General features: G+C 38.8%; 3 protein-coding genes across 10 annotated transcripts; all 3 read left to right on the top strand.

Annotated features, from left to right (window-relative positions):
• Positions 1-15,420: 15,420 nt before the first annotated feature.
• On the top strand, positions 15,421-29,062 carry fam168b (family with sequence similarity 168 member B). 2 transcript variants are annotated; one of them, XM_062992210.1, is made up of 7 exons: positions 15,421-15,541; positions 21,432-21,520; positions 24,974-25,057; positions 25,173-25,315; positions 25,402-25,579; positions 26,943-27,067; positions 28,089-29,062. In XM_062992210.1, the coding sequence occupies exons 2-6, from the start codon at positions 21,451-21,453 to the stop codon at positions 27,053-27,055; spliced, it is 588 nt and encodes a 195-aa protein (XP_062848280.1). In that variant the 5' UTR covers positions 15,421-15,541; positions 21,432-21,450; the 3' UTR covers positions 27,056-27,067; positions 28,089-29,062. The 2 variants fall into 2 exon arrangements, with proteins under 2 accessions (XP_062848280.1, XP_062848279.1); XM_062992209.1 differs by having other exon boundaries at positions 25,399-25,579.
• A 4,978-nt stretch (positions 29,063-34,040) lies between these two features.
• cremb (cAMP responsive element modulator b) lies at positions 34,041-49,793 on the top strand. 6 transcript variants are annotated; one of them, XM_062991421.1, is made up of 8 exons: positions 34,041-34,213; positions 37,804-37,892; positions 40,576-40,667; positions 40,770-40,888; positions 41,938-42,087; positions 46,168-46,348; positions 48,536-48,725; positions 49,292-49,368. In XM_062991421.1, the coding sequence occupies exons 1-7, from the start codon at positions 34,156-34,158 to the stop codon at positions 48,678-48,680; spliced, it is 834 nt and encodes a 277-aa protein (XP_062847491.1). In that variant the 5' UTR covers positions 34,041-34,155; the 3' UTR covers positions 48,681-48,725; positions 49,292-49,368. The 6 variants fall into 6 exon arrangements, with proteins under 6 accessions (XP_062847491.1, XP_062847489.1, XP_062847492.1 ...); XM_062991419.1 differs by lacking the exon at positions 48,536-48,725 and adding an exon at positions 49,519-49,793 and having other exon boundaries at positions 34,141-34,213; positions 49,292-49,431; XM_062991422.1 differs by lacking the exons at positions 34,041-34,213; positions 48,536-48,725 and adding exons at positions 34,266-34,403; positions 49,519-49,793 and having other exon boundaries at positions 49,292-49,431.
• Positions 49,794-58,300: 8,507 nt separating this feature from the next.
• Positions 58,301-99,859, top strand: cpne3 (copine III). 2 transcript variants are annotated; one of them, XM_062991418.1, is made up of 17 exons: positions 58,301-58,440; positions 62,922-63,062; positions 63,173-63,352; positions 70,195-70,269; positions 71,570-71,641; positions 71,853-71,933; positions 72,081-72,170; positions 75,212-75,310; positions 75,735-75,821; positions 76,530-76,589; positions 77,550-77,683; positions 80,338-80,392; positions 80,839-80,890; positions 81,000-81,133; positions 90,856-91,092; positions 94,497-94,602; positions 96,466-96,556. In XM_062991418.1, exons 2-16 carry the CDS (start codon positions 62,931-62,933, stop codon positions 94,596-94,598), a joined length of 1,590 nt encoding a protein of 529 aa, XP_062847488.1. In that variant the 5' UTR covers positions 58,301-58,440; positions 62,922-62,930; the 3' UTR covers positions 94,599-94,602; positions 96,466-96,556. The 2 variants fall into 2 exon arrangements, with proteins under 2 accessions (XP_062847488.1, XP_062847487.1); XM_062991417.1 differs by lacking the exon at positions 94,497-94,602 and having other exon boundaries at positions 96,466-99,859.
• Positions 99,860-102,686: the final 2,827 nt, after the last annotated feature.

Below are 102,686 nucleotides of genomic sequence, written 5' to 3'. Positions count from 1 at the left end.
AAACAGTTACATGTGCAAAAATATAAAATAGAATAAAATATTAATAAAAACAGTGCAAAATAATAACAATAAAAATTATAATATTTACATGATTGAGGTAATTACCTCTCTCTGTCTTTCTCTCTCTCTCTGTGTGTGTGTGTGTGTGTGTGTGTGTGTGTGTCGCTTGCTCTCTCCGCGATACTGAAAGTGATTTGAATTTCGACAATAAACAGCTCTTATTATGACTGATTAATTCCCTCTACTGATGGAAGCGGAATGGTTGAATTACAGCCGATAAGAACTGCACAGAAAAAAAAATAAAATAAAAATAATAATAATATATATATATATATATATATATATATATATATATATATATATATACAGTGTATCACAAAAGTGAGTACACCCCTCACATTTCTGCAAATATTTTATTATATCTTTTCATGGGACAACACTATAGACATGAAACTTGGATATAACTTAGAGTAGTCAGTGTACAGCTTGTATAGCAGTGTAAATTTACTGTCTTCTGAAAATAACTCAACACACAGCCATTAATGTCTAAATGGCTGGCAACATAAGTGAGTACACCCCACAGTGAACATGTCCAAATTGTGCCCAAATGTGTCGTTGTCCCTCCCTGGTGTCATGTGTCAAGGTCCCAGGTGTAAATGGGGAGCAGGGCTGTTAAATTTGGTGTTTTGGGTACAATTCTCTCATACTGGCCACTGGATATTCAACATGGCACCTCATGGCAAAGAACTCTCTGAGGATGTGAGAAATAGAATTGTTGCTCTCCACAAAGATGGCCTGGGCTATAAGAAGATTGCTAACACCCTGAAACTGAGCTACAGCATGGTGGCCAAGGTCATACAGCGGTTTTCCAGGACAGGTTCCACTCGGAAAAGGCTTCGCCAGGGTCGACCAAAGAAGTCGAGTCCACGTGTTCGGCGTCATATCCAGAGGTTGGCTTTAAAAAATAGACACATGAGTGCTGCCAGCATTGCTGCAGAGGTTGAAGACGTGGGAGGTCAGCCTGTCAGTGCTCAGACCATACGCCGCACACTGCATCAACTCGGTCTGCATGGTCGTCATCCCAGAAGGAAGCTGACACACAAGAAAGCCCGCAAACAGTTTGCTGAAGACAAGCAGTCCAAGAACATGGATTACTGGAATGCCCTGTGGTCTGACGAGACCAAGATAAACTTGTTTGGCTCAGATGGTGTCCAGCATGTGTGGCGGCACCCTGGTGAGAAGTACCAAGACAACTGTATCTTGCCTACAGTCAAGCATGGTGGTGGTAGCATCATGGTCTTGGGCTGCATGAGTGTTGCTGGCACTGGGGAGCTGCAGTTCATTGAGGGAAACATGAATTCCAACATGTACTGTGACATTCTGAAACAGAGCATGATCCCCTCCCTTCGAAAACTGGGCCTCATGGCAGTTTTCCAACAGGATAACGACCCCAAACACAACCTCCAAGATGACAACTGCCTTGCTGAGGAAGCTGAAGGTAAAGGTGATGGACTAAACCCAATTGAGCACCTGTGGCGCATCCTCAAGTGGAAGGTGGAGGAGTTCAAGGTGTCTAACATCCACCAGCTCCGTGATGTCATCATGGAGGAGTGGAATCAGAATCAGAATCAGAATCAGAATCAGAATACTTTATTGATCCCAGAGGGAAATTGCAGTTTTTTACAGTAGCACCCATTTATGTCAAAATAATAAACACTCTACTCTCTTAAAACAAAGAAAAAAGAAGAAAATTTTAAAGTTAAAAAGTTATATACACACAATTAAATAATTAAAATGCTTACGTTATTATAAATTGCCCATGTGAAAAATGAATATTGCACATATGAAAAAACTGAACATTGCACATATTAATACTGAATATTGCACGTATGAAAACTGAATATTGCACATATCAATACTGAATATTACACAGATAAACCATAATGTCACACATTAAGGGAGGAATTATAGAGTTTGATGGCCACAGGTAGAAAAGACTTCCTGTGGCGCTCTGTGGTGCATTTTGGTAGGATGAGTCTTGCACTGAATGTGCTCCTTTGTCTCATCACCGTGTCATAAAGTGGGTGGGAGCCATTGTTCATAATAACCTGCAGCTTAGACAGCGTCCTCCTCTCCGACACTGCAGTGAGGGAGTCCAGCTCCACACCAACAATATCACCGGCCTTGCGGATCAATTTGTTGAGTCTGTTGGCATCTGCCACCCTCAGCCTGCTTCCCCAGCATGCAACAGCATAGAGGATAGCACTCGCTACCACAGACTCATAGAAGATCTTGAGCATAGTCCGGCAGATGTCGAAGGACCTCAGGCGCCTCAAAAAATAGAGCCGACTTTGGCCCTTCCTGTAGAGGGCGTCAGTGTTCTTAGTCCAGTCCAGTTTATTATCAATGTGCACTCCCAAATATTTATAGTCCTCCACAATGTCCACACTAACCCCCCTGATGGACACAGGGGTCACCGGTGCCTTGACCCTCCTCAGGTCCACCACCAGTTCCTTTGTCTTTGTCACATTGAGCTGCAGGTGGTTCAGCTCGCACCATGCGACAAAGTCCTTCACCGTTGCCCTGTACTCATCCTCATCATCCCTTCTGATACATCCAACTATTGCAGAGTCATCAGAAAACTTCTGTAGATGACAGTTCTCTGTACAGTAGCTGAAGTCCATGGTGTAGATGGTAAAGAGAAAGGGAGAGAGGACCGTTCCCTGCGGCGCTCCAGTGTTGCTGATCACTCTATCCGACACACAGTGCTGCAGGCGTACATACTGTGGTCTGCCAGTTAGGTAGTCAACAATCCAAGACACGAGGGGGGCGTCTACTTGCATCACTGTCAGTTTGTCACCCAGAAGAGCAGGCCGAATGGTGTTGAATGCACTGGAGAAGTCAAAAAACATGACCCTCACAGTGCTGGCTGGCTTGTCCAGGTGGGCGTAGACTCGGTTGAGCAGGTAGATGATGGCATCCTCTACTCCCAGACGGGGCTGATAGGCAAACTGGAGGGGGTCCAGAAGTGGCTGGACTATGGGCCGGAGCTGATCCAGGATGAGCCTCTCCATGGTCTTCATGATGTGGGACGTCAGTGCTACTGGCCTGTAATCCTTGATGTCACTAGATCGCGGCGTCTTCGGAACAGGAACAATGCAGGACGTCTTCCACAACACAGGGACCCTCTGGAGACTCAGGCTCATATTAAAAACATACTGCAGTACTCCACAAAGCTGGGTGGCACAGGCTTTAAGCACCCTGGGGGGGACCCCATCAGGTCCTGCAGCCTTGTTTGAAGAGGATTGAAGAGGATTCCAGTAGCAACCTGTGCAGCTCTGGTGAATTCCATGCCCAGGAGGGTTAAGGCAGTGCTGGATAATAATGTTGGTCACACAAAATATTGACACTTTGGGCACAATTTGGACATGTTCACTGTGGGGTGTACTCACTTATGTTGCCAGCCATTTAGACATTAATGGCTGTGTGTTGAGTTATTTTCAGAAGACAGTAAATCTACACTGCTATACAAGTTGTACACTGACTACTCTAAGTTATATCCAAGTTTTATTTCTATAGTGTTGTCCCATGAAAAGATATAGTAAAATATTTGCAGAAATGTGAGGGGTGTACTCACTTTTGTGATACACTGTATATATACAGTGTATCACAGAAGTGAGTACACCCCTCACATTTCTGCAGATATTTAAGTATATCTTTTCATGGGACAACACTGACAAAATGACACTTTGACACAATGAAAAGTAGTCTGTGTGCAGCTTATATAACAGTGTAAATTTATTCTTCCCTCAAAATAACTCAATATACAGCCATTAATGTCTAAACCACTGGTAACAAAAGTGAGTACACCCCTTATTGAAAGTTCCTGAAGTGTCAATATTTTGTGTGGCCACCATTATTTCCCAGAACTGCCTTAACTCTCCTGGGCATGGAGTTTACCAGAGCTTCACAGGTTGCCACTGGAATGCTTTTCCACTCCTCCATGACGACATCACGGAGCTGGCGGATATTCGAGACTTTGTGCTCCTCCACCTTCCGCTTGAGGATGCCCCAAAGATGTTCTATTGGGTTTAGGTCTGGAGACATGCTTGGCCAGTCCATCACCTTTACCCTCAGCCTCTTCAATAAAGCAGTGGTCGTCTTAGAGGTGTGTTTGGGGTCATTATCATGCTGGAACACTGCCCTGCGACCCAGTTTCCGGAGGGAGGGGATCATGCTCTGCTTCAGTATTTCACAGTACATATTGGAGTTCATGTGTCCCTCAATGAAATGTAACTCCCCAACACCTGCTGCACTCATGCAGCCCCAGACCATGGCATTCCCACCACCATGCTTGACTGTAGGCATGACACACTTATCTTTGTACTCCTCACCTGATTGCCGCCACACATGCTTGAGACCATCTGAACCAAACAAATTAATCTTGGTCTCATCAGACCATAGGACATGGTTCCAGTAATCCATGTCCTTTGTTGACATGTCTTCAGCAAACTGTTTGCGGGCTTTCTTGTGTAGAGACTTCAGAAGAGGCTTCCTTCTGGGGTGACAGCCATGCAGACCAATTTGATGTAGTGTGCGGCGTATGGTCTGAGCACTGACAGGCTGACCCCCCACCTTTTCAATCTCTGCAGCAATGCTGACAGCACTCCTGCGCCTATCTTTCAAAGACAGCAGTTGGATGTGACGCTGAGCATGTGCACTCAGCTTCTTTGGACAACCAACGCAAGGTCTGTTCTGAGTGGATCCTGCTCTTTTAAAACGCTGGATGATCTTGGCCACTGTGCTGCAGCTCAGTTTCAGGGTGTTGGCAATCTTCTTGTAGTCTTGGCCATCTTCATGTAGCGCAACAATTCGTCTTTTAAGATCCTCAGAGAGTTATTTGCAATGAGGTGCCATGTTGGAACTTTCAGTGACCAGTATGAGAGAGTGTGAGAGCTGTACTACTAAATTGAACACACCTGCTCCCTATGCACACCTGAGACCTAGTAACACTAACAAATCACATGACATTTTGGAGGGAAAATGACAAGCAGTGCTCAATTTGGACATTTAGGGGTGTAATCTCTTAGGGGTGTACTCACTTTTGTTGCCGGTGGTTTAGACATTAATGGCTGTATATTGAGTTATTTTGAGGGAAGAATAAATTTACACTGTTATATAAGCTGCACACAGACTACTTTTCATTGTGTCAAAGTGTCATTTTGTCAGTGTTGTCCCATGAAAAGATATACTTAAATATCTGCAGAAATGTGAGGGGTGTACTCACTTTTGTGATACACTGTATATATATATATATACAGGGGTTGGACAAAATAACTGAAACACCTGTCATTTTAGTGTGGGAGGTTTCATGGCTAAATTGGACCAGTCTGGTGGCCAATCTTCATTAATTGCACATTGCACCAGTAAGAGCAGAGTGTGAAGGTTCAATTAGCAGGGTAAGAGCACAGTTTTGCTCAAAATATTGCAATGCACACAACATTATGGGTGACATACCAGAGTTCAAAAGAGGACAAATTGTTGGTGCACGTCTTGCTGGCGCATCTGTGACCAAGACAGCAAGTCTTTGTGATGTATCAAGAGCCACGGTATCCAGGGTAATGTCAGCATACCACCAAGAAGGACAAACCACATCCAACAGGATTAACTGTGGACGCAAGAGGAAGCTGTCTGAAAGGGATGTTCGGGTGCTAACCCGGATTGTATCCAAAAAACATAAAACCACGGCTGCCCAAATCACGGCAGAATTAAATGTGCACCTCAGCTCTCCTGTTTCCACCAGAACTGTCCGTCGGGAGCTCCACAGGGTCGATATACACGGCCGGGCTGCTATAGCCAAACCTTTGGTCACTCGTGCCAATGCCAAACGTCGGTTTCAATGGTGCTAGGAGCGCAAATCTTGGGCTGTGGACAATGTGAAACATGTATTGTTCTCTGATGAGTCCACCTTTACTGTTTTCCCCACATCCGGGAGAGTTACGGTGTGGAGAAGCCCCAAAGAAGCGTACCACCCAGACTGTTGCATGCCCAGAGTGAAGCATGGGGGTGAATCAGTGATGGTTTGGGCTGCCATATCATGGCATTCCCTTGGCCCAATACTTGTGCTAGATGGGCGCGTCACTGCCAAGGACTACCGAACCATTCTGGAGGACCATGTGCATCCAATGGTGGTGCCGTGTATCAGGATGACAATGCACCAATACACACAGCAAGACTGGTGAAAGATTGGTTTGATGAACATGAAAGTGAAGTTGAACATCTCCCATGGCCTGCACAGTCACCAGATCTAAATATTATTGAGCCACTTTGGGGTGTTTTGGAGAAGCGAGTCAGGAAACGTTTTCCTCCACCAGCATCACGTAGTGACCTGGCCACTATCCTGCAAGGAGAATGGCTTAAAATCCCTCTGACCACTGTGCAGGACTTGTATATGTCATTTCCAAGACGAATTGACGCTGTATTGGCCACAAAAGGAGGCCCTACACCATACTAATAAATTATTGTGGTCTAAAACCAGGTGTTTCAGTTATTTTGTCCAACCCCTGTATATATATATACACAGTATAGCGGCTCCCAGAGGCGTTTTGTTTATTTTAAAGAGCCGTTTAATAGAATCGGATCGTTTGCGAACGACTCGTCACTATAGGCGACGCACGCAACCCGCGTTCACGTTGTATCATGGGGAAAGGGGCGTGTGAGACAAATTTTGATGTTTGAGGCGGCTAATGGTCTACATTTTCATATAAGTTGACTTGTTTGTATTTTACATTTATTTCATTTTCAATATCAGTAACGTCAGAATATTTTTGATGGCACCCCTGACGAAGCCAGACGGCACCCCGGTTGAGAAAGGCTGGTCTAAGCAATTGAAGGTCAAGGGCCCAACAATAACAACCTAGCAGTGGTGGGGCTTGAACCAGCGACCTTTGGATTACTAGTCCAGCACGTTAACCACTAACTGTCGCCTCACAGCAAGAAGGTCCTGGGTTCGATCCCCAGGTGCGCAGTCCGGGTCCTTTCTGTGTGGAGTTTGTATGTTCTCCCCGTGTCTGCGTGGGTTTCCTTTGGGAGCTCCGGTTTCCTCCCAAAGTCCAAAGACGTGCAAGTGAGGTGAATTAGAGACACTAAATTGTCCAAGTCTGTGTTTGATATAACCTTGTGATCTGATGAATCTTGTGTAATGAGTAACAACCGTGTCTGTCATGAATGTAACCAAAGTGTAAAACATGACGTTAAATTCTAATAAACAAACAAACAAACAAACCTTATCCACTAGGCTGCAACTGCAACAGTAACAGTAATAGAACAGTAGGTTCAGCATGGTTAGTTTTAGATAGGGAGGTGTGACTGCAAATCAGTACTAATCAGCATTGCATTGACAATTACAACACATTACTGAGGATAAAAAGGATCTCACCAAGTCCTTGGTTAATAATAATAATAATAATAATAATAATAACAATAATAATAATAATTTGTCTAAATAACATAATTTTTCTCAAATTCAAAAATATTAATTCATCAACCGCTTTATCCTATACAAGGTCGCTGTGGGTCTAATTCATTGGGCAAAAGGTAGAAAACACTTTGGACAGGTCGCTAGTCCATCACAGGGCACACACACACACACACACACTTCAATCGGGCCTGACTTGACCAAGTCATTGGTCTTGTGGGGGGAAACCTACGCAAACACAGGGAGGACATGCAAACTCCACACAGAAAGGACCCGGACTGTCCTGGCTAGTGAATCAAACCCAGGCCTTTTCAAAATAAATAAATAATATAAATGTATTATTATTATTGTAATTATTATTATTATTATTATTAGCAGAAGTACGTTTATGAACAGACCAAGATAAAGTGATGTTTGAAGATAAAGGTTATAAATAGAATGTCTTAATATGTTTTATTGTTTGGATACATTTATTATTAAATTAATATATTAATGAATAAATTAATTTATAAATAAAATAAATATTTAATAATAAATTACTAACTGGGTGAGTGAATAAATGAATCAAAATATCTAACGATTAAATGAATGAACAAATTAATGAATAAATAAAATAATTAAACATTAAATTAATAAATTAATGAATATATGAATGAAATAATTATATATATTTTTGTTTATGCATTTTCTCCCTTTTAGCGTGTCCGATTGCCCGATTGTGTCATGCTTCCTCTCCACCAATGCCGATCCCCGCCCTGATTGAGGAGAACGAAGCTAACCCACGCCCCCTCCGACACGTGGGCAGCAGCCGTATGCATCTCATCACCTACACTTTGACGAGTGCAGTGCAGCTCAGCGTTGTGTACAGAGAGACGCACCCTGACAGCACTCTTTTCTCATCTCTGTGCAGGCGCCATCAATCAGCCAGCAAAGGTCGTAATTGCATTAGTTATGAGAGAGAGACCCCATCCTGCTTTTTAATATCCCACCGATATATGAACAACAGGCCAATTGTTGTTCACGTGGCTGCTCAGCCCAGCCGGCAGGCAGAGCTGAGATTCAATACGATGTATTTGAGATCCCAGCTCTGGTTCCAGTGTGTGTTTTTACCACTGCGCCACCTGAGCAGCGTATGAATAAAAGAATTAAACATTGAATAAATTAATAAATTAATGAAATAACTAAGGATTGAATGAATGAATTGAATGAATTAATTGAATGAATGAATGAACAAATTAATGGATGAATGAATTAAAAAATGAATTAATTAAACATTGAATGAACAAATGAATTAATGGATGAATTAATTAATTAATTAATAAATAAATTATTTAAACATTGAATGAACAAATGAATGAATGGATGAATTAATGAATGAATTAATAAATGAATGAATAAATGAATTAATTAATTAATTAAACATTAAATGAACAAATTAATGCATGAATGAATAAATGAATTACTTAAACATTGAATGAACAAATGAATTAATTAATTAATAAACAAATTAATTAAACATTGAATGAACAAATGAATGAATAAATGAATGAATAGATGAATGAATAAATTAATTAAACATTGAATGAACAAATGAATGAATAAATAAATGAATGAATAAATGAATGAATAAATAAATGAATGAATAAATGAATGAATAAATAAATGAATGAATAAATGAATGAATAAATGAATGAATAAATGAATGAATAAATGAATGAATAAATAAATGAATGAATAAATGAATGAATAAATGAATGAATAAATGAATGAATGAATGAATTAAACATTAAATGAACAAATTAGTGCATGAATGAATAAATGAATTACTTAAACATTGAATGAACAAATGAATGAATGAATGAATGAATGAATTAATTAATTAAACATTGAATGAACAAATGAATTAATTAATTAATAAATGAATTAATTAAACATTGAATGAACAAATAAATGAATGAATAAATAAATTAATAAATGAATGAATAGATGAATGAATAAATGAATGAATGAATTAATTAATTAAACATTGAATGAATAAATAAATGAATGAAACATTGAATGAATTAATTAAATACTTAAACATTGAATGAACAAATGAATGCATGAATGAATGAATGAATAAATTAATTAATAATTGAATAAATTAAACATTTAATGAACAAATGAATGAATGAATGAATGAATTAATTAATTAAACATTGACTGAACAAATGAATGGATGTACTTGTACTAAGTCTCTTTGGTGTGTAGTGTATGTGTGTGTTTGTGTATGTGTGTGTTTGTGTATGTGTGTGTTTGTGTAGTGTATGTGTGTGTTTGTGTAGTGTATGTGTGTGTAGTGTATGTATGTGTTTGTGTATGTGTGTGTTTGTGTAGTGTATGTGTGTGTTTGTGTATGTGTGTGTTTGTGTAGTGTATGTGTGTGTTTGTGTAGAGTCTGTATGTGTGTGTTTGTGTATGTGTGTGTTTGTGTATGTGTGTGTTTGTGTAGTGTATGTGTGTGTTTGTGTAGTGTATGTGTGTGTAGTGTATGTATGTGTTTGTGTATGTGTGTGTTTGTGTAGTGTATGTGTGTGTTTGTGTATGTGTGTGTTTGTGTAGTGTATGTGTGTGTTTGTGTATGTGTGTGTTTGTGTAGTGTATGTGTGTGTTTGTGTATGTGTGTGTTTGTGTAGTGTATGTGTGTGTTTGTGTAGTGTATGTGTGTGTAGTGTATGTGTGTGTTTGTGTAGTGTATGTGTGTGTAGTGTATGTGTGTGTTTGTGTATGTGTATGTTTGTGTAGTGTATGTGTGTGTAGTGTGTGTTTGTGTATGTGTGTGTTTGTGTAGTGTATGTGTGTGTAGTGTATGTGTGTGTTTGTGTAGTGTATGTGTGTGTAGTGTATGTGTGTGTTTGTGTATGTGTGTGTTTGTGTAGTGTATGTGTGTGTAGTGTGTGTTTGTGTATGTGTGTGTTTGTGTAGTGTATGTGTGTGTAGTGTATGTGTGTGTAGTGTATGTGTGTGTTTGTGTATGTGTGTGTTTGTGTAGTGTATGTGTGTGTTTGTGTAGTGTATGTGTGTGTAGTGTATGTGTGTGTTTGTGTATGTGTGTGTTTGTGTAGTGTATGTGTGTGTTTGTGTAGAGTCTGTATGTGTGTGTGTAGTGTATGTGTATATGTGTGTGTATTTGTGTAGTGTATGTGTGTGTTTGTGTAGTGTATGTGTGTGTAGTGTATGTGTGTGTTTGTGCATGTGTGTGTTTGTGTAGTGTATGTGTGTGTTTGTGTAGTGTATGTGTGTGTTTGTGTGTATGTGTAATGTATGTGTGTATGTGTGTGTTTCTGTAGAGTCTGTATGTGTGTGTGTAGTGTATGTGTATATGTGTGTGTATGTGTGTGTTTGTGTAGTATATGTGTGTATCTGTGTGTGTTTGTGTAGTGTTTGTGTTTATGTGTGTGTTTGTGTAGTGTATGTGTGTATCTGTGTGTGTTTGTGTAGTTTATGTGTGTGTTTGTGTGTATGTGTGTGTTTGTCTAGTGTATGTGTTTATGTGTGTGTTTGTGTAATGTATGTGTGTGTTTGTGTAGTGTATGTGTGTATCTGTGTGTGTTTGTGTAGTGTTTGTGTATGTGTGTGTTTGTGTATGTGTGTGTTTGTGTAGTGTATGTGTGTGTTTGTGTGTATGTGTAATGTATGTGTGTATGTGTGTGTTTGTGTAGAGTCTGTATGTGTGTGTGTGTAGTGTATGTGTATATGTGTGTATGTGTGTGTTTGTGTAGTTTATGTGTGTGTTTGTGTGTATGTGTGTGTTTGTGTAGTATATGTGTGTATCTGTGTGTGTTTGTGTAGTGTTTGTGTTTATGTGTGTGTTTGTGTAGTGTATGTGTGTATCTGTGTGTGTTTGTGTAGTTTATGTGTGTGTTTGTGTGTTTGTGTTTGTTTGTGTAGTGTATGTGTTTATGTGTGTGTTTGTGTAGTGTATGTGTGTATGTGTGTGTTTGTGTAGTGTATGTGTAGTGTATGTGTGTATATGTGTGTTTGTGTAATGTATGTGTGTGTTTGTGTAGTGTATGTGTGTATCTGTGTGTGTTTGTGTAGTGTATGTGTGTATGTGTGTGTTTGTGTAGTGTATGTGTAGTGTATGTGTGTGTTTGTGTAGTGTATGTGTGTGTTTGTGTAGTGTATGTGTGTATGTGTGTATGTGTGTGTCTGTGTAGTGTATGTGTGTTTTTGTGTAGTGTATGTGTGTATGTGTGTGTTTGTGTAGAGTCTGTATGTGTGTGTTTGTGTAGTGTATGTGTGTATGTGTAGTGTGTGTGTATGTGTGTGTTTGTGTAGTGTATGTGTGTTTTTGTGTAGTGTATGTGTGTATGTGTAGTGTATGTGTGTGTTTGTGTAGTGTATGTGTGTATGTGTGTGTTTGTGTAGTGTATGTGTAGTGTATGTGTGTGTTTGTGTAGAGTCTGTATGTGTGTGTTTGTGTAGTGTATGTGTGTGTTTGTGTAGTGTATGTGTGTATGTGTAGTGTATGTTTTTGTTTGTGTAGTGTATGTGTGTGTTTGTGTAGTGTGTGTGTATGTGTGTGTTTGTGTAGAGTCTGTATGTGTGTGTATGTGTGTGTCTGTGTAGTGTATGTGTGTTTTTGTGTAGTGTATGTGTGTATGTGTAGTGTATGTGTGTGTTTGTGTAGTGTATGTGTGTATGTGTTTGTGTAGTGTATGTGTAGTGTATGTGTGTGTTTGTGTAGAGTCTGTATGTGTGTGTTTGTGTAGTGTATGTGTGTGTTTGTGTAGAGTCTGTATGTGTGTATGTGTAGTGTATGTTTGTGTTTGTGTAGTGTATGTGTGTGTTTCTGTAGTGTATGTGTTTGTGTATGTGTGTGTATGTGTAGTGTTTGTTTGTGTAGTGTATGTGTGTATGTGTGTGTTTGTGTAGTGTATGTGTAGTGTATGTGTGTGTTTGTGTAGAGTCTGTATGTGTGTGTTTGTGTAGTGTATGTGTGTATGTGTAGTGTATGTTTGTGTTTGTGTAGTGTATGTGTGTGTTTGTGTAGTGTATGTGTTTGTGTAGTGTGTGTGTATGTGTAGTGTATGTGTGTGTTTGTGTAGTGTATGTGTGTATGTGTGTGTTTGTGTAGTGTATGTGTTTGTGTAGTGTGTGTGTATGTGTAGTGTATGTGTGTGTTTGTGTAGTGTATGTGTGTATGTGTGTGTTTGTGTAGTGTATGTGTGTGTTTGTGTAGAGTCTGTATGTGTGTGTTTGTGTAGTGTATGTGTGTGTTTGTGTAGTGTATGTGTGTATGTGTAGTGTATGTTTGTGTTTGTGTAGTGTATGTGTGTGTTTGTGTAGTGTATGTGTGTGTTTGTGTAGTGTATGTGTGTATGTGTGTGTTTGTGTAGAGTCTGTATGTGTGTGTTTGTGTAGTGTATGTGTGTATGTGTAGTGTATGTGTGTATGTGTGTGTCTGTGTAGTGTATGTGTGTTTTTGTGTAGTGTATGTGTGTATGTGTAATGTGTGTGTTTGTGTTTGTGTAGTGTATGTGCGTATGTGTTTGTGTAGTGTATGTGTAGTGTATGTGTGTGTTTGTGTAGAGTCTGTATGTGTGTGTTTGTGTAGTGTGTTTGTGTGTGTTTGTGTAGAGTATGTGTAGTGTATGTGTGTGTTTGTGTAGAGTCTGTATGTGTGTATGTGTAGTGTATGTTTGTGTTTGTGTAGTGTATGTGTGTGTTTGTGTAGTGTATGTGTTTGTGTAGTGTGTGTGTATGTGTAGTGTATGTTTGTGTAGTGTATGTGTGTATGTGTGTGTTTGTGTAGTGTATGTGTAGTGTATGTGTGTGTTTGTGTAGAGTCTGTATGTGTGTGTTTGTGTAGTGTATGTGTGTATGTGTAGTGTATGTTTGTGTAGTGTATGTGTGTGTTTGTGTAGTGTATGTGTTTGTGTAGTGTGTGTGTATGTGTAGTGTATGTTTGTGTAGTGTGTGTGTATGTGTAGTGTATGTTTGTGTAGTGTATGTGTGTATGTGTAGTGTATGTGTGTGTCTGTGTAGTGTATGTGTGTTTTTGTGTAGTGTATGTGTGTATGTGTAGTGTATGTGTGTGTTTGTGTAGTGTATGTGTGTATGTGTTTGTGTAGTGTATGTGTAGTGTATGTGTGTGTTTGTGTAGAGTCTGTATGTGTGTGTTTGTGTAGTGTATGTGTGTGTTTGTGTGTGTTTGTGTAGAGTATGTGTAGTGTATGTGTGTTTGTGTAGAGTCTGTATGTGTGTATGTGTAGTGTATGTTTGTGTTTGTGTAGTGTATGTGTGTGTTTGTGTAGTGTGTGTGTATGTGTAGTGTATGTTTGTGTAGTGTATGTGTGTATGTGTGTGTTTGTGTAGTGTATGTGTGTGTTTGTGTAGAGTCTGTATGTGTGTGTTTGTGTAGTGTATGTGTGTATGTGTAGTGTATGTTTGTGTAGTGTATGTGTGTGTTTGTGTAGTGTATGTGTTTGTGTAGAGTATGTGTAGTGTATGTGTGTGTTTGTGTAGAGTCTGTATGTGTGTGTTTGTGTAGTGTATGTGTGTATGTGTAGTGTATGTTTGTGTTTGTGTAGTGTATGTGTGTGTTTGTGTAGTGTATGTTTGTGTAGTGTATGTGTGTATGTGTGTGTTTGTGTAGTGTATGTGTTTGTGTAGTGTGTGTGTTTGTGTAGTGTGTGTTTGTGTAGTTTGTGTAGTGTGTGTGTATGTGTTTGTTTGTGTAGATTATGTGTGTTTGTGTAGTGTGCGTGTGTATGTGTTTGTTTGTGTAGAGTATGTGTGTTTGTGTAGTGTATGTTTGTGTAGTGTGTGTGTGTATGTGTTTGTTTGTGTAGAGTATGTGTGTTTGTGTAGTGTATGTTTGTGTAGTGTGTGTGTGTATGTGTTTGTTTGTGTAGAGTATGTGTGTTTGTGTAGTGTATGTTTGTGTAGTGTGTGTGTGTATGTGTTTGTTTGTGTAGTGTATGTGTAGTGTGTGTTTGTGTAGTGTGTGTAGTGTATGTGTAGTTTGTGTAGTGTTTGTGTGTGTTAGTGTAGTGTGTATGTGTATGTTTGTGTAGTGCATGTGTAGTGTATGTGTGTGTTTGTGTGAAGTATGTTTGTGTTTGTGTAGTGTATGTGTGTGTCTGTGTAGTATGTGTGTGTATGTGTAGTGTATGTGTAGTGTATGTGTAGTGTATGTGTAGTGTATGTGTGTGTTGGTGTAGTGTATGTGTAGTTTAAGTGTGTGTTTGTGTAGTGTATGTGTAGAGTATGTGTGTGTTTGTGTAGAGTATGTGTGTTTGTGTAGTGTATGTTTGTGTAGTGTGTGTGTAGTGTGTTTATGTGTGTGTGTTTGTGTAGTGTATGTGTGTATGTGTAGTGTATGTTTGTGTGTGTGTGTGTTTGTGTAGTTTAAGTGTGTGTTTGTGTAGTGTATGTGTGGAGTATGTGTGTGCTTGTGTAGAGTATGTGTGTTTGTGTAGTGTATGTTTGTGTAGTGTGTGTGTAGTGTGTAGTGTGTGTTTGTGTAGTGTGTTTATGTGTGTGTGTTTGTGTAGTGTATGTGTGTATGTGTAGTGTATGTTTGTGTGTGTTTGTGTGTGTATGTGTAGTGTATGTTTGTGTAGTGTGTAGTGTATGTGTAGTTTAAGTGTGTGTTTGTGTAGTGTATGTGTAGAGTATGTGTGTGCTTGTGTAGAGTATGTGTGTTTGTGTAGTGTATGTTTGTGTAGTGTGTGTTTGTGTAGTGTGTTTATGTGTGTGTGTAGTGTATGTGTAGTGTATGTTTGTGTGTGTGTGTGTGTGTGTTTGTGTAGTGTATGTTTGTGTAGTGTGTAGTGTGTGTTTGTGTGTGTGTTTATTGTGTGTGTAGTGTCCCTCTCTCACCGCTGGGCGGCGCTACTTTGCGCCTCTCTGCAGAGTTTCGGCGGAAGTGACGCAGGTTGTGGAGGGTTTTGCTGCGCAGTGTTGCTAGTTTGCGGAGCTGGGTAACATCAGGCGCTCAGGTTATATTAAACAGAAATAAATCTCCAGCACCGGAGCACCGAGAGGAACCGCAGAGCACAGCGACAGCCAGCAGCTGTAAGTACCTCTGATCGCTGCTCTCAGGCCGCTGTGGAGCGGGGAGATGAACTGGGACGCTGCAGCGGGTTCCATCTGTGTTTGTGTTTGTAACGGAATGAGCGGCCTACACACTGCCACAGCTCTGCATCCATAACCGTGTCAGAACCAGCATTTATCCACCAGCAAACTAGCGCCTGGTCACCGTGTGTGAGGCTTTAATCCGCAGCTTCAGAGGAAAGTACACTGATGTTCACAAAGACAGTTAGCAGTAATGTTTTTCTCGTTAAAGAGTCGGCTCCCTGAGTCGACTCCTTTTGTAGGCGAATGTGAGGTGAAGGTTTCTCTCATTACCGAATTGGCTTCTTGAATCGACTAAATTCGTAGGTGAATGTGAGGAATAGGCAGCAAGCAATAATTTACCACACGTTAACGAATCGGCTCCATGAATCGACTCCTTTTGTAAATAAATATGGTGGAAAGAGGCAGGTTGCAGTAACTTCACTTGTTACCGAGTCGACTCCTTAATCGACTCCTTTTGTACGTGATGGAGGGAAGAGACAGATAGCAATAATGTGTCGCTCGTTAACGAGTCGATTTCTTAAATTGACTCCTTTTGTAGGTGAATGTGGGATGAGTCAACTAAGAGTAATGTTTTGCACATTAACATGTCGGCTCCTTGAATCGACTCCTTTTGTAGGTGAATGTGAAGAATAGGCGGAAAGCAGTAATGTTTTGCACGTTATTTAATCGACTCCTTGAATCGACTCCTTTTGTACCACACGTTAACGAGTCGGCTCTTTGAGTCGACTCCTCTTGTAGATAAATACAAGGAAGAGACGGGGAGCAGTTATGTCACTTGTTAATGAGTCGACTCCTTGAATCGACTCGTTTTGTACGTGATGGAGGGAAGAGACAGCTAGCAGTAATGTGTCGCTCCTTGAGTCGACTCCTTTTGTAGATTAATAAGGGGTATGAAACAGTAACGTCACACATTACCTAGTCGACTCTTCGAATCGACTCCCTTTGTAAATAAATATGAGAAAGGCAGCTAGCTGTAATGTACCACACGTTAACGAGTCGGCTCTTTGAGTAGATAAATGGAAGAGACAGGGAGCAGTTATGTCACACTTTACCGAGTCGACTCCTTGAATCGACTCCTTTTGTACGCGATGGAGGGAAGAGACAGCTAGCAGTAATGTGTCGCTCGTTAACGAGTCGGCTCCTTGAGTTGACTCTTTTTGTAAATAAATATGAGAAAGAGGCAGCTAGCAGTAATGTGTCGCTCGTTAACGAGTCGGCTCCTTGAGTTGACTCTTTTTGTAAATAAATATGAGAAAGAGGCAGGTAGCAGTAATGTGTCGCTCGTTAACGAGTCGGCTCCTTGAGTTGACTCTTTTTGTAAATAAATATGAGAAAGAGACAGCTAGCAGTAATGTGTCGCTCGTTAACGAGTCGGCTCCTTGAGTTGACTCTTTTTGTAAATAAATATGAGAAAGCGGCAGCTAGCAGTAATGTCGCTTGGTACCGAGTCGACTCCTTGAATCGACTCCTTTTGTACGCGATGGAGGGAAGAGACAGTTTGCAGTAATGTGTCGCTCGTTAACGAGTCGGCTCCTTGAGTTGACTCTTTTTGTAAATAAATATGAGAAAGAGGCAGCTAGCAGTAATGTGTCGCTCGTTAACGAGTCGGCTCCTTGAGTTGACTCTTTTTGTAAATAAATATGAGAAAGAGGCAGCTAGCAGTAATGTCGCTTGGTACCGACTCGACTCCTTGAATCGACTCCTTTTGTACGCGATGGAGGGAAGAGACAGTTTGCAGTAATGTGTCGCTCGTTAACGAGTCGGCTCCTTGAGTTGACTCTTTTTGTAAATAAATATGAGAAAGAGACAGCTAGCAGTAATGTGTCGCTCGTTAACGAGTCGGCTCCTTGAGTTGACTCTTTTTGTAAATAAATATGAGAAAGAGGCAGCTAGCAGTAATGTGTCGCTCGTTAACGAGTCGGCTCCTTGAATGGACTCTTTTTGTAAATAAATATGAGAAAGAGGCAGCTAGCAGTAATGTCGCTTGTTACCGAGTCGACTCCTTGAATCGACTCCTTTTGTACGCGATGGAGGGAAGAGACAGTTTGCAGTAATGTGTCGCTCGTTAACGAGTCGGCTCCTTGAGTTGACTCTTTTTGTAAATAAATATGAGAAAGAGACAGCTAGCAGTAATGTGTCGCTCGTTAACGAGTCGGCTCCTTGAGTTGACTCTTTTTGTAAATAAATATGAGAAAGAGGCAGCTAGCAGTAATGTGTCGCTCGTTAACGAGTCGGCTCCTTGAGTTGACTCTTTTTGTAAATAAATATGAGAAAGAGGCAGGTAGCAGTAATGTGTCGCTCGTTAACGAGTCGGCTCCTTGAGTTGACTCTTTTTGTAAATAAATATGAGAAAGAGACAGCTAGCAGTAATGTGTCGCTCGTTAACGAGTCGGCTCCTTGAGTTGACTCTTTTTGTAAATAAATATGAGAAAGCGGCAGCTAGCAGTAATGTCGCTTGGTACCGAGTCGACTCCTTGAATCGACTCCTTTTGTACGCGATGGAGGGAAGAGACAGTTTGCAGTAATGTGTCGCTCGTTAACGAGTCGGCTCCTTGAGTTGACTCTTTTTGTAAATAAATATGAGAAAGAGGCATCTAGCAGTAATGTGTCGCTCGTTAACGAGTCGGCTCCTTGAGTTGACTCTTTTTGTAAATAAATATGAGAAAGAGGCAGGTAGCAGTAATGTGTCGCTCGTTAACGAGTCGGCTCCTTGAGTTGACTCTTTTTGTAAATAAATATGAGAAAGAGGCAGGTAGCAGTAATGTGTCGCTCGTTAACGAGTCGGCTCCTTGAGTTGACTCTTTTTGTAAATAAATATGAGAAAGAGGCAGCTAGCAGTAATGTCGCTTGGTACCGACTCGACTCCTTGAATCGACTCCTTTTGTACGCGATGGAGGGAAGAGACAGTTTGCAGTAATGTGTCGCTCGTTAACGAGTCGGCTCCTTGAGTTGACTCTTTTTGTAAATAAATATGAGAAAGAGACAGCTAGCAGTAATGTGTCGCTCGTTAACGAGTCGGCTCCTTGAGTTGACTCTTTTTGTAAATAAATATGAGAAAGAGGCAGCTAGCAGTAATGTCGCTTGGTACCGAGTCGACTCCTTGAATCGACTCCTTTTGTACGTGATGGAGGGAAGAGACAGCTAGCAGTAACGTACCACACGTTAACGAGTCGGCTCTTTGAGTCGACTCCTGTTGTAGATAAACATAAGGAAGAGACAGGGAGCAGTTATGTCACACTTTACCGAGTCGTCTCCTTAAACTGACTCCTTTTGTAGGTGAATGTGGGATGAGTCAGCTAAGAGTAATGTTTTGCACGTTATTGAGTCGACTCCTTGAATCGACTCGTCTTGTAGGTGACTGAGGAATAGCCAGCAAGCAGTAATGTGTCAGTCACTTTTTACCAAGTCGACTCCTTTTGTAGGCGAATGTGGAAAGAGGCAGCTAGCAGTAATGTGTCACTCGTCACCGAGTCGACTCCTTAAACTGACTCCTTTTGTAGGTGAATGTGGGATGAGTCAGCTAAGAGTAATGTTTTGCACGTTAACGAGTCGGCTCCTTGAATCGGCTCCTTGAATCGGCTCCTTTCGTAGGTAAACGTGAGGAGTCCACTGAAGAGCCGCTCTTTATTTAAGGCAAATTAAATAGGCATTAAGACTTATGCAGCATTAATAGAGTACAGACTGCTTAAAGTGTAAGCACCACCTAATGGACCTCTCTAAAGATTTCACATTATTTTAGCTAGTTAAAAACCATAAACGTGAATAAAATGTAAATAACTTGTTTAATTCACTCAAAAATCGACGATTTCAAGTAAATTGACGGAAAAACCCGAGGTCGCTCCGGAAATTCCAGGAAGTTGCAGCGTGACGTCACTGGTGGACAACAGTGTACTACTACACCGTTATGACTGACTTGGACTCTTCAGATTCCGGAGCTATTTCTGAATTTAATGAAGAGGGTGAATCTGCAGTGACAGTGGGGGTGCCTGTATAACGTTCTTTCTTTCTTTCTTTTTTTGTTGTTGTTGCAGGGTCCATCTTGTTTTACGCTTACATTCAGGTGTAATAAATGTTAAATGAATTAATTATGAAAATGAGCTAAGAGCGACATTTTACCGCAACCTGAGTGTCAGGCTTTGTGTTTTAAGATGAAAACAATGGCAACAGTAATTATAGGCAAGTTTATTAATGGTTCACACTCAATAAAATAATTGTAATTTAGACTATATTTGACCAGCCTCGGCGTTCTAAAACACTTAATGAGGGTTAATATGGCATTACAGCCTGCAGATTCTCTCTTGCTGGAATGATTGAAATGTATTTTTTCGTTGAATAAAAATGTATTGAAACGAATAATAACTTAAAATGTAGTTTATATTGTTATATTAATTATATCTACTAAATAGTTAAGATAGTTAACTATTAGATGGTTAATAGTGGCGCAATAATAACCAGGCTAGATTTGCTTTGCTTTGCTCTCAAGTCTCATGCAGGTGCAGTACAGGTGTGTATTAGTGCACCGAGCACCATCAGAGAGAGTTTTAGTACCGAGGGGAACATCACTACCCCACTCAGATCCTCTCTCAAACCACATCAGGTGAACATGTTGGTTTTTCTAGCGCGCATGATAACGCAGGTTTAAGGTCTTTCAGCCTTTATTCTATTTTTATTTATACCATATTTTGATCAGATTAGTGCATTTAAAATATTTTGCCTAAACACTTTTTTTCCGTTTTACAGTGTATATCTAGCCTAGGATAGAAGCTAAACTTAAACCTTTTTTTAATAGAGAAAAGACGCGCATCCTTATAGCGCATCCCTGCTCTGTTCTGTATTTAACAATAAACACGCATTTGATTTGTCCTAAAGCTGCCTCATCTATATATCTATCTAGATATATAATATTTATATATTTGGCGATAATATCACATCGGTGTTGGTGTTGAATTGAATTATTGCAGCCGAACACGACGCACCTTTTAATCATTTTGCATCGCCTTCCATTCAACTTCTTGAGTTGTTGTCCACCATCTACGTCACACGCGCGACGCCTGTGACAGATTCCGAAGACCGCGAGCGACGCAAAACAACAGAATTTGTTACCTTAGGCAGAAGGCTACCTTAAATAGCCTTTAAGGTAGACCAAACCATGTGACAGACGTTATGGTAAAAATGTATCAAAGTGACCAGAGCTGAGGTTTACATCTAGGTCCCAAAGATCCTGGAACCGTATGATGCCCGCTCTACCTGCTGCACCAACAGAATTGTTTATTCTTTTATTTTAATAAAGTGCTTGATGCTGGTAAGGGTTGTGCTGGGATCAGAGCTTGAAAGCAATAGGTAAAAAGGTGGAAATACACCTTGAATGGGACGACAGTTCACGGGGCAAACGGGGTTTTCAGAGCATCCAGTCCAGCGTGTAGGAAGGAAAGAATCATAAGGAAATCTGGCCAAACCTCTCAGAGACGACATTTGAACCTTACTCTTGCTTTTTCCTCCTGCTGTGTCTCGGTCTCGGCTCCTAACTTGGCATCAGTGTTGGAATTGAAGTGCAGTTTGTCAGTTAGCCGGACCCGAAACGAAGCCTGTGTGTTAGAAGTAGCACTTTTATTGGTATTTGGTTTTGAATTAAGCCTTCACAAGAATGTTGCTTTAAACATTTTACAGACCAGGTCTGAGTTAAGTAAACAATGCAAAACAGAGCATGTAATTCATACAGATTGCTGCCTAGTTAAATTGTGACCCTTTAAAATACCCATTTGTTGTACTTTTGTGTCATAATTAATGTGATGAGTTTTTAACCTAGTAATTGTTATTGTTTTTAAAGTAGCCGAAAGATCGACATCATGAACCCCGTCTACAGCCCTGGACCAACAGGGGTTCCTTATGCCAATCCTAAAGGAATAGGATACCCAGGTAAATGTTCACGAGATATATTTCATTACTGCATCTGTGTTGTAGGCAGGCCTGTCACAATCATTATAGTCAAAACTTTACATACACTTTTAAGCGACATGTATGTTGGATTCAGAAAGTGCATTAAAATCAAACCCTGATATGTTATTCACAAAAGTATTCAGACCCTTTGCTGTTGCACTTTAAGTTGTGGACAGCTTCATCCCGTTTGCTTTAGTCATCTTTGAGATGTGTCTTGAACTCAGTTACAGTCCACCCGGTGCAATCTGAATCGATTAGACATGATCTAAAATAGAGATGGGACGATCGGGGTTTTTGGCACCGATTGCGATCTCCGATCTCCTTTCAGGGCAATCGGACGATAGTCGATTTCGATCGGGGGGGGGGGGGGGGGGGGGGCGGTGACATGCAATTTTTTGCGCAAAATCAGCAGTAAATAATAAAGTAACCAAACAATTATTTTTTTCACCCACAGGAGACATATCTTATTAGTCTAACTGACCACACACACACACACAGGTTTAATGTTATCCAGTTTAGTCTGAAAAAAACTTAAAAAGAGCCTCACAGTGAAGATAAACCGAAAGCAACAGCGTGTGTGTGTTTCTTTAAAAAAAACGCTTTGTTCACAGTGTCGCTTTAAATGATTCTGATTCAGGAGTCGAATGTGACGCGTAAGTTTCTCTCTCCGTTTTTACTGTTATTAATAAATGCTGTGGTTTTAAATAAACACCAGCTACTACAGAACATTTTGTGTGACTTTCTTACATTAAAAAGCTTCATTAAAAAGCTTAATTAAACCGCTATTACCACAGAGCGGTCACCGAGTCAGACTCGTTCTGTCTGTGGAGCTAAAAGTTCTGATTACCCTAAAAGTTTAGCAGATGATCCTGAACTAACGAATTTGGTAATGAATAAACTTTTGCCTCTGATTGGCTCTGTAACGTTTTCTGTTCTCATCTACATCACAAGTAAGAACCGCTCACGATTTACCAAAGTGAACCAGGAGTTTATATAACGTGCTGATAGAATCGACTCAGATGTGACCGGGTTGAATTATCTTTTTAAAGTAAATATTACAATCAGCAAAATTACATCGTATGTACGATGCACAACGTTAATGATGTTATTTTAGGTCATGAAGAGCTTTCACTGTGGTTTCTGTACGATGGTTGATGAATGGTGATGTGATGGTTGGTGCTTCGTAGCTCAAAGTCTGGATCAATCCACTGAGCTGTTAACTTAACGTGGTCTTTATATATCACACGATCGGATCGGCTACTTTTAGGAAATATCGCCGATCGCCGATAGCATATTTTGATTAAAAATCGGCCGATACCGATTCATAGCCGATCGATCGTCCCATCTCTAATCTAAAAGGACGACAACCGAGCCATGTAGTCCATGTGGTGGTCTGTGGAACTATGCAATCAAATAATGGCAAGGCATAGATTTGGGTATGGATATAAAACAATATTAATGCTTTGAGTGTTTCCAGGACTTTGGTTCGGATAAGTGTACCACGGATCTAAGGGTGTAATTCAGACAAGTAGCAGAGTAATGAACATAATAAAGGGTTTTGTGGGTGAGAAATAGTATTTGATCGGTAACTAGTGTTTAACCAGTGAAGCTTGTACAGAATGGTGGTGATATGGGAACGTTTCTTGGTGTAATTAGGTACTCAAGCTGCAGAGTTCTGTAGGTATTGTAGTCGAGTGGTGGTTTTAGAAGGGAGACCACTGAACAGGGCTTTTAAGTAGTCCGAAAAGAAAAACGAGTGGCATCGAATCAACATAAGCCCGCGAGGAAAGCCAGTTCTGTTGTGGTTTTGCGGCTGGACGGTCTGGAGATAGTATGTGAGAGGAGAACGAAGGACAAAATTAAGGCCGTCCCGGACGATCCTTCTCGCCCTCTGAATGAGGAACTGTGGCGGCTGGGCAGTTCATTTAGTCATAGGCTATTCCCACCAAAGCGCAAGACGGAGCGCTTCAGACGTTCTTTTGTGCCAACTGCCATCAGACTGCATAACAGTAGCAGAATACACAGACTGTCCTCACACTGACAAGCCACTCAAAGCCCCCCCATCCATTTCCCAGCACTGGACTCTACATCTACAACTACACACATATGTACAGTATATATTTACATATAGAATATATAGTGTTTTATTATATAGTTGTAATAATCATACTGCTGTTTAATAGTAATTGCATTTCATAGTTAATATTTTTATATATATTTATATATAATCTTTATTCTACCCTTTTCTATTTACTCTATTTACTGTACTGGAGCTGCTGTAACTTATCTTATGAAAGTCAATCCATTACATATTGCAATTATTCATATACCAATTAATCGTCAGCTGATATGTCATAATTGTGACAGGCCAGGGTTTACTTAAGCAACAGAACACACACGACCTCGAGTGTTCTATTGCTTTTATACAACAGTTTTTACAAAGTAAAGAAAGAAAATAAACCAAAGAAGCCCTGAATTTCATAATAAATATGCTTTAATATTGACAACCTTCCGCCAAAAAGTAGTTCCACAACCAATATAAAGTTTAACACTACAAAGCAGACATCCCAAGTTGCAAAAACTCATTTCAGGGAGGTAAGAACAACAAGAAGAAAAAGGCAAGAACCTCCGAAGGGTAAAAAAGAAATAAAAAAACCTCTCGCACACACCAAAGGATTATGGGTGAGAACAGAACTTTTAAGAGCTGCTAACTGAGCTATTAAGCTAACTGTTCACATTACAAACACATTAATGTTCCCTACATAGTGCACTAGATAGTGTATCAGATCACGGATTTATGTTCCCTACATAGTGCACTAGATTGTGTATCAGATCACGGATTTATGTTCCCTACACAGTGCACTAGATTGTGTATCAGATCACGGATTTATGTTCCCTACACAGTGCACTAGATTGTATATCAGATCACGGATTTATGTTCCCTACACAGTGCACTAGATTGTGTATCAGATCACGGATTTATGTTCCCTACATAGTGCACTAGATTGTGTATCAGATCACGGATTTATGTTCCCTACACAGTGCACTAGATTGTGTATCAGATCACGGATTTATGTTCCCTACACAGTGCACTAGATTGTGTATCAGATCACGGATTTATGTTCCCTACACAGTGCACTAGATTGTGTATCAGATAACGGATTTAAAACGTGATCGGGAATAAAGTCTGTGTCGCCTGCGTGCGTGTTTGTGTGCATGAAGCTTGTCGTTACTGGCAACGCGTCAGCGGAGTAATACAGTTGTGGTGTGAAAAGGCCGTAACTGTTATCACCAATATCGGCACGGTTAGAACGCTTCTCAACCAATCAGATTGTAAGGTCGGAACTACCCGTTGTATACAGTAGATTAAACATTGTACTTTTTTAATGAATAGCATGTTAATTACAAGCTTTTGTTGTACGTGACCTGCAGCTGGATTTCCTGTTGGCTATGCAGCGACGGCACCTGCCTACTCTCCCAGCATGTACTCTGGAGCGAATCCAGCCTTTCCCACAGGTAAGCAAAACAGAATTTAAGCAATACAACAAAGAAAAAGCGTTGTTATAAATGTTTTTGGTGAAATGCATAAAGGCTTATTTATTTATTTATTTTTGACTTGACCACCCTGTAGGTTACGCCCAAGGGACACCATTCAAAATGTCCTGCTCCCCAACAACAGGTGCTGTGCCCCCTTACTCCTCCTCCCCTAACCCCTACTCCGCGGCCGTGTACCCTGTGAGGAGCTCCTATCCGCAGCAGAATCCCTATGCTCAGGTAAGCGGCAGCGTTCATGTTTTAGAGATGTTTATTTCTCTCAGTGTGCACATGTGGATGCTGAAATGATATCATCTCCGCAGCAGCAAGGCACTTACTACACACAGCCCTTATACGCTGCACCGCCTCACGTCATCCATCACACTACAGTGGTTCAGCCTAACGGCATGCCCGCGGCTATATATGCTCCTTCCATCCATCCCTCCCGCACTAACGGAGTCGCCATGGGAATGGTAGCAGGGACCACTATGGCAATGTCAGCGGGTAAGTGAACAGATCATCACTACTAACTACTAGGAACTTTCACCCACCTTGTTTTTTAAAAATCACAGATTTCTCATCAATTAAATGATAGATTAAATAGAAGCTGCAAAACACAGCACAGCTCCGTTAATAGTTGAATGTAAACCCAGAACATCCAGCGACGGTGCGAGGGCTTCATGTAGGGCTGGGCGATTTTGCCAAAAAAAACAAAACAACTCGATTATCTGAAAATTATAACCGATTGTCGATTACGATTTCGATTTATTTATTTTTTTTTGTATAATGCAATTAAACTAAGACTTCAATTTCTTTTTTTGCATTGTAATTTAAAAGACTGCAGAAGTGCAAAAATAGTAACAGCACCACCTATAATTATCCTTGTAAGGGACTCAAACTTTATAACAATAACGATATCACAATAATTAAAACAAAATAGAAATCTAAATCATCTATATACTTTATCAGAATAGCTCACAAACAACTCTCGTTTTAAATACTGTGCAGCAGAACCACCTCACAAAAAGTTCTTTACAGGTTTCTTAAAAGGAACACGAGCCTGTACTGTGCTGTTTCCACCACTGAGTGAGTCTGTATCAGTATCTACACTGGGGGGTACACTTCTAACTATATGGACTACAAATCCCAAGCTCTCACGGACTGTCACGTGACCAATCCTGATCGCGCTCACCGTCTCCGGAGTTTTGATTCAGTTCGGCTGTGTTTGATTCAGTGAATCTTAATTAAACTCTTCTGTTCGTGTCTCGTTTTGCCGATCGTGTTTGCCCTCCTTATTACTGAATCTAACCGTTACCGTGTATAATCCTTGTTGTCTTCCGTTTACTGTTTGAGTTTATCCTCTGGTTTTGGACTCTACCTGATTTTGTACACTGTTTTCGCTCTTTTGATGTTAAACTTTCCCTGATTTATATTCCGCGGGCGTCTGGTCAGTTTCTGCCTCGTGACATGTTGGTATTTTAATTAAAATATAAAGTATGTAAACAATCGCGATTGTCACATTTCTAACATCGGGTGAAAACGTTCATGCGAATTAACCGAATTAATCGTGAAAATCGCCCAGCCCTAGCTTCATGTTCTGTCTTAAAACCCCCACATCCACAGAGTTTTTAGCTGCTTTACACTTCCACATCTTGGACATTTTGACTAATCGATTGCTAACTGAATTGCTGTAGGATTGCTAGGTCGTCCAAATGAACCAGTAAACGTAAGACACTGGAACGCTACTGGAGTGAAACATGTTAAATCGCTAAACACAAACCTTACATGTTGAATTTCACAGCAAATTTCTTATTACATGAGTGCGTGACTAGCTTGTGTGTAACGTCATGTTTTCTAAACTCCACAGGGACTTTATTAACAACTCATTCCCCAACTTCTGTAGCTCCCCACCAAGTGACAGTGCCCACATATCGAGCCCCTGGCACACCCACCTACAGCTATGTGCCACCACAGTGGTGAACCGACGGCACCGTGAGTACAAACGACTTTCTATGTTTTTTTTTGTTGGTTTTTTTTAATAAAGAAGTCTGTGTTTAGAAGACTATATTATTTATTTATTAACTTGTTAGGATTTTAACCTCATGTTCCACACACTTGGGTTACATTCATGAAAGAAACGGCAGCCACTCCCCACACAAGACTCATCAGTTCACAAGTTTTAACGTCAAACAACTTGTGCTGTGGGAGGCAACCGGAGCTCCCGGGTAGAACGTGTAAACTCCACACAGAAAGGACCCATAACATTATGACCACCTTCCTAATATTGTGTTGGTCCCCCTTTTGCTGCCAAAACAGCCCTGCAACTGTGCTGCTCTGTGTATTCTGACACCTTTCTATCAGAACCAGCATGAACTTCTTCAGCAGTTTGAGCTACAGTAGCTCGTCTGTTGGATCGGACCACACGGGTCAGCCTTCGCTCCCCACGTGCATCAATGAGCCTTGGCCGCCTATGACCCTGTCGCCGGTTTACCACTGTTCCTTCCTTGGACCACTTTTGATAGATACTGACCACAAGAGCTGCAGTTTTGGAGATGCTCTGACCCAGTCGTCTAGCCATCACAATTTGTTCCTTGTCAAACTCGCTCAGATCCTCACGCTCACCCATTTTTCTGCTTCTAACATCAACTTAACATCAAGGATAAAATGTCACTTGCTGTGTAATATATCCCCCCCACTAACAGGTGCCGTGATGAAGAGATAATCAGTGTTATTCACTTCACCTGTCAGTGGTTATAATATTATGCCTCATCGGTTTATATGACAGATAAAGGCCTCTATGCTATTGTTTAGTTGCATCATTTTTGTGATCATCTCAGCTGTTTGGTATGAATATATTTGTTTTTGGTTTACTCCCAAGAAACTAAAAATTGCAAAAAATAATTATTTAAACATTATTTTCTTGATGAGACCATTAAAGGGTTAAGTCCACATACTTTTAGGCCATGTAGTATGTTTTTTGGTCATCTAATCGTTGTCTTTTTCTCTCTCTTAGGTCAGAAGATGGTAGATATGCAGTCACACAGTCTAGTATTTTCCAGCTACAGTTGGGGCTGATGCCACACGTGTTCCCAGCCAGTTGTTCTTCCTTTTAAATAAAATGTGGATCTAAATTTAGTTGGCAGAAGAAAGAAAAAAAATGAAATGGAAAAGGGAAAGCTTTCCATTCTGACCACATTCGTTAGCTTTTCTCATGTTCTATGGCATATCTCACATTGGAAGACTAGCTCTTCATGCAAACTTGTATTTGGTGGACCGTCTTGCAGTTTTTATAGCATTTAACACTTAAAGTGGTTTAAAAAAAAAAGAAGGAAGGTGGAATTAGTCTGTATTCGGAGTCTGTACTGAGTTTGAATGCATGTATATATTGAAACAATAATGCTAGCTAAATCTACCTGCCATGATCGATGCAAAACCATTGAAAGGCTAACCGAAGCAAAAGAGTAAGCAACGTCACGAGTCAAATGCAAAGTCTTTATCGTATAACTGAGGTGTTCCAGTTTAAAAAACAACAGTGTTGTAAAACTCTTACATTTATTTCATTTTAATGTCAGTTTATTTGATATTTTAAGTTGAATTGATGTCTGTGTCTGAGCAACATGGGCAGCGAGGTGAGGCTGGATATTATTTAGTGCCTCAAGATTTTTTTTTATTATTTTTGTTCTGATTAGTCTATCATTCCTCATGCTCCTATAATTGTTGCACATCTTTGCCTGTGTGTATATAAATCTTTAGGCTGAGCAGCCGGATGTATAGGTGCTGAGAGCATGCCTACTTATTTCAGTGTTTTTAGGGTTTGCATATGTTAAGGGTCTGACACGCAGCAGAACGGTGGAATCACTGCTTACCTGACGTTTTAAAACGTAGTCAAATGGATGGATGTGGTCAGTTTATAACTCGGACGTACACCGATCAGCCATAACATTAAAACCACCTCCTTGTTTCTACTCTCACTGTTCATTTTATCAGCTCCACTTACCATATAGAAGCACTTTGTAGTTCTACAATTACTGACTGTAGTCCATCTGTTTCTCTGCATGCTTTGTTAGCCCCCTTTCACGCTGTTCTTCAATGGTCAGGACCACCACAGAGCAGGTATTATTTAGGTGGTGGATCATTCTCAGCACTGCAGTGACACTGACATGGTGGTGGTGTGTTAGTGTGTGTTGTGCTGGTATGAGTCGATCAGACACAGCAGCGCTGCTGGAGTTTTTAAACATCGTGTCCACTCACTGTCCACTCTATTAGACACTCCTACCTAGTTGGTCCACCTTGTAGATGTAAAGTCAGAGACGATCGCTCATCTATTGCTGCTGTTTGAGTCGGTCATCTTCTAGACCTTCATCTGTGGTCACAGGACGCTGTCCACTGGGCGCTGTTGGCTGGATGTATTTGATTGGTGGATTATTCTTAGTCCAGCAGGGACAGTGAGGTGTTTTAAAACTCCAGCAGCGCTGCTGTGTCTGATCCACTCATACCAGCACAACACACACTAACACACCACCACCATGTCAGTGTCACTGCAGTGCTGAGAATGATCCACCACCTAAATAATACCTGCTCTGTGGTGGTCCTGTGGGGGTCCTGACCATTGAAGAACAGGGTGAAAGGGGGCTAACAAAGCAAGCAGAGAAACAGATGGACTACAGTCAGTAATTGTAGAACTACAAAGTGCTTCTATATGGTAAGTGGAGCTGATAAAATGGACAGTGAGTGAAGAAACAAGGTGGTGGTCATAATGTTATGGCTGACTGGTGTAATAACACTACTGAGGACATGGTAAGTTATCGGAGTTATTTGGTTAGAAACCCAATCACTTTTTTGCTTGTTTACCTCAAAGTTGCACCATTACTGACTGAATTTGATTGTCTTTTTACTTATTCATACTGCCTATGTCACCTTGGTTTAAAGAATGTTTTGTAATGTTTGTGTTTTTGTTTTGTACTTTTAAGAAAGACCAAAAAATAAATACAATAATAAATTGTCTTTTGTCTTTTTTTCTTTGGCACAGGAAAGTAATTTTATTTTTTCCTAAAGTACTTAAAAAATTTCATGACCCCCAGCACAGACAAGCAGCCAAGCAACACAGACACTGCTAATTTCAGCAGATGTTCTGCTTTGCCAGTCAAACATTGTCAGCATTATTAGCCATTCCTACATTAAGCATGCAACTTAGAATGCATTGACTTGCAAAATCTCGTCTACACACGTCTAGTATTTGGTCTTTTCACATTGGTCAAGACTGCGTGTGTGTGATCATGTACACTCACGAAATAATACAGATTTACAATAAATAGGAATATATATTGTACACTACTGTATGAGATTCTTGTGCATCAGTGATTATGGTAAGTGTATTAACTTTATTTCAATTTCAGTCTGTTATGGTAAAACGTGTGTGTGTCTAGTCTCATGTACTAAGGACAATAACAAGGTTTCTGTATGTATCCTAAATTCTATTTAATATTTTTTAGACTTTTAATGTGTTCTGACTTAAGACCAAATAGATTTTAATTGATATTTTACTGTAATTGATTAAAATCACCTGTTAGTTTTTATTTTTCAACAATGTTCTGTAGTGGTCATACCATTGGAGTAGGTTTAAAAAATAATACTACTACCAGATTAACTGCAGTTGAATACTAAATCGTGGTGGATGCTTAATAGACAACTATTGAAGTTCTGCTAATAAATTTTTTAATTCTATCTTAAATTTTTGGGTTAAAAATCTGGCTTTTCCTAACAGCTTATAGTGAGTCTGGGATCAACCAGAAAACACTGGACACAAGGCAGGAGACACTGTGCAGGGCTTTATTCTTAAGGCTTCCTTACACTTAAGTCTATGTACCTTAACATTTTTGGCATTTAGCTGATGCTTTTATATAAATCAACTTACAGTACTGTGACAGTATATTATCTAAGTAATTGAGGGTTAAGGGCCTTGCTTAAGACCTCAACAGTGGCAACCTGGCAGTGGTTGGGCTTGAAACAGCAACTTTTTGATTACTAAAGTAAACTGCCCCTGATATCTATGAATAGATTGGCATGGTGGCACAGCTGGTAGAGTACCTTTTGCACAGTATTGTGACCTGGGTCGGGTGGCACGGTGGCTCAGTGGGTAGCACTGTCGCCTCACAGCAAGAAGGTCCTGGGTTCGATCCCCAGGTGGGGCGGTCCAGGTCCTTTCTGTGTGGAGTTTGCATGTTCTCCCCGTGTCTGCGTGGGTTTACTCCGGGTGCTCCGGTTTCTTCCCACAGTCCAAAAACATGCAAGTGTGGTGAATTGGGGACGCTAAATTGTCCATGACTGTTTGATATAACCTTGTGAAATGATGAATCTTGTGTAACAAGTAACTACCGTGTCTTTCGTGGATGTAACCGAAGGTTGTAAAACATGACGTAAAAATCCAAACAAACAAACCTTAAATTAAAGTCCATGTACCTTTACATTTTCGGCATTTAGCTGATGCTTTTATCTAAAGCAACTTACAGTACTGTGGCAGCATATTACTACTTAATCTGGAGTAAGGTAATGTTCACTATGGAAGCACTTTTGTAAGTCGCTCTGGATAAGACCGTCTGCTAAATGCTGTACGTCTAAATATTATCTAAGCAATTGAGGGTTAAGGGCCCAACAGTGACCTGACAGTGGTGGAGCTTGAACCAGTGACCTTTTGATTACTAATCCACTACCTTAACCACTAGGCTACAACTGCCCCTTTAGACAATTCTGATACCTATGAATGGAATGTCATTATGGCATCACTGGTAGAGTGTTTTTGCACAGTATTGTGACCTGGGTATAATCCTCACCATTGGTCAGTCTGTGAATTAACTAGTCATGTGCAGCTGGTGCACCCCATGCAAAACTTTTTAGCTAACAAAAGAAGCACAGAGATGCACGTTTAAACAAATGTAAGCATTTAAACAAATGTAAACATCTCTACACTTAAGGAACGAAAGGTTGTACATGTAATCACAAAAACATACAGTGAAATATAGAAGTAGGAATGCCATGATAAAGGGCTGCTGCTTGGTGAACCATGGGTACCACCTAGGCCAAGAGCCAATTTCTAGCAGCCGGTAAGTAAACAGTGGCAATAATTGAACCCAAGCAGTGAGTTATTCTGAGTAATACAATGAACCACGGGCAGCACAGTGGCTCAGTGGGTAGCACTGTTACCTCCCAGTGATAAGGTTCTGGGTTTGATTCCCAGGAGAAGCAGTCTGGGTCCTTCCTGTGTGGAGTTTGATCGTTCTCCCCACGTCTGTGCAGGTTTCCTTCTATTAAAGACATGCTGTAAGTTAATTGTAGATGCTAAAATTGGCCTGTGTGTGTGTGTGTGTGTGTGTGTGTTTGCCTTGTGATGACCTGGTGACCTGTCCAGAGTGTTGCCAGCTTTTGCCCAGTGCATTGTACATACCACGACTCTGAACAGGATAAAGCGGTGGTAAAACTGACAATGAATGAATGAATGAACCATTTATTTATGAGGAATACACCCTTAACATGATGATTGTCTACTGAAGGATAACACACTCATTCACTTGCAGCTGGGCCAGTATAGGGCAGCCAGTGATCTAGTACAAGCACGGCTTATGTGCTTGCTTAGGTTCTGGGTTCCCAAAGGTGGTGAGGCATATGAATGAGGCATGTGTGCATAAGATGGACAAGTTTATCAGAATCAGAATCATCTTTATTCGCCAAGTATGTTTTGTTTCCAGCTGTTGTTATCTCTCTACAATATACAAACAATACAACATACAGACAAAACTATATGCAGACAATGTACAGATTTAATGTGATAGGCAGAATTTTGGATCTATACAAAAAATAGAAAAATAGCATAAGATAAATAATAAAAATGTAAATGAAATTACAGTATAATACAGTATGTGTAAAGTGCAGTGTGGCATGTAAACAACCGTTCAGTTCTAGTTATTAATACGTATAATGGCATTTGGAAAAAGCTGTTCCTGTCTGATTTTGTGTGTTTTATGAGTAGTATACAGTAAAAATTACAAGATACATAATGCATATCACTTGTAATAATTCAACTGTAAAGTGATTTGTCGCTTTATTCCTTTTTATTTAGTAAGCAGTTGCAGTTTTGTATGGATTACAATGTTTGTGTGTTGGAGTGGTGTGGGGCTCAAAAATATTCTTATTTACATAAGGGGGGCACTGATTTAGATCACTGTGTGTAAGAATTGTGTCATGTTCGTCCATTCCCTTGTTATTTATTTATTTATTAGGATTTTAACGTCATGTTTTACACACATTTGGTGACATTCATGACAGGAACGGTAGTTACAGATTACACAAGATTCATCAGTTCACAAGTTTAATATCAAACACAGTCATGGACAATTTTGTATCCTCCAGGGCGGCACGGTGGCTAAGTGGGTAGCGCAAGAAGCAAGAAGGTCCTGGGTTCGATCCCAAGTGGGGCGGTCCAGGTCCTTTCTGTGTGGAGTTTGCATGTTCTCCCCGTGTCTGCGTGGGTTTACTCCGGGTGCTCCGGTTTCCTCCCACAGTCCAAAGACATGCAAGTGAGGTGAACTGGAGATACAAAATTGTCCATGACCGTGTTCGATATAACCTTGTGAACTGATGCATCTTGTGTAATGAGTAACTACCGTTCCTGTCATGAATGTAACCAAAGTGTAAAACATGACGTTAAAATCCTAATAAACAATTGTATACTCCATTCACCTGACTGCATGTTTTTGGACTGTGGGAGGAAACCCACACAGACAGAGGGAGAACATGCAAACTCCACACAGAAAGGACCCGGACCACCCAACCTGGGGATCGAACCCAGGACCTTCTCGCTGTGAGGCAACAGTGATACCCACTAATCCACCATGCCGCCCTCATTCCCTTGTTAAAACTGGGTACACTGGTTTCCTCCCACTGTAAGTGAGCACCATGTCCACTCCAGGGATTCTTAATACCGTGCGATTCTCTATAGTGCTTGTTGATGGTGCGGACCCACCGCGACACTGTCCAGGATTAAAAAGCTAGTGGAAACTATTATTGGAAGTCTCATCTAAGACTTGATGAACTTAGAAACACAACAGGAAGCTTTTATATCGCATTTCCAGGTTGTTTTTAAAGGTAAATAGTGGAAATGCGTGTTTTGATTTTAGCATCAATTAAATGACTGAACGTTCAGCAGCAGCTCTGTGTGTCGGTTACAAACGGTTCAAAACGGCTCTGCAAAATTACTGATAAATACACGGAAAAGTTTAATATTTCTATAAAAATCAACAATATTTTATAAGCCACTGGTTATCCTGTGTGTATGGTAAGAGTTTATCTACTTTTTAACCATTTATCTCCAAATTAATCTTCTGAGACTTTTCATAATGGCGTTTATAGTGCATCATACAGCAGCTAACATCCGTTATTATTTACATTCTGCTTCATCACAGTTATAAACATCAGCTGTAAACTTCATTAAAAATTCATTCATTTATTAAAATTAATTTATTACACGTCCAGAGCTAAGAGCTATCAGCCTAATTCAAAAAAAGTTGCCATCAGCTAGCTAGAACCGATTGTTTACATTAGCAGGGTCACTTCCCGTGGCTAGACTTAACATGTATGTTGGTTTTGTTGTAGTTATTATTGTTATTATTTAATAGTAATATTTATTTATTAATTAGGATGTTAAGATCATGTTTTACACTTTGGTTTCATTCATGACAGGACATGTAGCTACTGGTTACACAGGATGCATCACTTTAAGTTCAATGTCTGGACTGTGGGAGGAAACCGGACCTCCCGAAGCAAACCCACACAGACACGGGGAGAACATGCAAACTCCACACAAAGGACCCGGACAGCTCCATCTGTGAATTGAACACAGGACCTTCTTTCTATGAGGCAACAGTGCTACCCACCGAGCCACCGTGCTGCGCTTAATAATAGTAGTTAGTTAATAGTTAGTTAATAAAAGTAGTAGTTGTAGAACATGAAAAAGAGAGGCACAGCTGATAAATTGGGTACAGGACATGGACAATGTGTGCCTGAGTTTGATCCTTACCTCCAGTCACTGTCAATAATGCCGACAATTTGGCATGTTCTCACAGCTTGGGCTTGTTTATAAACTGATTACTTAAAGTAGCATATCTTCTTCTTGTTCCTCAGCCTTTGTCCCGTTTTTTTTTTTCCGACTATGAGGTCGGCATCTACGGCTTCTTCCCGTTAACTTTAACTTTAACCTGGCTGCATGTTTTTGGACTGTGGGAGGAAACCGGAGCACCCGGAGGAAACCCACGCGGACACGGGGAGAACATGCAAACTCCACACAGAAAGGACCCGGACCGCCCCACCTGGGGATCGAACCCAGGACCTTCTCGCTGTGAGGCGACAGTGCTACCCACCGAGCCCCTACTTAATGTAGCATATATTGTTTTAAAAACCATACAGTGTGAAGTAGCTAGTATTCAAACACTTTATGTTTATTATTTAATGTACTTGCAGTGTGAATACTCTCTTTACAATGTATTTTAACTTTTTTATATAAAAATGGAAAAAAATAAATATGTTATGGCAAAAAAAATCATAATATACCAGTAATTAACAACATTACTGTACTTTGTTGTGGAGTCATTGTTGGCAGTGCAGCTTTGAGCTGTCTATGGTATTTAATAATTATCTTGTTGTAGACTTGTGGTACATTTTTGATCCATTTTTTGCAGATTTCTTCAGTTCCCCAAGATTATGTGGATCCCTCTGATAAACTTACAATTTAAAAGTACTTTATAACATTTTTGTGGGATTCAGGTCAAGAGTTATTTGTAAGAGTAAAGGAATAGACATTGTGGTACAGTTTATTGCTTATAGTTTAATGTGTAAATGACATTCCTGGTGTTTTCAGCTCATCCTGCAACTACAGACCTTTCTCTGTTTTTTTATATCATGAGTTTAAAAGCACTTTTTGAGATCTTGTGTTAAACATGCCAAGGCTCTCTAAAAACCTTTCTCTTACAGATTACACTGGTCAACAGAGATTTTGTTTCTTGAACACTTTTGGGTGTGTCTTAGGTATTTTGAGCTGCTGATAACAAAAATCACCTAAAATTTTTCCTATCACGTACCATTTTATTGATTCATGCCTCAAGGCTGTCTTGTTATACAGTGACAATGTCTATCCTTCAGTACCTGTTGGTATGCTTTACACATGAAGGAAACATACCAGAACATGGAACTGTTGTTGAAACACATCAAGTACAGCAACAACAACTGAAACATCTGGAGATTTAGAGTGGCACTGCTTCTTGGATTGCAGCTCAGATATACCAAGTATTGCTGCTTCATTTGCAATTGGGACAGTCATAAGAAGAATCATATTACACTAAAAATAACTGGCCAATTCATCAGAATTTGACCCCAAGGCAGAACTATATTGCACATAAACCACTTGTGGACCCAAAAAAAAAAGATATTCACTTCACTTAAAACTCGGGCTGATGAAAAATGTTATAAAGGCAACGAACAAATAAAAAGCAAGAAGAGTTCGCAAGAATAACTGATACCATGATTAGTGAAGGCATTTCTGTTGGTCCACAAATGCGACACATCATGAATGATCAGTTCAAAGAGCTGGTGGTGAGACCTGAGAAAATCACTTGGAAATCATTCCAGGATGTTGTTGAACCATCGAGCGCCAAACTTCATCAAGCTGGGTGACAACCTTCTTCAAGCTTACAAAGTGATGAAGTGCAACGTCACTGAAAATTCATTTCCTGCATTTCTTCCCTAATCTTGGTGCAGTAAGTGATGAGCATGGCGAATGCTTTCACCAAGACATTGCCACAATGGAAAAATGTTACCAAGGCCACTGGAATCCGTCAGTGCTGGCTGACTATTGCTGGACACTAATACGAGATGCACCAGATGTTGAGTAGAAACGAAAATCAGCAGCAAAACACTTTTAGCTCAGTTGAACTAATGACACGTATAAGATTTAAATGTGTTATAATCAGTAAAGTTAATCTCATGTTTCTCAAAATTTCTATGTGATACAGACAATCAGAAACTACATTTGTGTTCAGATCAAATGGGTCTGTCACAATCACCAAAAAAATTCAAGGTAACAGAACTTTGGCAAAAAATTGTTGTCCAGTGTTATCAAACCAGTTTCTTTGTTTGTTTATTAGGATTTTAACGTCATGTTTTACACTTTGGTTACATTCATGACCGGACAGGTAGTTACTCCAGTTTAATATCGAACACGGTCTTGGACAATTTAGTGTCTCCAGTTTATCTCACTTGCACGTCTTTGGACTGTGGGAGGAAACCGGAGCACCCGGAGGAAACCCACGCAGAAAGGACCAAGACCATCCCTCACCTTACTCCTCTCTTTCTTGTTTTTTATTATGGTTATAACACACATCTTCATGTGGTGTTTATTTAACACATCACAGTTTACACTGGGTTAATCATGTTATAACCCAACTTTAGGTTATTAGATCAGCAATATTATCTAGGGGTTGAATCATATTATTTATTATCTTTGTTCATTTGATGTGCTGTTCAACTGATAAAGACTTAATTGAAAGCAAAATCTATTTCTGCATAAAGGTTTAAAATGATAAATTCTTAATTTTCTTTGGAGGGTTAAAGATTTCTGACTGACACTGTAAATTTAAAGTTCTTTTGTCTTTAATGATTTTTTATTTGTTGTGTTTGTTTTGTAGTGAAAATATCCATGGATACAAAATTTGCTCATGCACAAGTTCAGACCCAAATACATTTATCCAGGACTACAGATTCTGCATTTCAACAGGTAACACAAAACACTTGCTAAACACAGAAAGAAATTAAACAGAGAACTACCACGACAGCCGTGTTTAGATATAGCTGAGTACCACACATTGGATAACATGGCATGTACGTTAAACATAAGCTGTGCTTGTACTTGCTTTTACTGTTAATATATTATTAAAGAGTTTTAGCTGTGGTCAACATAACTCGGGTTTGATTTTGTCCTGTTGTTATTTTCTGAGTGAAGTGTTCGTCCTGTGTTCTTGTGGAAATCCTCAGAGTATTTTGTTTATACAACCATTTGTTATTATAGTGGATTTGCTACCTAAATTTCTTCTAGGCTAGTTAATCAAATGAGTGTGTGATTCCCTGAATGTGAGAAAAGGTGACCTACTTCTTACTTTCACTTCAGCTTTCCTGGGTTAGTCACCTGATGCATCACGACTCTGATGATGATACTGAGTATAAATAAATTAAGGAGTAAAGAAACAGTGATACTAGAATACAGGATTTATTTATCTATTTAGTGTTTTAGTAGTACCAACCTACACCGATCAGCCATAACATTAAAACCGCCTCCTTGTTCCTACACACACTGTCCATTTTATCAGCTCCACTTACCATATAGAAGCACTTTGTAGTTCTACAATTACTGACTGTAGTCCATCTGTTTCTCTACATACTTTTTTGCCTGCTTTCACTCTGGTCTTTAATGGTCAGGACCTCTACAGAGCAGGTGTTATTTAGGTGTTGGATCATTCTCAGCACTGCAGTGACACTGACATGGTGGTGGTGTGTTAGTGTGTGTTGTGCTGGTATGAGTGGATCAGACACAGCAGTGCTGCTGGAGTTTTTAAATACCGTGTCCACTCACTGTCCACTCTATTAGACACTCCTACCTAGTTGGTCCACCTTGTAGATGTAAAGTCAGAGACGATTTGCTGTTTGAGTCGGTCATCTTCTAGACCTTCATCAGTGGTCACACAGGACGCTGCCCATGGGGCGCTGTTGGCTGGATGTTTTTGGTTGGTGGACTATTCACAGTCCAGCAGTGACAGTGAGGTGTTTTAAAACACCATCAGCGCTGCTGTGTCTGATCCACTCATACCAGCACAACACACACTAACACACCACCACCATGTCAGTGTCACTGCAGTGCTGAGAATGATCCACCACCCAAATAATACCTGCTCTGTGGTGGTAAGTGGATATGGTATATGGTGAGTGGAGCTGATAAAATGGACAGTGAGTGTAGAAACAAGGAGGTGGTTTTAATGTTATGGCTGATCGGTGTATATCTCTTCCTTAAGTTTTTCTCTTATTGTTATTTTCTATGTAAAGTGTTCCTGCAGCGTTCTTGAGGAAATCCTCAGAGTATTTTGTTTATACAACCATTTGTTATTATAGTGGATTTGCCACCTAAATTTCTTCTAGGCTAGTTAATCAAATGAGTGTGTGATTCCCTGAATGTGAGAAAAGGTGACCTACTTCTTACTTTCACTTCAGCTTTCCTGGGTTAGTCACCTGATGATACTGAAATTAAGGAGTAATAAACAGATATTAGAATACAGGATTTTTTTTATTTATTTGGTGTTTTAGTAGTACCAACCTATATTGATACTGTGAAACTGATACTGTAAATGCTTTATAGAAGCGCGCTGAACAACTTCTATCGGTGGCTGTAGAACAGTTTACTACACATACAGGTGTAGAGTTTTATGCAGTTTCATTTATAAAAATGTGGTGCATATAAATACAAGTAATGTTTGTGATTTTTAGTATTTGTCACTGCAATATAGCTACACTGGTGGATTATTTCCTGCTTAATCCAGTGGATGTGAAACAAAATGACACACAGAACTGTTTTCTCTTTTTTTCTGTTTATTTTTTTTAATTGTTTTTTTAATTTTTTTTGCATGTTTCCCCATTTTTTTCTCCCAATCTAGTCGTATCCAATCACCCGATTGCAATACTCCTCCTCTTTACTGATGTTGACCTCCACTCAGACTGAGGAGAGCCGTGACTAACACACGTCCCCTCCGACACGTGTGCAGTAGCCGACTGCATCTCGTAAACGTTTTCAATTTATTTATTTGCTTATGCACTAGACTAGATTGGGAGAAAAAAATGTGGAAACATGAAAAAAAAAACAAGAAAAAAATAGAAAAAAGTTCTGTGTGTCATTTTGTTTTCCAGTCGATACTTTAAGCAAATAAATAAGGCAAATAAATAATTAGGCACCAATTTATTTAAGCAAATAAATAAACTGAAAAGGCACCATCAATCAGCCAGCAGATGTCATAATTGTCATATTGTCATAATCAGTTACCCTTAGCAAGCCAATCGTTGTTCTTGTAGGCGCCCAGCCTTCTGGTAGCAGAGCTGAGAGTTCGGGATGTCAACTCTGGTGTGCTAACTCTGGTATGTTTTACCCCTGTGCCGCCTGAACGCCCCAATGTAGCGATGTTGGTTTAGGATGCGGCACAAAAATACAGCAGCAGGGCGTTTTCAATAAATGTTGTACATCTATACATAATATAGAAACGATCCTAAATCAGATGTAGGTAGTGGAAGTTGGAAGTAGCACAGCACGTAGTCAGGAGACTGACGAGTTAGCACATCAGCAGAATATGTTGTGAATATTATGCCACTCTGACATGGTATTTAAAATATTACAATATTACAATTAAAATATCTCTTTTCAGCAAGCGCTGGTGAGCCCTAGAAATGAGAAATGTCAAGTGGATATGTTGGACTTGAACAAGGAAAAGGTGTTTTTTTCTAAATACCCCGACAGGTAACACTTGTAGTTTTTGCTGCACTCGTCAGTCAAATGTGTTGTTATTTATGAGTGAATTGTAAGAAAACAAGTACATCATAAATGCATCATTTGTTCAAGGAGAAATTTTGGTTTAGAAAGACCTGTAGTCCCAATGGTTGCAGACAGATCAGATGAAGGAGCTTCCTCAGCCAGTGCTCGAGTACCAGATTTCTACAATCCCGAATTAAAACACTTTGGTAAGACTACTTTAACCTTTTTTCCAAACATGTTTGAATTTGATGAACTATAGAATTAACTACTGCTTAAAGTCAATGTATTTGATTTAATGTGTATTACGCTGGAACCAGAGCTGGGATCTCGAATACATCGTATCGAATCTCGGCTCTGCCTTGCCGGCTGAGGCTGAGCGGCCACATGAACAACGATTGGCCTGTTGTTCAGATGGGCGGGACTAAGCCGGATGTGGGTCTCTCTCTGTTGGACTGGTGCAATTACGACCTCTGCTGGCTGATTGGAGGCGCTTAAACAGAGATGAGGAAAGAGTGCTCTTAGGGTGTGTCTCTCCGTACACAACGCAAGGTGGCACAACACTCGTCAATGTGTGGGTGAGAAGATGCATACGACATGCTGCCCACGTATCGGAGGCGGCGTGGGTTAGCTTCGATCTCCTCGGTCAGAGCAGGGATCGGCATAGGCAGAGAGGAAGCATGATGCAGTTGGGCAATTGAACGCGCTGAAGGGGGAGAAAAAGGGGAGAAAATGCATAAAAAATTAAAAACTGTATGGTACAATGTGCTAGCACACCAGAGCAGGGATTTTGAATACATCGTATCGAATCTCAGCTCTGCCATCCGACTGGGCTGGGCGGCTATTTGGCTGTTGTTTATCCAGGGAGGGAGCCGGATAGGGACCTCATAACTGATGCAATTACGACCCGTGCTGGCTGATTGATGCCGTCTGCACAGAGTAGAGGAATAATGCGATCAGGGTGTGGCTGTCCGTGCACAAGGCTGATCTGCATATGAACTCGCCTCGTACAGGTGAAAATATGCAGTCGGTTACTGCTCACGTGTCGGAGGGTGCGTGTGTCAGTTCGCTCTCCACAATCGGGGCGGAGGTCTGCACCAGTAGAGAGGAAGCATAACACAATTGGGTAAAAATTGGACACGCTAAAAATTGGGAGAAAAAAGGAGAAAATGCATAAAAAAACGTAAAGAAAAACTGTAATAAATTGTAAAAAATGCCAGTGTAATTATTTGCTGAAAGTTGCCTTTATCTTGTGCAGGCAGTGTGCAGATTGATAGCAGCCAGCAGAGTTATCATACTTTCAGCATGTCCACTTTAATAAACTCACAGACTGGCGACCAGTATGCCACCCAATCTGGAAATAGCAATCATCACAGCTATGCTCCTTCTGACAAGGTGGTAACTCGAGGTAAAGACTTAATCCTAATTTCTACTTGTGAAACAGTGTACAAATGTATAACAACAAAAGTCACAAATGTGATTAAACTGATGTGATATTAGTGAGTGCATTTGCATGTTGAGATTAAAATGGGATTGTATTGTAACTGGCCCACCTGCCATTTATGGTGGACAGTGGGGGCAAAGCGACAGATAATTGACAAGTCACCTGCGTCTCAATGAGTGTTAATTTGCTCCAGGTGGAAGTGTTTCTATTTATCACGGAGTCTTCCTGAGTAGTTGCCGGCTTCTCTGTTGGCAACCTGCTTTTCTCTGAAACCGTGACACCAGGCTTGGTCAGTCTGTTTTTCTGCCGGTGAAGATGCCAGTGCCAGTCTTTTCTGGAGATCTCAAACTCCATGGATGAGAGAACTGCCCCAGAGGTGGAGAGACAGCTGCTTTGCCGCTCAGTCATCGCTGTCTTCAGCTTCGGCTTCTTGAGCTGCTCAACAGTCTGTGGTTGTCGTTGTCTGATTTTCCTCTTTTTTAAATTTATTTATTTATTTTTATTTATTTATTTTTTATTATGCATTTTCTCCCTTTTTCTCCCCCTTTAGCGCGTCCAATAGCCCAATTGCATGCTTCATCTCCGCCTATGCCGATCCCCTCCGACACGTGGGCAGCAAGCCGTATGCATCTTATCACCCACACATTGACAAGTGTTGTGCCACCTAGCGTTGTGTACGGAGAGACACACCCTAAGAGCACCCTTTCCTCATCTCTGTGTAGCAGCCAACAGAGGTCGTAATTGCACCAGTCATGAGAGAGAGACCCACATCCGGCTTAGTCCCGCCCATCTGAACAACAGGCCAATCGTTGTTCATGTGGCCGCTCATCCTCAGCCGGCAGGCAGAGCCGAGATTCGATACGATACGATACGATGTATTCGAGATCCCAGCTCTGGTTCCAGCGTGTGTTTTTGCCCCTGCGTCACCTGAGCGGCCCTGATTTTCCTCCATGTGATGCACCATACGTTTTCATTAGGAGACAAATCTGGCCTGCAGGCAGGACATGACAGATTTTAGCTGATGTTTGAAATACATCCTAGCCCTGTGGCTGTAATTATAAAAGTAGCATGATGCTTTCACATGCAGTGCCGTCTGAGGGCTTAGAAGTCACACACACTAAACAGACTGAGATTACTTCAAATCTCCTGAATCTTTTCACAAGATTATGAACAGTAGATGTCAAAATTAGCACATTAGCTTTCACTCTGTTGTCTTAAATGTAATATGTGAAAAGCTTGCTGCTGTTTGTTATAGTACAGCTTGACAGCTAAGAATAGGCATCACACATGCATTCGTTGTAAGAAAGGAGGAAGAGTGAAGTGGAGGCAGGGATGGCTCACATATCCACTGTGTTACTGACATCAGGAGGTCGCTTATGTCATAGTGACGTCAGTAGGTGTATTTGTAATTGCACATATACTCTAGTTAGTCATTCGGGCCTCAGTGCTCGCTGGAAAGCAGAGGAAAAAACACATGGCTGTATTAGGAGAGGAGACAGAATCAGGTACGTTTGACTGATCCTTTCTGTTATGTTAAGAGAAGCACTATTTTAATTATTTAAACACAATATGATGTACTTTTTAACTAAATTACCCTAATACTGATATGCTAAATGTGTTCTAAACAAAAGTATCAGATTCCCAGATGTTGGAATGACTTTGGTAAACATTTTAATATGTTTCCATATTGATTAGAAGTATTTTGTGACAAAGGTAATGATTCTAAACCTCAAATCAAAAAGTGTAAATATTTTATACCAAGTGTTTTCTTGCCTGCACTGTTTCCTCTCCTGCATTTTTTCTTTAGCTGCTCCACACACACACACACACACACACACTGCAGCACACGAATGCTGGACCCTCTCAGCCCCGCTGATGTCATCACGTTTCCTGGAACTGGACACCAGCAGGGAAATGTAAATGCGGAGCAGCAAATGAGATCGACACTGACGTCAGTCATGATGTGATCACAGGCAGCTTCTTTTGCAAAACTTTAATCCATGAATCATCTCTTATATAACACACTGTTGCTACCTCACTATAACCGGGTTGTGCTCAGAAAGACTCTGACAAGAAGAGTGGAAATGTGAAATTAAATTCAGGATTTGAATAAGCTGTTAGTCTCTGAGAGCACTCATGCTTGTGGTTTGCATACATGGTTATACAGACTAAAGGGTGGAAGAGTGGGTTTGGTTAGAGCACAAGGGTTTCTACACTTCTCTCATACTGAATCAATCTGCCATGAATTTTCAATGTGCCATGACAGTCCTGTGATTATAATAATATGAATACTATTTAATAGATATTTCTATATTTATGAATATACTAAATATTTATGTTTTATATATAAATAATATAATATTTTGTTTTGGAAATGTTTTTCCTTTGACTAAAGGTTTGACATACTTCGTTGTGCAAAAAATAAGATTTGTTATTATAAAATATATTTTTATATGTAAAATATAAGAAATTTATATATTTATATATTTAATACAATTATTTATTAAATAGTATTCATGTTTATAAAATCCCAAGACTGTCATGGAACATTGAACATTTAGGGCTTCAGTGTAAAAACGTTTCTGTTCTAACTGAAACCACTCTTCTACACTTTGGTCTGTATAACCATGTATGCAAACCACAAGCACAAGTGTGTGTGTGTTTGTGTGTGTGTGTGTGTGTGTGTGTTTGTGTGTGTGTGTGTAATCAACCTCTTTTACTCATCAGCACGTTTCCGGCACACTTTTTTTTGATATCTAACCACTTTACTTTGCAGACTTGACTTTTCAGTACTCATAACACTCGACACCACATATAAGATCAGGATTTTAGTCGTAAAATTTGAATCATTGTTGAAACACCCAAGGGCGGCACGGTGGCTCAGTGGGTAGCATTGTCGCCCCAGCAAGAAGGTCCTGCGTTCGATCCCCAGGCGGGGCGGTCTGGGTCCTTTCTGTGTGGAGTTTGCATGTTCTCCCCGTGTCTATATGGGTTTCCTCCAAGAGCTCCGGGTTTCCTCTCACAGTCCAAAAACATGCAGTCAGATTAACTGGAAACACTTAATCTGACTGCATGTAAGAATTATACATATTCTTATATATAATTGCCCTATAGATGAATGGGTGTGTGTGTGTGTGTGTGTGCTTTGTCTGGGGTGTTACTGTGTGCTTTGCGCCCATTAAAAAGCTGAGATAGGCTCCAGCACCCCCCAACTGCACACAGGATTAAAAGAGGCTGTTGGTTTAAGGTTGTGCTTAAGAATTTTAGGTAGTAATCATTAAATAATCTTATAATAATAGCACTGACTAAAAGTGACACACGTTACACTGTAAATAGTGCTTATAAAGTGAGTCACTATGTGTTGTTTAGTGAAATATTTGAATATTAGATTAAATATCATATTGTAATACAATCAGGTATTTGATTGCTTTAACCTGTGTACCACAGTGATGGATGCTTAACCAAAGTAAAACAACACTGTGGCTAAAAAGCCACTGACAAAACTGGTATAAACACAAACAAATGTGGTGGTCAAAATAACAGAAACAACATAACAAATGAAAGACACAAAAACATGAGCAGCCCACAGTGGAGAAAGTGGATAGAACAGGGACAGTGAAGTGCTGGTTGTCACAATATGACAAGCTACTCCGGTTGTCTGTGACAACCCAGTTCTCGGAAAAAGAGAAGAAACTCTAAAATTAGCATGGAGTAAAGCCCACTATTGCTGAGATCCAGGGTTCGAATCTCAAAGGTGCTATCGGCCAGCCGGGCGTCCGCACGGACGTGATTGACTAATGTCCGAGAAAGTGGATTGGCAAAACAGCCAAGCTGTTGGTAAGTGCCCTTGTCGGTGCGCTTTTAGTGCCGGTCCCAAGTCTGGATATCAGGAAGGGCATCCTGCATTAACCCCAAAATACGAATAAATAAATAAAACTGTCATGCTCTACAACATTTACTGCTTGTTTTCAGCTGATTTTTAATAACGTTTGTTAAGGGTATTGATTACATCAACTGTGCTTTTATTTGTGTGGGTTTCTTCAGGTACCACTGGAGACATGTCAGCCTATCAGATGAGTTCTCCCATGTCCAGCCTGTCTCAGGGTGTAGGGATGGTGACGTCTACAGGCCCTCTGCTCAGCCCTCTACAAAGCTCTCTCCACAGCTCTCAGCAACTAGATGAGGAGGCCTCACGCAAGAAGGAGCTCCGTTTGTTGAAGAACAGGTAGCATTCTTACTCTCTTCCTGTAGTAAGCTCATGCAAAGTATCTCACAGTTTGAAATAGTGCACAAACATTGTTTGCATACTTTACAAGGTTATATGCTCATAACAGCTGTAACTAATCTACCTGGTTGCCTAGTCATGACCATTTACCCAGAGGTTTGAGCTGCTCAACACCAGCTTTCTTATTTTATATTCAGCTGTATTTCTTCTATGATACCAAATCTTTAAGTCATACACAAAGCTTTGCTGTGGCTTCATGTGGGGCGATCTTTTTCCTTTTTTAACGTTCAGTGTTGATTTTATCAATAGTATAAAGTTTACAGTTCGTTTATGTTTCATAGGAACAACACATTATTCAATCATTCATTCATTCATTGTCTGTTTTACCATCGCTTTGACCTGGTCAGGGTCACGGTGGGTGCAGGAAAAACTCAGGACAGGTTCCCAGGCCATCACATGGCAGACACACACACACTTAAAGCAATTTTCAGTAGCTCCATTTGGCCTGACTTTATGTCTTTTGACTTGTGGGAAGAAATCAGAGCGTCTACAGAAAATCCACATGGACACAGGGAGAACATGCAAACTCCACTGGCCAAAGAACACTGGCCACCCCACCGGGTAATCAAACTCAGGCCCTTCTTGCTATGAGAGGACAATGCCACCCTGAGACTGTAATAATAAAACAGTCTAAGATCAAACAATTTAAGACCATAAATAATACTTCTGCAGTTTTTTTGCTTTTCTGTTGGTATTAATGGCAAATTATCAGCATTTATTAATATGTATGCCAGCAAAAAATATAAAAGGAATTTTCCAGTAATCCCCTCAAATAAATGTAATTAAAGAATCAAGTAAAGAAACTCTTGTAAAAATATTAAGACAATTCTGTGCATTAGAGCATTAAACTGGGACGGTGGGACAGTGGTAGCCTAGTGGGTAGAGCTTTGGGCTATCTACTCAAAGGTTGAGAGTTTGAATCCCAGCTTTGCTATGCAGCCACTGTTGGGCCCTTGAGCGAGGCCCTCTGCTCCAAGGGCGCCATACAACGGCTGACCCTGCACTCTGACCCCAGCTTTCAAACAAGCTGGATATGTGAAGAAAGAATTTCATTGTACTGTACATGTGTCTATGTACATATGACAAATAAGGGCGTTCTATTCGATTCTAAACTAAAGCTTTTAAATTAAGTAATAGATGAACAGCTTTGAACCCATTTTTGGCAAAAATTTATACCAACAGAAAAGCAGATGAATTAAATCTAACAAAAAACCACTCACTCACTTTCTTAACCGCTTATCCAATTAGGGATCGCAGGGGAGTGCTGGAGCCTATCCCAGCTTTTCAATGGGCGCAAGGCACACAGTAACACCAATTCAGTGTCTCCAGTTAATCTGACTGCATGTTTTTGGACTGTGGGAGGAAATCGGAGCTCCCGGAGGAAACCCATGCGGACACGGGGAGAACATGCAAACTCTGCACAGAAAGGACCCGGACCGCCCCGCCTGGGGATCGAACCCAGGACCTTCCTGCTGTGAGGCGACAGGGCACAGTGCAGCACAAAAAAAAAACTACACAAGAATTATTTACGATTTTGAATTGTTTCAGTTTTTTTTATTTTATTAGTCTAGCTGTTGTCTTATAGCAAGAAGGGCCTGAGTTCGGCCAGAGTCCTTTCCGTATGGAGTTTGCACATTCTCCCAGTGTCCATGTGAGTTTTCTCTAAATGCTCCAGCCAAGTGGAGCCACTAAAAATTTTCCCTGACCAGAATAAAGCAGTGGTAAAACAGACGATGAATGAATTATTGCATTAGAACATTAAACTAAAGCATTCAAATGAAAAATAATTTTTAAGTACTAGATGAACAGCTTTAAATCCATTTTTGGCAATCATTAAAATCATTTGTTCATCACAAAGGAAACTAATACAGTGAGTCTTAGGTTGTATAAATGGTCTCATTTAGCAGAAAACTACATACACAGATGAATTTCACTACACCCAATATACCCCCCACCCACCAAATTGAAATGATCCCATAAGATATTTTACTTCCTGCCATGTTACATGACAGTGTAATATACCCAACAATCACGTTTGCACACTGCATGCTAAAGCGCTATTTGTATGCCATGTTAAACACACCAGATGTAATCATGATCACTGGAAGGTCTCTCTATCGCTTCCAGGGAAGCCGCGCGGGAATGCCGACGGAAGAAGAAAGAGTATGTCACGTGTCTGGAGAATCACGTGGCCGTGCTCGAAAATCAAAACAAGATGCTCATGGAAGAACTCAAGACCCTGAAAAGCTTGTACTCTCACGAAACTGAATAACGGGAAGCCGTCTGGGGTCAGACTGGGGGACTGAACGATTAACAGGCATCTAGGAAAAAGCACTTTTCGCTCCACATTTAGCCACTGCTCGTGACAGCTAACATAAAAGCCACATATTTTAATATTTTATTTTTAGTTTTGTATGTTAAAGCCAATTGTGTCTGGCCATTCGGCTGGGCTGAGTGCCCACATGAACAACGATTGGCCTGTTGTTTATATAGGGGTGGGGTAGTAGTAAGCCGCATAGGGTCTCCTCTTAACTGATGCAACTACGGCCTCTGCTGGCTGATTGATGGCGGGGAAGGAGTGCATTGATCAGGGTGTGTCTCTCCGTACACAGGGCTGATCTGCATTAGCACTCGCCTAGTGCCGGTGAAAAAATGCATACGGCTGCTGCCCACGTGTCGGAGGGGGCGTGGGTTAGCTTCGTTCTCCTCAGTCAGAGCGGGGATCGGCATTAGTGAGAGAAAAAGAGAAAAAAGGGAGAAAATACATAAACAAAAATACAAAAAAAAAGGCCATCGTGTCTGCGTGTGTCTGACGGTGGACTTACAGAGCAGATTCACTGCGCTGTTTCAGAACCTGTGAATGTTAGTCTGTGCTCTTTGCAGGGTGGCAGCCAAAGAATGTCGACGACGGAAAAAACAGTACCTACAGTGCCTAGAGCAGCGACTTAGCATGCTGGAGATGCAGAACAAGAAGCTCATGGACGAACTAGAGTATATGAAGGAGATTTGTGCCAGGAAGTCCAGTTAGTCTCAGAAGCTTTTGCCTTGTTGCTTTTTTCTGCTACTTGTTATTTATTCTGATGTTGTGCATGTTTGATGTTTTGCTGCAGGTTGTTGTACACATGTTTGTGTGAAGAAGGAAAAATAGACCAGCACAAGAATGTTTATAAGATTTTTATTACATTTATATGTTTGTTTTTTTTCAAATCCACAGTTTGTGAAGGTTACATTAGATTATTATATGATAATAAATGTGATATGGCAGCTTTTAGATTTGCAGAGGTACTTTTAAAATGAACATTACTCTGGACTGAACACTAAACTTGTGCATCTTTGTCTGTGTAGCTAAAACACAGAATAAATATATATTTTGACACTCATAATAAATGGCATTTGTTTTCTTTTTTCTTTGTATTTTGCGCCACTTTTTCACAACTAATGATGAATGTAGTTTGTTTGTTTATTAGGATTTTAACGTCATGTTTTACACTTTGGTTACATTCATGACAGGAACGGTAGTTACTCATTACACAAGACTCATCAGTTCACAAGTTTAATATCGAACACAGTCATGGACAATTTTGTGTCTCCAATTCACCTCACTTGCACGTCTTTGGACTGTGGGAGGAAACCGGAGCTCCCGGGGGAAACCCACGCGGACACTGGGAGAACATGCAAACTCCACACAGAAAGGACTCCCCGCCTAGGGATCGAACACAGGACCTTCTTGCTGTAAGGCGACCCACTTAGCCACCGTGCCGCCCAATGGTGAATGTAGAGATAGTGTGAGTTTGTTGTGCAATCAAACTCAATGTTTTGAAAACTGCACATTCTGTATGTTCTGTACACACATGCCTAGTTGCTGGAGTCTTAAATGTGTGTGCTGGTCACAATGCAATATTTTTATTTTTTTATTTTAGGCATGTTCTTTCATAAGTATGTTTAAAACAGCTTAATTTACACATTTTGGGCGGCACGGTGGCTTGGTGGGTAGCACTGTCGCCTCACAGCAAGACGGTCCTGGGTTCGATTCCCATGTGGAGCGGTCCGGGTCCTTTCTGTGTGGAGTTTGTTCTCCCAGTGTCTGCGTGGAAGCTCCTTTCCTCCCACAGTCCAAAGACGTGCAAGTGAGGTGAACTGGATGACTGATGATTGAAACTGATGAATCTTGTGTAACCAGTATCTACCTGTCCTGTTATAAATGTAACCAAAGTGTGTAAAACATGACGTTACAATCCTATTAAATAAATCATTTACACAATTTGCCTAACAACATTCAAATAATGAAAAAAAAACCCCAGTTCTGAACATTTCTAAGACAAGGGATTTAAAAAGGCTTAAAGAGAACAGTCCCTTGATACGATAATTTGTAAAGCCACCGTTTTGCTTTAATTACAGCCATCAGTCTGTTTGTATTTGTTTCTTATCGTTTTGCACACCTCGACTGGGGAATATTTGTCCATTTTTCACTTGGAGTGAAACTAAGTATGACATTTTTTCAGATGAACTTTCTTTTATTGCCACCCTGCCATACAGGTCAGCATTGTATAAAGCTGATAATATACAACGACACTCCCAACTCTTCTATTCCCAATACAGTTTAATCTCAATTTAATAACAGCACAATTAAAATATTAAGCATACCTCCACATTAACCTAGATTTTAGTTTTTTTGTGCTTATGCCATTGCTTTCCTATGGAGTAGGGCGGTGCTGTTTACCTCACTTGGTTTACGCTGTGCTCAAAGTTCAATCTAAATGAGCTTTGACCCCGTCTGAAGCAAGACACTCTTGTGTTGCTTGATGGAAATCATGTTAAATAATGGTGAATAGTAAACTGTAAAATATGAATCCTAATCCAATGGCGTCATAGCTGCTTAATACAAGTTTTATGAACTCACAAAACATAGTTTTGTTGTTTTAAACTCAAACACATTTCATACAAAACTACATGTATATACACCGTCAATACTGTTAGTCATTGTTTTGTATTGTTTGGCTTGTTTGGCACTCAGTGGTACAGCCAACAAAAAAACAGTTTTCCATCATATGTAAAAGGCCTAAACATTGTGATAAACTGCAATATGCATCCAGCCTCACGAGAAACAATCTTATAAAAGCAGTCTAAATTTTTTTTTTTGCCTTTCTTTGTACCTAATTTGGATACATTTTGGTCAATTTACCTGTGCATTCTGGGGGATTATGAGGGTCACAGGTCTGCACACACCTCCAACACATGTAAAACCAAACTCCCCAACTGGATTTGTACTGAACAACGACCCTAGAATTATGGATAAATATATTTGTGAACATACTGCAGTTTTCACATACTAAATCAAATGTGACATTACATATTGATGTGGTACCAGCTATGTTGAATGTCACTGCCGATAACCGAAATAGACCAATTATTATTAGTATATTATAATTTCCATAATAAATAATCAAGGGCTGCAAAAAATGGTTATAAACTTAATATAATTTAATTGGGGCAGAAATTTTTCTTTCACATTGTTGGCTATGTCACACAATAAATTGAACACTGGGGAGGTTGGGCTTTCCTGCTATTCTAAAACATTCTTGCCATCAATAACTGATGGGAACACTGATATATCTAACTCTATGCAAAGCTAGTTAGTGGAATTATTATAGTGGGCGGGTGGGGCATTTTGAGCATATCTAAATATTGGGAGAGGGCTTCGTAGCTTTCAGAGTGTTTTAAATTCTTTGGTAAACCTTTTACGAAGCTCTTTGTTATACAAAATAACCAAACTTCATAGTTCCTTTTTTATTTTAAGTCAAATTGGCTTCTCCTACTCTCTGACTTTTGCAACTTTCCTCTCTTCATCCAGCATTTGGTAGCTGCTAAATAATGGTACCATAAAATAATAGCTGTTTATAAGCGGGGGCAAATTTTTGTATTTGTGAACAATAATAATTATGGAGGGTGGCATGGCGTGCTCTTTAAAGCATGTTTAAAGCACACTTGGAGACCAGAGACGTACTTCCAACCCTTAGTCAATTTTATTAGCAATTGTTTACAAAAGTTTCCACACGGGACAAGCCACGTTCTGAGACAGACACAATTAGTATAAAATGATTAGCGCATCACACTTAATACTCTATGGGTCCATTTCTTATTTAAAGACAAAACCAGGGCAGAAGGAACAGGGCTGAGGGCTTACCACGGCTGAGGAAATTTTGGAAGTAAGGGAGTCTCCTACACTACACACCACACGTGATCACACCGCACACCTCAATAACACCCAACGTGCTCTAGACTGCAGGGCAAGTGAAAGGGGTTCCACCACCAAAGTCCATCTGCCTCCCGCTTTGGCCCACAGCTCCTGTCCAGCCAGAAGAAAAGAGAAACAAATAATTATAAACACAACAGGTGGTGGAGGGGGAAAAAACAATAATAATTAATAACTCAAGAGGCAAAGGACACTTATCCCTCTCGCTTCTCTCTTAATGAGATGAACACGGGATCCCTTGTCTCTTGCAGCCCCCTCACGCCACACGGACAAAAGACAAAAATAGAAAATACACATACAACAATACTCCAATAAAATAAACCACAAATCAAAATAAATGGAAACTAAATAATATAAACAAAATGTATTTATACAAAACAATAAATCAAAATATGAAACTCAGACAAAACAGGAATATAAAAGCAATAAAATACAACAAAACTGTAGCCTCAGACAAAACACTAATGCAGAAGTGGCAAAGTCCGACCAAACAGTAGCCGCAGGCAAAACAGCAGCACTACAGGGAACTGGAACCGAGCCCGCACGATCCGGGCTAAAGGACCTATAAAATACACAACAGCTAAAATTATCAACTCACACGATAACCAATTTAAGAGTAGGTACAGATCGTATATCTACCAGGATACAGCAATGCAGTTTCCCCCGCAGTGAAAGTCAGAGTACAGACCAGCAGACACAGCAGCTACCGCAGTCGCAGTAGTGCAGCCCGGCCGCTATTATCACTTTACTGAAAGCGAAGCACGCCAACAGAAACGCAGAGAGAAACAGCCTAATGTCTCTGGGGACAAAGGACCTTTTAATCTGTCACTGAACATACTCCTCTGTTTTATAATAACAGTGTGCAGGGGTTATAACATATAACTAGCAAGAGAAATGTCTGTGTTTTTACTCTGTTGTCTTATGATACACTATGTGGCCAAAGTACGTGTACACCCTTTCTAATTATTGTGTTCAGGTGATACAACCGCACCCATTGTGTATAAAATGTACAATATTCTTAGTCACTACAGTTTATGATTGGCATTGTCAGTTTCAGCGTGAATGCACCCTTGTGTGTAAAGACATTTTTAGTTACAAGAGTTTAGTGTGGAGCCCTGACCCTAACCTTACTAAGCACTGCTGGAGTAAACTGAAAGCTGGTTGCTAGTGTGGCTTTCTTGGAATTTGTGCCTGACCTTTAAAATGTTTTTTTGGGCACAATTCTCACACACACTTCCAAAGCTAGTGGATAGCCTTCACTTTAAGGTATACAGTGGGGAAAATAAGTATTTGATCCCCTGCTGATTTTGTAAGTTTACCCCCTTACAAAGACTTAAACAGTCTATAATTTTTATGGAAGCTTGGTGAGAAAGAGACCACTGTTGGTGCGATCATTCGAAAATGGAAGAAATACAAGATCACAGTCAATCGCCCTCACTCTGGAGCTCCATGCAAGATCTCACCTGGTGGGGTAAGAATGATTCTGAGAAAGGTGAGGTCAGTCCAGAATTACACGGGAGGAGCTTGTCAATGATCTCAAGGGAGCTGGGAGCACAGTCACCAAGAAAACCATTAGTAACACACTTCGCCGTAATGGATTGAGATCCTGCAGTGCCCGCAAAGTCCCTTTGCTCAAGAAGGCTCATGTACAGGCCCGTCTGAAGTTTGCCAATGAACACCTGAATGATTCAGAGAAAGCTTGGGAGAATGTGATATGGTCAGATGAGACCAAAATTGAGCTCTTTGGCATCAACTCCACTCGCCGTGTTTGGAGGCAGAGAAATGCCCGGTGGGGATGGTGTTCTTGGGGTCATATCCAGCATTTCTCTGCTCCCAGCTCCCTTGAGATCATTGACAAGCTCTTCCCGTGTAATTCTGGACTGACCTCACCTTTCTCAGAATCATTCTTACCCCACCAGGTGAGATCTTGCATGGAGCTCCAGAGCGAGGGTGATTGACTGTGATCTTGTATTTCTTCCATTTTCGAATGATCGCACCAACAGTGGTCTCTTTCTCACCAAGCTTCTTGCTGATGGTCTTGTAGCCCATTCCAGCCTTGTGCAGGTCTACAATCTTGTCCCTGACGTCCTTTGATAGCTCTTTGGTCTTGCCCATGGTGGTCGAGAGATTTGAACGGAAGAAACTGATTCTGTGACAGGAGTCTTTTATACAGGGACAGGACTAATTTGTGTGCCTCATGGGCACATAACCGGTCTGTGGGGGTCAGAATTCTTGCTGGTTGGTAGGGGATCTAATACTTATTTCCCTTAATTAAATACAAATTAATTTATAACTTTTATTTAATGTTTTTTTTCTGGATTTTTTGTTGATATTCTGTCTCTCTCTGTTAAAATAAACCTTCCATAAAAATTATAGACTGTTCAAGTCTTTGTAAGGGGGTAAACTTACAAAATCAGCAGGGGATCAAATACTTATTTTCACCACTGTATATAATAAAGGTTTATGAAGTCACTTCTTGCATGTCCAGATGACGACCATTGCTAAAGTTTCTTAACAAAACTTAAAAAAATTTCCTACAAAACTACATGTACGTATATACACCGTCAATACTGTTAGTCATTGTTGTGTATTGTTAGGCTTGGCACTCAGTGGTACAGCCAACAAAAAACAGTTTTCCATTATGTAAAAGGCCAATTCTCACACACACTTCCAAAGCTAGTGGATAGCCTTCCCTTTAAGGTGGAGGCTGTCATGGCTGCAAAAAAGTGAGGGAAATGAATAGAATGTCCAACAATTTCGTAATCAGGGTGTCCACATAGTTTTGAGAATGTTGTGTACATTTGATTTGACCACGTTGTTTCAACATTTATGTTCTACCTAATTCGCACATTATCTATTGATAATAAAATTATGGAGGAAAGGAATTTTACATCAAATCACAACCAAAATAAACAATACACAATGAAATTTACATAATAATTAACTACATAAAATGCTCGAGGTGAAAAAAAAAGTTATATAAATAAAATACAAATAAGAAAAATAGCTAAAGCAGGAATTTATAAATAATACAATTTAGCCGCTCAGGTGGCGCAGCGGTAAAACACACGCTGTTCACCAGAGCTGGGATCTCGAATACATCGTATTGGCCTGTTGTTCAGATAAGGGGCAGGATTAAGCCGGACGGGGACTCTCTCTCAGACTAGTGCGATTACGACCTTTGCTGGCTGGTTGGTGGCGCCTGCACGGAGATGGGAATGGAGTGCGGTAGGGGGTGTGGCCCTCCGTACACAGCGCTGTACCGCACTGCACTCATCAAGTGTAGGTGATAAGATGTTCGATTGCTGAGCACGTTTCGGAGGGGGCGTGGAGCGGCCTCGTCCTCCCCAATCAGGAGCGGGAACCAGCATTAGTGAGAGGATGATTGACGGGTAGAAATTGGATGCGCTAAAAAGAGAAAAAAAAAAATTGAGAAAAGTTTTTAAGCAGTGTTAAGGTATTTTTTGCCTTCACTTTTCTACAGATGTTTTACTGTATTAATGTAACATAACATTATGACCACCTTCTTAATATTGTGTTGGTCCCCCTTTTGCTGCCAAAACAGCCCTGACCCGTCAAGGCAGGGACTCCACTAGACCCCTGAAGGTGTGGTATTTGGCACCAAGATGTTAGCAGCAGATCCTTTAACTCCTGTAAGTTGTGAGGTGGAGCCTCCATGGATCTGACTTGTTTGAACTGGTTGTTGTGCTCCTCAAACCGTTCCTAAACCATTGTTGCTTTGTGGCAGGGAGGATTATCCTGCTGAAAGAGGCCACAGCCATCAGGGAACACCGTTTACATGAACATGGTCTGTAACAATGCTTATAGGTGGTACAGGTCAAAGTAACATCCACATGCATGGCAGGACCCAAGGTTTCCCAGCAGAACTTTGCCCAAAGCGTCACACTGCCTCCGCCGGCTTGCCTTCTTCCCATAGTGCCATGTGTTTCCCAGGTAAGCGACGCACACACACCCGGCCATCCACGTGATGTAAAAGAAAACGTGATTCATCAGACCAGGCCGCCTTCTTCCATTGCTCCGTGGTCCAGTTTTGATGCTCACGTAACCATTGTTGGCGCTCTCGGTGGTGGACAGGGGTCAGCATGGACACCCTGACTGGTCTGCGGCTATACAGCCCCATATGCAACAAACTGCGATGATCTGTGTATTCTGACACCTTGCTATCAGAACCAGCATTAACAATTTGAGCCAGCCTTCGCTCCCCACGTGCATCAATGAGCCTTGTCCGCCCATGACCCTGTCGCCGGTTTACCACTGTTCCTTCCTTGGACCACTGTTGATAGATACTGACCACTAGTGGTTAGCGAATCAATCCACATATCGATATTATCGATACCAACGTTGGTATTGGTATCGGATCGATACTAGTGTGATGGGATCGATACTTTAGTTTTACTTTTTCTCCGCTACATTCAGCACGTTTCTCCCGTTTCATCAGAAACTAAAGCCCATGTCTGTACAGACTGTAGCAGCTCCTCTCACATCTTACATGCTCACCTCGCTCCTCCCCTCCTGCTCTGCTGTGTTCTGTTGTGGTACCGTCACTTTGTTCTGTTGTTATAATCCTAACAGACATCAGTACGTTGGTAGGCATTGGAAGAGTGTAAACTAAACATACGCAAATGAATCGGCGCATGTAGTGAGGCTGTTACTCCGTGTTTTGGTGAATGAGAGCTCTTTTCTTTTGACTTTGTGCTTATAAATGTAAACAGAATAGCATCGATTTTTTATTTTAAATTAACAGGGACACATGTATTCGGTCACTATTAAAAATTTACATATTTATTCACCCAGCAAACACAACTATGTGGTATGAGTTAGCCGCTTTGTGGTGATACTCCATGATGGTAACGTTGTGAGAAAGTAAAGCACCAGAAACAAGAAATCGGAAAACTTTAACCATCTGAATTTATTTACAACCCTGCAGCTACTTACAAAAAAAAAAGTACTACAGTATAATAATACACCCAAAGGTCATGAATTTACTGTATTTACTTGGTATCGGATCGTTACCACATTTTGCAGTATCGCACACCACTAGTGATAGGGCAGTGATAGGTCAGTGGTTAAGGTACTGGACTAGTAATCAGAAGGTTGCCAGTTCAAGCCCCACCACTACCAAGTTGCCACTGTTGGCCCCCTGAGCAAGGCCCTTAACACTCAATTGCTTAAAATCATGTTCAGTCATAACTGTAAGTCGCTTTGGATAAAAGCGTCTGCTAAATGCTGAAAATGTAAAATGTAAATGTACTGACCACTGCAGACCGGGAACACCCCACAAGTGCTGCAGTTTTGGAGATGCCCAAATTCAAATTTTAATTAAAAATTATGGTTAATTTTCCCATTAATAAAATGATTTGTCAATCCAAGACTGAACAAAATGTGCAGTCCCAAAGTGAATAATGGATTCTTCATATTTGTGACCAAAGGAACATTCAGCATGCATATCTTTTTTTAATTTAGCAATAGCTTTATTGAGAAGGTAACATCTGGAGGAAAGGAAAATGTGACCAACACATCTGTGCTGAAACTGTAAACTGGTGTCATCATGGCGAATAGTGAAGCTAGTGCGCATGCGCTCTGTGTGCTGTCACTGTGCCAGAGGGTGTGGCGCTGAGAGCAAACTTCATTAAACACATCAGATCATGAACATCCGTCTATGTTAGTTTTACTTTATCTAACTGCTCCTGTGTGTTTATTACGAATTAATCTTCCTTCCTACTTTCATTCTGAACCTGAGGAAAAGAGAAGGAGAAATGTAAGTAAACGCAAATATCGCGGTTGAACCGTTGGAAGTCTGTTTACTTTCGCCAGGGTGACGTTAGCGGTGCTGCGGTGGTGTTAGCAGTGTGTGTTTACTTTAACGTGCTTGTGCTAACTGTATACATTTAATTATTATTAGATTATAAAGTTTTACATTCATTTATGTTTTCTTAAAAATCACAGCAGCACATAACACATCAGAGCAGCACAGCTAATGGAAACCAGTCCGTTCATTTCAACCACTGCACTTTCATTTAGCTCTGCTAGCTAACCGAAGCTAAAGTTACATCCAAACAAACTCGTTTAAAACAAAATAAAATGTTTTATCTGAGTTAAATTGCATGTTTGGAATTTTATAAAACACAATGACGTTTTTCAGGGCATATTTGGTTTCTATTTGATATTCAGACCAGTTTCACTTTGAATATCAATCATGTTATTAACAGTAATTGTGTTTTGTTACTAGTTGTGGTTTTTATGAGATTCTTATTAATTTTATTTAAGTTTACATCTGTAAATTTACTTTTTGTAATTAATTGGATTAAATATTTGTTTTCTGTTTGACATTCAGAGCAGTTTCACTTATACTTATTAATATCAATCATGTTATTAAGAGTGTTTATTGTTTGTAGTTGTTATTATTCTATTATTCTAGTTCTTATTAATTTTAATAAGTTTAAATATGTAAATGTACTTTTTATAATTGATTGGATTGGATATTTGGTTTATTTTTGATATTCAGAGCAGTTGCAATAACTTATACTTATGAATATCAATCATGTTATCAAGAGTGTGTTAGTTGTTTCTAGTTATTATTATTCTAGTTCTTATTAATTTTTATTAAAGTTTAAATATGTAAATGTACTTTTTGTAATTGATTCGATTGGATATTTGGTTTATATTTGATATTCAGACCAGTTTCATTTATACTTATGAATAACAATCACTTTATTAAGAGTAAGTGTGTTCATTGTTTCTAGTTATTATTATTCTAGTTCTTATTAATTTTATTAAAGTTTACATCTGTAAATGTACTTTTTGTAATTAATTGGATTGGATATTTGGTTTCTATCTGATATTCAGACTAGTTTCACTTATACTTATGAATATCAATCATGTTATTAACAGTAATTGTGTAAATTGTTACTAGTTGTTGTTTTTTATAAGATTCTTATTAATTTTATTAAAGTTTACATCTGTAAATGTACTTTTTGTAATTAATTGGATTGGATATTTGGTTTCTATTTGATATTCAGACCAGTTTCACTTATACTTATGAATATCAATCATGTTATTAACAGTAATTGTGTGCATTGTTACTAGTTGTTGTTTTTTATAAGATTCTTATTCATTTTATTAAAGTTTACATCTGTAAAGTTACTTTTTGTAATTAATTGGATTGGATATTTGGTTTTTATTTGATATTCAGACCAGTTTACTTTGAATATAATCATGTTATTAAGAATAAGTGTGTTCATTGTTTCTAGTTTTTATTATACTATAATTGTAGTTTTTTCTATTTTCCCCCACTTCCCCCCCCCAACTTTTCTCCTAATCGAGTCGTGTCCAATTCCCCTGATTGCGTCCCTCTATACTGATTCGACCCTTCACTACCAGTATTATTTAGTATTGAGTTCTTTTACCTTTCTAAAACTGAGATAAATTGCTTTGATTTGCGTTTATCTTGTAGCTGTCAACATGTCTGTCTGTTCCACCAAAGCTGGTTTCTTTCAAATTTGCTGTAACCATAAAGCAACACACTATAAGTGTGACATAATGCATATATACTCAAAATGAATTTGTCATAAATAGTTGTCACGTGGATGTCAGCAGTTACTACAGATAACATGAAAGGTGTTCATGAAACACACAGAACATAAGTTTAACACATTGAGTTCTGTTGTGGAGTTATAATTATAACAGAAACTGTTAGTTGTGGCCATTCAACTCTAACAATAATGACTGTGTTAGATTACCACAGTAATATCAGCTGATTGATTTACTCTAACACAAATGAAGTTGTGTTTATTCTTGTATATGTTATTGTAATATTCGATTAGACTAGATTTAGCTTATTATGTTGTCATTGTGCAGAGTACAATGACAATACAGAGTACAGAGCCAGTCAAATGCAGTAGCATCTAAACAGAAGTGCAAGTAAGAGTGCAAGTAAGAGATTATCTTAAGTGACCAGTTAAGTGAAATTGATGAGTAACAGAGTAGTAACAGATATTGCAGTACATAGTTACAGTAATGAGTAATGACTGAGTATAAATAGTACATAATATATGAGTTTGTGCTTTATTTATTGTAATATAATACATTTAAATCATTTAAATGTTTTGGTAGTATTTGTCATCATCAGAAACGTTTCTCTTTCGGCTGCTATCGTTTATAGTGGTCCCTACAGAGGATTATTCTGGTTCGCTTACCTAAGTTGGCATACCTGATTCAGTTTTTTTTCACCGGATGCCTTTTGTGATGCAGCGATCTTTATTTTATCTGGGCTTGGGGCCAGCGCTGGAGACCTGATCGCTCACAGAAAAAACAGTTGTCAGTCTGAAATTATTATATGTTATTATGACTCTTGCATCATGACATATTTCTGGTTTTAAAAAAAACCATGAACTTATTAAAATGTCACAAAATGAAAACCATTTGTGATCTAAAAATTGATTTCTTGTTCGTGATTATGATTGACTAAAGCTGCTGACTTTTTGTGCTCACATGAATAGAGCTGGTTTGGCTGCACCCATCTAAAGTATGTGGAACAATAACCACTGCTCAAGCAAGCTTTACTGTGCTATGGGTTTACATTGTACTTTCCAGGAAAAAAAGCCCCTATTTCATAATTAGAATGGGATTGTTAATAAACACATAAACAAATTCAAGTAACATTTCTTTATTTACCTTTATCCATCCAAGTATATTTATGCCTGCCGCCAGAAATCCCAATAAATTATTTAAAAACCAGTCTATAAATAGCTACAGGAAGCACGCACCTCCTGATTATTGATTGGTATGAGCCAGCAGCAATGACCTATGGATAAATATGCAGAGAGTTTCGCCCATGTGCCAGCCGTGCTGGCCGAAAGATTGAAACGACATTTTGGTCCAGGACAGTGGGTCTGACCAAAAGAGAGAGAAAAATTAAAGCTAGCTTGACTGGGGATTGTGGCAGCTTCTGTTTCATGGTATATGTGTTTTTTAGATAGACAGTCCTTTTAGAATAAGGTAAGAGTTTGGGATTTCCTGTTACTGTTCTATGTACACTGTATTTATTTTAAAGAGTTTGGTTTAATGAGCTCTGTTAAAGTCAGCACAAAGACGTCACCAATTATAGTTAATCATAACAACTTAATAATAAGAAATTGGGAGGCCATGCTTTGAAATTTAAAAGCAGATTAACAGCATTCCTAAACAATGTCTAATGAATGAACTATCAATAGTGTTGTTACATTATTAAAGTATTATTTAGTATGTAGCATGTGGTATATGATAGAGCTTCTAGGTTGTAGAGAAATGCGTAAGTGGTTTGGTTGGTCTCAAATCTTCTTAATTTGTTTAGCTTTTAACTAGATGAACAATTTAATTGATTGAGTAAACAAGCCCCTGTACTAAAATATTTAAAAGCTCTTGGATGGGTTTTGATTATTTAATAAAGTTGGTCAGTAATAAATGATTTATTGAATTCATATTGAAATAATGAATTAACTTGCTTGTTATGAAATTCCTAAAAAAGAGGCCATAACATCAGACGTGTGACTGTAGGTCTGTTACCTAAAGCTAATCCTGGCTGAATTGGTGGATTAATAAAATCTTAGAACTATTTCAATGGTGCATAGTACGAGGGATCTTCAAAAAAGTTTCCACACTTTTATATTGTGGTTATAAGCGGTGAGGGTGGGAGGAGTAATCGGTCGCTTATAATCCGGATTTAGCTTCATCTGATTTCCACCTTTTTGGACGCTCAAAGAAGCTTTAAGGGGAAAAAGATTTTTATGTGGTGATGATGTGAAAGCAGCACTGCATCAGTGGCTACACGCTCAACCAAAAAGTTGGCACAACGCTGGAAAAATGCATCGGAAGGTGACGATGTAGAAAAGTGATGTTATTTGTATTTAAATTTCGTCATAAATAGAGTTAATAGAGTGTGGAAACTTTTTGAAGAACCCTCGAACATTTGCTTGTACTAATAAAAACAAACAGTTTTAAGGTAACGCTGGACCAAAGTAAACACACAAAAATACCTATATACCTCGTATCGAATCTCGGCTCTGCCTGCCGGCTGAGGCTGAGCGGCCACACGAACAACGATTGGCCTGTTGTTCAGATAGGGGCGGGATTAAGCCGGATGGGGACTCTCTCTCAGACTAGTTTTAGTGAGAGGATGATCGACAGGCAGAAATTGGATGCGCTAAAGTGGGAGAAAAAGGGGGAAAAAAAACCTATATAATATTGTTTGCCTTTTTTCAGCTTTCCTAAATGGCGACGCAGTGTGTAACCAAAGTGGAGCTGACCGTCTCCTGTGAACACCTACTGGACATGGATGTGGGCTCCAAGTCTGACCCTTTGTGTGTCCTGCAAATGAACTCATCTGGAACCCACTGGTTTGAGGTCAGTATTTATGACCTGGCATGGCAGGCTAAGGTTAGATATCAACAGGACAGTTTTACTGTTCATCTGTTTAACAATTCATCTGAAAGGAAATGTGTTTGGCTTGTCAGGTGGGCCGCACAGAGAAAATTCAGAATTGTCTGAATCCAAAGTTTTCCAAAAAGCTGCTGGTTGATTATCACTTCGAGCTGGTGCAGAAGCTCAAGTTCGGCATTTATGATATAGACAACAAAACCGTCGAACTGAGTGATGACGACTTCCTTGGAGAGCTGGAGTGCACTTTGGGACAGGTGAGCAAGTTTTAATTTTCATCAACCGCTTCATCCTGGTCAGGGTCACAGTGAGTGAAAACACTGGAGCTTCAAGGCAGGGACAGATGAGACATGGCTGCAGTACATTGCACCGCAACCCCCCCATCCTGTCCCAGACATAGCCAGTCATGTCTGTGTAGATGCCTGGCTGGCCAATAGCACCACTGAGATTTGAGCTCAGATCACAGCAGTGGTGCCCCAGGTGAAAAGGTATTCATAGTATTTCCAGCTACTTTAAAATGTTTGTGGTTTGTGAGGGTCTCTTGATTGATAAATGGGGAACATGGGGTGACAACGTGTACTCAGCAACAGATGGGCTACAGTCAGTACTTGTTTACTCACAGATCTTATCTGAATGGTAGTTAAAGCTTAAAAAGTAATTAATGAATAAAATGATGATAAAAAATAGACTTGGACTAAAGATTCAAGTCCATAACTGATAATAAATAGGGAGCTTGTTTGTGGGTTAATTCCACACTTTGTAGAAACTTTGTAGTTTCTGCTGTGTAGAAAATCTTTGCAGAATCTTACAGAAGAGATTCCCAGGTAGAGAGGTCTGGGTTCTTTCTGTCTGAAGTTTGCATGTTCTCCCAGTGTCTGCATTGGAAGCTTCGGTTTCCACCCACAGTACAAAGACGTCCGATCAGGCCAATTGGAGATGCACATTTTGGTCACATTTACCTTTCCTCCAGATGTCACCCTCTCAAAAAAACTATTCTAAATTTAAAAAGATATACATACTGAATGTTCCTTTGGTCACAAATATGAAGAATCCATTATTCGCTTATTTTGGGACTGCACATTTCGTTCAGTCTTGGATTGACTTAAATAATTTTATTAATAGGAAAATAACCATAATTTTACATTAAAATTTGAATTAATTCTCTTTGGGCATCTCCAAAACTGCAGCTCTTGTGGGGTGACTCGTGTCTACTGCCGAAAAACGCCAACACTGGGCACATGAGCATCAGAACTGGACCACGGAGCAATGGAAGAAGGTGGCCTGGTCTGATGAATCATGCTTTCTTTTATATTACGTGGATGGTCGGGTGCGTGTGTGTCGCTTACCTGGGGAACACACGGCACCAGGATGCACAAAGTTGACCAGAGTTTGATACTCAGTCTTAGACTGCTATCACATGCTCAGTTATACTACATTGAGGGCCCGAACAGTGTATGTTCTAAAAAAAAAATCGAAGTGTAAAAACTAGGGCTGTCACACGATTAAATTTTTTAATCGCGATTAAAGAACAAAATTAATCGAGATTAATCGAGATTAAAAGTTTTTTATCGTGTGACAGCCCTAATATATATGTATTCATCTCAGTTAATCGCAAACTAATAATTAAGCAACATTTGAACAGTTATGCACATTGTTGTTGCAAGAACGTGTTTACCAATAAAACATTCATAAAATATGATAGAATTATTAAATCTAAATTCATTGTAGAAAGCACATTATCTGACAAAAGTGAGGATCTTTTCCTGTTCATGACCCTGACACTGAAAACAGGTGCACCAACCATCATGTTTTGATCTAATATTAGGCATCAATAAAGCATCAAAACACAGATATGATTATTTCATAGATCTATTAAGAAAACCCTTTAATACTGTGCAGAAAGAATACAGGGAAATACTGTTCTACATTACCATTTAAACACCTATAAATACCTGAAACAGTCAAGTTAGCAAACATTATCTATAAGTAATTGACTGTAGCTATAAAAAAAGTGTTAATTAAAACAGTCCATGTAAACGCTTAGTCCATATAAATATCAGATACGAATGTGTTTTTAGAAAACTACAAACATCACAAATATAAATCATGTTTATAACCATGTGATAGAATAACCTGAATAAACTGTAGAGATGAAACATCACAAATATAAATCATGTTTATAACCATGTGATAGAATAACCTGAATGAACTGTAGAGATGAAACATCACAAATATAAATCATGTTTATAACCATGTGATAGAATAACCTGAATGAACTGTAGAGATGAAACATCACAAATATAAATCATGTTTATAACCATGTGATAGAATAACCTGAATGAACTGTAGAGATGAAACATCACAAATATAAATCATGTTTATAACCATGTGATAGAATAACCTGAATGAACTGTAGAGATGAAACATCACAAATATAAATCATGTTTATAACCATGTGATAGAATAACCTGAATAAACTGTAGAGATGAAACATCACACATATAAATCATGTATATAACCATGTGATAGAATAACCTGAATAAACTGTAGAGATGAAACATCACAAATATAAATCATGTTTATAACCATGTGATAGAATAACCTGAATAAACTGTAGAGATGAAACATCACAAATATAAATCATGTATATAACCATGTGATAGAATAACCTGAATAAACTGTAGAGATGAAACATCACAAATATAAATCATGTTTATAACCATGTGATAGAATAACCTGAATGAACTGTAGAGATGAAACATCACAAATATAAATCATGTTTATAACCATGTGATAGAATAACCTGAATGAACTGTAGAGATGAAACATCACAAATATAAATCATGTATATAACCATGTGATAGAATAACCTGAATGAACTGTAGAGATGAAACATCACAAATATAAATCATGTTTATAACCATGTGATAGAATAACCTGAATAAACTGTAGAGATGAAACATCACAAATATAAATCATGTTTATAACCATGTGATAGAATAACCTGAATGAACTGTAGAGATGAAACATCACAAATATAAATCATGTTTATAACCATGTGATAGAATAACCTGAATGAACTGTAGAGATGAAACATCACAAATATAAATCATGTTTATAACCATGTGATAGAATAACCTGAATAAACTGTAGAGATGAAACATCACAAATATAAATCATGTTTATAACCATGTGATAGAATAACCTGAATGAACTGTAGAGATGAAACATCACAAATATAAATCATGTTTATAACCATGTGATAGAATAACCTGAATAAACTGTAGAGATGAAACATCACAAATATAAATCATGTTTATAACCATGTGATAGAATAACCTGAATGAACTGTAGAGATGAAACATCACAAATATAAATCATGTTTATAACCATGTGATAGAATAACCTGAATGAACTGTAGAGATGAAACATCACAAATATAAATCATGTATATAACCATGTGATAGAATAACCTGAATGAACTGTAGAGATGAAACATCACAAATATAAATCATGTTTATAACCATGTGATAGAATAACCTGAATAAACTGTAGAGATGAAACATCACAAATATAAATCATGTTTATAACCATGTGATAGAATAACCTGAATGAACTGTAGAGATGAAACATCACAAATATAAATCATGTATATAACCATGTGATAGAATAACCTGAATGAACTGTAGAGATGAAACATCACAAATATAAATCATGTTTATAACCATGTGATAGAATAACCTGAATAAACTGTAGAGATGAAACATCACAAATATAAATCATGTATATAACCATGTGATAGAATAACCTGAATAAACTGTAGAGATGAAACATCACAAATATAAATCATGTATATAACCATGTGATAGAATAACCTGAATAAATTGTAGAGATGAAACATCACAAATATAAATCATGTTTATAACCATGTGATAGAATAACCTGAATAAACTGTAGAGATGAAACATCACAAATATAAATCATGTTTATAACCATGTGATAGAATAACCTGAATGAACTGTAGAGATGAAACATCACAAATATAAATCATGTTTATAACCATGTGATAGAATAACCTGAATAAACTGTAGAGATGAAACATCACAAATATAAATCATGTATATAACCATGTGATAGAATAACCTGAATAAACTGTAGAGATGAAACATCACAAATATAAATCATGTATATAACCATGTGATAGAATAACCTGAATGAACTGTAGAGATGAAACATCACAAATATAAATCATGTATATAACCATGTGATAGAATAACCTGAATAAACTGTAGAGATGAAACATCACAAATATAAATCATGTTTATAACCATGTGATAGAATAACCTGAATGAACTGTAGAGATGAAACATCACAAATATAAATCATGTTTATAACCATGTGATAGAATAACCTGAATAAACTGTAGAGATGAAACATCACAAATATAAATCATGTTTATAACCATGTGATAGAATAACCTGAATGAACTGTAGAGATGAAACATCACAAATATAAATCATGTTTATAACCATGTGATAGAATAACCTGAATGAACTGTAGAGATGAAACATCACAAATATAAATCATGTATATAACCATGTGATAGAATAACCTGAATAAACTGTAGAGATGAAACATCACAAATATAAATCATGTTTATAACCATGTGATAGAATAACCTGAATAAACTGTAGAGATGAAACATCACAAATATAAATCATGTTTATAACCATGTGATAGAATAACCTGAATGAACTGTAGAGATGAAACATCACAAATATAAATCATGTATATAACCATGTGATAGAATAACCTGAATGAACTGTAGAGATGAAACATCACAAATATAAATCATGTTTATAACCATGTGATAGAATAACCTGAATGAACTGTAGAGATGAAACATCACAAATATAAATCATGTTTATAACCATGTGATAGAATAACCTGAATAAACTGTAGAGATGAAACATCACAAATATAAATCATGTTTATAACCATGTGATAGAATAACCTGAATAAACTGTAGAGATGAAACATCACAAATATAAATCATGTTTATAACCATGTGATAGAATAACCTGAATGAACTGTAGAGATGAAACATCACAAATATAAATCATGTTTATAACCATGTGATAGAATAACCTGAATGAACTGTAGAGATGAAACATCACAAATATAAATCATGTTTATAACCATGTGATAGAATAACCTGAATAAACTGTAGAGATGAAACATCACAAATATAAATCATGTTTATAACCATGTGATAGAATAACCTGAATAAACTGTAGAGATGAAACATCACAAATATAAATCATGTATATAACCATGTGATAGAATAACCTGAATGAACTGTAGAGATGAAACATCACAAATATAAATCATGTTTATAACCATGTGATAGAATAACCTGAATAAACTGTAGAGATGAAACATCACAAATATAAATCATGTTTATAACCATGTGATAGAATAACCTGAATGAACTGTAGAGATGAAACATCACAAATATAAATCATGTTTATAACCATGTGATAGAATAACCTGAATGAACTGTAGAGATGAAACATCACAAATATAAATCATGTTTATAACCATGTGATAGAATAACCTGAATGAACTGTAGAGATGAAACATCACAAATATAAATCATGTTTATAACCATGTGATAGAATAACCTGAATGAACTGTAGAGATGAAACATCACAAATATAAATCATGTTTATAACCATGTGATAGAATAACCTGAATGAACTGTAGAGATGAAACATCACAAATATAAATCATGTATATAACCATGTGATAGAATAACCTGAATGAACTGTAGAGATGAAACATCACAAATATAAATCATGTTTATAACCATGTGATAGAATAACCTGAATGAACTGTAGAGATGAAACATCACAAATATAAATCATGTTTATAACCATGTGATAGAATAACCTGAATAAACTGTAGAGATGAAACATCACAAATATAAATCATGTTTATAACCATGTGATAGAATAACCTGAATAAACTGTAGAGATGAAACATCACAAATATAAATCATGTTTATAACCATGTGATAGAATAACCTGAATGAACTGTAGAGATGAAACATCACAAATATAAATCATGTTTATAACCATGTGATAGAATAACCTGAATGAACTGTAGAGATGAAACATCACAAATATAAATCATGTTTATAACCATGTGATAGAATAACCTGAATAAACTGTAGAGATGAAACATCACAAATATAAATCATGTTTATAACCATGTGATAGAATAACCTGAATAAACTGTAGAGATGAAACATCACAAATATAAATCATGTATATAACCATGTGATAGAATAACCTGAATGAACTGTAGAGATGAAACATCACAAATATAAATCATGTTTATAACCATGTGATAGAATAACCTGAATAAACTGTAGAGATGAAACATCACAAATATAAATCATGTTTATAACCATGTGATAGAATAACCTGAATGAACTGTAGAGATGAAACATCACAAATATAAATCATGTTTATAACCATGTGATAGAATAACCTGAATGAACTGTAGAGATGAAACATCACAAATATAAATCATGTTTATAACCATGTGATAGAATAACCTGAATGAACTGTAGAGATGAAACATCACAAATATAAATCATGTTTATAACCATGTGATAGAATAACCTGAATGAACTGTAGAGATGAAACATCACACAGAGTTTCACTTTTTACCTGAGGGGGAGGAGGCGGAGCTACACGGTTTTGATGGACAGCTCTAGCAACCAATGGAAATACTCGTTACAAAGCTCGCGTGATTTCATTCATCTTTTCATCAACACGTAAAAAAAGTGAAAACCGCTAAAAGTAGTTTATCATCGGACAGTTCATGCGCTTTACATCCTAATTCATCTGAAATACAGTTCATTACCACAGAGACACACATGTATGTGGCACAAACAGCCAAATAAAAACAGTTAGATTAAACATTTTAATCTTGATTAAAATTTGATGTTAATTAACGCGATTAACGACAGCCCTAGTAAAAACACGTACTAGTCTTTCAGATATTTTACCTGAGTCGTTTTTTTCTCTAGATTGTTTCCAGTGGGAAGCTGACCAGACCGCTTATCTTAAAGAACAAAAAACCAGCAGGAAAAGGAACCATTACTGTGAGTGATATTTATTATACTTGTATTTACTCCATGATTATGAAAAAAGACAGTTAAGATGTTTTGCCTTTGTAAGTACTGTGGTTGCAGGTTGAATAATAGCACACAATGGGTGTGTTCGAAAAGCTAGCTCTCTCTCTACACAGACGCATTTTACGTCATCCTACGCGTGCTGTTCGAAATCCTAGATGCCTTAATCAGCTGTCTAGTAAGGCAACTTAAAATTGAGAACGAGAACGAGTGAGAATCGGAAGCGTCCTTAGTGATCAAGGCAATCCCAGCATTCAGTGCGGCAGCTCTTCTCTCACAAAAAAAAACAAAAAAAACATGGCTGACGGTGCGGAGAAACCATTATTTTTAAACGTAAATAAATTATTATTGATTTTTAACTTGTATAAACTTGCACAAGTGTTTTTATTTGCAAGTTCGGGCTTGTCAGCGAATGTAACCGTTATTGGTACACGAAGGGAGATGTTAGTTGACATGCTAGTGCGCTGTGCCACCCCATCCCACTGGTTTAAATGGCATGATGCTAACTGTTAGCTTAGTATGCGAAACCCGATGGAATCGCTGTCTAAGTAGCGCGTTCGAATAACCTGACTTATAAGTCAATGACTTATTAGAATCCTCTCTACTGAGGCAGCTGCCTATGCAGGCAGTAAGACAGCAAGGTTTTCGAACACACACATGGACACAGCGAGAAGGTCCTGGGTTCGATCCCCAGGCGGGGCGGTCCGGGTCCTTTCTGTGTGGAGTTTGCATGTTCTCCCCGTGTCCGCGTGGGTTTCCTCCAGGTGCTCCGGGTTCCTCACACAGTCCAAAGACGTGCAGGTGAGGTGAACTGGAGATGCAAAATTGTCCATGACTGTGTTCGATATAACCTTGTGAACTGATGAATCTTGTGTAATGAGTAACTAACGTTCCTGTCATGAATGTAACCAAAGTGTAAAACATGACGTTAAAATCCTAATAAACAAACAAGAGAACTAGATTAATAATCATTTTATTTAATCTCAGAATTATGTTAATGTATGTAATCAAAATCGCTTGTATTTATAATAAATATCTTTCTCTGTGTACCACGACATCTTGTGTATTAAAATTGTGAAATAAAGTAATTAAGTTTCAAGAAAATTGATCTGATTTATGCTCAGTACGTATTAATAAACATCTAATGTGATGCAGTATTTTGAACTTTTCATGTTCATTAGCAGAATACTGCTTTGTGAATACTGGTGTAAGCTGACGATTTCTTAGTTTCATTTGTTTTTGTCCAGCTGATGTTTTTGTCTTGTTATAGATAATGGCAGAAGAAATTAAGGACAACAGAGTGGTCAATTTTGAAGCACAGGCCAGAAAACTGGATAATAAGGTAGGACTTTAAATACATACAAAAGCAGCGTTTTGTCATTTGTGTGTTCTTTTAACATCCATTTAAACCACTTATATTTTTATTGGTTGTTTAACTTGATAAACTACCAAATCCATTTTATTTTTTATAAAAAACATGAAGCTTCAACTAAAAGATTTACATTTTTGTTATTGAACTTTTATTTAAAAGTAACTGTATGGTATAATTGCAGGATTTCTTCGGAAAGTCTGACCCTTACCTGGAGTTTTACAGGCAGAATGAGTCAGGATGGCAGCTCGCCCACAGAACTGAGGTATGAATCATCATACTAGTTAATCCGCATGTAAACATTTTATTTCATAATGATGAAACTGTTTCTGTTAATGTTTAATGTTTAAGAAAAGCAGCCTCTCTCCACCTAATAAAAATCCACACCCACCTTTCTTCTATCATCTGAAAGGTGGTGAAGAACAACCTTAACCCCTGCTGGAGACCTTTCAAAATCCCTCTGCAGTCTCTCTGCGGAGGAGACATGGACAAACCCATCAAGGTAACGTTTCATTTCACTAGCAAAGCACGGTACGTTTTTGTAAACTCAGCAAACCATGTCTTCATGGACCTTGGCTTTGTGCACTGGGCTGCAGTCAAACTGTCATCAGAAAGTTGGAAGCGTTTTAATTAAGATTTGATAAACTCTTTAGTAGTAGGTGAACTTAATAATAATAATAATAATAATAATTAGGGCTCGACTTTTTCACAGGAAAATGTGCTTAATTTCATGGACCTCATTTTTCAAAAATCACAGATTTCACAGATTATTACATTTTCACATTTTACAGCACTCATTAAATGACACTCATAAATTAAATGATAAAATAAAAAAAGCTACAAAACACATCACAGCTACCTTAATAGTTGAATGTAAACCTAAAACATCCAGAGACGGTCTCAAATACAAAAAATAACTCGGCCGTGTTTTGACCCCCAACCCTGCGTGTTTTTAGCTGCTTTACGCTTCGACATCTTGGACATTTTGACTAAACGATTGCTAACTGAATTGCCGTAGGATTGTTAGTGTAAGAGACTTTTCTGTGGTGTGCTGACTAGGGATGTAACGATACAATTTTCCCATGATGCAATGCGATTCACAATACTTGTGAATGTTTTTCCCCAGTTTTTTAAACAAAATTAAATTGATGACAAATTAGTCAAAAAAGTTTCCTTTTATTATTTCTCTTAAAAAATAAAATACTGTATTTGTGCTTATTTTTTATTTATCTAAATAATGAGTGTCCTTTTATTTCTGAGGTACAAACTATGCAAAACAATGCGGCACATTTCCCTTATTCGCTTGTTAGGTGTGACGTCACGCGTCATTTCCGGGGCCAAACGAACCTAATCGCAAACGCAAACAACTATGGCTAAACCTGTAAACCTTTTTATATATATATTGTAAGATCCATATTGCACTAATTGTAATGATCTATGTTTATTGTCATAAATATTTTCTGTTTGCTTAAAGAATACTTATTTGAGGTGACTTGGTATTTCAGCTATTGATGATTTTTCCTGGTAATCAGTGTATGCTGTTATTCATTAGTCCTCTTCGGTGGAGCCTGCGGGGGGCAGAATTGTACAGACTCTATATACTGACAATATTTATCAAATATACGGAAAGAAAGAGGACGTGGAGCAACAGATTTATGATCGTAGTTTTGTTTGTTATACGCCAATTGCGAACATAGTGAGTTTTTATAAGAAACTTGGATTAACGGATGAGTCAATGTAAGAAGAAAGTTAAAATAAATTCTGTTTGTGGAAAACTTAAGGAACTCGTGTTGCTGTCGTTGGAAATTGGATTTACAAACATTACCCGAGTCATAAATGTCTAGTCCTTCTCAATAGCGGTCTGGACGAGAAAAGGTCTTATTATATACATATATTATATATATATTAGAAACATACATTAAGATACAAATAAGACAAGATGTGCAGTACACTAGTGCACTTCAGGTAATCAGAATATCATGAAAAGTTCATGTCATTATTTCATTTCATGTCGCGGTCATATTTTTAATTCATTACATGAAAACTGACATTTCTAACTCTTTGGTTTTACTTTTAATCAGTATAGCTTATAGCTTATATAGTAAAAATCCAGAATCTCACATTATTATATGAAATAAAATAAAAAAGCTTGAAACACGTGTAATGAATATACAAAGACAGTTTACCTTTTTACATTGAATTATGAACAAAAATATTACTTCATGATATCTAATCGCAAGGAAAGCGGTAAAAAGACAGTTGGGTAGTTTTTTTTCGACTCGGACCTGTTGAAGCAGTACGGCACACAGCACTGTGGCATATTGAAAATACGAGGGACTCAGCCAACTTGGACCCGGATGTGACATATCATACGGTCGACACGTCACCACTTAACAAGCGGATTGTGAGAAAAAAAACTGAAATGAAATAAATCCCACATTAAATAAATAAATGAAAGAAAGTTTCCTCACATTAATACATTTGGCTGGAAAATTCCGAACCCGGCAACCCTGTAGTGACGTCAACCAGGCGAGATGAATAGCGCCAGCGCCCTCTGCTGTTTAAAGTGAATATCGATTCATTATACATGTAAACCCATTTGAATCGTTACACACGTGAATTGATTTTTAACTGTCTTGTGGTGCATCGTTACATCCCCAGTGCTGACAGTGTTTGACGTATGTTTATATATTGGGAGCATTTTGTCTCTTTGGGAATTCCATAATCAATGGAAAATTGTGCTTCACTACGCATGTGATCATCTCTGTGTAGTCTGTGCTGAACAAGCCAGTAAAGTATTTCTGCTTCTGATAGTTTGTCTATGTACAGTTTATTTCTGTCTTTGTAAACTCATCAAACTCTAATGACGCTCGGTTACACTCGTACGCCTCATAGTGCAAATTAACCAGCAAACGTGAGGCACTCGAACGCTACGTGAATGAAAAACATTCAATAGTTAAACACAGTCACCCAGGTGGTGCAGCGGGATATTCCGCTAGCACACCAGCGCCGAGATTCTGAACTTTTCGGTTTGAAACTCGGCTAGAAATTATCTAGCGGGCAGTGCCTGCAGCAGACACGTTTCTGCTAGGGCGGGATGACCGGACTATGTGGATGGGATCTTCAAACGCCGTGTAAGGTCCCTGATTAGCAGATAGAGGCGCCTGTGCAGAATGCATGGGTGAAAAAGGGTTCCGCTAAGGGCTGTGCGCGGGTCGGTAGAGGCTTGAGCAGCAATATACCCACCTCTACTGCAGCGGAAGACAAATTGACTACACTAAATTGGGATAAAATAGGAGAAAAAGCAGAAATAAAATAGAAAAAAAATTGTTAAACACAAACCATACATTTAAAATTTAAAATTTCACAGCAAATTGCATATTACACGGTCTGTGACGCGATTTTTACAGCCATGAATTAAGTAGGGCCTTAATAATAAGATAGAACATTCATGTACTTATATAGTAGTAGATTTGGCTCTGTTTATAATTTAGCGATGGAAAGTAATTTGGACTATTACACTTTTGTTTTTTGCCTCTGCAGGTGGAGTGTTACGACTATGACAATGATGGGTCACATGACCTTATTGGAATTTTTGAAACAAATATGAAGCGACTGCAGGAGGCGACGCGTGTTTCCCCAGTGAGTGCTTTACGATCCTCTTTCTTTGTTCACATGATTTACAGATTTGGGCGGTACAGTATCTGGGCAGTACAGTGACATGACTTACATTCCTGTTTGCAATACTGGTAGAAATGAGAAGCATAATTTAAGTGACTGTAGAATATTAAACCATGAGTTCCAACATTTGTATTTATTTGTCTGTATTGTCGACTTTAATTACTGAGAAGCACACCAACTAAAACATTATCCTTAAAAATGTATAGTGACATTTGCTTTTAAACATAAAATTATCAAGTACAAATGCATTATTTTGATGCATTATTGGCAAAATTGTTGTCATAAATACATGTCATTTTAATTTTGGGAAATAACTTGATTAGCCTTTATCATGCAGTCCTTTGTATAGCTGTTTATCTGTACAATGTTGTGTTATGTCCTGCAGGCAGAGTTTGATTGTATTAACATAAAGAAGAAGCAGAAAAAGAAGAATTATAAAAACTCTGGGGTTGTGAGTGTAAAACTTTGCCAGGTATTGTATCCATACCATCTCTTATGTTCTTTACATTATGTCAATAGATAGTTGGGACATTTTGTAACATCCCATAAACTAATCTGTGGCTTATATACAGTATATATCGATCAGGCACAACATTATAACCACCTTCCTAATATTGTGTTGGTCCCCCTTTTGCTGCCCCATACACAACAAACTGCTCTGTGCTGCTCTGTGTATTCTGACACCTTTCTATCAGAACCAGCATGAACTTCTTCAGCAGTTTGATCTACAGTAGCTCGTCTGTTGGATCGGACCACACGGGCCAGCCTTCGCTCCCCACGTTCATCAGTGAGCCCTGGCCGCCCATGACCCTGTCTCTGGTTTACCACTGTTCCTTCCTTGGACCACTTTTGATAGATACTGACCACTGCAGACCGGGAACACCCCACAAGAGCTGCAGTTTTGGAGATGCTCTGACCCAGTCGGTTAGCCATCACAGTTTGGCCCTCGTCAAACTCGCTCAGATCCTCACGCTCGCCCATTTTTCCTGCTTCTAACATCAACTTTGAGGATAAAATGTTCACTTGTTGTGTAATATATCCCCCCACTAACAGGTGCCGTGATGAAGAGATAATCAGTGTTATTCACTTCACCTGTCAGTGGTTATAATATTATGCCTAGTTGGTGTGTGTATGTATATACTGTATATATCAGTTTTTAAAACTCTGTTTCCTTGATTAGGTTGTGAGAGAGTACACATTCTTGGATTACATCATGGGTGGCTGCGAGATCAATTTTACTGTAAGTGTAAAGTTTTCCTTTATTGAAGTCAGTTCCACCAGAGTGTGTTTGTGATTGTCATGGACTAAAATTAATGCTTTTTGTGGGACGTAAATCTGTGACACTGTTTGCATCTATATTTTCTTTAAGCCGTTAAATACTTTATAAAAATGCATAAAAGTTTGGGTATTCCTTTGTTGTGTTGTGTTCCTGTGTATTATAAAAGAAGCACCTACATCCTGTAGTTCATACATCATGAGAGCAGTTCAAGCCTAGTGGGTAGGGTACTGGACTAGTAATCAAAAGGTCACTGGGTCAAGCCTCACCACTGCCAGGTTGCCACTGTTGGACCCTTGAGCAAGGCCCTTAACCCTCAATTGCTTAGACTGTATACTGTCACAGTACTGTACGTCACTTTGGATAAAAGCGTCTGCTAAATGCAGAATAATGTAAATGTAAATGAGTGTAGGTCCTGGGTTTTGCTGTTTGGAAGCTGATCTGGTGCTGTAACCACATTCCTGTAATCAGAATAATAAAGCATGACACACCCACTGTTATGTAATACAATTTGGAGTTGTTTTGCTTTGTCTTTTGTTAATTATTTGTTGCTGGAAAAAGCGATCTTTGCATTGTCCATGGCTGCAATGAATGCACATGTTTTTTTTCAACCGACTAAGACATTCAGCACAGAAAAGTGCAGTGATTGGACTATTGTGAAACCTAAAAATAAAAAGATAGAGATGGATATGAGGCGCTGACTTTTAGGGAGCAGGAGTTTAAAGTAACAATAAAAAAAATACTTAGATTAGATTCAAAAAATACTTCAAAAATACTTCAACGCAATGCAAATATATTAGTCAAAGTTCTGCAAAGTTTACTTTGTCTTCAGTTGGGAAATTTCATTAAGAATCTGTTGATTGCAGCAAATGCAGTTGCAACACAGATAAAAGTGATGCCATCGTGGCTCGTTCTCTGTTGTAGGTTGGAGTGGACTTCACTGGATCAAATAGGGACCCAAGATCTCCTGACTCCTTGCACTACATCAGTCCTACTGGGGTGAACGAGTACCTTTCTGCCATCTGGTCTGTTGGTCTGGTGATTCAGGACTATGACAGGTAAAAGTAGCAAGTAATAAAGTTTCAGTGTCAGATAATTAATTACGGACGTTGCAAACCTGATAAAGTAGGACTGTCACTGTTTGGATTTTTTCCAATCAAGGTAACCACATTGGAGATTTCAGTTGTTCAGTTGTTATTTTGTGTTATAACAAATCCTGCCATCAGTGCTACGATTATTTATCTTATTTACAAGCCAGCATTTGTGAATCGAAGCATGAAGCCATTATTAACACAATTTACATTATGGACAGTTTATATTTTCTTTAAAATTATGCTCACAAAATACTGTTGGCTGTCAAAATGGTTTCGAGGCAATTCAGGCATTAGGACAGACATAGCAGCAGTGTTAATTTTGACAGCAAATTTTGATTTAGTTTTAGTCATAGTCTTTTGACTAAAATGTAATTTAGTTTTAGTCATAATTTAGTCATCTGAATTGTTTTAGTTTTAGTCTAGTTTTAGTCGACTAATTATCATATCATTGTTTGTTTGTTTGTTTGTTTATTAGGATTTTAACGTCATGTTTTTACACATTGGTTACATTCATGACAGGAACGGTAGTTACTCATTACACAAGATTCATCAGTTCACAAGGTTATATCGAACACAGTCATTCACAAAATTAGTATCTTCAATTCACCTCACTTGCACGTCTTTGGACTGTGGTAGGAAACCGGAGCACCCGGAGGAAACTCACGCTGACACGGGGAGAACATGCAAACTCCACACAGAAAGGACCCGGACCGCCCCACCTGGGGATCGAACCCAGGACCTTCTTGCTGTGAGGCGACAGCGATACCCACTTAGCCACAGTGCCGCCCTAAAATAAATATAAAGGGTGTAAAATGTAAATGCTTTGTCATCAGTTCCCTTAAATTATTTAAGTCATTATATACACTTACACAAAATGAAACATTTTTAACCAGTTATGGAATATTATTAATGCTTATTGAGCATAACAATAACAAAATATTAATGACCAGTAGGCTTGCTCTGCCTGAAAAATATATGCATTGTTCATAACAAATTGCATATTACATTCTTTATAAAACTGGGTACTGTAAAAGCAGCTGTGCCGTTATGTTTCCATTATACTGCCAGCGGTGCCAGATGTTCCAGATTTGTTGTGTTTTTACCCGAGATCGTCGCCCCACATGGTTTACACACATCGTCTTGTTTATCACAAATGAGAAACGTGTCCATATATCGACTCTCCTCTTCCTCCCTGTTGACATTGTGGAGTTAATCTAGTTCCATGAGTAAAGAAAGTTTACAGGCTAGTCTGCTCTTCCCGGGTTTAGATCAAATTTGTGCGAGTGTGCTCTTACCGCGGTACCGCAAAAGAGATTAGTACTGATTGGATGGCTACCCGGCTTGTCCCGCCTCTCCACATACGCTAAAGTAGTTCTGATTGGATCTCTTCCTAACTCGTCCCTACCTTCCACAAAACTAAATCAGTTCTGATTGGATGTCGTCCCTGCCAAACATTTTCGTCTCGTTTTTATTCGTTGACGAAAGTGTCGATTCATTTCGTCATAGTTTTTATCTTTTTATGTAGTTTTTATTTAGTCATCGTCTCGTTTTCGTCATGAAAAAAAGGTTCGTTGACGAAAACTATGACGGAAATCATTCGTCAACGAAATTAACACTGCTCAGCAGGAAGCTATTAAGGTTTACAAAATGTTTCTTATACACTTGACACAATTCGGTTATATTATACACGTGGCTGCAGTGAAGATTGTCTCATAAATAATAATAATAACAATATTAATGACAATAATAATAATGATAATAATAATACAGGTGTACAGTACAATAGAATGCTTTTTCACATTTGCCAGCTTGTTTGGAAGCTTGGGTCAGAGCGCAGGGTCAGGCATTGTACGGTTTCCTCCCACAGTCCAAAGACATGCAAGTGAGGTGAATTGGAGACACTAAATTGTCCACGACTGTGTTCGATATAACCTTGTGAACTGATTAATCTTATGTAACGAGTAACGACCGTTCCTGTCATGATTGTAACCAAAGTGTAAAACATGACGTTAAAATCCTAATAAACAAACAAACAAACAGCCATTGTACGGCACCCCTGGAGCTGACGGGGTTAAGGGCCTCGCTCAAGGGCCCAACAGTTGCTGCACAGCAGAGTCAGGATTCAAACCCACTACCTTCTTGGCGACCAGGCTACCACCGTCCCTTAAAAGTAGCTTCTTTTAGCCGGATTCAAACCAGCGACCTACGAATGCCAGCACTATCCAATACAGCGTGGTTTTTAAAATTTTTATCAAGCGACCCACATTTTGTTCATGGTTTTTATTGCGACCCAGTCAACACAAACAAGGCATCAAAACCAAACACAAAATGAAATATACTTCATTAATAAAAATGGTGGCAATCTGGTCCCACTGTGGTTTACAAGATGTAACATAAAGCCATCACAAGGGGGCGTTCATGTGCAAGTTTATTTTGTGTTTGTGCCTGTTAAAAATGGTTAAATTATTATTATTTTTCTCTGTGACCCCTTTTTTTTTTTTAAAAACTCTACATTACAGTTCCCACTCTACCAACTGATTTAGCACATTTATATTCTATTGATGTTATTTCTATTAATAACGTGTCGTTGGTCCAAAATCTGCTTTTGTTTCCTGCAGTGACAAAATGTTTCCAGCTTTTGGATTTGGAGCACAGATTCCCCCAAACTGGCAGGTAAATTTTAACGTATTTTACTTGTAACTTAAGTAAAAAAAAAAACAGTTTAAAATGTTAATCAGTTCTTATTAGCGTTATTATTATAAATCTGATCACATTTCTTCCCACAGGCCATCTCCCTCCTAAATAAATAAATGACTGATAATACAGACCTAAGCATAACAATATTCATCTGCTGCCAATTGATTACACTGTAGTACTCATCCTACATGTTGTGCACTTTACTGTTTTGTAAATATTTCACATGCTGCTAAATTACATATCTGTATATTGCCTGTATATAATCTTATAGTTTGTATAATTTTGTGTTCTTGTGTTTAATGTATACATTGCCTGTACACTGTATTAATACTAGAGAGATACCATCAGCCGGAAACAAATCCCTTGTGTGTATCCACATACTTGGCCAATAAATCTGATTCTGATTCTGATTTGTGTTTAAGGTGTCTCATGAATTCCCTCTCAACTTCAATCCATCGAATCCTTACTGTGCTGGTAAGTAAGGATAGAAGTGTCCAGTGTTGGAAAATCAAGTATATACTCTTTTATTGGCAATAGTAATGATGATTTTGGTGTGTGTGTGTGTGTGTGTGTGCTACTGTAGGAGTAGAGGGCATGGTGGAGGCTTACAGAAAGTGTCTGCCTCAAGTAAAACTTTATGGTCCCACAAATTTTTCTCCCATCATCAGACACGTAAGCGGCTTTGCCCAGCAGGCGCTACGAGATAATAAAGCATCTGTGAGTATCGTATTACATTTCTAATTTACGAGCACTTATCACTAGGGATGTAACGATTCACCACAATACAGCTCTGGTGTGCTGACATTTCTCACTGCTGTGCCGCTGTATGTCTATTTTTGACTGCAGATGCAATTTATTCAGTGTGATGTACGATATATTATACAACAGTAAGTTCCGACCTTACAATCTGATTGGTTGAGAAGCGTTCTAACCGTGCTGATATTGGTGATAACAGCACGGCCTTTTCACACCACAACTGTATTACTCCGCTGACGCGTTGCCAGTAACGACAAACTTCATGCACACACATGCGCACGCAGGCGACACAGACTTTTTTCCCCGACCGCATTTTAAATCCGTTATCTGATACACAATCTAGTGCACTGTGTAGGGAACATAAATCCGTTATCTGATACACAATCTAGTGCACTATGTAGGGAACATAAATCCGTTATCTGATACACAATCTAGCGCACTGTGTAGGGAACATAAATCCGTGATCTGATATACAATCTAGTGCACTGTGTAGGGAACATAAATCCGTTATCTGATATACAATCTAGTGCACTGTGTAGGGAACATAAATCCGTGATCTGATACACAATCTAGTGCACTGTGTAGGGAACATAAATCCGTGATCTGATACACAATCTAGCGCACTGTGTAGGGAACATAAATCCGTGATCTGATATACAATCTAGTGCACTGTGTAGGGAACATAAATCCGTTATCTGATATACAATCTAGCGCACTGTGTAGGGAACATAAATCCGTTATCTGATATACAATCTAGCGCACTGTGTAGGGAACATAAATCCGTTATCTGATACACAATCTAGCGCACTGTGTAGGGAACATAAATCCGTGATCTGATATACAATCTAGTGCACTGTGTAAGGAACATAAATCCGTGATCTGATATACAATCTAGTGCACTGTGTAGGGAACATAAATCCGTTATCTGATATACAATCTAGTGCACTGTGTAGGGAACATAAATTCGTGATCTGATACACAATCTAGCGCACTGTGTAGGGAACATAAATCCGTTATCTGATACACAATCTAGTGCACTGTGTAGGGAACATAAATCCGTGATCTGATACACAATCTAGCGCACTGTGTAGGGAACATAAATCCGTTATCTGATATACAATCTAGCGCACTGTGTAGGGAACATAAATCCGTGATCTGATACACAATCTAGTGCACTGTGTAGGGAACATAAATCCGTGATCTGATATACAATCTAGTGCACTGTGTAGGGAACATAAATCCGTTATCTGATATACAATCTAGTGCACTGTGTAGGGAACATAAATCCGTTATCTGATATACAATCTAGTGCACTGTGTAGGGAACATAAATCCGTGATCTGATACACAATCTAGTGCACTGTGTAGGGAACATAAATCCGTTATCTGATACACAATCTAGTGCACTGTGTAGGGAACATAAATCCGTGATCTGATATACAATCTAGTGCACTGTGTAGGGAACATAAATCCGTGATCTGATACACAATCTAGTGCACTGTGTAGGGAACATAAATCCGCGATCTGATACACAATCTAGTGCACTATGTAGGGAACATAAATCCGTTATCTGATACACAATCTAGCGCACTGTGTAGGGAACATAAATCCGTTATCTGATATACAATCTAGCGCACTGTGTAGGGAACATAAATCCGTGATCTGATACACAATCTAGTGCACTATGTAGGGAACATAAATCCGTTATCTGATACACAATCTAGTGCACTGTGTAGGGAACATAAATCCGTTATCTGATATACAATCTAGTGCACTGTGTAGGGAACATAAATCCGTGATCTGATACACAATCTAGTGCACTATGTAGGGAACATAAATCCGTGATCTGATACACAATCTAGTGCACTATGTAGGGAACATAAATCCGTTATCTGATACACAATCTAGTGCACTGTGTAGGGAACATAAATCCGTTATCTGATATACAATCTAGCGCACTGTGTAGGGAACATAAATCCGTGATCTGATACACAATCTAGTGCACTGTGTAGGGAACATAAATCCGTGATCTGATACACAATCTAGTGCACTATGTAGGGAACATAAATCCGTGATCTGATACACAATCTAGCGCACTGTGTAGGGAACATAAATCCGTTATCTGATATACAATCTAGTGCACTATGTAGGGAACATAAATCCGTGATCTGATACACAATCTAGTGCACTATGTAGGGAACATAAATCCGTTATCTGATACACAATCTAGTGCACTGTGTAGGGAACATAAATCCGTGATCTGATATACAATCTAGCGCACTGTGTAGGGAACATAAATCCGTTATCTGATACACAATCTAGTGCACTATGTAGGGAACATAAATCCGTTATCTGATACACAATCTAGTGCACTATGTAGGGAACATAAATCCGTTATCTGATATACAATCTAGTGCACTGTGTAGGGAACATAAATCCGTTATCTGATACACAATCTAGTGCACTGTGTAGGGAACATAAATCCGTTATCTGATACACAATCTAGTGCACTGTGTAGGGAACATAAATCCGTTATCTGATACACAATCTAGTGCACTATGTAGGGAACATAAATCCGTTATCTGATATACAATCTAGTGCACTATGTAGGGAACATAAATCCGTTATCTGATACACAATCTAGTGCACTATGTAGGGAACATAAATCCGTTATCTGATATACAATCTAGCGCACTGTGTAGGGAACATAAATCCGTTATCTGATACACAATCTAGTGCACTATGTAGGGAACATAAATCCGTTATCTGATATACAATCTAGTGCACTATGTAGGGAACATAAATCCGTTATCTGATACACAATCTAGTGCACTATGTAGGGAACATAAATCCGTTATCTGATATACAATCTAGCGCACTGTGTAGGGAACATAAATCCGTTATCTGATACACAATCTAGTGCACTGTGTAGGGAACATAAATCCGTGATCTGATACACAATCTAGTGCACTATGTAGGGAACATAAATCCGTTATCTGATATACAATCTAGTGCACTGTGTAGGGAACATAAATCCGTTATCTGATATACAATCTAGCGCACTGTGTAGGGAACATAAATCCGTGATCTGATACACAATCTAGTGCACTGTGTAGGGAACATAAATCCGTTATCTGATATACAATCTAGCGCACTGTGTAGGGAACATAAATCCGTTATCTGATATACAATCTAGTGCACTATGTAGGGAACATAAATCCGTTATCTGATATACAATCTAGTGCACTGTGTAGGGAACATAAATCCGTGATCTGATATACAATCTAGTGCACTGTGTAGGAAACATAAATCCGTGATCTGATACACAATCTAGTGCACTGTGTAGGGAACATAAATCCGTTATCTGATACACAATCTAGTGCACTATGTAGGGAACATAAATCCGTTATCTGATATACAATCTAGTGCACTATGTAGGGAACATAAATCCGTGATCTGATACACAATCTAGTGCACTGTGTAGGGAACATAAATCCGTTATCTGATACACAATCTAGTGCACTATGTAGGGAACATAAATCCGTTATCTGATATACAATCTAGCGCACTGTGTAGGGAACATAAATCCGTTATCTGATACACAATCTAGTGCACTATGTAGGGAACATAAATCCGTTATCTGATACACAATCTAGCGCACTGTGTAGGGAACATAAATCCGTGATCTGATACACAATCTAGTGCACTATGTAGGGAACATAAATCCGTTATCTGATATACAATCTAGTGCACTGTGTAGGGAACATAAATCCGTTATCTGATATACAATCTAGTGCACTGTGTAGGGAACATAAATCCGTGATCTGATACACAATCTAGTGCACTGTGTAGGGAACATAAATCCGTGATCTGATATACAATCTAGTGCACTGTGTAGGGAACATAAATCCGTTATCTGATATACAATCTAGTGCACTGTGTAGGGAACATAAATCCGTTATCTGATATACAATCTAGTGCACTGTGTAGGGAACATAAATCTGTGATCTGATACACAATCTAGTGCACTGTGTAGGGAACATAAATCTGTGATCTGATACACAATCTAGTGCACTGTGTAGGGAACATAAATCCGTTATCTGATACACAATCTAGTGCACTGTGTAGGGAACATAAATCCGTGATCTGATATACAATCTAGTGCACTGTGTAGGGAACATAAATCCGTGATCTGATACACAATCTAGTGCACTGTGTAGGGAACATAAATCCGCGATCTGATACACAATCTAGTGCACTATGTAGGGAACATAAATCCGTTATCTGATACACAATCTAGCGCACTGTGTAGGGAACATAAATCCGTTATCTGATATACAATCTAGCGCACTGTGTAGGGAACATAAATCCGTGATCTGATACACAATCTAGTGCACTATGTAGGGAACATAAATCCGTTATCTGATACACAATCTAGTGCACTGTGTAGGGAACATAAATCCGTGATCTGATACACAATCTAGTGCACTATGTAGGGAACATAAATCCGTGATCTGATACACAATCTAGTGCACTATGTAGGGAACATAAATCCGTGATCTGATACACAATCTAGTGCACTGTGTAGGGAACATAAATCCGTTATCTGATATACAATCTAGTGCACTGTGTAGGGAACATAAATCCGTGATCTGATACACAATCTAGTGCACTATGTAGGGAACATAAATCCGTGATCTGATACACAATCTAGTGCACTATGTAGGGAACATAAATCCGTTATCTGATACACAATCTAGTGCACTGTGTAGGGAACATAAATCCGTTATCTGATATACAATCTAGCGCACTGTGTAGGGAACATAAATCCGTGATCTGATACACAATCTAGTGCACTATGTAGGGAACATAAATCCGTGATCTGATACACAATCTAGTGCACTATGTAGGGAACATAAATCCGTTATCTGATACACAATCTAGTGCACTGTGTAGGGAACATAAATCCGTTATCTGATATACAATCTAGCGCACTGTGTAGGGAACATAAATCCGTTATCTGATACACAATCTAGTGCACTGTGTAGGGAACATAAATCCGTGATCTGATACACAATCTAGCGCACTGTGTAGGGAACATAAATCCGTGATCTGATATACAATCTAGTGCACTGTGTAGGGAACATAAATCCGTTATCTGATATACAATCTAGCGCACTGTGTAGGGAACATAAATCCGTGATCTGATACACAATCTAGTGCACTGTGTAGGGAACATAAATCCGTGATCTGATACACAATCTAGCGCACTGTGTAGGGAACATAAATCCGTGATCTGATACACAATCTAGTGCACTGTGTAGGGAACATAAATCCGTGATCTGATACACAATCTAGCGCACTGTGTAGGGAACATAAATCCGTGATCTGATACACAATCTAGCGCACTGTGTAGGGAACATAAATCCGTTATCTGATACACAATCTAGTGCACTGTGTAGGGAACATAAATCCGTTATCTGATACACAATCTAGTGCACTATGTAGGGAACATAAATCCGTTATCTGATACACAATCTAGCGCACTATGTAGGGAACATAAATCCGTTATCTGATACACAATCTAGTGCACTATGTAGGGAACATAAATCCGTGATCTGATACACAATCTAGTGCACTATGTAGGGAACATAAATCCGTGATCTGATACACAATCTAGTGCACTGTGTAGGGAACATAAATCCGTGATCTGATACACAATCTAGTGCACTATGTAGGGAACATAAATCCGTTATCTGATATACAATCTAGCGCACTGTGTAGGGAACATAAATCCGTGATCTGATACACAATCTAGTGCACTATGTAGGGAACATAAATCCGTGATCTGATACACAATCTAGTGCACTATGTAGGGAACATAAATCCGTTATCTGATACACAATCTAGTGCACTGTGTAGGGAACATAAATCCGTTATCTGATATACAATCTAGTGCACTGTGTAGGGAACATAAATCCGTGATCTGATACACAATCTAGTGCACTATGTAGGGAACATAAATCCGTGATCTGATACACAATCTAGTGCACTATGTAGGGAACATAAATCCGTTATCTGATACACAATCTAGTGCACTGTGTAGGGAACATAAATCCGTTATCTGATATACAATCTAGCGCACTGTGTAGGGAACATAAATCCGTGATCTGATACACAATCTAGTGCACTATGTAGGGAACATAAATCCGTGATCTGATACACAATCTAGTGCACTATGTAGGGAACATAAATCCGTTATCTGATACACAATCTAGTGCGCTGTGTAGGGAACATAAATCCGTGATCTGATATACAATCTAGCGCACTGTGTAGGGAACATAAATCCGTTATCTGATACACAATCTAGCGCACTGTGTAGGGAACATAAATCCGTGATCTGATACACAATCTAGTGCACTATGTAGGGAACATAAATCCGTTATCTGATACACAATCTAGTGCACTGTGTAGGGAACATAAATCCGTTATCTGATACACAATCTAGTGCACTGTGTAGGGAACATAAATCCGTGATCTGATACACAATCTAGTGCACTATGTAGGGAACATAAATCCGTGATCTGATACACAATCTAGTGCACTGTGTAGGGAACATAAATCCGTGATCTGATACACAATCTAGTGCACTATGTAGGGAACATAAATCCGTTATCTGATATACAATCTAGCGCACTGTGTAGGGAACATAAATCCGTGATCTGATACACAATCTAGTGCACTATGTAGGGAACATAAATCCGTGATCTGATACACAATCTAGTGCACTATGTAGGGAACATAAATCCGTGATCTGATACACAATCTAGTGCACTGTGTAGGGAACATAAATCCGTTATCTGATATACAATCTAGTGCACTGTGTAGGGAACATAAATCCGTGATCTGATACACAATCTAGTGCACTATGTAGGGAACATAAATCCGTGATCTGATACACAATCTAGTGCACTATGTAGGGAACATAAATCCGTTATCTGATACACAATCTAGTGCACTGTGTAGGGAACATAAATCCGTTATCTGATATACAATCTAGCGCACTGTGTAGGGAACATAAATCCGTGATCTGATACACAATCTAGCGCACTATGTAGGGAACATAAATCCGTGATCTGATACACAATCTAGTGCACTATGTAGGGAACATAAATCCGTTATCTGATACACAATCTAGTGCACTGTGTAGGGAACATAAATCCGTTATCTGATATACAATCTAGCGCACTGTGTAGGGAACATAAATCCGTTATCTGATACACAATCTAGTGCACTGTGTAGGGAACATAAATCCGTGATCTGATACACAATCTAGCGCACTGTGTAGGGAACATAAATCCGTGATCTGATATACAATCTAGTGCACTGTGTAGGGAACATAAATCCGTTATCTGATATACAATCTAGTGCACTGTGTAGGGAACATAAATCCGTGATCTGATACACAATCTAGTGCACTGTGTAGGGAACATAAATCCGTGATCTGATACACAATCTAGCGCACTGTGTAGGGAACATAAATCCGTGATCTGATATACAATCTAGTGCACTGTGTAGGGAACATAAATCCGTTATCTGATATACAATCTAGCGCACTGTGTAGGGAACATAAATCCGTTATCTGATATACAATCTAGCGCACTGTGTAGGGAACATAAATCCGTTATCTGATACACAATCTAGCGCACTGTGTAGGGAACATAAATCCGTGATCTGATATACAATCTAGTGCACTGTGTAAGGAACATAAATCCGTGATCTGATATACAATCTAGTGCACTGTGTAGGGAACATAAATCCGTTATCTGATATACAATCTAGTGCACTGTGTAGGGAACATAAATTCGTGATCTGATACACAATCTAGCGCACTGTGTAGGGAACATAAATCCGTTATCTGATACACAATCTAGTGCACTGTGTAGGGAACATAAATCCGTGATCTGATACACAATCTAGCGCACTGTGTAGGGAACATAAATCCGTGATCTGATACACAATCTAGCGCACTGTGTAGGGAACATAAATCCGTGATCTGATATACAATCTAGTGCACTGTGTAGGGAACATAAATCCGTGATCTGATACACAATCTAGCGCACTGTGTAGGGAACATAAATCCGTGATCTGATACACAATCTAGCGCACTGTGTAGGGAACATAAATCCGTTATCTGATATACAATCTAGCGCACTGTGTAGGGAACATAAATCCGTGATCTGATACACAATCTAGTGCACTGTGTAGGGAACATAAATCCGTTATCTGATACACAATCTAGTGCACTATGTAGGGAACATAAATCCGTGATCTGATACACAATCTAGTGCACTGTGTAGGGAACATAAATCCGTTATCTGATATACAATCTAGTGCACTGTGTAGGGAACATAAATTCGTGATCTGATATACAATCTAGTGCACTATGTAGGGAACATAAATCCGTGATCTGATACACAATCTAGTGCACTATGTAGGGAACATAAATCCGTGATCTGATACACAATCTAGTGCACTGTGTAGGGAACATAAATCCGTTATCTGATATACAATCTAGTGCACTGTGTAGGGAACATAAATTCGTGATCTGATACACAATCTAGCGCACTGTGTAGGGAACATAAATCCGTTATCTGATACACAATCTAGTGCACTGTGTAGGGAACATAAATCCGTGATCTGATACACAATCTAGCGCACTGTGTAGGGAACATAAATCCGTGATCTGATATACAATCTAGTGCACTATGTAGGGAACATAAATCCGTTATCTGATATACAATCTAGTGCACTGTGTAGGGAACATAAATCCGTGATCTGATACACAATCTAGCGCACTGTGTAGGGAACATAAATCCGTGATCTGATATACAATCTAGTGCACTGTGTAGGGAACATAAATCCGTGATCTGATACACAATCTAGCGCACTGTGTAGGGAACATAAATCCGTGATCTGATACACAATCTAGTGCACTGTGTAGGGAACATAAATCCGTTATCTGATATACAATCTAGTGCACTATGTAGGGAACATTAATGTGTTTGTAACGCGAACAGTTAGCTTAATAGCCCAGTTAGCAGCTCCTAAGAGTTCTGTTATCACCCATAATCCTTTGGTGTGTGCGAGAGGTTTTTTATTTCTTTTTTTCCCTTCGGAGGTTCTTGCCTTCTCATTCTTGTTCTTACCTCCCTGAAATGAGTTTTTGCAACTTGGGATGTCTGCTTTGTAGTGTTAAACTTTATATTCGTTGTGGAACTACTTTTTGGCGGAAGGTTGTCAATATTAAAGCATATTTATTATGAAATTCAGGGCTTCTTTGGTTTATTTTCTTTCTTTATTTTGTAAAAACTGTTGTATAAAAGCAATAGAACACTCGAGGTCGTGTGTTATTGCGAATAACATAATAATGATGTTATTCGTGATAACACACTCCCTCTCGTGTTCTATTGCTTAATTACGTTTCCATGCACTGTAAACATGTGACTGGCCCTAAAAAAGCTTAGCTGGCCTTATGGCTTATAATGCAATTAGGAAAACCTATATATTGATGAGGAAATACATAGAGAAATGGTATAACGGTTCATTTTTACCCACTGTTTCATGAATGCACGAATTGTATAACTTGTTTTTGTTTGTTTTCTTTTGTTTTCTGTGATAAAGCAATACTTAGTGCTGCTAATCATCACGGACGGCGTGATCACAGACATGGATCAGACCTGCGCTGCCATCGTAGCTGCCGCCCATTTACCCATGTCGATCATCATCGTGGGTGTCGGTGACGCAGACTTCGCCGACATGGAGATTCTGGATGGGGACGACGGGCGTTTAAGGTCTCCTTCCGGAGAGACGGCCATACGAGACATCGTGCAGTTTGTGCCCTTCAGGAAATTTCAGAACGTGAGTAGACCAGACGTGTACAACACAAAACCTGTATTGAGCTTGATCTGTGAGTGATTTTGTTATAAGTGCTTGACACTTTATAAGCCTGAGTAATACCTGTAAAGGCTTTTTGTCATTCACACTTGCAGCTTTCATACGGTAAATTACCGGGTCGTAACCAATCATTCGCTGTAAAACTGCACCACGTGTTAACCAATCCTATAAAATGTCATTGGTAGATTCATTAGTTTCAACTGTGACATTTTCTTACTTGCTTTACATTCCTGTTGTGATTTGCAGGTGATTGGTTAAAAATAAACACATTTCTGAACCAATTTTGCCTTGGTATGAGGTAACATTTCACCTCAATTTGCTGAGATTTCTCATGTTTTACTTCTTAGGCACAGAACAGGATCTTAAATGCTGTGTTTATTCAATTTTTCCAAAACTTAGTGGGTGCCGCACAGCAACATGGGTTCTTAGGACCTGTGTTTGTCCTTACCTTCAGTGATGCGGTCTGTCTGAAAACCTTGTGATCTCCCTACATAGACACATTTTACATCATCCTACATGCCTGAGAAGAAGGCATGTCTAAATTCAGAATCAGAATCAGACTTTGTTGGCCAAGTATGCTCACACATACAAGGAATTTGACTTTGGTTATACAGATGCTAGCAGTGCACGATAAATACAATAAGGACAGTCTTAAACACACACACACACACACACACACACACATATATACTCTTTCTATAACACACACGTCACACATTCATACCTGTAAACAATTAGCATGTGTATTTCACATTATGGGTTAAAGGTGCAGAGTTCTGTGCAGTATAAAAACTATATATTAGGGCTGTCGAAGTTAACGCGATAATAACGCATTAACGCGATTTCAATTTAACGCGATTAAAAATAATAGTGCCGTTAACGCAAATTCTAGTTAATGTTGAGACTTGACTGGTAGAACTACAACGCTCGGTTACATTATGTTAACATTATGTTAAAACAAACGTTTTAATGTCGGACTTGCCACCGTTTTTCATTTGCGGTTTGTTAGCATAATGTAACCGAGCGTTGTAGTGATGCACTTATAAAGAAATAAATACACGCTGTATTCACAAGTTGTCGGGAGCAAAACACTTTTATTAACTTATTCTGTTAAGGTACCAAATACCGGAAAGCTGAGTCAAGCACGTTAGTCCATGAACTATGGAAGCCCCAAAGGGTCAAAACACACTCACTTCGTGTAGAAACGGCCATCAAACCATTGTCACAATACAACCACAGAAAAGTCTGTTACAATAACTACGCCTTATCCCACCTAAAGCACCGCTGATCTACAATGTTTGCTGATGGAGAAATTCTAAACTACAATCTGACATTTACTGCCTAGTATGTGAGTGAATAAACTCCCTTACAGTTTTCTCTTGTCCCAGCAGTTTTTAACATCAGTACATTTAGCATAAAATGTGTTCACCATTTTAATTGTAACATTTCACATAAAAATCCTTGTTTTCTATAACATTTACACAGATTTTTTTTTATGCGATTAATCGCGATTAACTATATGAAATTCTGAGATTAATCGCGATTAAAAATTTTAATCGTTTGACAGCCCTACTATAGATATATACTATATATAAATAAGAAATAAAACGAATGTGAAAGACCAGTGTAAGCAGGGTTGCGAGTCATTATATAAGTTAAATAGGTCAGTTGTAGATGAGCAAGATTAACAGCTTCCTCAATTTTTAAATTAAGACCATGGGTCTGCCTGAAAACCCAGTGATCTCTCTACATAGACTTATTTTACATCATCCTACACGCCTGAGAAGAAGGCACGTCTAAATTCTTAGATTCCTTAAAATGCCCCTACTGAGGAGCCTTAAGTCTGAGTGATAATCTGACTGAATCACTGTGTTAGCTTAGTAAGCTTAGTAACTGCAGTGACGTAATCGCCCTAATCTCTGTCTAAGTAGAGCGTCTAAATAATCTGCCTTATGAGTTCGATGTCTTATTAGAATCCTCTCTACTGAGGCAGCTGATCAGGTAGGCAATAGGCAGCAAGGCAGCTCACTAGGTTTTCAGACAGACCCATTGTCTGTGATTTGTGTTTTTCTTCTTGGTGAAAGAGTTTCCTCTTATGTACTGTGGTTTCTTCCCATCTTCACAAATCCCGTATGGGTGGATTAGCTAACATTACATTCACACGTTCATTTACATCTGTGGGCACTTAGTGTGTTGCTCTGTGATGGATTTGTGAGCATCGATCCAGGGTGGGGCTGAACTAGTGTAACCCTGTCCAGGATGACAGATTTACTAAAATGAATAACTGGACAATACAATAAAGTACAAATGATTCAACTGGCAAACTGGTCATGATTCGTCCTGGTCAATCTGAGCTCAACCCACATACACTATACGGACAAAAGTATTGGGACGCCCCTTATAATCTGTGAATTCATGTGTTTTAGCCACAGCGGGTGGTACCAGGTGTAATAAATCAATCATATAAAGGAAGTTATATGCCTCCAAGCTTGCAGCAACAGTTTAGGGAAGGTCCTTTCCTGTTCCAGCATGACTATAAAGCTCTATAAAGACGTGAAGAAAATCTCAGTTTAAAGGAACTCCAGTGGCTTGCACCGAGCTCTGACCTCAGCCCCACTCAAGAGTTTTGGAATAAACTGGAACATCTATTGAGGCTTTCTTGACCAACCTCAGTGCCCAGCCATACAAACGCTCTTTTGACAAAATAGGCACAAATTCCCACAGATATAGTAATTCCCAGTCTTGTGAGATGCTATAATGATTACATAAAGGTCATTTGTTTTTAAACATTTGGTCAGGCATCCAAATACTTTATGCCAAACAGTGTATGTAGCTTATGTGTATATTAGTAGGCTCATTTTTTTATGTTTCACCACCGCTTTATCCTGGTCAGGGTCTCGGTGGGTCTTGTTTCCCTGGAATCACTGGGTGCAATGCTGTAACCCTCCCTGGACAGGACGCCATTCCAGGGCATTAGATTCTAAAAATTGCACTTTGGGGGGGTTGCTTTAGTGTAGATGAAAAGGCAGAAAATTATAAAAGAAATGACTATTGGTTTATCCATGTTAGTGTGAACTACCTTGACTTGTTAGCCTTGCCCTGAAATCCTCCCTGCAGTCAACCTGGAATTGTAATTGGACGTGTCCTGATAAATGGCCGCGCCAAGTTATTCTGGAATTTGGTTCAGTGGTGCATTGATACTAAACTCCTACCCGGTAAAAGTGCATGTGTGAAAGGGATTGAGTTGTGCAGTCACAATTATATTATTATACTTATATTCATTATTATCATCTTAATATGTGCAAGCTTTTCTTCAGTGTGTGTCAGAGCTTTGCCAGTCTATCCCTCTTCTTTTCATTTCATTTCAGGCATCCAGACAGACACTTTCTCAGTGTGTACTGGCAGAGTTACCAGAACAAGTCGTGTCCTACTTCAGATTTAAAAAACTGCAGCCTCCCCATGACCCCTAGACATGTAGGGCTTCAAAAGGCTTCTCATTTCAAATCACTACCTACTGATTTCCTCCTCCTTCTTCTTCTCTTTGTTTACTTGCATGGCCTGAGGGATGAATGCACAATGTAAGATAAATGACCGTGTATGAAAAGTTAAAGAAATAATTCAGAATAGTTTCTTTACCTATTTTCTATCCTCTTTCAATTTTTATAAGCAGTGACTATGACTCAATGTTCAATGTTCAGTACAATGCCAATTTATGCCAACATTTTAAGCCAATATAAAGATTGATATTGATATCCTGGGTCAGATCTTCAAATCTAATTCTAAATCTAATTCTTTGAGGGGATGTGGACCAAAATCCCGGAACCTTTCTTTATCTTATGAATTTTTTAAAACTATATACACGCACTAACTAGTCTAAGTATTCTAACAATTAATTTAAAATTACGAGACAGCCAGAAAACCATCAGGCTCCACAATAAATCCTCTCATAAACGAAAGGTTAGACTCGCACTGTCCATACAACCTGATTAATTCTAAATATGACAGAAGTGAAAGGGATGAAAGGGATTGCAAGCGGTGGACTTATGCAAGGGGTTTTCAACCTGTTTGGACATGCGCCCCCTTCCGTGTGCCAACCTTGAACTTATGCCCCCGCAACCCCCCCAGCCCCCGCCCCATCAACCCTTGCACAGAAATCATTGCAAAAGCTCTTGACAACCTAAAATAATATAATTACAGTTGTGCACATCATACATACGATAAATTTTGCTGATTTAAAATATTCACTTCAAATAGACAATACAGCCCGGTCTTTATCAATGTGGCGGCTGAGCCTGTTTCTGCGAGCACATCATAGAAATTCATGGTTCACTATCAGTTACAGCTAGTGTTAAATCGTAAGCGGTTCTTGCTTTTGATGTAGATGAGAGCAGAAATCGTTACTTCACAGATCCAAGTAGAGGCAAAAGTACATCAGTACTTTGCTTTGACTGACAGAAAACTCCACAGACAGAACGAGTCTGACTTGACTGTTGATCAGTGTTAATAGCCAGTTTAATTAAGCCTCCGACCTGTAAAAAAAAGCGAGTCACACAAAATGTTCCAGTAGCTGGTGTTTATTTGCACCACAGCATTCATTAATAACAGTAAAAACGGAGAGCTGACTGAGGAGAGAAGCTCAGAATGTGCACAAGCTTCTCTTCATACGAATCGACTCCTGACTCACTTACAGCGATATTGTGAACAGAGCATCTCCCACTATACACCTCTCTTAAAAACATACACACAAAACATTTTGTCACCGATTTATCTTCACTGTTCACTAGCCAATGGTCCTTTTTTCAGACTGAACTGGATAACATTAAACGTGCGTGTGTGCGTGGTCAGCGAGACTAATCAAATCTCATGTGTTTGAAAAAATGCATTGGTTTGGTTTTAGAAGTAAAAGAAATCTCGTGACGCCCCCCTGGACAAGCCCCACAGGTTGAAAACCCCTGGACTAATGTACAGCACATAAAAAAGCTGGACACATTGGTCCATTATATTTTTTACTTGATATTGTTTTACCCAGGTTTTTAATATCATGCACTGATAATCAGATTATTGATAAGAATGTCACCCAGTGCATGAAAAATAGAAAATAACAGTGGCAACAGATTCCTTTTCTCACACCACTGTGTTAGAGATGCAGAGGATAGAGATTAGTTTTTAAAATACTGTTGTACTCCTTTATTATATCACATACAGTATATTGACATCCACATGTGAGCCTCAGCCAACTGCACTTCCTCTTCTTCTCAGTTCTGCACTCTGACATTATCATTAATGACTCTATAACCGATTCTCAGTTTCTCTCTCTTTCTCTCTCTTTCTCTACAGGCACCTAAGGAGGCGCTGGCACAGAGTGTTCTGGCAGAAGTTCCTGGTCAGGTTGTCAGTTTCTTTAACATGTTAAAGCTAAGCCCCCTCAACTCCAGCACACCTGTAGCTGCTCCTGCAGGCCAGACAAACTAAATTAATTCCTTAGAAAGCCCTAGCGCATGTGAAGCTGGGTGTACAAAAGTAAAACAAACCATGTAGCCTAACATTTTAATAATCCAGGGACAGTATTACATCCTTACCTCTTATTCAGATTATGTTCACATTATTAATGTGGCCCAATTATTTTTCATATGTTATATTTTAAGTTGAAATATTTGAAGCCACTTTGTGATCCTAATACGTGATTAATACATGGCCATGCTTTAATAATGAGAACTATAATCTAGAGATGGGCTCGATCCGATCCCGGATCGGTATCGGGTCCGATTTTGATGTCATGACTTCAGTCAGTAACAGAAAAAAATAACATTAGTTTTATTTTATTTATTTTACTAAAATGTTCTTTGTATGGAAATATTTTGGTCTGGAAACACAGAAAAGCAAAACAGCCGCTCAGGTGGCGCAGCGGTAAAACACACGCTGTTCACCAGAGCTGAGAACTCGAATACATCGTATCGAATCTCGACTCTGCCTTGCCGGCCGAGGCTGAGCGGCCACATGAACAACGACTGGCCTGTCGTTCAGATAAGGGGCGGGATTAAGCCGGATGGGGACTCTCTCTCAGACTAGTGCGATTACGACCTTTGCTGGCTGGTTGGTGGCGCCTGCACAGAGGTGGGAAAGGAGTGCAGTAGAGGGTGTGGCCCTCCGTGCACAGCGCTCGTCAAGTGTAGGTGATAAGATGTTCGATTGCTGTGCACGTGTCGGAGGGGGCGTGGAGCAGCCTCGTCCTCCCCAATCAGGAGCGGGGACCAGCATTAGTGAGAGGATGATTGACGGGTAGAAATTGGAAGCGCTAAAGCGGGAGAAAAAGGAAAAAAAAAAAGAAAAAACAGCTACTTGCAATGTGTGCAAAGCTAGCGTGTCAAGGGGTGGAAGTAAGGTTTCGTCGTATAGCACGACTAACTTCATCAAGCACCTGCAGAAACTTAAAAACCTAACAGAGAAAACAAATGCACAAGATAATGTTATTTTTTTGCTCTTTTAATATGATGTTCTGTGTGGTTTCAGCCTCATAATGTAACCCTTAGCACAATAACAATCATAATAATATTAAAGTATCGGTTTCAGTATCGGTATCGGTAAACTTGGATCGACCCATCACTACTATAATCTCAGACAGAATCTCTACCAGCAGACATCACTGCTGGCAGGGGCTGTACAGATATGTGCCATTAATTGATTGCCTTATTAGTTTTTTTTCTATTTTATCAAACTAAAATCACATTTGTTATGATGAATGTGCATCATAATTTTAAATATGAATACTGGATATGTGTAAGAAATCTGAATTGAGCTGTAACACTTGTATTGTTAATGTAACCTAGGTGTATGTTTACATGTATTGGCTGCACATGCTAAAAAATGGTATTTTTCTTTTGTTTAAATTTGTTATTTTTTTTCTGTCAGCTTTTCAGAATTGCCAAAATTAGTTTTTAAAACTAATAATATTTTCTTTGTCTTTATATGAGGATTTTATTTTTCAGAGGAATTTTATTGTTTGACATGATTTAAACAAATTGTATTTTTAATAATGTTTTTATGTTCTTTGTGTAGTAGTAGCTCAGTGGTTAAAGTACTGGTCTAGTGATCAAAAGATCACTGGTTCAAGCCTTGCCTTTGCCATGTTTCCACTGTTGGGCCCCTCGGCAAGGCCCTTAACTCCTCAAGCGCTTGTATTGTATTCAGTAACATTTATAAGTCGCATTGGATAAAAGCGTCTGCTAGATGCCATAAATGTAATTGTGTAACGTGGCTCATCTTCTGAATGAATTCTACAGTGAAACAACGTTAGGAGTCGTGTCCTCCTGCGATGCCATTTTAGCCAGCAAAGGGGGCACCGAGGCTCAGATGATTTCATTATATTTTCTCTCTCTTAGATTCGCAAGCTCATTTCTTGCAAACCTGCTTTTCTCACATAGACCATGATGTCAGGCTTGGTCCGGTTTCTGTTTTTAGGGAACTTAACTGCTTTGTGGCAGTTATGGGGTTTGGAACCCCCCTGGACGAGTGAGTGGGCAGTCGATAGTGTGAGCTTACCGTTCATCTTTCGCCGCCCTTGGCTTGTGTTAGGGTTCCCTATCTTTCCTTTTTCTGAGAATCGAGTTGTCACAGACAACTGGAAACCAGTTTACAATTCTGCACTGTTCCTGTTCTGTCCACTATCTCCGTTGAGGGCTGCAAGATGTTGCTTTGTTATTTGTTTTGTGTCTTTTGGCCACTGTATTGTTTTACCTTGTTTATAACGTCTCTCACCTGGATTCTATAGCATTCTTGCAGGTGTGGGGCTTCTCCTTCTGATTAAGCATCGAGGTGCGACCCGCACTGTTTTACTTTGACTTCTCATTGGTGCCATTATATTAATTACTGTGTTTATGCATAAACTGTTGGTGCATATAGAGGTTTTAAGCATAAAAATTTACTATATGCTTTGCTTATATAGTTATGGCACAAAGTACAATGATGTTTAACCAAATGAATAATGTTCTATGCAGTTTTATGCCAAGCTTTCAACACTCCTGCTCAAACTCCATGTTTTGTTTTGGTGTTCAGGTAACACTTGATTATGACTTTTTTCTTCACGTTGAGTTTACAGTACGTTTTCTATACATATTTCTTACAACTTGTATGATCAATTCAGCAAATAAACAGTAATAATAATAAATGCCTAATACATTTTGTTTTTGTTAACTGCTTGTGAATTACCTTTATTTTTAGTAAATAATCTTTTAGTTGTTTAGTTTAACTTTACATTTTACATCATAACATACAGTTAAAAGTACCTGCTAAAGAGGAGGGAAAATCAGAAGCCACATAATATAAAGAAATAAAATATTTGACCTCTTTATGTAATTCCTGACAGTTCACAATACGTTTTCTTTACGTTTAGTTAGTATTTACCTGCACTGCACATTATAATATGTGACTATAACCTGAATGATCCCTTTAGCAAATAAACAGTAATTGTGCTTTAATTTGAGAAGTTCGTTTGAGGTAAAGGATGAGTTAACATCATTTTATATAAATAAACAAAACATGGAATTTGATCAGGGGTGTCTAAACATTTGCAAGAGAAATATTGTATTTAATATTTTTATTGGGCCCCTGTGAGTGACGACTCGCCAGGTGGCTTCATGTCTGAATGTTCAGGAACCACTGCACAAAACAATCAGAATGGCAACTTTTTATTTTTACTTATTATGAGCATGTACAAATACACAGATTCATTTGGTACAGTGTGTATTGTGTCATTCTTTCATTTCTGAAAAGACTCGGCGCACTTGTGTATTAAATACTTGTAGAGATACCACTGTATGTACAAAAGTATTGGTACCCCTTGTTCTTATTATTGGATTTATGTGTTTCAGCCACTACAATTGCTTATAAGTGTAATACATTAATTATATAAAGGTAATTATATGCTTTCAACTTCACAGCAGCAGTTTAGGGAAGGCCCTTTTCTGTTCCAGCATAATTGTTCCTTTGTGCACAAACAAGTTCTATAAAGACATGAAGAAAATCTCAGTTTATAGAAACTCCAGTGTCCTGCACAGAGTCCTGACCTCATCATTGCCCAGACATACAAATGTTCTTTTGTCTGAATGGGCACAAATTCCCACATGCAGACTATAAAAACTTGTGAGAAGCCTTTTCAGAAGAGTGGTTGTTACAGCTCACATAAAGATCACATAGAGGTCAGTCTGTTGTAATATAATTTTATTATTTTTTTGTAATGGGATGTCCAACAAGTGTCCAAATACTTTTGACCATACGGTGTAGATTTGACTTAATTTCATATAAATAATCATAAATGTGACCTACAGCATATAAAACCCCTAAAATGACAAATTATGTGGACAAACTCTTCACAGCAGTTAAACTAATTTATTTATTTATTCATAAATAATAATAATCTAATACATTTGCTTTTTATGAATCCATAATAAATTACCTTTATTAAGTAAAATAATATGTTTCCAAGGCAAAATTAAAATGACCTTCTAGAGAAGAGGAAAAATTAAAAGCCACTTAATTTAAAGAAACGAAAAATTCGAGCTCTTAATTCCTAAGGACCCTGTTAAATATTATATAACTGTTATTATTAAGTAAAATATGTTTCAATGGCAAAATTTAAATAACATGCCAGAGAAGAGGAGAAAAAGCCACTTAATATAAAGAAACTAAATATTTGAGCTCTTAAATAGTGAGCAGTGACTGACTTAATCAGAAGAGCAAGTCTGAACAATTCACAGTCATTGTTCACCCATAATACACTCTGAGCTGTGTAGCTTTTGATCAACTTTCAAAAGTCTTTCATTGTTGCAGCGCCAGATCACGGTGAATAATTCAGACTGACTGTTGGCTAGTTTCCCATGGAATATATTTTGTATGTGTTATGGGATGGAATGGAATATGGGTCTGAGGTCCTTTTGCATGTTCTTCCCGTGTCTGTGTGGGTTTCCTTCGAGAGCTCCAGTTTCTTCCCACAGTCCAAAGATTAGCTAGGTCAATTAGAGATACAAAATTGCCCTGTGTGTGTGTGTGTATTTGCCTTTTGATGGACTGGTGACCTGTCTGGGGCGTTTCCTACATTTCGGTTGGTAAATGGTACCCACTACGACCCTGAATAGGATAAAGCGGTGGTAAAACAGACACTGAATGAATGAATGAATGAACTAATTAAATGCCACTAGATGTGAAAGTCTGTTACCCTGCAAAGAATTGAAGCCCTGTACATGGTGTGTTCCTGCCCTGTATTTGTGTGGTGCCGAACCCGCTTTGACCCTGACCAGGAAAAGAAGGTTAGTAAAAATGATTGAAGCTTTGTCCTTGTTTATTAAGGTGCATTATGGGGCTCTCATTATGTGTAACTGCTATCAAACACACCCATAAATCTGCCTCAGTTCAGAACAAGCACAACTGGTTTGGTTGCCTGCTCTTTAGTTTTGCTGAAACATGCACACACATCTACAGTACAGTACATTAATGCATTTATAGATTCATAAGCTAAAATATAACATACCGACATACAGGGGAACTTCATGGGTATACAGTTACTGACTGTAGCCCATATATTATACACTTTGGGGATTTTCACTGGACCCACACTTGCCAGATAATGTTTAGGTTCTCAGCACGGCCCTGCAAATTTTTATTGCATGTATACAAGTCTATCAGTTGCAGTGGTGATGAGATTTCCAAACTTATTAAGGTCGTTGCAGGGAGGACATTAAAAATCTGGTCTCCAATTGTGCACCTACATCAAAATCTAACAGAGTTTGTGTTCCCAGTTTAAATAGCATTAAAAATCCCAACAACACTGCTGCACCTGATGGGGACATGTAAAAATCCTCATTTTAAAATCCCAACAACACTGCTGCACCTAATAAGCACATTATAAATGATCATACTCGGCTCATAAGCCTCAGTTTAGTTCAAACGAGACTTTAAACAGTGTGATATTTTCCGAGCATTAGGCAGAGGTGGAAAGAGTACTAAAATATTGTACTCAAGTAAAAGTACTATTACTTTAATGATTTTTTACTTAAGTACGAGTAAAGTTACTAGTCTAAAAATCTACTCAAGTAAAAAGTAAAAAGTAACTCATTTAAAATGTACTCAGAGTAAACGTTACTTAGTTACTTTTTTAGCAGGAGATGGTGTCTCTCTTCTGTGTAATGCAAATCAAAATCAAATCAAATCACTATTGTCACGTCACATTAACACAGGTGTGAAAGGTGAGTTAAATGCTTAGATGCTCACTCCCTCACAGTTCCAATACACATTAATTACAAAAATATACACATTAACACATAAAAACTAGCACCATTTCAGTATATACAGATATAATACAGGAATGTTTATGTGCAGATGTGCAAAATTATGAAAAGTGAAAGAATATAAATATATAGTGGAATTGAAATAAAAAAACATGTTGATACAACATCTAAAACATTTAGGGATGTGTCATGTGTAATTTTAGCCCCATAAAACTTTTTCAAACTGTATAACCACTAGTGATGTGTCGTAGAATGATTCGATTCTATTGAACGGCCCTT

The sequence above is a fragment of the Trichomycterus rosablanca genome, chromosome 3, assembly GCF_030014385.1.
Source record: "Trichomycterus rosablanca isolate fTriRos1 chromosome 3, fTriRos1.hap1, whole genome shotgun sequence".
In the NCBI taxonomy this organism is placed as follows: Eukaryota; Metazoa; Chordata; class Actinopteri; order Siluriformes; family Trichomycteridae; genus Trichomycterus; species Trichomycterus rosablanca.
The sequence above is the reverse complement of the archived record's forward strand: the minus strand, read 5'-3'. Positions and strand labels throughout refer to the sequence as shown.

Excerpts from the sequence above, each read along its gene's own strand:
- fam168b (XM_062992209.1), top strand. The coding sequence starts at position 21,451 with ATGAACCCCGTCTACAGCCCTGGACCAACAGGGGTTCCTTATGCCAAT. Across the intron at positions 21,521-24,973 it reads TAAAGGAATAGGATACCCAG|CTGGATTTCCTGTTGGCTAT; the intron begins GTAAATGTTCAC and ends CGTGACCTGCAG. Across the intron at positions 25,058-25,172 it reads GAATCCAGCCTTTCCCACAG|GTTACGCCCAAGGGACACCA; the intron begins GTAAGCAAAACA and ends ACCACCCTGTAG.
- cremb (XM_062991419.1), top strand. The coding sequence starts at position 34,156 with ATGAACTTAGAAACACAACAGGAAGCTTTTATATCGCATTTCCAGGTT. Across the intron at positions 40,668-40,769 it reads TTTTCTAAATACCCCGACAG|GAGAAATTTTGGTTTAGAAA; the intron begins GTAACACTTGTA and ends CATTTGTTCAAG. Across the intron at positions 40,889-41,937 it reads TCCCGAATTAAAACACTTTG|GCAGTGTGCAGATTGATAGC; the intron begins GTAAGACTACTT and ends TATCTTGTGCAG.
- cpne3 (XM_062991417.1), top strand. The coding sequence starts at position 62,931 with ATGGCGACGCAGTGTGTAACCAAAGTGGAGCTGACCGTCTCCTGTGAA. Across the intron at positions 71,642-71,852 it reads CCAGAAAACTGGATAATAAG|GATTTCTTCGGAAAGTCTGA; the intron begins GTAGGACTTTAA and ends GTATAATTGCAG. Across the intron at positions 72,171-75,211 it reads ACATGGACAAACCCATCAAG|GTGGAGTGTTACGACTATGA; the intron begins GTAACGTTTCAT and ends TTGCCTCTGCAG.